The 144179-nt window shown below is 30.1% G+C and overlaps 22 pseudogenes; 14 read left to right on the forward strand and 8 right to left on the reverse strand.

Moving 5' to 3' along the window:
• Nucleotides 1-5959: 5959 nt before the first annotated feature.
• LOC145982408 (cytochrome b pseudogene) lies at nucleotides 5960-6846 on the reverse strand (annotated as a pseudogene).
• Nucleotides 6847-7232: 386 nt separating this feature from the next.
• Nucleotides 7233-13778, forward strand: LOC145982409 (NADH-ubiquinone oxidoreductase chain 4 pseudogene; annotated as a pseudogene).
• On the forward strand, nucleotides 9425-10838 carry LOC145982379 (NADH-ubiquinone oxidoreductase chain 5 pseudogene; annotated as a pseudogene).
• On the reverse strand, nucleotides 11985-12762 carry LOC145982433 (cytochrome c oxidase subunit 3 pseudogene; annotated as a pseudogene).
• Nucleotides 13779-21194: 7416 nt separating the features above from the next.
• LOC145982410 (cytochrome b pseudogene) lies at nucleotides 21195-22334 on the reverse strand (annotated as a pseudogene).
• Nucleotides 22335-22720: 386 nt separating this feature from the next.
• LOC145982411 (NADH-ubiquinone oxidoreductase chain 4 pseudogene) lies at nucleotides 22721-29020 on the forward strand (annotated as a pseudogene).
• Nucleotides 24666-26167, forward strand: LOC145982380 (NADH-ubiquinone oxidoreductase chain 5 pseudogene; annotated as a pseudogene).
• Nucleotides 27228-28004, reverse strand: LOC145982438 (cytochrome c oxidase subunit 3 pseudogene; annotated as a pseudogene).
• Nucleotides 29021-37785: 8765 nt separating the features above from the next.
• LOC145982412 (NADH-ubiquinone oxidoreductase chain 4 pseudogene) lies at nucleotides 37786-39838 on the forward strand (annotated as a pseudogene).
• A 74-nt stretch (nucleotides 39839-39912) lies between these two features.
• Nucleotides 39913-41414, forward strand: LOC145982413 (NADH-ubiquinone oxidoreductase chain 5 pseudogene; annotated as a pseudogene).
• Nucleotides 41415-42469: 1055 nt separating this feature from the next.
• LOC145982429 (cytochrome c oxidase subunit 3 pseudogene) lies at nucleotides 42470-43246 on the reverse strand (annotated as a pseudogene).
• Nucleotides 43247-53032: 9786 nt separating this feature from the next.
• On the forward strand, nucleotides 53033-55085 carry LOC145982414 (NADH-ubiquinone oxidoreductase chain 4 pseudogene; annotated as a pseudogene).
• Nucleotides 55086-55159: 74 nt separating this feature from the next.
• On the forward strand, nucleotides 55160-56661 carry LOC145982415 (NADH-ubiquinone oxidoreductase chain 5 pseudogene; annotated as a pseudogene).
• Nucleotides 56662-57060: 399 nt separating this feature from the next.
• LOC145982416 (cytochrome c oxidase subunit 3 pseudogene) lies at nucleotides 57061-57648 on the reverse strand (annotated as a pseudogene).
• A 6640-nt stretch (nucleotides 57649-64288) lies between these two features.
• On the reverse strand, nucleotides 64289-65065 carry LOC145982369 (cytochrome c oxidase subunit 3 pseudogene; annotated as a pseudogene).
• A 10123-nt stretch (nucleotides 65066-75188) lies between these two features.
• On the forward strand, nucleotides 75189-76127 carry LOC145982431 (NADH-ubiquinone oxidoreductase chain 1 pseudogene; annotated as a pseudogene).
• Nucleotides 76128-86523: 10396 nt separating this feature from the next.
• LOC145982417 (NADH-ubiquinone oxidoreductase chain 1 pseudogene) lies at nucleotides 86524-87462 on the forward strand (annotated as a pseudogene).
• Nucleotides 87463-97860: 10398 nt separating this feature from the next.
• On the forward strand, nucleotides 97861-98799 carry LOC145982418 (NADH-ubiquinone oxidoreductase chain 1 pseudogene; annotated as a pseudogene).
• Nucleotides 98800-109197: 10398 nt separating this feature from the next.
• LOC145982419 (NADH-ubiquinone oxidoreductase chain 1 pseudogene) lies at nucleotides 109198-110136 on the forward strand (annotated as a pseudogene).
• Nucleotides 110137-117818: 7682 nt separating this feature from the next.
• Nucleotides 117819-118718, forward strand: LOC145982420 (NADH-ubiquinone oxidoreductase chain 1 pseudogene; annotated as a pseudogene).
• A 3708-nt stretch (nucleotides 118719-122426) lies between these two features.
• LOC145982421 (NADH-ubiquinone oxidoreductase chain 5 pseudogene) lies at nucleotides 122427-123805 on the forward strand (annotated as a pseudogene).
• A 1060-nt stretch (nucleotides 123806-124865) lies between these two features.
• Nucleotides 124866-125642, reverse strand: LOC145982371 (cytochrome c oxidase subunit 3 pseudogene; annotated as a pseudogene).
• Between the last annotated feature and the right edge of the window lie 18537 nt (nucleotides 125643-144179).

The raw sequence follows: 144179 nt of genomic DNA on the forward strand, positions 1-144179 counted from the left end.
ATGTCTTAATTAAAACGCTTTTCAACCTCTGAAAAGCATAATAATTCAACATTTTAAAGAAAATCATTTCTGGCTTGGTCTGTATAGAAATGAGTCTCATGTGAGTATTAACATTGAACGCAAATTTCTCGAAAAATCAAGTTTTGATCCTTAGTCGAAATTTCAGAATTAAAACACTTTTCAGCCTCTGAAAGTCTTAATAATTCAACATTTTAAAGAAAATCATCTCAGGTTAGGTCTGTAGAGAAAATGAGTTTCAAGCTAGTACTAGCTTTGAACGCGTATATCCCGAAAAATCAGATATTGATCCTATAGTCCAAATGTCTTAATTAAAACGCTTTTCAGGATCTGAAAAGCATAATAATTTAACATTTTAAAGTAAATCATCTCTGGCTTAGTCTGTATAGAAAATGCGTCTTAGTGAGTATTAGCATTGAACGCGAGTTTCTCAAAACATTAAGTTTTGATCCTATAGTAGAAATGTCAGAATTAAAACGCTTTTCAGGCTCTGTAAAGCTTAATAATTGAACGTTTTAGAGAAAATCATCTCTGACTAGCTCTGTAGAGAAAATGAGTTTCGAACGAGTACTAGCATTGAACGCGTATTTCTCGAAAAATGTTAAATGTCATAATTAAAACGATTTTCAGCCTCTGAAAAGCATAATAATTTAACATTTTGAAGTAAATCATCTCTGCCTTGGTCTGTATAGAAAATGGGTTTTGAAGTGGGTATCAGCATCGAACGCGAATTTCTCGAAACACAAAATATTTTTTTCCGGAAAGTGGGATAAAGCTCCAAATATTTTACCCTTTGCGTGGTGAGAATAAATAAGGTTCGTTAATAATGAGGACATTAATATTAAAAATGCAGTTTGTTGGTTACTGATTGCTAGGTATCTTATGAAATCTACCTTGTGGTTTTTCTGGCTTCCATACAAGAATGCTCTTTTCATTACTGCTATACCTTTTGGAAGTTTTGAAATGTTTTCCACTAGACCTTCTTTCTTTCTGAATGTCGAACTTCCGTGCACTATGAAAATGTACATTTCTTCTTTAAATTCTAAGCTTGGCGCTCGGGAGCAACAAAAGAGATTTTAAATGTGTAGTAAGAAAACATTTCAATACTTAGTACATTACAAATAGAGAGCGTATGATCGCAATAAAATTCTTGTTCGGCAGGAATAATTAACCATCAATTATGCTAAACAAATATATTTAGCTAGAGCAAGGTCCCAGGAGGATGCAAGAAGCCGTTCCTGCAAAAGTGTATGTTGTACGAAGCGAAGAAACGTGACAAAACCACCACGTATGGAAGGCAAACCTGCATATATTTTATATCGCACATTTACAGAGCCGTGCCTCCTAAAGTTACTAAAATCCCAACTTCAATGATTCTTTCAGACATGATATAGTTGAAAAAAATATGTTTAGATGCACCAGGTGCGACACATGTGAGGAGTTATTCTTTCCCTGTACTGCGTTATTTCTTTTCATAACAGTAAGGCTAAATTCTTGTTTTATCTGAACTTTTTTATCTTAAGGAAACAACTCTCAAGTCTCAACAATTATAATTTTTTTGCTTAAATTTCCTATAATTTATACAAACAGTACCACATTTCACGTCCTTTGGTGCAACACCGTCAACAGCTAATGTTACTTTCCTCGTCCTAATAAATTTACTTCCAACCAGTGACGGCGCCAGGGAAATGTGACTGGGGGGGGGGCGAAAGGTTGGCAACAAAATATTGTAAGGGGGTAGTCACATTAAAAAGCCAGAAACCACTACTCATATATATATATACATATATAATAATACTTATAATAATGACTATTATAATAATTATTTTATTATTATGTTCATGTATGGTGTTTTGTGTTTGTCTTTTATTTAGAGTGGACGTTTACTGCTTAAATTTACTTCTTGATTACTAGTTTATCTCCACATGATTCGTTTTAATAAAGACATTAATTCTTTTTTATTGGTAAGTTGCGTTGTCTCTAGTAGCCTATTTCAGTATTGAAAGACATTCATAATTTTATAATTCATCGTCTTTCTTGAGATGAAACTACTGATATAAATATTTAAGTTATAAGATAATAATATAAATGACGAAAAAATGCTTCGAAGAGTTTAATTTTCTTGCAAAATAAACGTGACGTTGGAAGAAATGAATCTTCTTAAGTATTAGAAACAATGTGAGGCACTTAGTGAAGTGTATTTCTCCTGTAGGAGAATTCTGCTCTGTGTGGTTTGGAGAACACATTGCCACCTTTGGTACGTCCAGGACTTGACATTTCTTCTCAATGGCAAGAACAGCCAAATGAGGCAGTTTGCATCCAGCATCCTGTTTCGAGCAAGCCTTTTCAAAGATTGTAAGGACAACCATCTTCGTAATGCTGAAGAGTTTTGGGCAAAATTTGTATTTCACCTTTCAGGGAAATGTTATCACAGGATAAAAAAAATCAGACAAAGATTACAGTTACTCACGATTCAAGAAATATTCTGACCCTGGCATTACTTACTCTTACTCTACCACTCCAACGTATGTCTGTGCTAAACAATTACAGGCACGTATGTTGTTCGTGGGAAGATGTTCTTCGATGTTGATGTGTTCGAGAAAGAGCGAACCTGTATCCAATGATTGAAGCGTGGCAAATCCTAAATTGCGTTATTTTACGTGCCCGCGATATGTTTTGATTCGAATTTTAAGAGTAATTTGCATTTTAAGGTTCATGTTCAATACATTTCGAAATAATATATCCTCATTAACTTCAAGAGTATCGAAGAAATTCCCTTTGTTAAGGTTTCCTCAGACTCATCATCTCGAAATTCAAGTCCCTGAATAGTAAGAAACCGCGATGAATCCACAACAACTGACATTTAGTGCCGGGTTTTTTCGATCACCTTTCGTCCCAGGTTCGATACCCAGTAGAGGCACTTTGAGCTAAGTCCCGATTGAATTTTCTGTGCATAAAATGGACTTAAAACACAAAATCAACCAACCAATCAAATCTTGAATCAACTTTGAATGTAGTTTAATAATTAGCGTTGTCACTAACGACCACGATTAGAATAATTTGCGCGTACTACAGATGATGTCTTGTGGTCCTGAAAATATTCGTGATGTTTTAAAACCATCCACATTCAACACTTTTTCCCAGTTCTTAAAACTTTTTAAAACTTAGGTTAATCTCGACAATTATAGGACATAAATGAATGAGAAATCACCTATGCCCAGGTCGGCGCTGGAATCTTGAACGAAAGTCACATACACATAGCTATATATATACTAAACAAATTAATATTTGTTAATCAAGTTGGTATTATAAACAGGAAAGCGATATCATGCAGAATACACCACTTTGAAAAGGTGAAAATCGTCATATACTTATAAATGAACTCTCTTTATTATTTGATATTTAATTAACTTCAGTTGGAGGGCCCGGGAGAGGGCGAAGTGTCGCCCCCCTGCCTCCTCTGGCGTCGTCACTGCTTCCAACCCTCTAATAACTTCGCTGCTGATAGCCTCACCTTCGAAATGGAAGCTTGTGTGTCGGCGAATAATACAAAGAACTTGTGTTCACTGTCCCTCTTGCATTCAAAGTTTGCCGTTTTCCTTTTCAGCTTTTCCTGCAAAACTTCCTGTCAGCAAGCAAAGCAAATTACAGATTTTTTTATTGCCCCTCCCTTGCATCAACTTTCATTCCTACTTTAGGCCTGGATTTATGGCACTTACCCGCTACTGCAGGTTTGCCCCCTGAAAGAACGGTGACCATTGTTCAAAGCAAAACCTCTGTCAGTGGGAAGCGGCGAAAAATAGTCTCGGAAAACGCCCTGGCCGTAAACAGACTCCCGCCACCCTAACATTGCTGTCAGCTTCCCTCTGAAGTTTGATAAAACTACTTTGTGAAATTTGTTTAGTAACGATTGAAAATGTAGACAGTAGATACTACATGTATTTTGCTAATAAACTTGAAGGCTAAATTTACAGAATAAAAAGAACAGCTACAACATTCCTTCATTTGATTCAGAGAAAAGCTAATCGGAAATGGACCCACACTTTAAAATGGGATTCAAATCACTATGTTCCTTCACGGATTATCGAACCCGGCACCCCTTGATTACAAGGTGAAGTGCTACCACTGTACCATCGGGGAGTCCCAATAAAACAAAGTTTCCTTCTACGACGATTATACAGAAGTTAGTGCACTTCCTTCATATGAAATCTATTCTATATCAGGCTCAGAATTTCGTTATTACAATGACATTTTTTTAATGGCCGCGGTATTTTGACCGTGCGAAGGTAGCATAATCATTAGTCTTTTAATTGGGGGCTAGAATGAATGGTTGGACGAGGAATAGACTGTCTTTAGTTAATTAATATATAATTTTACTTTAGAGTGAAAAGGCTTTATTCTTTTAAGGGGACGATAAGACCCTATAGATCTTTATATTATTTTAATGATGTTTTGATTAGTAATATAATTATATATATTATTAAATAGTATTTTGTTGGGGTGATGGGAAGATAATAATTAGCTCTTTTTTATTTAATATTCAATAATTTTTGTTATTTGGATCCATTTTTAGTGATTTAAAGAATAAGTTACCTTAGGGATAACAGCGTAATCTTTCTTGAGAGATCATATCGACAGGAGGGGTTGCGACCTCGATGTTGGATTAAGATATCATTTGGGGGTAGCATTTCATATTTGATGGTCTGTTCGACCTTTAATTTCTTACATGATCTGAGTTCAAACCGGCGTGAGCCAGGTTGGTTTCTATCTCTTAATATTAAAAGTGTTTTAGTACGAAAGGACCAAATACTTATATTATATATATAATATTGATTAATAATAATTACTATTATGGCAAAGAAGTGCATTGAATTTAGAATTCAATAATGAAGATAAATTTCTTTTTATAGTAGATGATATCAGATTTATTTATTGGAGTTATTTCTTTTATTATTTTAGTTGTATGTGTTTTAATTAGAGTTGCTTTTTTTTACTTTATTTGAGCGCAGGGTTTTAGGTTATATTCAAATTCGTAAGGGGCCTAATCGGGTTGGGATTTGTGGTATTTTTCAGCCTTTTGCTGATGCAGTTAAATTATTTACTAAGGAGCAAACATTACCTACTTTGAGAAACTATTATCCATATTATATATCTCCAGTTTTTAGTTTATTTTTGTCTTTGGTTGTTTTTCCATATCACACCTTATTATTTAATTTTTATTTGGGGGTATTTTTCTTTTTATGTTGTATGAGAATAGGAGTGTATAGAGTAATATCTGCTGGGTGGGCATCTAATTCTAATTATGCGTTACTTGGGGGTCTTCGAGCCGTTGCTCAAACTATTTCTTATGAGGTTAGATTAGTATTAATTTTACTATCTTTTATTTTTTTAATTGGTGGCTATAATTTACTTTTATTTAATGTTTTTCAGGATTATTTATGGTTTATCTTTATTGCTTTACCGTTGGCGTTAGCCTGATTGAGTTCTTGTTTAGCTGAAACTAACCGGACTCCTTTTGATTTTGCTGAGGGGGAATCTGAACTTGTTTCTGGGTTTAATGTTGAGTATAGCGCTGGTGGATTTGCTTTAATTTTTATATCTGAATATGCTAGTATTTTATTTATAAGTGTTTTATTTAGAATTTTATTGTTGGGGGGATACCACTTTTCTTACTTTTTTTTACTTAAGGGTTATTTTTTTAGGATTTATTTATATTTGAATTCGAGGGACACTACCACGATTTCGTTATGATAAACTTATATATTTAGCTTGAAAAAGTTTTCTTCCGGTTTCTTTAAATTATTTTTTTTTTGGTTGGTTTTAGGGGGTTGATTGTATCAATTTATATTTAGTTGCATAATAATTAGAATGTGAAGACTTCTAGAATATTTATATTCTATTTTATGTTTTCAAGACATACACTTAAGTTTCAGTCAAGAAGTCATTTTTTTAAGATTTTATCTCATAGTAGTAGGGTTGCTGGGGATATAATGAAATATATAAAATATATAATTGTTAATACTTGCCCAGTAGTAATGTATGGAGTTTCTACGGGTCGGGCTCCAATTCAGGTTAATAAAATAAAAATTGCAAATATTAATCAAAATAATACTTGATTTAATGGATAAAATTGTAGTCCACGAAAATTTCTTTTATGGTGTATTGGTATAATAAATAAAATTATAATAGATAATACTAGTGCTACTACTCCTCCAAGCTTATTTGGGATTGATCGTAGAATGGCGTATGCAAACAGAAAGTATCACTCTGGTTGAATGTGTACTGGGGTTACTAGTGGATTTGCAGGGGTAAAGTTTTCAGGGTCTCCTAGGGTTGTTGGAAATATTAATGAGAGTTGTATTAGTCTTAAAATTATAAGTATAAACCCTAATATATCTTTTATTGAGAAGTATGGGTGGAATGGAATTTTATCCATGTTGCTATTAATAGATAGTGGATTATTAGACCCAGTTTGATGCAAGAAAAGTAGATGAATTATGGATATTGCTATTAAAATAAATGGTAATAAAAAATGAAAGGCGAAGAATCGAGTTAGTGTAGCACTATCTACTGCAAATCCCCCCCAAATTCATTGGACTAACGTAGTCCCTAAATATGGATGTGTATTACTCTAGAAAAGGCTAAATCTGTTCTTGAAATATAATGTATTGCTAAAAAAAGTCCTGTTAAGATTTGGATTGAAAGACATATTCCTATGAGTGAGCCAAAATTTCATCAATAGGAAATATTTAGTGGGGCTGGCAAGTCTACTAATGCATTATTTGCTAATTTGAGTAGAGGGTGATAAATCCGTGCTGGTTTTGTCATTTTTAATTATTTAATTATTTTTAGAGGCCCATGTGAAAGTCTAGTAATTTTTACAATTGCAATTAATGTAATAAATAGATATACTACTGTTATAGTAGTTATTATTATAATGGATTCATTGTATAATTTTATTCCTGGTGAGGGTGGTGTACTTCTTCAGGTTGTATAAGTATCTATATTTTGTAGTATTGAGGGGGTTAATAATGGGTCTATTATTATTAATATAAATAAACATAATAATATTAAAGTTACACTCATAATTATTATTTTTGTTCTTATTTTAAATATTTCATTTGGTGTAAGTCTTGTTGTATAAATAAATAGAACTAATATTCCTCCTAAAAATACTAGAAATAATACATAGGAAAGTCATGTGGATTTTAAGAATGTGGATATTGTTAGGCATGCAGTAATAGTTTGTATAATTAGTGTGATCCCCATAGACAGTGGATGTTTTATGTATAATATTATTAGTGCTAATAGTAATATAACAGTAATTAGTATTAATTGTATTTTAATATCAAGGGGTAGTTTAATAAAAATATTGGCTTTGGGAGCTAATGATGATGTAATTATATCTTCCTTGATGTTTTTAGAATTATTAATTCATTAATGATTTACAAGACCATTGTTTTCCCGGGTTCGATCCCCGGCCGGTTCAAATCCGGGAACTTTTCTAACGGTGAAAGCGGCCCCGGCGCCTACCCAGCGTCGAATAACATGGGTACCTGGGGGAAACCCTGGGGGGTAAAGGCGGTCAGGGGCGTGATGCTGATCACATCACCCCCACTCACGACCGGATCAAGAAAGTGTGGGGCGTTACCCTCACACACCCTATACGCCTTTATGGCGTGGTGCTATGCACAGGGGAACACTTTACCTTTACCTTTGTTTTTATTAAACTATAAAAACTTATGTTAAGAGTATTATTTATATTATTTATTTTATTTACTAGATTTTTATGCTTTATTTCTCAACGTAGGCTCTTATTAGTAACTCTATTAAGACTTGAATTTATTGTGTTATCCTTATATTTATATATAACTTATTATTTTATTAATAATCAGGAAGAAACTTATTTTTGTTTATTATTTATTTCGTTTTGTGTATGTGAGGGGGCTCTTGGTCTATCTGTTATAGTATCAGTTACACGTACTCATGGTAATGATTATTTTAATTCTTTTGTATTATTGAAATGTTAAAATATATTTTTTATTTTATATTTTTAATCCTTTTGAGATTTAATAGTTCTTTATGAATGGTGGTTCAAATTTCTATTATTTTTGGTTGTTTTTTGTTTTTATTAATAGTATGATTTGGTATCGGAGTATGGGGGGCTGGTTATTTTATTGGCTTAGATGTGATGTCTTACTCTTTAATTTTGCTTAGCATTTGAATTATTTTTTTAATAATAGTGGCTAGAAATAGTATTATATCTATTTATTTTTATCCTTGTAGATTTATATTTTTGTTAATTATTTTATTATTATTGTTAATATTAACTTTTATAAGAATAATTTTTTTTTATTTTATTTGTTTTTTGAGGGATCATTAGTACCTACTTTATTTTTAATTTTAGGGTGAGGGTATCAGCCAGAACGAGTACAAGCGGGGGTATATTGACTTTTTTATACATTACTTGCTTCTTTACCTCTTTTGGTTGGTATTTTTATGTTAAATTATAAGGTGGGGGTTTATATATATATATATATTTAGATATATTAATATTGATATATTAGAATGGTGTTTGCCTTTTTAGTAAAAATACCTATATTTTTGGTTCATTTGTGATTACCTAGGGCTCATGTTGAGGCTCCAGTTAGTGGGTCTATGATTTTGGCTGGGATTTTATTAAAGCTCGGAGGGTATGGGATTTTGCGAATTATTTCTTGTATTGAGAGATTAGCTGTTAAATATAATATTTTTTGATTTGGTATTAGCATTGTTGGAATTTGAATAATTAGTCTTGTTTGTATACGTCAAATTGATTTAAAGGCTTTGGTTGCATATTCATCTGTAGCACATATAGGTCTTGTTTTGATGGGGATTATAACTATAGGGGCATGTAGTCTTACTTTAATAGTAGCACATGGTCTTTGTTCTTCTGGAATATTTTGTCTAGTAAATATTACTTATGAACGATTAGGTAGTCGTAGTATATTAATTAATAGGGGGATAATTAGTTATATTCCTAGATTATCTTTATGATGATTTATATTGAGAATTACTAATATAGCTGCCCCCCTTCTATTAATCTGTTGGGTGAAATTAGTCTATTAAATAGAATTATTGGGTGATCCTACTTTAGTTTTGTAGGTGTTGCATTACTCTCCTTTTTAAGTGCTGGTTATACTTTATATTTATATTCTTACACTCAACATGGAATATACTACTCTGGTGTATTTTCTTGCTGAAGAAGTAACATTCGTGAATATTTATTATTATTTTGTCATTTATTTCCATTAAATTTTTTAATTGTTTTTTGTTCTCCAATATTTCATTGAATTTAAATTATTTAAGTAGTTTAAGTAGAATAGTAAGTTGTGGACTTACTGGTAGCTAAAAAGTTCTTAGATCAATGGTTTTTAATTTTTTTATTACAAGTATAGTATCAATTATTTTATTAATTAGTAGAATAATTTTATTATTATTAGGGATAATATTTTTAATTAGGGATATTACAATTTTTATTGAGTGAAATATTGTTAATTTGAATAGTTCTAGTATTATCATAACAATATTATTTGATTGAATATCTTTAATTTTTATAGGATTAGTTATATATATCTCTTCTATGGTTATTAATTATAGAGGTTCTTACATAGAAGGGGATTATAATATAAATCGATTTATTATTTTAGTTTTATTATTTGTCGGGTCTATAATGTTTTTAATTATTTATCCTAATATTATTAGAATTATTTTAGGATGGGATGGTCTAGGACTAGTTTCTTACTGCCTAGTAATTTATTATCAGAATGTTCGTTCCTATTCTGCTGGAATATTAACTGCTTTGTCTAACCGAATTGGTGATGTATTTATTTTATTATCTATTGCTTGAATATTAAATTATGGTAGCTGAAATTATATCTATTATTTATGATTAGTTTCTGACTTTGATATAATATTAATTACTAGATTTATTATTATTGCTGGGATAACAAAGAGTGCACAAATTCCATTTTCTGCATGATTGCCGGCAGCTATGGCTGCACCCACCCCAGTTTCTGCATTAGTTCATTCTTCTACTTTGGTTACTGCTGGAGTTTATTTATTAATTCGTTTTGGAGATATACTGATATATATACTGTTTTTGGTAGGATACTCTTATTACTGTCAGGGTTAACTATATTTATAGCTGGGGTTGGTGCTAATTTTGAATATGATTTGAGGAAAATTATTGCTTTATCTACATTAAGACAACTTGGGTTAATAATGTTAACATTATCTGTGGGGTTAAAGGAGTTATCATTTTTCCATTTATTGACACATGCTATATTTAAGTCTTTATTGTTTTTATGTGCCGGTGTAGTTATTCATGTAATAGGGGATGTTCAGGATATTCGTTAATTAATTAATTAATTAATAAAATACCAATAACTATTTCTTGTATAATAATTTCTAGTCTTGCCTTATGTGGAATACCGTTTTTGGCTGGGTTTTATTCTAAGGATTTAATTTTGGAAATATTAAGTATATCTTCTTTTAATTTAGTAATATTTGTTTTATTATGAGTTTCTACGGGTATAACTGTAGCCTATAGTTTTCGATTAAATTATTATTTAGTTGGTAAATCTTATAGAGGTATATCATTTCAATTCTTTTCAGATGATGGGGGATGAGGCATATTTAAAGGTATGTTAGGCCTATTATTCTTATCTATTGTAGGTGGTTCTGGGTTAATATGATTAATATTTCCTTCTGTTTTTGTTATTATTATCCCACTTAGTTTGAAAATAGGGGCAATTATATGTATTTTATTGGGAGGGTGAATTGGGTATAATATTACATCTTTCTTGTTCGAAATTTATCCATTTTTTAATAATAAAATAATATATTATTTATTAGGGGGATATGATTTTTACCTTATTTATCCTCTGGTGGATTAATTGGTAGTTCATTTATTACTGGAGGTCTATATATTAAGGCTGTTGATTATGGATGAAGTGAACTTATGGGGGGACAGGGAGTCTATAAATATATAAGGAGTGGTTCTTTAAATATCCAATTAATACATTCTAATTATTTTAATATTTATTTTATATTTTCATTTTTAATAGTAATTTTATTAATAATTTATATGTGTTTATATAGCTTATAATAAAGCATAATATTGAAGTTATTAGGAAGGATAAAATAATTCTATAGGCATTTCTTGAACTTATTTAAAGTTCAGCTTTATCATGAAAAGATAATGTAATTTTATACTAAAGAAATAGTGTGAGAGTATTAATGGAGTTTCACCACTAAAGATGGAAGTTAGCAGCCCCCACTTAATAATATACCCCTTAACTGAGGATATAATCCTAATTTTATTATTAACATTAATATGCCGCCTTCCTTTGGCTTCAGTCAAATAAGCAAGGGTAATATATAAAAATTTAATCAGGTCGAAGCTGATTGCTTTTGCTTCTTGCTCAATAAAGTAAATTGAACTATTCAATACCTTTTGAATGCAACTCAAATATTATTATTAACTATTACTCTAGCATGCTCATTCTAGTGATCCTTGGGTTCATTCATGATATAAACCTAAAAGCAAGATTAATAGGAATAGGAGTCTAACACATATTCAATATATTAGTTTTGAATTAGTAATAATAACTGTTATTGGTAATAGTTATACAATTTCTACATCAAAAATTAGAAAAATTAATGCAATTAGAAAGAATTTTATAGAGAATGGAATTCGTGCTGAGGATTTTGGGTCAAATCCACACTCAAACGGTGATCTTTTTTCTCGGTCTGTAATTATTTTTTTTGATAGTAATGTGGATAATAATATTACAATTGAGGTAATTATTATAATTAATAATGAGGTACTTATGATTATATTAATTATTTACTTTATTTTATTATAATCTTTTTAATTGGAAGTTAAGCGTACTTTAAATATACTAAGTAAATTATCTACCTCATCAGTAAATTGAAATATAAAGGAATAATCATACTACATCTACGAAATGTCAATATCAGGCTGCTGCTTCAAATCCGAAGTGATGTGTTGGTGAAAAAAAGGCATAAGATGTGTCGAGCTAAACATACCCCTAGGAATGTTGATCCAATAATAACATGTAACCCATGAAATCCTGTTGCTATAAAGAATGTGGATCCACATACTGCATCAGCGATAGTAAAGGGGGATTCATAATATTCATATGCCTGAAGAATAGTAAAATATATTCCTAATATTAGTGTTAATATAAGGGCTTGCGTTGTATGTGAGTGATTTTTTTCTAATAACCCATGATGGGCTCATGTTACTGTTACTCCTGAGGCTAGTAAAATTGCTGTATTTAATAAAGGTACTTGTATTGGGTTAAATGGAGTAATTCCCCTTGGTGGTCATAATATCCCCAGTTCAATTGTTGGGGATAATCTTCTACGGAAAAATGCTCAAAAGAAGGATACAAAAAATAATACCTCTGAGATAATAAATAGAATTATGCCCCATCGTAGTCCTATTATAACTTGATTTGTATGTAATCCTTGATATGTTCCCTCTCGTGAAATATCTCGTCATCATTGAATTATTGTAAGAAGTATAGTTGTTATTCCTATTGATAATAGAATTATATTTTGTTGGTGAAATCATCTAATTATCCCTGTTGTTAATATTATTGCTCTAATAGCTCCTGTTGCTGGTCATGGGCTTTGATCTACTAGGTGATATGGGTGGTTTTGGTTTGCTGACATTGGTTATTTTGATTCTCTAGAATAAATAGCAATTAATAAGGCAAATACATAAGATTGGATAAATGCTACGGCTGTTTCTATAATAATTAATATAATTTGTGCTAAAATTAATATTGAAAGTCCAATAATTTCTAATATTGTTCCTGTATTTCCAATTATTGATATTATTAAATGTACAACTATTATGTTTGCTGCTAGTCGCACTGATAGAGTTATTGGACGAATTAGATTTCTAATTATTTCAATACCTACTATAATTGGTATTAATAGTGCTGGCACACCTTCCGGTACTAGGTGTGCTAATATATGTTTTGTATTATTGATTCACCCAAATAATATAAATGATAATCATATTGGTAGGGCCAGGGTTAGGGTAAATACTAAGTGACTTGATCTAGTAAAAACATAGGGTAGTAATCCTATTGAATTATTAAATAAGATTATTGAAAATATACTAATAAATATTAGGGTTCTTCCCTGGTGACTAATTATCCCTAAAAATGTTTTAAATTCTTCATTTAACTTTATTATTATTATGTTATATAATATAGAGGTTCGTGATTGTATTAATCAAAATGGGGCTGGGATTATTAATAATCCCAGGAATGTTCTTATTCAATTTAGTGATATATTTATAATTGATGATGTTGGATCGAATGATGAAAATAATCTTGTTATCATTTTCAGTATTTAATTTTTGGTTTATTTTCTATTTTAAAGTTGTTACTATTTAATAATTTATTATAATTATAATAATTGATGATTATAAATAGAAAATAAATTGACATAAATATTATAAATAGAATAATTCAATTTAATGGGTATATTTGTGGAATAAAAAAGTATCTATAAAGATAATTTAGGTTTGACATTCCTATGTTATAGATTAACTAACTCTTTTCATTAGAAGTAGTTGTTATATTACTATTTTGTGGTTTAAGAGACCATTACTTACTTTTCAGTCATCTAATGATTCTTGTATAATTTTTATTAGTCAATTAATAAAAGATTTGTGAGTTGTAGTTTCAACAATAATTGGTATGAATCTATGATTAGAACCACAAATTTCTGAACATTGTCCGAAAAATAAGCCAATTCGACTAATATTTACTCCTGCCTGGTTAAGTCGTCCTGGGGTGGCATCTATTTTAATCCCTATGGATGGTATGGCTCATGAGTGTAATACATCTGCAGATGTAGTTAGTACTCGGATATCTATGTTAATTGGTAATACTGTTCGATTATCTACATCTAATAATCGAAATGAGTCTATAGATATTTCATTTGTTGGGGATATATATGAGTCAAATTCTGCCCTTATAAAATCGGAGTATTCATAACTTCAATATCATTGATGTCCAATAGTTTTAAGGGTCAATGAAGGTTGATTAATTTCATCTAATAAGTATAATAAACGTAGAGAGGGTAGGGCAATAAAAACTAGGGTAATTGCTGGTATAATTGTTCATATTGTTTCTAATGTTTGTCCTTCTAAAAGTATTCGGTTTGTTAATTTGTTATTAAATAATGATGCTATTAAGTATCCTACTAATACTGTAATTATAATCAAAATTAATATTGTGTGGTCATGGAAAAATATTATTTGTTCTATTAATGGGAGGATCTATCTTGTAATCCTACTTGATTTCAGGTTGCCACTTTTAAGTAAGGGATATTCCTTATATTTGAAGCTTAAATTCAATGCACTTCTCTGCCACCTTAAAAATTAGTTGTTAGTAAGTAGTATTGGGAGTTCTGAATATGTATGTTCAGAGGGAGGTGACATTTGATACCATTCAATTGATGATGCTTGTTGTAGATTAAATAATGTTGGTCGGGCACTTGTCATACCTTCTCAGGTAATAAATATTATAATAATTACTGCTGTAAATGATAAGATTGATCCTAATCTTGAAACAACATTTCATATTGTGTATGCATCTGGATAATCCGAATATCGTCGCGGTATTCCTCTTAATCCTAGAAAATGTTGTGGGAAGAATGTTAAGTTAACTCCAATAAATATTGAGATAAATTGAATTTTTAATCAATCTGGATTTATTATTACTCCTGTAAATAATGGAAATCAATGTACTAGTCCTGCTATAATAGCAAATACTGCTCCTATAGATAATACATAATGAAAATGTGCTACAACATAGTATGTGTCATGCAGCACAATGTCTAGTGATGAATTTGCTAATACTACTCCTGTTAATCCCCCTATTGTAAATAAGAAAATAAATCCTAATGCTCATAATATTGATGGAGAGTAATTAATTTGTGTTCCATGTAGTGTTGCAATTCATCTAAATACCTTAATTCCTGTTGGTACAGCGATAATTATTGTAGCTGCAGTAAAATATGCTCGAGTATCAACATCTATTCCTACAGTAAATATATGATGTGCTCATACAATAAATCCTAGGAACCCAATTGCTATTATTGCATAAATTATTCCAAGAACTCCAAATGTTTCTTTTTTACCTCTTTCTTGAGTTACAATATGTGAAATTATTCAAAATCCCGGTAGAATTAGAATATATACTTCTGGGTGTCCAAAGAATCAGAATAGGTGTTGATATAAGATTGGGTCTCCACCACCAGATGGGTCAAAAAATGAGGTATTTAAATTTCGATCTGTTAATAGCATTGTAATTGCTCCTGCTAGAACTGGTAGTGATAATAATAGTAGAACTGCAGTGATTACTACTGACCATACGAATAATGGTACTCGTTCTATGGATATTCCTATAGTTCGTATATTAATTACTGTTGTAATAAAATTTACTGCCCCTAGAATAGAGGATACTCCTGCTAAATGTAATGAAAAAATTGATAAATCTACAGAGGCTCCGGCATGTGCAATTCCTGCAGATAGGGGAGGATATACTGTTCAACCAGTTCCTGCACCACTCTCTACAATTCTTCCTGATAATAGTAGAGTTAATGATGGAGGTAGTAATCAAAATCTTATATTATTTAATCGTGGGAAGGCTATGTCTGGGGCTCCAATTATTAAAGGTACTAGTCAGTTTCCAAATCCCCCAATTATAATAGGTATTACTATGAAAAAAATTATAATAAATGCGTGTGCAGTTACAATCACATTGTAGATCTGATCATCTCCAATTAAACTTCCTGGTTGGCCTAATTCTATACGGATTAAGATACTTAATGATGTTCCAACTATTCCTGATCATACTCCGAAAATTAAATATATTGTACCAATATCTTTATGGTTAGTAGAAAATAATCATCGTTGCAAGAATGAGATGACTGAAGTTATAGGTGATAAACTGTAAATTTATTTATGAGTTTAAAACTCTCTCATTAAATTTTGGCTTTATAGTTAAGAATAATAATTTTGAACTGCAATTTCAGGGTGATACATATATGTATTAAGGCCTAAAAGAGTACCCCTTATTTATGACTTTGAAGGTCATTAGTTTAAAATTAACTTAAGACCTTATAAAGATTTTATAGAGATATGTAAATTGGTTGGATTATAGGTAGTCCACATACTGAGAGAAAAATTGTAACTACTGATAATACTTGTTCTTTTAAGTTTAAGTAATGATATTCCATATATTAGTTTTATAATTTATTAAAATTGATGTAAGTGAGGTTCGTAAGTAATAATATAAGGTTAGCAACGATATGCTAATTAGGATTATAATTATAATTAATTGCTTAAAGTTGGTTGTTTGGATAATGACTATCCATTTTGGTAAAAACCCTAGTAGAGGTGGTAGTCCACCAAGAGATAATATTGATATGAATAAAGATATTTTTTTAATGGGCGGAAGTTTTAATATAAACAGTTGATGGACGTAGTATGTTTTGTTTATTGAAAATAACATAATGGTAGAGGTAGTTATAAGGATGTATAGTAGTAAATATGTTAACCAGGTATTATCTTCTGATGTTATTCTTAGAATAATTCATGATATGTGGTTAATTGATGAAAAGGCTATAATTTTTCGTAACGAGGTTTGATTTAATCCTCCAATTGCTCCAATAATTGCTGATGTTCTAATTGTTAAAATTAAAATTATGTTTAAATTGTCAATTACATAACTAAGCAATGTTGATGGAGCAATTTTTTGAATAGTTGTTATTACTAGGCAGTTAATTCATGTTATTCCTTCTATAACTTCTGGTATTCAAATGTGAAATGGAGCAGCTCCTATTTTTATTAATAAAGCTATGGTTAAAAGCTGGATCTGTATATTGAAGTTTGCAGCATTAATTATAATTAATGCTGCAGCCAAAATTATTGATGATGCTAATGCTTGAATTAGGAAGTATTTAAGTGATGCTTCTGTATTTCGTTGATTATTTGGTGTAGAAATTAATGGGATAAAAGATATTAGATTAATTTCTAAGCCTATTCAGGCTGCATATCATGAGGTGGAAGAAATAGAAAGGAGGGTTCCTATTGTGAGGGTCAATAGGAATATTATTTTCTTGGGGGTTGTGAGCATTAAAAAGGGAAGGATTAATTATAGACCTTCATATGTGGGGTATGAGCCCTCTAGCTTAATTAGCTTACCTTTTTATTATATTTTGGTGTATGATGCACTATGGGGTTTGATACCATTGGAGAAAGTTTAATTCTTTCAATTATAAAAATTCATTTTTGTTACAAATAAATTAATAAGAACATGTAAAATTTCATGTATACTTTACCCTATCATGGTAATCCTTTTTCAGACATCTTATTTATATATAAGTTATAATAGTGGGTTAATAATACTATTTATTAGACTTTTATTGTTATGATCAATAAGTAGAACCTATTTATTAAATAATATAAAATACTTCAGAATCCTTTTTAATTTTATCCAATTTTTTTAAAGTTTTTGAAGTCTAACTTAAAGTAATTGACTTAATTAACATGTCATTTTAATACTTATTGAGTCTAGAGAAAAAAGAAGTTAATATATCTATATAGAACACAATTTTGAGGGAAAAAAAAATTGTGTTCTATATAGTATGGGAAAGTGAGTAAAAATAAAAAGGGAGGAAATTTTCGTGAGATAATTTCTAATTATAATTTAATTTAATATAATACATACTATATAATAATAAAGAACCTCTCTTTATATTTTAGAACTAAAGTTTTATTCTAGCTTAAAATTCCCTAGTTAAATTTTACATATGTATTTATTAAAGAGAGGGAAAATTTCCGCCAATTTTTTATGGGTTGAGACGGTGTATTTGAATTTAGTTCGCAGTGTGTGGTTTTGTTTAATTTTAATGTAAATTAGATTACAGGATTTTAAATTTTAATATTTATTTTGTCCGGCTAAATTCGTGCCAGCTGCCGCGGTTAGACGTGGGGACATAAGTGGAGAGTTGTTGGCTTAATTGTAGTAATAATTGATTTTTGGTTGTTTATATTTTATTTATTAGGTGAAATTTTTAATATAATTTGTTCTTTATTTTTATTAATTCTATAAAGGCGATATGTTAAACTAGGATTAGATACCCTATTATTATCATTGTAAATTTGGTTTGAGTAGTATTAGTTATGATCTTGAAACTCAAAGAATTTGGCGGTGCTTTATTCTATTTAGAGGAACCTGTCCCGTAATCTATATTCCGCGTTTTATTTGACCTATTATTGTAAAGTATCAGTTTGTATACCACCGTAATTTGAATATTTAAATATATATATTCTTTTTTTCTGTTGAAATATATTTCAGGTCAAGGTGCAGCTTATTAGTGGGTGGAGATGGGTTACATTATGTTGATTTGGATAATATATTGAAATTATATTTGAAATTGGATTTAATTGTAATTTTGTTTTAGAATAACATTTTGGTTTATTAGCTCTAGGGCATGTACACATCGCCCGTCGCTTTCATTTATATAGGTGAGATAAGTCGTAACATAGTAGGTGTACCGGAAGGTGTACCTAGTTTGAATATAATATCAAAATATTTCTGTTAGTTAGAATATTCATTTACATTGAGTAGTTAGTCGTGCAATTCGACATATTTTGATAGAAATTTTATTACTATTTGAATTTAGTTTATAAGTTGATTTTATATGAAAAGTAATTTTATTGGGGTTGGTTATATACTTAGTGTATATGAATTAGTTTGTTATAGGTTATTAGTAGTGTGTTGGGATTTATTAAATATATGAAATATTGATTTTTATTATAGGAGATGTCAATAATCGTACCTTTTGTATCAGGGAGGATTAAATTTTAATTGAATATTCTATTTTCTCGAAGGGTGAGGAGCTAGTAGACTAATTTTAAGGTAAAAGTGTTATATTTTTCTGTTAAAATTGTTATTTGTAATAAAATGTTATTCGACTTACCTTATATCTAGTTATTAGGGAATTATATTTAATATAGCTTTGCATTTTAATATTTTTTATATTAATATATATATATTATAATATTAATGTTTAGTTATGACTAGGGGGATGTGCTTCTGGTTAATATGTTGGTTATAACTTTATATTAAACTATTATATTTATTGGTTTGGAGATTGCTAATTTTTGTAATTTTGTTATAATTTATTTGAAATTTTATTAAAAATTTAGTTTGGTTTTACTTGCTTACTTAATTATATGTTTTAATTGGTTTTATTTTGAAATTATGATTCTATTAGTATATTTACTTAATTAATTAAAGGAATTAGGCAAAATTTATTCTCGCCTGTTTATCAAAAACATATTTTCATGATTTTTTATATGAAGTATAACCTGCCCAATGACATTTGTTTAATGGCCGCGGTATTTTGACCGTGCGAAGGTAGCATAATCATTAGTCTTTTAATTGGGGGCTAGAATGAATGGTTGGACGAGGAATAGACTGTCTTTAGTTAATTAATATATAATTTTACTTTAGAGTGAAAAGGCTTTATTTTTTTAAGGGGACGATAAGACCCTATAGATCTTTATATTATTTTAATGATGTTTTGATTAGTAATATAATTATATATATTATTAAATAGTATTTTGTTGGGGTGATGGGAAGATAATAATTAGCTCTTTTTTATTTAATATTCAATAATTTTTGTTATTTGGATCCATTTTTAGTGATTTAAAGAATAAGTTACCTTAGGGATAACAGCGTAATCTTTCTTGAGAGATCATATCGACAGGAGGGGTTGCGACCTCGATGTTGGATTAAGATATCATTTGGGGGTAGCATTTCAAATTTGATGGTCTGTTCGACCTTTAATTTCTTACATGATCTGAGTTCAAACCGGCGTGAGCCAGGTTGGTTTCTATCTCTTAATATTAAAAGTGTTTTAGTACGAAAGGACCAAATACTTATATTATATATATAATATTGATTAATAATAATTACTATTATGGCAGAGAAGTGCATTGAATTTAGAATTCAATAATGAAGATAAATTTCTTTTTATAGTAGATGATATCAGATTTATTTATTGGAGTTATTTCTTTTATTATTTTAGTTGTATGTGTTTTAATTAGAGTTGCTTTTTTTACTTTATTTGAGCGCAGGGTTTTAGGTTATATTCAAATTCGTAAGGGGCCTAATCGGGTTGGGATTTGTGGTATTTTTCAGCCTTTTGCTGATGCAGTTAAATTATTTACTAAGGAGCAAACATTACCTACTTTGAGAAACTATTATCCATATTATATATCTCCAGTTTTTAGTTTATTTTTGTCTTTGGTTGTTTTTCCATATCACACCTTATTATTTAATTTTTATTTGGGGGTATTTTTCTTTTTATGTTGTATGAGAATAGGAGTGTATAGAGTAATATCTGCTGGGTGGGCATCTAATTCTAATTATGCGTTACTTGGGGGTCTTCGAGCCGTTGCTCAAACTATTTCTTATGAGGTTAGATTAGTATTAATTTTACTATCTTTTATTTTTTTAATTGGTGGCTATAATTTACTTTTATTTAATGTTTTTCAGGATTATTTATGGTTTATCTTTATTGCTTTACCGTTGGCGTTAGCCTGATTGAGTTCTTGTTTAGCTGAAACTAACCGGACTCCTTTTGATTTTGCTGAGGGGGAATCTGAACTTGTTTCTGGGTTTAATGTTGAGTATAGCGCTGGTGGATTTGCTTTAATTTTTATATCTGAATATGCTAGTATTTTATTTATAAGTGTTTTATTTAGAATTTTATTGTTGGGGGGATACCACTTTTCTTATTTTTTTTACTTAAGGGTTATTTTTTTTAGGATTTATTTATATTTGAATTCGAGGGACACTACCACGATTTCGTTATGATAAACTTATATATTTAGCTTGAAAAAGTTTTCTTCCGGTTTCTTTAAATTATTTTTTTTTTTTGTTGGTTTTAGGGGGTTGATTGTATCAATTTATATTTAGTTGCATAATAATTAGAATGTGAAGACTTCTAGAATATTTATATTCTATTTTATGTTTTCAAGACATACACTTAAAGTTTCAGTCAAGAAGTCATTTTTTTAAGATTTTATCTCATAGTAGTAGGGTTGCTGGGGATATAATGAAATATATAAAATATATAATTGTTAATACTTGCCCAGTAGTAATGTATGGAGTTTCTACGGGTCGGGCTCCAATTCAGGTTAATAAAATAAAGGTTGCAAATATTAATCAAAATAATACTTGATTTAATGGATAAAATTGTAGTCCACGAAAATTTCTTTTATGGTGTATTGGTATAATAAATAAAATTATAATAGATAATACTAGTGCTACTACTCCTCCAAGCTTATTTGGGATTGATCGTAGAATGGCGTATGCAAACAGAAAGTATCACTCTGGTTGAATGTGTACTGGGGTTACTAGTGGATTTGCAGGGGTAAAGTTTTCAGGGTCTCCTAGGGTTGTTGGAAATATTAATGAGAGTTGTATTAGTCTTAAAATTATAAGTATAAACCCTAATATATCTTTTATTGAGAAGTATGGGTGGAATGGAATTTTATCCATGTTGCTATTAATAGATAGTGGATTATTAGACCCAGTTTGATGCAAGAAAAGTAGATGAATTATGGATATTGCTATTAAAATAAATGGTAATAAAAAATGAAAGGCGAAGAATCGAGTTAGTGTAGCACTATCTACTGCAAATCCCCCCCAAATTCATTGGACTAACGTAGTCCCTAAATATGGAATTGCCGAGAGTAAATTATTAATTACTGTGGCACCTCAAAATTATATTTGCCCTCATGGTAATACATATCCAACAAATGCTGTTGCTATTGTTGCTAATATAATTATAACCCCAATAGATCATGTGTGAAAATATAAGTAGGATCCATAATATATTCCTCGTCCAACATGTATATATATACAAATAAAAAATATGGAGGCGCCATTAGCATGAATAGTTCGTAGTATTCACCCATAATTCACATCTCGGCAGATGTGTATTACTCTAGAAAAGGCTAAATCTGTTCTTGAAATATAATGTATTGCTAAAAAAAGACCTGTTAAGATTTGGATTGAAAGACATATTCCTATGAGTGAGCCAAAATTTCATCAATAGGAAATATTTAGTGGGGCTGGCAAGTCTACTAATGCATTATTTGCTAATTTGAGTAGAGGGTGATAAATCCGTGCTGGTTTTGTCATTTGTAATTATTTAATTATTTTTAGAGGCCCATGTGAAAGTCTAGTAATTTTTACAATTGCAATTAATGTAATAAATAGATATACTACTGTTATAGTAGTTATTATTATAATGGATTCATTGTATAATTTTATTCCTGGTAAGGGTGGTGTACTTCTTCAGGTTGTATAAGTATCTATATTTTGTAGTATTGAGGGGGTTAATAATGGGTCTATTATTATTAATATAAATAAACATAATAATATTAAAGTTACACTCATAATTATTATTTTTGTTCTTATTTTAAATATTTCATTTGGTGTAAGTCTTGTTGTATAAATAAATAGAACTAATATTCCTCCTAAAAATACTAGAAATAATACATAGGAAAGTCATGTGGATTTTAAGAATGTGGATATTGTTAGGCATGCAGTAATAGTTTGTATAATTAGTGTGATCCCCATAGACAGTGGATGTTTTATGTATAATATTATTAGTGCTAATATTAATATAACAGTAATTAGTATTAATTTTATTTTAATATCAAGGGGTAGTTTAATAAAAATATTGGCTTTGGGAGCTAATGATGATGTAATTATATCTTCCTTGATGTTTTTAGAATTATTAATTCATTAATGATTTACAAGACCATTGTTTTTATTAAACTATAAAAACTTATGTTAAGAGTATTATTTATATTATTTATTTTATTTACTAGATTTTTATGCTATATTTCTCATCGTAGGCACTTATTAGTAACTCTATTAAGACTTGAATTTATTGTGTTATCCTTATATTTATATATAACTTATTATTTTATTAATAATCAGGAAGAAGCTTATTTTTGTTTATTATTTATTTCGTTTTGTGTATGTGAAGGGGCTCTTGGTCTATCTGTTATAGTATCAGTTACACGTACTCATGGTAATGATTATTTTAATTCTTTTGTATTATTGAAATGTTAAAATATATTTTTTATTTTATATTTTTAATCCTTTTGAGATTTAATAGTTCTTTATGAATGGTGGTTCAAATTTCTATTATTTTTGGTTGTTTTTTGTTTTTATTAATAGTATGATTTGGTATCGGAGTATGGGGGGCTGGTTATTTTATTGGCTTAGATGTGATGTCTTACTCTTTAATTTTGCTTAGCATTTGAATTATTTTTTTAATAATAGTGGCTAGAAATAGTATTATATCTTTTTATTTTTATCCTTGTAGATTTATATTTTTGTTAATTATTTTATTATTATTGTTAATATTAACTTTTATAAGAATAATTTTTTTTTTATTTTATTTGTTTTTTGAGGGATCATTAGTACCTACGTTATTTTTAATTTTAGGGTGAGGGTATCAGCCAGAACGAGTACAAGCGGGGGTATATTTACTTTTTTATACATTACTTGCTTCTTTACCTCTTTTGGTTGGTATTTTTATGTTAAATTATAAGGTGGGGGGTTTACATATTTATATATTTAGATATATTAATATTGATATATTAGAATGGTGTTTGCCTTTTTAGTAAAAATACCTATATTTTTGGTTCATTTGTGATTACCTAGGGCTCATGTTGAGGCTCCAGTTAGTGGGTCTATGATTTTGGCTGGGATTTTATTAAAGCTCGGAGGGTATGGGATTTTGCGAATTATTTCTTGTATTGAGAGATTAGCTGTTAAATATAATATTTTTTGATTTGGTATTAGCATTGTTGGAATTTGAATAATTAGTCTTGTTTGTATACGTCAAATTGATTTAAAGGCTTTGGTTGCATATTCATCTGTAGCACATATAGGTCTTGTTTTGATGGGGATTATAACTATAGGGGCATGAGGAATAAATGGTAGTCTTACTTTAATAGTAGCACATGGTCTTTGTTCTTCTGGAATATTTTGTCTAGTAAATATTACTTATGAACGATTAGGTAGTCGTAGTATATTAATTAATAGGGGGATAATTAGTTATATTCCTAGATTATCTTTATGATGATTTATATTGAGAATTACTAATATAGCTGCCCCCCCTTCTATTAATCTGTTGGGTGAAATTAGTCTATTAAATAGAATTATTGGGTGATCCTACTTTAGTTTTGTAGGTGTTGCATTACTCTCCTTTTTAAGTGCTGGTTATACTTTATATTTATATTCTTACACTCAACATGGAATATACTACTCTGGTGTATTTTCTTGCTGAAGAAGTAACACTCATGAATATTTATTATTATTTTGTCATTTATTTCCATTAAATTTTTTAATTGTTTTTTGTTCTCCAATATTTCATTGAATTTAAATTATTTAAGTAGTTTAAGTAGAATAGTAAGTTGTGGACTTACTGGTAGCTAAAAAGTTCTTAGATCAATGGTTTTTAATTTTTTTATTACAAGTATAGTATCAATTATTTTATTAATTAGTAGAATAATTTTATTATTATTAGGGATAATATTTTTAATTAGGGATATTACAAATTTTATTGAGTGAAATATTGTTAATTTGAATAGTTCTAGTATTATCATAACAATATTATTTGATTGAATATCTTTAATTTTTATAGGATTAGTTATATATATCTCTTCTATGGTTATTAATTATAGAGGTTCTTATATAGAAGGGGATTATAATATAAATCGATTTATTATTTTAGTTTTATTATTTGTCGGGTCTATAATGTTTTTAATTATTTATCCTAATATTATTAGAATTATTTTAGGATGGGATGGTCTAGGACTAGTTTCTTACTGCCTAGTAATTTATTATCAGAATGTTCGTTCCTATTCTGCTGGAATATTAACTGCTTTGTCTAACCGAATTGGTGATGTATTTATTTTATTATCTATTGCTTGAATATTAAATTATGGTAGCTGAAATTATATCTATTATTTATGATTAGTTTCTGACTTTGATATAATATTAATTACTAGATTTATTATTATTGCTGGGATAACAAAGAGTGCACAAATTCCATTTTCTGCATGATTGCCGGCAGCTATGGCTGCACCCACCCCAGTTTCTGCATTAGTTCATTCTTCTACTTTGGTTACTGCTGGAGTTTATTTATTAATTCGTTTTGGAGATATACTGATATATATACTGTTTTTGGTAGGATACTCTTATTACTGTCAGGGTTAACTATATTTATAGCTGGGGTTGGTGCTAATTTTGAATGTGATTTGAGGAAAATTATTGCTTTATCTGCATTAAGACAACTTGGGTTAATAATGTTAACATTATCTGTGGGGTTAAAGGAGTTATCATTTTTCCATTTATTGACACATGCTATATTTAAGTCTTTATTGTTTTTATGTGCCGGTGTAGTTATTCATGTAATAGGGGATGTTCAGGATATTCGTTGTATGGGGGGTCTAATTAATAAAATACCAATAACTATTTCTTGTATAATAATTTCTAGTCTTGCCTTATGTGGAATACCGTTTTTGGCTGGGTTTTATTCTAAGGATTTAATTTTGGAAATATTAAGTATATCTTCTTTTAATTTAGTAATATTTGTTTTATTATGAGTTTCTACGGGTATAACTATAGCCTATAGTTTTCGATTAAATTATTATTTAGTTGGTAAATCTTATAGAGGTATATCATTTCAATTCTTTTCAGATGATGGGGGATGAGGCATATTTAAAGGTATGTTAGGCCTATTATTCTTATCTATTGTAGGTGGTTCTGGGTTAATATGATTAATATTTCCTTCTGTTTTTGTTATTATTATCCCACTTAGTTTGAAAATAGGGGAAATTATATGTATTTTATTGGGAGGGTGAATTGGGTATAATATTACATCTTTCTTGTTCGAAATTTATCCATTTTTTAATAAAAAAATAATATATTATTTATTAGGGGGGATATGATTTTTACCTTATTTATCCTCTGGTGGATTAATTGGTAGTTCATTTATTACTGGAGGTCTATATATTAAGGCTGTTGATTATGGATGAAGTGAACTTATGGGGGGACAGGGAGTCTATAAATATATAAGGAGTGGTTCTTTAAATATCCAATTAATACATTCTAATTATTTTAATATTTATTTTATATTTTCATTTTTAATAGTAATTTTATTAATAATTTATATGTGTTTATATAGCTTATAATAAAGCATAATATTGAAGTTATTAGGAAGGATAAAATAATTCTATAGGCATTTCTTGAACTTATTTAAAGTTCAGCTTTATCATGAAAAGATAATGTAATTTTATACTAAAGAAATAGTGTGAGAGTATTAATGGAGTTTCACCACTAAAGATGGAAGTTAGCAGCCCCCACTTAATAATATACCCCTTAACTGAGGAGATAATCCTAATTTTATTATTAACATTAATATGCCGCCTTCCTTTGGCTTCAGTCAAGTAAGCAAGGGTAATATATACCAATTTATTCAGGTCGAAGCTGATTGCTTTTGCTTCTTGCTCAATAAAGTAAATTGAACTATTCAATACCTTTTGAATGCAACTCAAATATTATTATTAACTATTACTCTAGCATGCTCATTCTAGTGATCCTTGGGTTCATTCATGATATAAACCTAAAAGCAAGATTAATAGGAATAGGAGTCTAACACATATTCAATATATTAGTTTTGAATTAGTAATAATAACTGTTATTGGTAATAGTAATACAATTTCTACATCAAAAATTAGAAAAATTACTGCAATTAGAAAGAATTTTATAGAGAATGGAATTCGTGCTGAGGATTTTGAGTCAAATCCACACTCAAACGGTGATCTTTTTTCTCGGTCTGTAATTATTTTTTTTGATAGTAATGTGGATAATATTATTACAATTGAGGTAATTATTATAATTAATAATGAGGTACTTATGATTATATTAATTATTTACTTTATTTTATTATAATCTATTTAATTGGAAGTTAAGCGTACTTTAAATATACTAAGTAAATTATCTACCTCATCAGTAAATTGAAATATAAAGGAATAATCATACTACATCTACGAAATGTCAATATCAGGCTGCTGCTTCAAATCCGAAGTGATGTGTTGGTGAAAAATGGCATAAGATGTGTCGAGCTAAACATACCCCTAGGAATGTTGATCCAATAATAACATGTAACCCATGAAATCCTGTTGCTATAAAGAATGTGGATCCATATACTGCATCAGCGGTAGTAAAGGGGGATTCATAATATTCATATGCCTGAAGAATAGTAAAATATATTCCTAATATTAGTGTTAATATAAGGGCTTGCGTTGTATGTGAGTGGTTTTTTTCTAATAACCCATGATGGGCTCATGTTACTGTTACTCCTGAGGCTAGTAAAATTGCTGTATTTAATAAAGGTACTTGTATTGGGTTAAATGGAGTAATTCCCCTTGGTGGTCATAATATCCCCAGTTCAATTGTTGGGGATAATCTTCTATGGAAAAATGCTCAAAAGAAGGATACAAAAAATAATACCTCTGAGATAATAAATAGAATTATGCCCCATCGTAGTCCTATTATAACTTGATTTGTATGTAATCCTTGATATGTTCCCTCTCGTGAAATATCTCGTCATCATTGAATTATTGTAAGAAGTATAGTTGTTATTCCTATTGATAATAGAATTATATTTTGTTGGTGAAATCATCTAATTATCCCTGTTGTTAATATTATTGCTCTAATAGCTCCTGTTGCTGGTCATGGGCTTTGATCTACTAGGTGATATGGGTGGTTTTGGTTTGCTGACATTGGTTATTTTGATTCTCTAGAATAAATAGCAATTAATAAGGCAAATACATAAGATTGGATAAATGCTACGGCTGTTTCTATAATAATTAATATAGTTTGTGCTAAAATTAATATTGAAAGTCCAATAATTTCTAATATTGTTCCTGTATTTCCAATTATTGATATTTTTAAATGTCCAACTATTATGTTTGCTGCTAGTCGCACTGATAGAGTTATTGGACGAATTAGATTTCTAATTATTTCAATACCTACTATAATTGGTATTAATAGTGCTGGCACACCTTCCGGTACTAGGTGTGCTAATATATGTTTTGTATTATTGATTCACCCAAATAATATAAATGATAATCATATTGGTAGGGCCAGGGTTAGGGTAAATACTAAGTGACTTGATCTAGTAAATACATAGGGTAGTAATCCTATTGAATTATTAAATAAGATTATTGAAAATATACTAATAAATATTAGGGTTCTTCCCTGGTGACTAATTATCCCTAAAAATGTTTTAAATTCTTCATGTAACTTTATTATTATTATGTTATATAATATAGAGGTTCGTGATTGTATTAATCAAAATGGGGCTGGGATTATTAATAATCCCAGGAATGTTCTTATTCAATTTAGTGATATATTTATAATTGATGATGTTGGATCGAATGATGAAAATAATCTTGTTATCATTTTCAGTATTTAATTTTTGGTTTATTTTCTATTTTAAAGTTGTTACTATTTAATAATTTATTATAATTATAATAATTGATGATTATAAATAGAAAATAAATTGATATAAATATTATAAATAGAATAATTCAATTTAATGGGTATATTTGTGGAATAAAAAAGTATCTATAAAGATAATTTAGGTTTGACATTCCTATGTTATAGATTAACTAACTCTTTTCATTAGAAGTAGTTGTTATATTACTATTTTGTGGTTTAAGAGACCATTACTTACTTTTCAGCCATCTAATGATTCTTGTATAATTTTTATTAGTCAATTAATAAAAGATTTGTGAGTTGTAGTTTCAACAATAATTGGTATGAATCTATGATTAGAACCACAAATTTCTGAACATTGTCCGAAAAATAAGCCAATTCGACTAATATTTACTCCAGCCTGGTTAAGTCGTCCTGGGGTGGCATCTATTTTAATCCCTATGGATGGTATGGCTCATGAGTGAAATACATCTGCAGATGTAGTTAGTACTCGGATATCTATGTTAATTGGTAATACTGTTCGATTATCTACATCTAATAATCGAAATGAGTCTATAGATATTTCATTCGTTGGGGATATATATGAGTCAAATTCTGCCCTTATAAAATCGGAGTATTCATAACTTCAATATCATTGATGTCCAATAGTTTTAAGGGTCAATGAAGGTTGATTAATTTCATCTAATAAGTATAATAAACGTAGAGAGGGTAGGGCAATAAAAACTAGGGTAATTGCTGGTATAATTGTTCATATTGTTTCTAATGTTTGTCCTTCTAAAAGTATTCGGTTTGTTAATTTGTTATTAAATAATGATGCTATTAAGAATCCTACTAATACTGTAATTATAATCAAAATTAATATTGTGTGGTCATGGAAAAATATTATTTGTTCTATTAATGGGGAGGATCTATCTTGTAATCCTACTTGATTTCAGGTTGCCACTTTTAAGTAAGGGATATTCCTTATATTTGAAGCTTAAATTCAATGCACTTCTCTGCCACCTTAAAAATTAGTTGTTAGTAAGTAGTATTGGGAGTTCTGAATATGTATGTTCAGAGGGAGGTGACATTTGATACCATTCAATTGATGATGCTTGTTGTAGATTAAATAATGTTGGTCGGGCACTTGTCATACCTTCTCAGGTAATAAATTTTATAATAATTACTGCTGTAAATGATAAGATTGATCCTAATCTTGAAACAACATTTATTGTATATGCATCTGGATAATCCGAATATCGTCGCGGTATTCCTCTTAATCCTAGAAAATGTTGTGGGAAGAATGTTAAGTTAACTCCAATAAATATTGAGATAAATTGAATTTTTAATCAATCTGGATTTATTATTACTCCTGTAAATAATGGAAATCAATGTACTAGTCCTGCTATAATAGCAAATACTGCTCCTATAGATAATACATAATGAAAATGTGCTACAACATAGTATGTGTCATGCAGCACAATGTCTAGTGATGAATTTGCTAATACTACTCCTGTTAATCCCCCTATTGTAAATAAGAAAATAAATCCTAATGCTCATAATATTGATGGAGAGTAATTAATTTGTGTTCCATGTAGTGTTGCAATTCATCTAAATACCTTAATTCCTGTTGGTACAGCGATAATTATTGTAGCTGCAGTAAAATATGCTCGAGTATCAACATCTATTCCTACAGTAAATATATGATGTGCTCATACAATAAATCCTAGGAACCCAATTGCTATTATTGCATAAATTATTCCAAGAACTCCAAATGTTTCTTTTTTACCTCTTTCTTGAGTTACAATATGTGAAATTATTCAAAATCCCGGTAGAATTAGAATATATACTTCTGGGTGTCCAAAGAATCAGAATAGGTGTTGATATAAGATTGGGTCTCCACCACCAGATGGGTCAAAAAATGAGGTATTTAAATTTCGATCTGTTAATAGCATTGTAATTGCTCCTGCTAGAACTGGTAGTGATAATAATAGTAGAACTGCAGTGATTACTACTGACCATACGAATAATGGTACTCGTTCTATGGATATTCCTATAGTTCGTATATTAATTACTGTTGTAATAAAATTTACTGCCCCTAGAATAGAGGATACTCCTGCTAAATGTAATGAAAAAATTGATAAATCTACAGAGGCTCCGGCATGTGCAATTCCTGCAGATAGGGGAGGATATACTGTTCAACCAGTTCCTGCACCACTCTCTACAATTCTTCCTGATAATAGTAGAGTTAATGATGGAGGTAGTAATCAAAATCTTATATTATTTAATCGTGGGAAGGCTATGTCTGGGGCTCCAATTATTAAAGGTACTAGTCAGTTTCCAAATCCCCCAATTATAATAGGTATTACTATGAAAAAAATTATAATAAATGCGTGTGCAGTTACAATCACATTGTAGATCTGATCATCTCCAATTAAACTTCCTGGTTGGCCTAATTCTATACGGATTAAGATACTTAATGATGTTCCAACTATTCCTGATCATACTCCGAAAATTAAATATATTGTATCAATATCTTTATGGTTAGTAGAAAATAATCATCGTTGCAAGAATGAGATGACTGAAGTTATAGGTGATAAACTGTAAATTTATGTATGAGTTTAAAACTCTCTCATTAAATTTTGGCTTTATAGTTAAGAATAATAATTTTGAACTGCAATTTCAGGGTGATACATATATGTATTAAGGCCTAAAAGAGTACCCCTTATTTATGACTTTGAAGGTCATTAGTTTAAAATTAACTTAAGACCTTATAAAGATTTTATAGAGATATGTAAATTGGTTGGATTATAGGTAGTCCACATACTGAGAGAAAAATTGTAACTACTGATAATACTTGTTCTTTTAAGTTTAAGTAATGATATTCCATATATTAGTTTTATAATTTATTAAAATTGATGTAAGTGAGGTTCGTAAGTAATAATATAAGGTTAGCAACGATATGCTAATTAGGATTATAATTATAATTAATTGCTTAAAGTTGGTTGTTTGGATAATGACTATCCATTTTGGTAAAAACCCTAGTAGAGGTGGTAGTCCACCAAGAGATAATATTGATATGAATAAAGATATTTTTTTAATGGGCGGAAGTTTTAATATAAACAGTTGATGGACGTAGTATGTTTTGTTTATTGAAAATAACATAATGGTAGAGGTAGTTATAAGGATGTATAGTAGTAAATATGTTAACCAGGTATTATCTTCTGATGTTATTCTTAGAATAATTCATGATATGTGGTTAATTGATGAAAAGGCTATAATTTTTCGTAACGAGGTTTGATTTAATCCTCCAATTGCTCCAATAATTGCTGATGTTCTAATTGTTAAAATTAAAATTATGTTTAAATTGTCAATTACATAACTAAGCAATGTTGATGGAGCAATTTTTTGAATAGTTGTTATTACTAGGCAGTTAATTCATGTTATTCCTTCTATAACTTCTGGTATTCAAATGTGAAATGGAGCAGCTCCTATTTTTATTAATAAAGCTATGGTTAAAAGCTGGATCTGTATATTGAAGTTTGCAGCATTAATTATAATTAATGCTGCAGCCAAAATTATTGATGATGCTAATGCTTGAATTAGGAAGTATTTAAGTGATGCTTCTGTATTTCGTTGATTATTTGGTGTAGAAATTAATGGGATAAAAGATATTAGATTAATTTCTAAGCCTATTCAGGCTGCATATCATGAGGTGGAAGAAATAGAAAGGAGGGTTCCTATTGTGAGGGTCAATAGGAATATTATTTTCTTGGGGGTTGTGAGCATTAAAAAGGGAAGGATTAATTATAGACCTTCATATGTGGGGTATGAGCCCTCTAGCTTAATTAGCTTACCTTTTTATTATATTTTGGTGTATGATGCACTATGGGGTTTGATACCATTGGAGAAAGTTTAATTCTTTCAATTATAAAAATTCATTTTTGTTACAAATAAATTAATAAGAACATGTTAAATTTCATGTATACTTTACCCTATCATGGTAATCCTTTTTCAGACATCTTATTTATATATAAGTTATAATAGTGGGTTAATAATACTATTTATTAGACTTTTATTGTTATGATCAATAAGTAGAACCTATTTATTAAATAATATAAAATACTTCAGAATCCTTTTTAATTTTATCCAATTTTTTTAAAGTTTTTGAAGTCTAACTTAAAGTAATTGACTTAATTAACATGTCATTTTAATACTTATTGAGTCTAGAGAAAAAAGAAGTTAATATATCTATATAGAACACAATTTTGAGGGAAAAAAAAATTGTGTTCTATATAGTATGGGAAAGTGAGTAAAAATAAAAAGGGAGGAAATTTTCGTGAGATAATTTCTAATTATAATTTAATTTAATATAATACATACTATATAATAATAAAGAACCTCTCTTTAGATTTTAGAACTAAAGTTTTATTCTAGCTTAAAATTCCCTAGTTAAATTTTACATATGTATTTATTAAAGAGAGGGAAAATTTCCGCCAACTTTTTATGGGTTGAGACGGTGTATTTGAATTTAGTTCGCAGTGTGTGGTTTTGTTTAATTTTAATGTAAATTAGATTACAGGATTTTAAATTTTAATATTTATTTTGTCCGGCTAAATTCGTGCCAGCTGCCGCGGTTAGACGTGGGGACATAAGTGGAGAGTTGTTGGCTTAATTGTAGTAATAATTGATTTTTGGTTGTTTATATTTTATTTATTAGGTGAAATTTTTAATATAATTTGTTCTTTATTTTTATTAATTCTATAAAGGCGATATGTTAAACTAGGATTAGATACCCTATTATTATCATTGTAAATTTGGTTTGAGTAGTATTAGTTATGATCTTGAAACTCAAAGAATTTGGCGGTGCTTTATTCTATTTAGAGGAACCTGTCCCGTAATCTATATTCCGCGTTTTATTTGACCTATTATTGTAAAGTATCAGTTTGTATACCACCGTAATTTGAATATTTAAATATATATATTCTTTTTTTCTGTTGAAATATATTTCAGGTCAAGGTGCAGCTTATTAGTGGGTGGAGATGGGTTACATTATGTTGATTTGGATAATATATTGAAATTATATTTGAAATTGGATTTAATTGTAATTTTGTTTTAGAATAACATTTTGGTTTATTAGCTCTAGGGCATGCACACATCGCCCGTCGCTCTCATTTATATAGGTGAGATAAGTCGTAACATAGTAGGTGTACCGGAAGGTGTACCTAGTTTGAATATAATATCAAAATATTTCTGTTAGTTAGAATATTCATTTACATTGAGTAGTTAGTCGTGCAATTCGACATATTTTGATAGAAATTTTATTACTATTTGAATTTAGTTTATAAGTTGATTTTATATGAAAAGTAATTTTATTGGGGTTGGTTATATACTTAGTGTATATGAATTAGTTTGTTATAGGTTATTAGTACAGTGTTGGGATTTATTAAATATATGAAATATTGATTTTTATTACAGGAGATGTCAATAATCGTACCTTTTGTATCATTGAGGATTAAATTTTAATTGAATATTCTATTTTCTCGAAGGGTGAGGAGCTAGTAGACTAATTTTAAGGTAAAAGTGTTATATTTTTCTGTTAAAATTGTTATTTGTAATAAAATGTTATTCGACTTACCTTATATCTAGTTATTAGGGAATTATATTTAATATAGCTTTGCATTTTAATATTTTTTATATTAATATATATATATTATAATATTAATGTTTAGTTATGACTAGGGGGATGTGCTTCTGGTTAATATGTTGGTTATAACTTTATATTAAACTATTATATTTATTGGTTTGGAGATTGCTAATTTTTGTAATTTTGTTATAATTTATTTGAAATTTTATTAAAAATTTAGTTTGGTTTTACTTGCTTACTTAATTATATGTTTTAATTGGTTTTATTTTGAAATTATGATTCTATTAGTATATTTACTTAATTAATTAAAGGAATTAGGCAAAATTTATTCTCGCCTGTTTATCAAAAACATCTTTTCATGATTTTTTATATGAAGTATAACCTGCACAATGACTTTTGTTTAATGGCCGCGGTATTTTGACCGTGCGAAGGTAGCATAATCATTAGTCTTTTAATTGGGGGCTAGAATGAATGGTTGGACGAGGAATAGACTGTCTTTAGTTAATTAATATATAATTTTACTTTAGAGTGAAAAGGCTTTATTTTTTTAAGGGGACGATAAGACCCTATAGATCTTTATATTATTTTAATGATGTTTTGATTAGTAATATAATTATATATATTATTAAATAGTATTTTGTTGGGGTGAAGGGAAGATAATAATTAGCTCTTTTTTATTTAATATTCAATAATTTTTGTTATTTGGATCCATTTTTAGTGATTTAAAGAATAAGTTACCTTAGGGATAACAGCGTAATCTTTCTTGAGAGATCATATCGACAGGAGGGGTTGCGACCTCGATGTTGGATTAAGATATCATTTGGGGGTAGCATTTCAAATTTGATGGTCTGTTCGACCTTTAATTTCTTACATGATCTGAGTTCAAACCGGCGTGAGCCAGGTTGGTTTCTATCTCTTAATATTAAAAGTGTTTTAGTACGAAAGGACCAAATACTTATATTATATATATAATATTGATTAATAATAATTACTATTATGGCAGAGAAGTGCATTGAATTTAGAATTCAATAATGAAGATAAATTTCTTTTTATAGTAGATGATATCAGATTTATTTATTGGAGTTATTTCTTTTATTATTTTAGTTGTATGTGTTTTAATTAGAGTTGCTTTTTTTACTTTATTTGAGCGCAGGGTTTTAGGTTATATTCAAATTCGTAAGGGGCCTAATCGGGTTGGGATTTGTGGTATTTTTCAGCCTTTTGCTGATGCAGTTAAATTATTTACTAAGGAGCAAACATTACCTACTTTGAGAAACTATTATCCATATTATATATCTCCAGTTTTTAGTTTATTTTTGTCTTTGGTTGTTTGGGTTGTTTTTCCATATCACACCTTATTATTTAATTTTTATTTGGGGGTATTTTTCTTTTTATGTTGTATGAGAATAGGAGTGTATAGAGTAATATCTGCTGGGTGGGCATCTAATTCTAATTATGCGTTACTTGGGGGTCTTCGAGCCGTTGCTCAAACTATTTCTTATGAGGTTAGATTAGTATTAATTTTACTATCTTTTATTTTTTTAATTGGTGGCTATAATTTACTTTTATTTAATGTTTTTCAGGATTATTTATGGTTTATCTTTATTGCTTTACCGTTGGCGTTAGCCTGATTGAGTTCTTGTTTAGCTGAAACTAACCGGACTCCTTTTGATTTTGCTGAGGGGGAATCTGAACTTGTTTCTGGGTTTAATGTTGAGTATAGCGCTGGTGGATTTGCTTTAATTTTTATATCTGAATATGCTAGTATTTTATTTATAAGTGTTTTATTTAGAATTTTATTGTTGGGGGGATACCACTTTTCTTATTTTTTTTACTTAAGGGTTATTTTTTTAGGATTTATTTATATTTGAATTCGAGGGACACTACCACGATTTCGTTATGATAAACTTATATATTTAGCTTGAAAAAGTTTTCTTCCGGTTTCTTTAAATTATTTATTTTTTTTGTTGGTTTTAGGGGGTTGATTGTATCAATTTATATTTAGTTGCATAATAATTAGAATGTGAAGACTTCTAGAATATTTATATTCTATTTTATGTTTCCAAGACATACACTTAAAGTTTCAGTCAAGAAGTCATTTTTTTAAGATTTTATCTCATAGTAGTAGGGTTGCTGGGGATATAATGAAATATATAAAATATATAATTGTTAATACTTGCCCAGTAGTAATGTATGGAGTTTCTACGGGTCGGGCTCCAATTCAGGTTAATAAAATAAAGGTTGCAAATATTAATCAAAATAATACTTGATTTAATGGATAAAATTGTAGTCCACGAAAATTTCTTTTATGGTGTATTGGTATAATAAATAAAATTATAATAGATAATACTAGTGCTACTACTCCTCCAAGATTATTTGGGATTGATCGTAGAATGGCGTATGCAAACAGAAAGTATCACTCTGGTTGAATGTGTACTGGGGTTACTAGTGGATTTGCAGGGGTAAAGTTTTCAGGGTCTCCTAGGGTTGTTGGAAATATTAATGAGAGTTGTATTAGTCTTAAAATTATAAGTATAAACCCTAATATATCTTTTATTGAGAAGTATGGGTGGAATGGAATTTTATCCATGTTGCTATTAATAGATAGTGGATTATTAGACCCAGTTTGATGCAAGAAAAGTAGATGAATTATGGATATTGCTATTAAAATAAATGGTAATAAAAAATGAAAGGCGAAGAATCGAGTTAATGTAGCACTATCTACTGCAAATCCCCCCCAAATTCATTGGACTAACGTAGTCCCTAAATATGGAATTGCCGAGAGTAAATTAGTAATTACTGTGGCACCTCAAAATGATATTTGCCCTCATGGTAATACATATCCAACAAATGCTGTTGCTATTGTTGCTAATATAATTATAACCCCAATAGATCATGTGTGAAAATATAAGTAGGATTCATAATATATTCCTCGTCCAACATGTATATATATACAAATAAAAAATATGGAGGCGCCATTAGCATGAATAGTTCGTAGTATTCACCCATAATTCACATCTCGGCAGATGTGTATTACTCTAGAAAAGGCTAAATCTGTTCTTGAAATATAATGTATTGCTAAAAAAAGACCTGTTAAGATTTGGATTGAAAGACATATTCCTATGAGTGAGCCAAAATTTCATCAATAATAAATATTTAGTGGGGCTGGCAAGTCTACTAATGCATTATTTGCTAATTTGAGTAGAGGGTGATAAATCCGTGCTGGTTTTGTCATTTGTAATTATTTAATTATTTTTAGAGGCCCATGTGAAAGTCTAGTAATTTTTACAATTGCAATTAATGTAATAAATAGATATACTACTGTTATAGTAGTTATTATTATAATGGATTCATTGTATAATTTTATTCCTGGTAAGGGTGGTGTACTTCTTCAGGTTGTATAAGTATCTATATTTTGTAGTATTGAGGGGGTTAATAATGGGTCTATTATTATTAATATAAATAAACATAATAATATTAAAGTTACACTCATAATTATTATTTTTGTTCTTATTTTAAATATTTCATTTGGTGTAAGTCTTGTTGTATAAATAAATAGAACTAATATTCCTCCTAAAAATACTAGAAATAATACATAAGAAAGTATGTGGATTTTAAAAATGTGGATATTGTTAGGCATGCAGTAATAGTTTGTATAATTAGTGTGATCCCCATAGATAGTTAATGTGTTATATATAATATTATTAGTGCTAATATTAATATAACAGTAATTAGTATTAATTGTATTTTAATATCAAGGGGTAGTTTAATAAAAATATTGGCTTTGGGAGCTAATGATGATGTAATTATATCTTCCTTGATGATTTTAGAATTATTAATTCATTAATGATTTACAAGACCATTGTTTTTATTAAACTATAAAAACTTATGTTAAGAGTATTATTTATATTATTTATTTTATTTACTAGATTTTTATGCTTTATTTCTCAACGTAGGCACTTATTAGTAACTCTATTAAGACTTGAATTTATTGTGTTATCCTTATATTTATATATAACTTATTATTTTATTAATAATCAGGAAGAAGCTTATTTTTGTTTATTATTTATTTCGTTTTGTGTATGTGAGGGGGCTCTTGGTCTATCTGTTATAGTATCAGTTACACGTACTCATGGTAATGATTATTTTAATTCTTTTGTATTATTGAAATGTTAAAATATATTTTTTATTTTATATTTTTAATCCTTTTGAGATTTAATAGTTCTTTATGAATGGTGGTTCAAATTTCTATTATTTTTGGTTGTTTTTTGTTTTTATTAATAGTATGATTTGGTATCGGAGTATGGGGGGCTGGTTATTTTATTGGCTTAGATGTGATGTCTTACTCTTTAATTTTGCTTAGCATTTGAATTATTTTTTTAATAATAGTGGCTAGAAATAGTATTATATCTATTTATTTTTATCCTTGTAGATTTATATTTTTGTTAATTATTTTATTATTATTGTTAATATTAACTTTTATAAGAATAATTTTTTTTTTATTTTATTTGTTTTTTGAGGGATCATTAGTACCTACTTTATTTTTAATTTTAGGGTGAGGGTATCAGCCAGAACGAGTACAAGCGGGGGTATATTTACTTTTTTATACATTACTTGCTTCTTTACCTCTTTTGGTTGGTATTTTTATGTTAAATTATAAGGTGGGGGGTTTATATATATATATATTTAGATATATTAATATTGATATATTAGAATGGTGTTTGCCTTTTTAGTAAAAATACCTATATTTTTGGTTCATTTGTGATTACCTAGGGCTCATGTTGAGGCTCCAGTTAGTGGGTCTATGATTTTGGCTGGGATTTTATTAAAGCTCGGAGGGTATGGGATTTTGCGAATTATTTCTTGTATTGAGAGATTAGCTGTTAAATATAATATTTTTTGATTTGGTATTAGCATTGTTGGAATTTGAATAATTAGTCTTGTTTGTATACGTCAAATTGATTTAAAGGCTTTGGTTGCATATTCATCTGTAGCACATATAGGTCTTGTTTTGATGGGGATTATAACTATAGGGGCATGAGGAATAAATGGTAGTCTTACTTTAATAGTAGCACATGGTCTTTGTTCTTCTGGAATATTTTGTCTAGTAAATATTACTTATGAACGATTAGGTAGTCGTAGTATATTAATTAATAGGGGGATAATTAGTTATATTCCTAGATTATCTTTATGATGATTTATATTGAGAATTACTAATATAGCTGCCCCCCCTTCTATTAATCTGTTGGGTGAAATAAGTCTATTAAATAGAATTATTGGGTGATCCTACTTTAGTTTTGTAGGTGTTGCATTACTCTCCTTTTTAAGTGCTGGTTATACTTTACATTTATATTCTTACACTCAACATGGAATATACTACTCTGGTGTATTTTCTTGCTGAAGAAGTAACATTCGTGAATATTTATTATTATTTTGTCATTTATTTCCATTAAATTTTTTAATTTTTTTTTGTTCTCCAATATTTCATTGAATTTAAATTATTTAAGTAGTTTAAGTAGAATAGTAAGTTGTGGACTTACTGGTAGCTAAAAAGTTCTTAGATCAATGGTTTTTAATTTTTTTATTACAAGTATAGTATCAATTATTTTATTAATTAGTAGAATAATTTTATTATTATTAGGGATAATATTTTTAATTAGGGATATTACAATTTTTATTGAGTGAAATATTGTTAATTTGAATAGTTCTAGTATTATCATAACAATATTATTTGATTGAATATCTTTAATTTTTATAGGATTAGTTATATATATCTCTTCTATGGTTATTAATTATAGAGGTTCTTATATAGAAGGGGATTATAATATAAATCGATTTATTATTTTAGTTTTATTATTTGTCGGGTCTATAATGTTTTTAATTATTTCTCCTAATATTATTAGAATTATTTTAGGATGGGATGGTCTAGGACTAGTTTCTTACTGCCTAGTAATTTATTATCAGAATGTTCGTTCCTATTCTGCTGGAATATTAACTGCTTTGTCTAACCGAATTGGTGATGTATTTATTTTATTATCTATTGCTTGAATATTAAATTATGGTAGCTGAAATTATATCTATTATTTATGATTAGTTTCTGACTTTGATATAATATTAATTACTAGATTTATTATTATTGCTGGGATAACAAAGAGTGCACAAATTCCATTTTCTGCATGATTGCCGGCAGCTATGGCTGCACCCACCCCAGTTTCTGCATTAGTTCATTCTTCTACTTTGGTTACTGCTGGAGTTTATTTATTAATTCGTTTTGGAGATATACTGATATATATACTGTTTTTGGTAGGATACTCTTATTACTGTCAGGGTTAACTATATTTATAGCTGGGGTTGGTGCTAATTTTGAATATGATTTGAGGAAAATTATTGCTTTATCTACATTAAGACAACTTGGGTTAATAATGTTAACATTATCTGTGGGGTTAAAGGAGTTATCATTTTTCCATTTATTGACACATGCTATATTTAAGTCTTTATTGTTTTTATGTGCCGGTGTAGTTATTCATGTAATAGGGGATGTTCAGGATATTCGTTGTATGGGGGGTCTAATTAATAAAATACCAATAACTATTTCTTGTATAATAATTTCTAGTCTTGCCTTATGTGGAATACCGTTTTTGGCTGGGTTTTATTCTAAGGATTTAATTTTGGAAATATTAAGTATATCTTCTTTTAATTTAGTAATATTTGTTTTATTATGAGTTTCTACGGGTATAACTATAGCCTATAGTTTTCGATTAAATTATTATTTAGTTGGTAAATCTTATAGAGGTATATCATTTCAATTCTTTTCAGATGATGGGGGATGAGGCATATTTAAAGGTATGTTAGGCCTATTATTCTTATCTATTGTAGGTGGTTCTGGGTTAATATGATTAATATTTCCTTCTGTTTTTGTTATTATTATCCCACTTAGTTTGAAAATAGGGGCAATTATATGTATTTTATTGGGAGGGTGAATTGGGTATAATATTACATCTTTCTTGTTCGAAATTTATCCATTTTTTAATAATAAAATAATATATTATTTATTAGGGGGGATATGATTTTTACCTTATTTATCCTCTGGTGGATTAATTGGTAGTTCATTTATTACTGGAGGTCTATATATTAAGGCTGTTGATTATGGATGAAGTGAACTTATGGGGGGACAGGGAGTCTATAAATATATAAGGAGTGGTTCTTTAAATATCCAATTAATACATTCTAATTATTTTAATATTTATTTTATATTTTCATTTTTAATAGTAATTTTATTAATAATTTATATGTGTTTATATAGCTTATAATAAAGCATAATATTGAAGTTATTAGGAAAGATAAAATAATTCTATAGGCATTTCTTGAACTTATTTAAAGTTCAGCTTTATCATGAAAAGATAATGTAATTTTATACTAAAGAAATAGTGTGAGAGTATTAATGGAGTTTCACCACTAAAGATGGAAGTTAGCAGCCCCCACTTAATAATATACCCCTTAACTGAGGAGATAATCCTAATTTTATTATTAACATTAATATGCCGCCTTCCTTTGGCTTCAGTCAAATAAGCAAGGGTAATATATACCAATTTATTCAGGTCGAAGCTGATTGCTTTTGCTTCTTGCTCAATAAAGTAAATTGAACTATTCAATACCTTTTGAATGCAACTCAAATATTATTATTAACTATTACTCTAGCATGCTCATTCTAGTGATCCTTGGGTTCATTCATGATATAAACCTAAAAGCAAGATTAATAGGAATAGGAGTCTAACACATATTCAATATATTAGTTTTGAATTAGTAATAATAACTGTTATTGGTAATAGTAATTTCTACATCAAAAATTAGAAAAATTACTGCAATTAGAAAGAATTTTATAGAGAATGGAATTCGTGCTGAGGATTTTGGGTCAAATCCACACTCAAACGGTGATCTTTTTTCTCGGTCTGTAATTATTTTTTTTGATAGTAATGTGGATAATATTATTACAATTGAGGTAATTATTATAATTAATAATGAGGTACTTATGATTATATTAATTATTTACTTTATTTTATTATAATCTTTTTAATTGGAAGTTAAGCGTACTTTAAATATACTAAGTAAATTATCTACCTCATCAGTAAATTGAAATATAAAGGAATAATCATACTACATCTACGAAATGTCAATATCAGGCTGCTGCTTCAAATCCGAAGTGATGTGTTGGTGAAAAATGGCATAAGATGTGTCGAGCTAAACATACCCCTAGGAATGTTGATCCAATAATAACATGTAACCCATGAAATCCTGTTGCTATAAAGAATGTGGATCCATATACTGCATCAGCGATAGTAAAGGGGGATTCATAATATTCATATGCCTGAAGAATAGTAAAATATATTCCTAATATTAGTGTTAATATAAGGGCTTGCGTTGTATGTGAGTGGTTTTTTTCTAATAACCCATGATGGGCTCATGTTACTGTTACTCCTGAGGCTAGTAAAATTGCTGTATTTAATAAAGGTACTTGTATTGGGTTAAATGGAGTAATTCCCCTTGGTGGTCATAATATCCCCAGTTCAATTGTTGGGGATAATCTTCTATGGAAAAATGCTCAAAAGAAGGATACAAAAAATAATACCTCTGAGATAATAAATAGAATTATGCCCCATCGTAGTCCTATTATAACTTGATTTGTATGTAATCCTTGATATGTTCCCTCTCGTGAAATATCTCGTCATCATTGAATTATTGTAAGAAGTATAGTTGTTATTCCTATTGATAATAGAATTATATTTTGTTGGTGAAATCATCTAATTATCCCTGTTGTTAATATTATTGCTCTAATAGCTCCTGTTGCTGGTCATGGGCTTTGATCTACTAGGTGATATGGGTGGTTTTGGTTTGCTGACATTGTTTATTTTGATTCTCTAGAATAAATAGCAATTAATAAGGCAAATACATAAGATTGGATAAATGCTACGGCTGTTTCTATAATAATTAATATAATTTGTGCTAAAATTAATATTGAAAGTCCAATAATTTCTAATATTGTTCCTGTATTTCCAATTATTGATATTATTAAATGTCCAACTATTATGTTTGCTGCTAGTCGCACTGATAGAGTTATTGGACGAATTAGATTTCTAATTATTTCAATACCTACTATAATTGGTATTAATAGTGCTGGCACACCTTCCGGTACTAGGTGTGCTAATATATGTTTTGTATTATTGATTCACCCAAATAATATAAATGATAATCATATTGGTAGGGCCAGGGTTAGGGTAAATACTAAGTGACTTGATCTAGTAAATACATAGGGTAGTAATCCTATTGAATTATTAAATAAGATTATTGAAAATATACTAATAAATATTAGGGTTCTTCCCTGGTGACTAATTATCCCTAAAAATGTTTTAAATTCTTCATGTAACTTTATTATTATTATGTTATATAATATAGAGGTTCGTGATTGTATTAATCAAAATGGGGCTGGGATTATTAATAATCCCAGGAATGTTCTTATTCAATTTAGTGATATATTTATAATTGATGATGTTGGATCGAATGATGAAAATAATCTTGTTATCATTTTCCGTATTTAATTTTTGGTTTATTTTCTATTTTAAAGTTGTTACTATTTAATAATTTATTATAATTATAATAATTGATGATTATAAATAGAAAATAAATTGATATAAATATTATAAATAGAATAATTCAATTTAATGGGTATATTTGTGGAATAAAAAAGTATCTATAAAGATAATTTAGGTTTGACATTCCTATGTTATAGATTAACTAACTCTTTTCATTAGAAGTAGTTGTTATATTACTATTTTGTGGTTTAAGAGACCATTACTTACTTTTCAGTCATCTAATGATTCTTGTATAATTTTTATTAGTCAATTAATAAAAGATTTGTGAGTTGTAGTTTCAACAATAATTGGTATGAATCTATGATTAGAACCACAAATTTCTGAACATTGTCCGAAAAATAAGCCAATTCGACTAATATTTACTCCTGCCTGGTTAAGTCGTCCTGGGGTGGCATCTATTTTAATCCCTATGGATGGTATGGCTCATGAGTGTAATACATCTGCAGATGTAGTTAGTACTCGGATATCTATGTTAATTGGTAATACTGTTCGATTATCTACATCTAATAATCGAAATGAGTCTATAGATATTTCATTTGTTGGGGATATATATGAGTCAAATTCTGCCCTTATAAAATCGGAGTATTCATAACTTCAATATCATTGATGTCCAATAGTTTTAAGGGTCAATGAAGGTTGATTAATTTCATTTAATAAGTATAATAAACGTAGAGAGGGTAGGGCAATAAAAACTAGGGTAATTGCTGGTATAATTGTTCATATTGTTTCTAATGTTTGTCCTTCTAAAAGTATTCGGTTTGTTAATTTGTTATTAAATAATGATGCTATTAAGTATCCTACTAATACTGTAATTATAATTAAAATTAATATTGTGTGGTCATGGAAAAATATTATTTGTTCTATTAATGGGGAGGATCTATCTTGTAATCCTACTTGATTTCAGGTTGCCACTTTTAAGTAAGGGATATTCCTTATATTTGAAGCTTAAATTCAATGCACTTCTCTGCCACCTTAAAAATTAGTTGTTAGTAAGTAGTATTGGGAGTTCTGAATATGTATGTTCAGAGGGAGGTGACATTTGATACCATTCAATTGATGATGCTTGTTGTAGATTAAATAATGTTGGTCGGGCACTTGTCATACCTTCTCAGGTAATAAATATTATAATAATTACTGCTGTAAATGATAAGATTGATCCTAATCTTGAAACAACATTTCATATTGTATATGCATCTGGATAATCCGAATATCGTCGCGGTATTCCTCTTAATCCTAGAAAATGTTGTGGGAAGAATGTTAAGTTAACTCCAATAAATATTGAGATAAATTGAATTTTTAATCAATCTGGATTTATTATTACTCCTGTAAATAATGGAAATCAATGTACTAGTCCTGCTATAATAGCAAATACTGCTCCTATAGATAATACATAATGAAAATGTGCTACATCATAGTATGTGTCATGCAGCACAATGTCTAGTGATGAATTTGCTAATACTACTCCTGTTAATCCCCCTATTGTAAATAAGAAAATAAATCCTAATGCTCATAATATTGATGGAGAGTAATTAATTTGTGTTCCATGTAGTGTTGCAATTCATCTAAATACCTTAATTCCTGTTGGTACAGCGATAATTATTGTAGCTGCAGTAAAATATGCTCGAGTATCAACATCTATTCCTACAGTAAATATATGATGTGCTCATACAATAAATCCTAGGAACCCAATTGCTATTATTGCATAAATTATTCCAAGAACTCCAAATGTTTCTTTTTTACCTCTTTCTTGAGTTACAATATGTGAAATTATTCCAAATCCCGGTAGAATTAGAATATATACTTCTGGGTGTCCAAAGAATCAGAATAGGTGTTGATATAAGATTGGGTCTCCACCACCAGATGGGTCAAAAAATGAGGTATTTAAATTTCGATCTGTTAATAGCATTGTAATTGCTCCTGCTAGAACTGGTAGTGATAATAATAGTAGAACTGCAGTGATTACTACTGACCATACGAATAATGGTACTCGTTCTATGGATATTCCTATAGTTCGTATATTAATTACTGTTGTAATAAAATTTACTGCCCCTAGAATAGAGGATACTCCTGCTAAATGTAATGAAAAAATTGATAAATCTACAGAGGCTCCGGCATGTGCAATTCCTGCAGATAGGGGAGGATATACTGTTCAACCAGTTCCTGCACCACTCTCTACAATTCTTCCTGATAATAGTAGAGTTAATGATGGAGGTAATAATCAAAATCTTATATTATTTAATCGTGGGAAGGCTATGTCTGGGGCTCCAATTATTAAAGGTACTAGTCAGTTTCCAAATCCCCCAATTATAATAGGTATTACTATGAAAAAAATTATAATAAATGCGTGTGCAGTTACAATCACATTGTAGATCTGATCATCTCCAATTAAACTTCCTAGTTGACCTAATTCTATACGGATTAAGATACTTAATGATGTTCCAACTATTCCTGATCATACTCCGAAAATTAAATATATTGTACCAATATCTTTATGGTTAGTAGAAAATAATCATCGTTGCAAGAATGAGATGACTGAAGTTATAGGTGATAAACTGTAAATTTATGTATGAGTTTAAAACTCTCTCATTAAATTTTGGCTTTATAGTTAAGAATAATAATTTTGAACTGCAATTTCAGGGTGATACATATATGTATTAAGGCCTAAAAGAGTACCCCTTATTTATGACTTTGAAGGTCATTAGTTTAAAATTAACTTAAGACCTTATAAAGATTTTATAGAGATATGTAAATTGGTTGGATTATAGGTAGTCCACATACTGAGAGAAAAATTGTAACTACTGATAATACTTGTTCTTTTAAGTTTAATGGCTTGTTGTTAATGATATTCCATATATTAGTTTTATAATTTATTAAAATTGATGTAAGTGAGGTTCGTAAGTAATAATATAAGGTTAGCAACGATATGCTAATTAGGATTATAATTATAATTAATTGCTTAAAGTTGGTTGTTTGGATAATGACTATCCATTTTGGTAAAAACCCTAGTAGAGGTGGTAGTCCACCAAGAGATAATATTGATATGAATAAAGATATTTTTTTAATGGGCGGAAGTTTTAATATAAACAGTTGATGGACGTAGTATGTTTTGTTTATTGAAAATAACATAATGTTAGAGGTAGTTATAAGGATGTATAGTAGTAAATATGTTAACCAGGTATTATCTTCTGATGTTATTCTTAGAATAATTCATGATATGTGGTTAATTGATGAAAAGGCTATAATTTTTCGTAACGAGGTTTGATTTAATCCTCCAATTGCTCCAATAATTGCTGATGTTCTAATTGTTAAAATTAAAATTATGTTTAAATTGTCAATTACATAACTAAGCAATGTTGATGGAGCAATTTTTTGAATAGTTGTTATTACTAGGCAGTTAATTCATGTTATTCCTTCTATAACTTCTGGTATTCAAATGTGAAATGGAGCAGCTCCTATTTTTATTAATAAAGCTATGGTTAAAAGCTGGATCTGTATATTGAAGTTTGCAGCATTAATTATAATTAATGCTGCAGCCAAAATTATTGATGATGCTAATGCTTGAATTAGGAAGTATTTAAGTGATGCTTCTGTATTTCGTTGATTATTTGGTGTAGAAATTAATGGGATAAAAGATATTAGATTAATTTCTAAGCCTATTCAGGCTGCATATCATGAGGTGGAAGAAATAGAAAGGAGGGTTCCTATTGTGAGGGTCAATAGGAATATTATTTTCTTGGGGGTTGTGAGTATTAAAAAGGGAAGGATTAATTATAGACCTTCATATGTGGGGTATGAGCCCTCTAGCTTAATTAGCTTACCTTTTTATTATATTTTGGTGTATGATGCACTATGGGGTTTGATACCATTGGAGAAAGTTTAATTCTTTCAATTATAAAAATTCATTTTTGTTACAAATAAATTAATAAGAACATGTTAAATTTCATGTATACTTTACCCTATCATGGTAATCCTTTTTCAGACATCTTATTTATATATAAGTTATAATAGTGGGTTAATAATACTATTTATTAGACTTTTATTGTTATGATCAATAAGTAGAACCTATTTATTAAATAATATAAAATACTTCAGAATCCTTTTTAATTTTATCCAATTTTTTTTAAGTTTTTGTAGTCTAACTTAAAGTAATTGACTTAATTAACATGTCATTTTAATACTTATTGAGTCTAGAGAAAAAAGAAGTTAATATATCTATATAGAACACAATTTTGAGGGAAAAAAAATTGTGTTCTATATAGTATGGGAAAGTGAGTAAAAATAAAAAGGGAGGAAATTTTCGTGAGATAATTTCTAATTATAATTTAATTTAATATAATACATACTATATAATAATAAAGAACCTCTCTTTATATTTTAGAACTAAAGTTTTATTCTAGCTTAAAATTCCCTGGTTAAATTTTACATATGTATTTATTAAAGAGAGGGAAAATTTCCGCCAATTTTTTATGGGTTGAGACGGTGTATTTGAATTTAGTTCGCAGTGTGTGGTTTTGTTTAATTTTAATGTAAATTATATTACAGGATTTTAAATTTTAATATTTATTTTGTCCGGCTAAATTCGTGCCAGCTGCCGCGGTTAGACGTGGGGACATAAGTGGAGAGTTGTTGGCTTAATTGTAGTAATAATTGATTTTTGGTTGTTTATATTTTATTTATTAGGTGAAATTTTTAATATAATTTGTTCTTTATTTTTATTAATTCTATAAAGGTGATATGTTAAACTAGGATTAGATACCCTATTATTATCATTGTAAATTTGGTTTGAGTAGTATTAGTTATGATCTTGAAACTCAAAGAATTTGGCGGTGCTTTATTCTATTTAGAGGAACCTGTCCCGTAATCGATATTCCGCGTTTTATTTGACCTATTATTGTAAAGTATCAGTTTGTATACCACCGTAATTTGAATATTTAAATATATATATTCTTTTTTTCTGTTGAAATATATTTCAGGTCAAGGTGCAGCTTATTAGTGGGTGGAGATGGGTTACATTATGTTGATTTGGATAATATATTGAAATTATATTTGAAATTGGATTTAATTGTAATTTTGTTTTAGAATAACATTTTGGTTTATTAGCTCTAGGGCATGCACACATCGCCCGTCGCTCTCATTTATATAGGTGAGATAAGTCGTAACATAGTAGGTGTACCGGAAGGTGTACCTAGTTTGAATATAATATCAAAATATTTCTGTTAGTTAGAATATTCATTTACATTGAGTAGTTAGTCGTGCAATTCGACATATTTTGATAGAAATTTTATTACTATTTGAATTTAGTTTATAAGTTGATTTTATATGAAAAGTAATTTTATTGGGGTTGGTTATATACTTAGTGTATATGAATTAGTTTGTTATAGGTTATTAGTACAGTGTTGGGATTTATTAAATATATGAAATATTGATTTTTATTATAGGAGATGTCAATAATCGTACCTTTTGTATCAGGGAGGATTAAATTTTAATTGAATATTCTATTTTCTCGAAGGGTGAGGAGCTAGTAGACTAATTTTAAGGTAAAAGTGTTATATTTTTCTGTTAAAATTGTTATTTGTAATAAAATGTTATTCGACTTACCTTATATCTAGTTATTAGGGAATTATATTTAATATAGCTTTGCATTTTAATATTTTTTATATTAATATATATATATATTATAATATTAATGTTTAGTTATGACTAGGGGGATGTGCTTCTGGTTAATATGTTGGTTATAACTTTATATTAAACTATTATATTTATTGGTTTGGAGATTGCTAATTTTTGTAATTTTGTTATAATTTATTTGAAATTTTATTAAGAATTTAGTTTGGTTTTACTTGCTTACTTAATTATATGTTTTAATTGGTTTTATTTTGAAATTATGATTCTATTAGTATATTTACTTAATTAATTAAAGGAATTAGGCAAAATTTATTCTCGCCTGTTTATCAAAAACATCTTTTCATGATTTTTATATGAAGTATAACCTGCCCAATGACATTTGTTTAATGGCCGCGGTATTTTGACCGTGCGAAGGTAGCATAATCATTAGTCTTTTAATTGGGGGCTAGAATGAATGGTTGGACGAGGAATAGACTGTCTTTAGTTAATTAATATATAATTTTACTTTAGAGTGAAAAGGCTTTATTTTTTTTAAGGGGACGATAAGACCCTATAGATCTTTATATTATTTTAATGATGTTTTGATTAGTAACATAATTATATATATTATTAAATAGTATTTCGTTGGGGTGATGGGAAGATAATAATTAGCTCTTTTTTATTTAATATTCAATAATTTTTGTTATTTGGATCCATTTTTAGTGATTTAAAGAATAAGTTACCTTAGGGATAACAGCGTAATCTTTCTTGAGAGATCATATCGACAGGAGGGGTTGCGACCTCGATGTTGGATTAAGATATCATTTGGGGGTAGCATTTCAAATTTGATGGTCTGTTCGACCTTTAATTTCTTACATGATCTGAGTTCAAACCGGCGTGAGCCAGGTTGGTTTCTATCTCTTAATATTAAAAGTGTTTTAGTACGAAAGGACCAAATACTTATATTATATATATAATATTGATTAATAATAATTACTATTATGGCAGAGAAGTGCATTGAATTTAGAATTCAATAATGAAGAAAAATTTCTTTTTATAGTAGATGATATCAGATTTATTTATTGGAGTTATTTCTTTTATTATTTTAGTTGTATGTGTTTTAATTAGAGTTGCTTTTTTTACTTTATTTGAGCGCAGGGTTTTAGGTTATATTCAAATTCGTAAGGGGCCTAATCGGGTTGGGATTTGTGGTATTTTTCAGCCTTTTGCTGATGCAGTTAAATTATTTACTAAGGAGCAAACATTACCTACTTTGAGAAACTATTATCCATATTATATATCTCCAGTTTTTAGTTTATTTTTGTCTTTGGTTGTTTTTCCATATCACACCTTATTATTTAATTTTTATTTGGGGGTATTTTTCTTTTTATGTTGTATGAGAATAGGAGTGTATAGAGTAATATCTGCTGGGTGGGCATCTAATTCTAATTATGCGTTACTTGGGGGTCTTCGAGCCGTTGCTCAAACTATTTCTTATGAGGTTAGATTAGTATTAATTTTACTATCTTTTATTTTTTTAATTGGTCGCTATAATTTACTTTTATTTAATGTTTTTCAGGATTATTTATGGTTTATCTTTATTGCTTTACCGTTGGCGTTAGCCTGATTGAGTTCTTGTTTAGCTGAAACTAACCGGACTCCTTTTGATTTTGCTGAGGGGGAATCTGAACTTGTTTCTGGGTTTAATGTTGAGTATAGCGCTGGTGGATTTGCTTTAATTTTTATATCTGAATATGCTAGTATTTTATTTATAAGTGTTTTATTTAGAATTTTATTGTTGGGGGGATACCACTTTTCTTATTTTTTTTACTTAAGGGTTATTTTTTTAGGATTTATTTATATTTGAATTCGAGGGACACTACCACGATTTCGTTATGATAAACTTATATATTTAGCTTGAAAAAGTTTTCTTCCGGTTTCTTTAAATTATTTATTTTTTTTGTTGGTTTTAGGGGGTTGATTGTATCAATTTATATTTAGTTGCATAATAATTAGAATGTGAAGACTTCTAGAATATTTATATTCTATTTTATGTTTTCAAGACATACACTTAAAGTTTCAGTCAAGAAGTCATTTTTTTAAGATTTTATCTCATAGTAGTAGGGTTGCTGGGGATATAATGAAATATATAAAATATATAATTGTTAATACTTGCCCAGTAGTAATGTATGGAGTTTCTACGGGTCGGGCTCCAATTCAGGTTAATAAAATAAAGGTTGCAAATATTAATCAAAATAATACTTGATTTAATGGATAAAATTGTAGTCCACGAAAATTTCTTTTATGGTGTATTGGTATAATAAATAAAATTATAATAGATAATACTAGTGCTACTACTCCTCCAAGCTTATTTGGGATTGATCGTAGAATGGCGTATGCAAACAGAAAGTATCACTCTGGTTGAATGTGTACTGGGGTTACTAGTGGATTTGCAGGGGTAAAGTTTTCAGGGTCTCCTAGGGTTGTTGGAAATATTAATGAGAGTTGTATTAGTCTTAAAATTATAAGTATAAACCCTAATATATCTTTTATTGAGAAGTATGGGTGGAATGGAATTTTATCCATGTTGCTATTAATAGATAGTGGATTATTAGACCCAGTTTGATGCAAGAAAAGTAGATGAATTATGGATATTGCTATTAAAATAAATGGTAATAAAAAATGAAAGGCGAAGAATCGAGTTAGTGTAGCACTATCTACTGCAAATCCCCCCCAAATTCATTGGACTAACGTAGTCCCTAAATATGGAATTGCCGAGAGTAAATTAGTAATTACTGTGGCACCTCAAAATGATATTTGCCCTCATGGTAATACATATCCAACAAATGCTGTTGCTATTGTTGCTAATATAATTATAACCCCAATAGATCATGTGTGAAAATATAAGTAGGATCCATAATATATTCCTCGTCCAACATGTATATATATACAAATAAAAAATATGGAGGCGCCATTAGCATGAATAGTTCGTAGTATTCACCCATAATTCACATCTCGGCAGATGTGTATTACTCTAGAAAAGGCTAAATCTGTTCTTGAAATATAATGTATTGCTAAAAAAAGACCTGTTAAGATTTGGATTGAAAGACATATTCCTATGAGTGAGCCAAAATTTCATCAATAGGAAATATTTAGTGGGGCTGGCAAGTCTACTAATGCATTATTTGCTAATTTGAGTAGAGGGTGATAAATCCGTGCTGGTTTTGTCATTTGTAATTATTTAATTATTTTTAGAGGCCCATGTGAAAGTCTAGTAATTTTTACAATTGCAATTAATGTAATAAATAGATATACTACTGTTATAGTAGTTATTATTATAATGGATTCGTTGTATAATTTTATTCCTGGTAAGGGTGGTGTACTTCTTCAGGTTGTATAAGTATCTATATTTTGTAGTATTGAGGGGGTTAATAATGGGTCTATTATTATTAATATAAATAAACATAATAATATTAAAGTTACACTCATAATTATTATTTTTGTTCTTATTTTAAATATTTCATTTGGTGTAAGTCTTGTTGTATAAATAAATAGAACTAATATTCCTCCTAAAAATACTAGAAATAATACATAGGAAAGTCATGTGGATTTTAAAAATGTGGATATTGTTAGGCATGCAGTAATAGTTTGTATAATTAGTGTGATCCCCATAGATAGTGGATGTTTTATATATAATATTATTAGTGCTTATATTAATATATCAGTTTTTAGTATTAATTGTATTTTAATATCAAGGGGTAGTTTAATAAAAATATTGGCTTTGGGAGCTAATGATGATGTAATTATATCTTCCTTGATGTTTTTAGAATTATTAATTCATTAATGATTTACAAGACCATTGTTTTTATTAAACTATAAAAACTTATGTTAAGAGTATTATTTATATTATTTATTTTATTTACTAGATTTTTATGCTTTATTTCTTAACGTAGGCACTTATTAGTAACTCTATTAAGACTTGAATTTATTGTGTTATCCTTATATTTATATATAACTTATTATTTTATTAATAATCAGGAAGAAGCTTATTTTTGTTTATTATTTATTTCGTTTTGTGTATGTGAGGGGGCTCTTGGTCTATCTGTTATAGTATCAGTTACAAGTACTCATGGTAATGATTATTTTAATTCTTTTGTATTATTGAAATGTTAAAATATATTTTTTATTTTATATTTTTAATCCTTTTGAGATTTAATAGTTCTTTATGAATGGTGGTTCAAATTTCTATTATTTTTGGTTGTTTTTTGTTTTTATTAATAGTATGATTTGGTATCGGAGTATGTGGGGCTGGTTATTTTATTGGCTTAGATGTGATGTCTTACTCTTTAATTTTGCTTAGCATTTGAATTATTTTTTTAATAATAGTGGCTAGAAATAGTATTATATCTATTTATTTTTATCCTTGTAGATTTATATTTTTGTTAATTATTTTATTATTATTGTTAATATTAACTTTTATAAGAATAATTTTTTTTTTATTTTATTTGTTTTTTGAGGGATCATTAGTACCTACGTTATTTTTAATTTTAGGGTGAGGGTATCAGCCAGAACGAGTACAAGCGGGGGTATATTTACTTTTTTATACATTACTTGCTTCTTTACCTCTTTTGGTTGGTATTTTTATGTTAAATTATAAGGTGGGGGGTTTACATATTTATATATTTAGATATATTAATATTGATATATTAGAATGGTGTTTGCCTTTTTAGTAAAAATACCTATATTTTTGGTTCATTTGTGATTACCTAGGGCTCATGTTGAGGCTCCAGTTAGTGGGTCTATGATTTTGGCTGGGATTTTATTAAAGCTCGGAGGGTATGGGATTTTGCGAATTATTTCTTGTATTGAGAGATTAGCTGTTAAATATAATATTTTTTGATTTGGTATTAGCATTGTTGGAATTTGAATAATTAGTCTTGTTTGTATACGTCAAATTGATTTAAAGGCTTTGGTTGCATATTCATCTGTAGCACATATAGGTCTTGTTTTGATGGGGATTATAACTATAGGGGCATGAGGAATAAATGGTAGTCTTACTTTAATAGTAGCACATGGTCTTTGTTCTTCTGGAATATTTTGTCTAGTAAATATTACTTATGAACGATTAGGTAGTCGTAGTATATTAATTAATAGGGGGATAATTAGTTATATTCCTAGATTATCTTTATGATGATTTATATTGAGAATTACTAATATAGCTGCCCCCCTTCTATTAATCTGTTGGGTGAAATTAGTCTATTAAATAGAATTATTGGGTGATCCTACTTTAGTTTTGTAGGTGTTGCATTACTCTCCTTTTTAAGTGCTGGTTATACTTTACATTTATATTCTTACACTCAACATGGAATATACTACTCTGGTGTATTTTCTTGCTGAAGAAGTAACATTCGTGAATATTTATTATTATTTTGTCATTTATTTCCATTAAATTTTTTAATTGTTTTTTGTTCTCCAATATTTCATTGAATTTAAATTATTTAAGTAGTTTAAGTAGAATAGTAAGTTGTGGACTTACTGGTAGCTAAAAAGTTCTTAGATCAATGGTTTTTAATTTTTTTATTACAAGTATAGTATCAATTATTTTATTAATTAGTAGAATAATTTTATTATTATTAGGGATAATATTTTTAATTAGGGATATTACAATTTTTATTGAGTGAAATATTGTTAATTTGAATAGTTCTAGTATTATCATAACAATATTATTTGATTGAATATCTTTAATTTTTATAGGATTAGTTATATATATCTCTTCTATGGTTATTAATTATAGAGGTTCTTATATAGAAGGGGATTATAATATAAATCGATTTATTATTTTAGTTTTATTATTTGTCGGGTCTATAATGTTTTTAATTATTTCTCCTAATATTATTAGAATTATTTTAGGATGGGATGGTCTAGGACTAGTTTCTTACTGCCTAGTAATTTATTATCAGAATGTTCGTTCCTATTCTGCTGGAAAATTAACTGCTTTGTCTAACCGAATTGGTGATGTATTTATTTTATTATCTATTGCTTGAATATTAAATTATGGTAGCTGAAATTATATCTATTATTTATGATTAGTTTCTGACTTTGATATAATATTAATTACTAGATTTATTATTATTGCTGGGATAACAAAGAGTGCACAAATTCCATTTTCTGCATGATTGCCGGCAGCTATGGCTGCACCCACCCCAGTTTCTGCATTAGTTCATTCTTCTACTTTGGTTACTGCTGGAGTTTATTTATTAATTCGTTTTGGAGATATACTGATATATATACTGTTTTTGGTAGGATACTCTTATTACTGTCAGGGTTAACTATATTTATAGCTGGGGTTGGTGCTAATTTTGAATATGATTTGAGGAAAATTATTGCTTTATCTGCATTAAGACAACTTGGGTTAATAATGTTAACATTATCTGTGGGGTTAAAGGAGTTATCATTTTTCCATTTATTGACACATGCTATATTTAAGTCTTTATTGTTTTTATGTGCCGGTGTAGTTATTCATGTAATAGGGGATGTTCAGGATATTCGTTGTATGGGGGGTCTAATTAATAAAATACCAATAACTATTTCTTGTATAATAATTTCTAGTCTTGCCTTATGTGGAATACAGTTTTTGGCTGGGTTTTATTCTAAGGATTTAATTTTGGAAATATTAAGTATATCTTCTTTTAATTTAGTAATATTTGTTTTATTATGAGTTTCTACGGGTATAACTATAGCCTATAGTTTTCGATTAAATTATTATTTAGTTGGTAAATCTTATAGAGGTATATCATTTCAATTCTTTTCAGATGATGGGGGATGAGGCATATTTAAAGGTATGTTAGGCCTATTATTCTTATCTATTGTAGGTGGTTCTGGGTTAATATGATTAATATTTCCTTCTGTTTTTGTTATTATTATCCCACTTAGTTTGAAAATAGTGGCAATTATATGTATTTTATTGGGAGGGTGAATTGGGTATAATATTACATCTTTCTTGTTCGAAATTTATCCATTTTTTAATAATAAAATAATATATTATTTATTAGGGGGGATATGATTTTTACCTTATTTATCCTCTGGTGGATTAATTGGTAGTTCATTTATTACTGGAGGTCTATATATTAAGGCTGTTGATTATGGATGAAGTGAACTTATGGGGGGACAGGGAGTCTATAAATATATAAGGAGTGGTTCTTTAAATATCCAATTAATACATTCTAATTATTTTAATATTTATTTTATATTTTCATTTTTAATAGTAATTTTATTAATAATTTATATGTGTTTATATAGCTTATAATAAAGCATAATATTGAAGTTATTAGGAAGGATAAAATAATTCTATAGGCATTTCTTGAACTTATTTAAAGTTCAGCTTTATCATGAAAAGATAATGTAATTTTATACTAAAGAAATAGTGAGAGTATTAATGGAGTTTCACCACTAAAGATGGAAGTTAGCAGCCCCCACTTAATAATATAGTAAAGGGGGATTCATAATATTCATATGCCTGAAGAATAGTAAAATATATTCCTAATATTAGTGTTAATATAAGGGCTTGCGTTGTATGTGAGTGTTTTTTTTCTAATAACCCATGATGGGCTCATGTTACTGTTACTCCTGAGGCTAGTAAAATTGCTGTATTTAATAAAGGTACTTGTATTGGGTTAAATGGAGTAATTCCTCTTGGTGGTCATAATATCCCCAGTTCAATTGTTGGGGATAATCTTCTATGGAAAAATGCTCAAAAGAAGGATACAAAAAATAATACCTCTGAGATAATAAATAGAATTATGCCCCATCGTAGTCCTATTATAACTTGATTTGTATGTAATCCTTGATATGTTCCCACTCGTGAAATATCTCGTCATCATTGAATTATTGTAAGAAGTATAGTTGTTATTCCTATTGATAATAGAATTATATTTTGTTGGTGAAATCATCTAATTATCCCTGTTGTTAATATTATTGCTCTAATAGCTCCTGTTGCTGGTCATGGGCTTTGATCTACTAGGTGATATGGGTGGTTTTGTTTTGCTGACATTGGTTATTTTGATTCTCTAGAATAAATAGCAATTAATAAGGCAAATACATAAGATTGGATAAATGCTACGGCTGTTTCTATAATAATTAATATAATTTGTGCTAAAATTAATATTGAAAGTCCAATAATTTCTAATATTGTTCCTGTATTTCCAATTATTGATATTATTAAATGTCCAACTATTATGTTTGCTGCTAGTCGCACTGATAGAGTTATTGGACGAATTAGATTTCTAATTATTTCAATACCTACTATAATTGGTATTAATAGTGCTGGCACACCTTCCGGTACTAGGTGTGCTAATATATGTTTTGTATTATTGATTCACCCAAATAATATAAATGATAATCATATTGGTAGGGCCAGGGTTAGGGTAAATACTAAGTGACTTGATCTAGTAAATACATAGGGTAGTAATCCTATTGAATTATTAAATAAGATTATTGAAAATATACTAATAAATATTAGGGTTCTTCCCTGGTGACTAATTATCCCTAAAAATGTTTTAAATTCTTCATGTAACTTTATTATTATTATGTTATATAATATAGAGGTTCGTGATTGTATTAATCAAAATGGGGCTGGGATTATTAATAATCCCTGGAATGTTCTTATTCAATTTAGTGATATATTTATAATTGATGATGTTGGATCGAATGATGAAAATAATCTTGTTATCATTTTCCGTATTTAATTTTTGGTTTATTTTCTATTTTAAAGTTGTTACTATTTAATAATTTATTATAATTATAATAATTGATGATTATAAATAGAAAATAAATTGATATAAATATTATAAATAGAATAATTCAATTTAATGGGTATATTTGTGGAATAAAAAAGTATCTATAAAGATAATTTAGGTTTGACATTCCTATGTTATAGATTAACTAACTCTTTTCATTAGAAGTAGTTGTTATATTACTATTTTGTGGTTTAAGAGACCATTACTTACTTTTCAGTCATCTAATGATTCTTGTATAATTTTTATTAGTCAATTAATAAAAGATTTGTGAGTTGTAGTTTCAACAATAATTGGTATGAATCTATGATTAGAACCACAAATTTCTGAACATTGTCCGAAAAATAAGCCAATTCGACTAATATTTACTCCTGCCTGGTTAAGTCGTCCTGGGGTGGCATCTATTTTAATCCCTATGGATGGTATGGCTCATGAGTGTAATACATCTGCAGATGTAGTTAGTACTCGGATATCTATGTTAATTGGTAATACTGTTCGATTATCTACATCTAATAATCGAAATGAGTCTATAGATATTTCATTTGTTGGGGATATATATGAGTCAAATTCTGCCCTTATAAAATCGGAGTATTCATAACTTCAATATCATTGATGTCCAATAGTTTTAAGGGTCAATGAAGGTTGATTAATTTCATTTAATAAGTATAATAAACGTAGAGAGGGTAGGGCAATAAAAACTAGGGTAATTGCTGGTATAATTGTTCATATTGTTTCTAATGTTTGTCCTTCTAAAAGTATTCGGTTTGTTAATTTGTTATTAAATAATGATGCTATTAAGTATCCTACTAATACTGTAATTATAATTAAAATTAATATTGTGTGGTCATGGAAAAATATTATTTGTTCTATTAATGGGGAGGATCTATCTTGTAATCCTACTTGATTTCAGGTTGCCACTTTTAAGTAAGGGATATTCCTTATATTTGAAGCTTAAATTCAATGCACTTCTCTGCCACCTTAAAAATTAGTTGTTAGTAAGTAGTATTGGGAGTTCTGAATATGTATGTTCAGAGGGAGGTGACATTTGATACCATTCAATTGATGATGCTTGTTGTAGATTAAATAATGTTGGTCGGGCACTTGTCATACCTTCTCAGGTAATAAATATTATAATAATTACTGCTGTAAATGATAAGATTGATCCTAATCTTGAAACAACATTTCATATTGTATATGCATCTGGATAATCCGAATATCGTCGCGGTATTCCTCTTAATCCTAGAAAATGTTGTGGGAAGAATGTTAAGTTAACTCCAATAAATATTGAGATAAATTGAATTTTTAATCAATCTGGATTTATTATTACTCCTGTAAATAATGGAAATCAATGTAATAATAGCAGCTAATAATAATAGCAAATACTGCTCCTATAGATAATACATAATGAAAATGTGCTACAACATAGTATGTGTCATGCAGCACAATGTCTAGTGATGAATTTGCTAATACTACTCCTGTTAATCCCCCTATTGTAAATAAGAAAATAAATCCTAATGCTCATAATATTGATGGAGAGTAATTAATTTGTGTTCCATGTAGTGTTGCAATTCATCTAAATACCTTAATTCCTGTTGGTACAGCGATAATTATTGTAGCTGCAGTAAAATATGCTCGAGTATCAACATCTATTCCTACAGTAAATATATGATGTGCTCATACAATAAATCCTAGGAACCCAATTGCTATTATTGCATAAATTATTCCAAGAACTCCAAATGTTTCTTTTTTACCTCTTTCTTGAGTTACAATATGTGAAATTATTCCAAATCCCGGTAGAATTAGAATATATACTTCTGGGTGTCCAAAGAATCAGAATAGGTGTTGATATAAGATTGGGTCTCCACCACCAGATGGGTCAAAAAATGAGGTATTTAAATTTCGATCTGTTAATAGCATTGTAATTGCTCCTGCTAGAACTGGTAGTGATAATAATAGTAGAACTGCAGTGATTACTACTGACCATACGAATAATGGTACTCGTTCTATGGATATTCCTATAGTTCGTATATTAATTACTGTTGTAATAAAATTTACTGCCCCTAGAATAGAGGATACTCCTGCTAAATGTAATGAAAAAATTGATAAATCTACAGAGGCTCCGGCATGTGCAATTCCTGCAGATAGGGGAGGATATACTGTTCAACCAGTTCCTGCACCACTCTCTACAATTCTTCCTGATAATAGTAGAGTTAATGATGGAGGTAGTAATCAAAATCTTATATTATTTAATCGTGGGAAGGCTATGTCTGGGGCTCCAATTATTAAAGGTACTAGTCAGTTTCCAAATCCCCCAATTATAATAGGTATTACTATGAAAAAAATTATAATAAATGCGTGTGCAGTTACAATCACATTGTAGATCTGATCATCTCCAATTAAACTTCCTAGTTGACCTAATTCTATACGGATTAAGATACTTAATGATGTTCCAACTATTCCTGATCATACTCCGAAAATTAAATATATTGTACCAATATCTTTATGGTTAGTAGAAAATAATCATCGTTGCAAGAATGAGATGACTGAAGTTATAGGTGATAAACTGTAAATTTATGTATGAGTTTAAAACTCTCTCATTAAATTTTGGCTTTATAGTTAAGAATAATAATTTTGAACTGCAATTTCAGGGTGATACATATATGTATTAAGGCCTAAAAGAGTACCCCTTATTTATGACTTTGAAGGTCATTAGTTTAAAATTAACTTAAGACCTTATAAAGATTTTATAGAGATATGTAAATTGGTTGGATTATAGGTAGTCCACATACTGAGAGAAAAATTGTAACTACTGATAATACTTGTTCTTTTAAGTTTAAGTAATGATATTCCATATATTAGTTTTATAATTTATTAAAATTGATGTAAGTGAGGTTCGTAAGTAATAATATAAGGTTAGCAACGATATGCTAATTAGGATTATAATTATAATTAATTGCTTAAAGTTGGTTGTTTGGATAATGACTATCCATTTTGGTAAAAACCCTAGTAGAGGTGGTAGTCCACCAAGAGATAATATTGATATGAATAAAGATATTTTTTTAATGGGCGGAAGTTTTAATATAAACAGTTGATGGACGTAGTATGTTTTGTTCATTGAAAATAACATAATGGTAGAGGTAGTTATAAGGATGTATAGTAAGTAGTAAATATGTTAACCAGGTATTATCTTCTGATGTTATTCTTAGAATAATTCATGATATGTGGTTAATTGATGAAAAGGCTATAATTTTTCGTAACGAGGTTTGATTTAATCCTCCAATTGCTCCAATAATTGCTGATGTTCTAATTGTTAAAATTAAAATTATGTTTAAATTGTCAATTACATAACTAAGCAATGTTGATGGAGCAATTTTTTGAATAGTTGTTATTACTAGGCAGTTAATTCATGTTATTCCTTCTATAACTTCTGGTATTCAAATGTGAAATGGAGCAGCTCCTATTTTTATTAATAAAGCTATGGTTAAAAGCTGTATCTGTATATTGAAGTTTGCAGCATTAATTATAATTAATGCTGCAGCCAAAATTATTGATGATGCTAATGCTTGAATTAGGAAGTATTTAAGTGATGCTTCTGTATTTCGTTGATTATTTGGTGTAGAAATTAATGGGATAAAAGATATTAGATTAATTTCAAAGCCTATTCAGGCTGCATATCATGAGGTGGAAGAAATAGAAAGGAGGGTTCCTATTGTGAGGGTCAATAGGAATATTATTTTCTTGGGGGTTGTGAGCATTAAAAAGGGAAGGATTAATTATAGACCTTCATATGTGGGGTATGAGCCCTCTAGCTTAATTAGCTTACCTTTTTATTATATTTTGGTGTATGATGCACTATGGGGTTTGATACCATTGGAGAAAGTTTAATTCTTTCAATTATAAAAATTCATTTTTGTTACAAATAAATTAATAAGAACATGTTAAATTTCATGTATACTTTACCCTATCATGGTAATCCTTTTTCAGACATCTTATTTATATATAAGTTATAATAGTGGGTTAATAATACTATTTATTAGACTTTTATTGTTATGATCAATAAGTAGAACCTATTTATTAAATAATATAAAATACTTCAGAATCCTTTTTAATTTTATCCAATTTTTTTTAAGTTTTTGTAGTCTAACTTAAAGTAATTGACTTAATTAACATGTCATTTTAATACTTATTGAGTCTAGAGAAAAAAGAAGTTAATATATCTATATAGAACACAATTTTGAGGGAAAAAAAATTGTGTTCTATATAGTATGGGAAAGTGAGTAAAAATAAAAAGGGAGGAAATTTTCGTGAGATAATTTGTAATTATAATTTAATTTAATATAATACATACTATATAATAATAAAGAACCTCTCTTTATATTTTAGAACTAAAGTTTTATTCTAGCTTAAAATTCCCTGGTTAAATTTTACATATGATTTAATTTTGGAAATATTAAGTATATCTTCTTTTAATTTAGTAATATTTGTTTTATTATGAGTTTCTACGGGTATAACTATAGCCTATAGTTTTCGATTAAATTATTATTTAGTTGGTAAATCTTATAGAGGTATATCATTTCAATTCTTTTCAGATGATGGGGGATGAGGCATATTTAAAGGTATGTTAGGCCTATTATTCTTATCTATTGTAGGTGGTTCTGGGTTAATATGATTAATATTTCCTTCTGTTTTTGTTATTATTATCCCACTTAGTTTGAAAATAGGGGCAATTATATGTATTTTATTGGGAGGGTGAATTGGGTATAATATTACATCTTTCTTGTTCGAAATTTATCCATTTTTTAATAATAAAATAATATATTATTTATTAGGGGGGATATGATTTTTACCTTATTTATCCTCTGGTGGATTAATTGGTAGTTCATTTATTACTGGAGGTCTATATATTAAGGCTGTTGATTATGGATGAAGTGAACTTATGGGGGGACAGGGAGTCTATAAATATATAAGGAGTGGTTCTTTAAATATCCAATTAATACATTCTAATTATTTTAATATTTATTTTATATTTTCATTTTTAATAGTAATTTTATTAATAATTTATATGTGTTTATATAGCTTATAATAAAGCATAATATTGAAGTTATTAGGAAGGATAAAATAATTCTATAGGCATTTCTTGAACTTATTTAAAGTTCAGCTTTATCATGAAAAGATAATGTAATTTTATACTAAAGAAATAGTGAGAGTATTAATGGAGTTTCACCACTAAAGATGGAAGTTAGCAGCCCCCACTTAATAATATACCCCTTAACTGAGGAGATAATCCTAATTTTATTATTAACATTAATATGCCGCCTTCCTTTGGCTTCAGTCAAGTAAGCAAGGGTAATATATACCAATTTATTCAGGTCGAAGCTGATTGCTTTTGCTTCTTGCTCAATAAAGTAAATTGAACTATTCAATACCTTTTGAATGCAACTCAAATATTATTATTAACTATTACTCTAGCATGCTCATTCTAGTGATCCTTGGGTTCATTCATGATATAAACCTAAAAGCAAGATTAATAGGAATAGGAGTCTAACACATATTCAATATATTAGTTTTGAATTAGTAATAATAACTGTTATTGGTAATAGTAATACAATTTCTACATCAAAAATTAGAAAAATTACTGCAATTAGAAAGAATTTTATAGAGAATGGAATTCGTGCTGAGGATTTTGGGTCAAATCCACACTCAAACGGTGATCTTTTTCCTCGGTCTGTAATTATTTTTTTTGATAGTAATGTGGATAATATTATTACAATTGAGGTAATTATTATAATTAATAATGAGGTACTTATGATTATATTAATTATTTACTTTATTTTATTATAATCTTTTTAATTGGAAGTTAAGCGTACTTTAAATATACTAAGTAAATTATCTACCTCATCAGTAAATTGAAATATAAAGGAATAATCATACTACATCTACGAAATGTCAATATCAGGCTGCTGCTTCAAATCCGAAGTGATGTGTTGGTGAAAAATGGCATAAGATGTGTCGAGCTAAACATACCCCTAGGAATGTTGATCCAATAATAACATGTAACCCATGAAATGCTGTTGCTATATAGAATGTGGATCCATATACTGCATCAGCGATAGTAAAGGGGGATTCATAATATTCATATGCCTGAAGAATAGTAAAATATATTCCTAATATTAGTGTTAATATAAGGGCTTGCGTTGTATGTGAGTGGTTTTTTTCTAATAACCCATGATGGGCTCATGTTACTGTTACTCCTGAGGCTAGTAAAATTGCTGTATTTAATAAAGGTACTTGTATTGGGTTAAATGGAGTAATTCCTCTTGGTGGTCATAATATCCCCAGTTCAATTGTTGGGGATAATCTTCTATGGAAAAATGCTCAAAAGAAGGATACAAAAAATAATACCTCTGAGATAATAAATAGAATTATGCCCCATCGTAGTCCTATTATAACTTGATTTGTATGTAATCCTTGATATGTTCCCACTCGTGAAATATCTCGTCATCATTGAATTATTGTAAGAAGTATAGTTGTTATTCCTATTGATAATAGAATTATATTTTGTTGGTGAAATCATCTAATTATCCCTGTTGTTAATATTATTGCTCTAATAGCTCCTGTTGCTGGTCATGGGCTTTGATCTACTAGGTGATATGGGTGGTTTTGTTTTGCTGACATTGGTTATTTTGATTCTCTAGAATAAATAGCAATTAATAAGGCAAATACATAAGATTGGATAAATGCTACGGCAGTTTCTATAATAATTAATATAATTTGTGCTAAAATTAATATTGAAAGTCCAATAATTTCTAATATTGTTCCTGTATTTCCAATTATTGATATTATTAAATGTCCAACTATTATGTTTGCTGCTAGTCGCACTGATAGAGTTATTGGACGAATTAGATTTCTAATTATTTCAATACCTACTATAATTGGTATTAATAGTGCTGGCACACCTTCCGGTACTAGGTGTGCTAATATATGTTTTGTATTATTGATTCACCCAAATAATATAAATGATAATCATATTGGTAGGGCCAGGGTTAGGGTAAATACTAAGTGACTTGATCTAGTAAATACATAGGGTAGTAATCCTATTGAATTATTAAATAAGATTATTGAAAATATACTAATAAATATTAGGGTTCTTCCCTGGTGACTAATTATCCCTAAAAATGTTTTAAATTCTTCATGTAACTTTATTATTATTATGTTATATAATATAGAGGTTCGTGATTGTATTAATCAAAATGGGGCTGGGATTATTAATAATCCCTGGAATGTTCTTATTCAATTTAGTGATATATTTATAATTGATGATGTTGGATCGAATGATGAAAATAATCTTGTTATCATTTTCCGTATTTAATTTTTGGTTTATTTTCTATTTTAAAGTTGTTACTATTTAATAATTTATTATAATTATAATAATTGATGATTATAAATAGAAAATAAATTGATATAAATATTATAAATAGAATAATTCAATTTAATGGGTATATTTGTGGAATAAAAAAGTATCTATAAAGATAATTTAGGTTTGACATTCCTATGTTATAGATTAACTAACTCTTTTCATTAGAAGTAGTTGTTATATTACTATTTTGTGGTTTAAGAGACCATTACTTACTTTTCAGTCATCTAATGATTCTTGTATAATTTTTATTAGTCAATTAATAAAAGATTTGTGAGTTGTAGTTTCAACAATAATTGGTATGAATCTATGATTAGAACCACAAATTTCTGAACATTGTCCGAAAAATAAGCCAATTCGACTAATATTTACTCCTGCCTGGTTAAGTCGTCCTGGGGTGGCATCTATTTTAATCCCTATGGATGGTATGGCTCATGAGTGTAATACATCTGCAGATGTAGTTAGTACTCGGATATCTATGTTAATTGGTAATACTGTTCGATTATCTACATCTAATAATCGAAATGAGTCTATAGATATTTCATTTGTTGGGGATATATATGAGTCAAATTCTGCCCTTATAAAATCGGAGTATTCATAACTTCAATATCATTGATGTCCAATAGTTTTAAGGGTCAATGAAGGTTGATTAATTTCATTTAATAAGTATAATAAACGTAGAGAGGGTAGGGCAATAAAAACTAGGGTAATTGCTGGTATAATTGTTCATATTGTTTCTAATGTTTGTCCTTCTAAAAGTATTCGGTTTGTTAATTTGTTATTAAATAATGATGCTATTAAGTATCCTACTAATACTGTAATTATAATTAAAATTAATATTGTGTGGTCATGGAAAAATATTATTTGTTCTATTAATGGGGAGGATCTATCTTGTAATCCTACTTGATTTCAGGTTGCCACTTTTAAGTAAGGGATATTCCTTATATTTGAAGCTTAAATTCAATGCACTTCTCTGCCACCTTAAAAATTAGTTGTTAGTAAGTAGTATTGGGAGTTCTGAATATGTATGTTCAGAGGGAGGTGACATTTGATACCATTCAATTGATGATGCTTGTTGTAGATTAAATAATGTTGGTCGGGCACTTGTCATACCTTCTCAGGTAATAAATATTATAATAATTACTGCTGTAAATGATAAGATTGATCCTAATCTTGAAACAACATTTCATATTGTATATGCATCTGGATAATCCGAATATCGTCGCGGTATTCCTCTTAATCCTAGAAAATGTTGTGGGAAGAATGTTAAGTTAACTCCAATAAATATTGAGATAAATTGAATTTTTAATCAATCTGGATTTATTATTACTCCTGTAAATAATGGAAATCAATGTACTAGTCCTGCTATAATAGCAAATACTGCTCCTATAGATAATACATAATGAAAATGTGCTACAACATAGTATGTGTCATGCAGCACAATGTCTAGTGATGAATTTGCTAATACTACTCCTGTTAATCCCCCTATTGTAAATAAGAAAATAAATCCTAATGCTCATAATATTGATGGAGAGTAATTAATTTGTGTTCCATGTAGTGTTGCAATTCATCTAAATACCTTAATTCCTGTTGGTACAGCGATAATTATTGTAGCTGCAGTAAAATATGCTCGAGTATCAACATCTATTCCTACAGTAAATATATGATGTGCTCATACAATAAATCCTAGGAACCCAATTGCTATTATTGCATAAATTATTCCAAGAACTCCAAATGTTTCTTTTTTACCTCTTTCTTGAGTTACAATATGTGAAATTATTCCAAATCCCGGTAGAATTAGAATATATACTTCTGGGTGTCCAAAGAATCAGAATAGGTGTTGATATAAGATTGGGTCTCCACCACCAGATGGGTCAAAAAATGAGGTATTTAAATTTCGATCTGTTAATAGCATTGTAATTGCTCCTGCTAGAACTGGTAGTGATAATAATAGTAGAACTGCAGTGATTACTACTGACCATACGAATAATGGTACTCGTTCTATGGATATTCCTATAGTTCGTATATTAATTACTGTTGTAATAAAATTTACTGCCCCTAGAATAGAGGATACTCCTGCTAAATGTAATGAAAAAATTGATAAATCTACAGAGGCTCCGGCATGTGCAATTCCTGCAGATAGGGGAGGATATACTGTTCAACCAGTTCCTGCACCACTCTCTACAATTCTTCCTGATAATAGTAGAGTTAATGATGGAGGTAGTAATCAAAATCTTATATTATTTAATCGTGGGAAGGCTATGTCTGGGGCTCCAATTATTAAAGGTACTAGTCAGTTTCCAAATCCCCCAATTATAATAGGTATTACTATGAAAAAAATTATAATAAATGCGTGTGCAGTTACAATCACATTGTAGATCTGATCATCTCCAATTAAACTTCCTAGTTGACCTAATTCTATACGGATTAAGATACTTAATGATGTTCCAACTATTCCTGATCATACTCCGAAAATTAAATATATTGTACCAATATCTTTATGGTTAGTAGAAAATAATCATCGTTGCAAGAATGAGATGACTGAAGTTATAGGTGATAAACTGTAAATTTATGTATGAGTTTAAAACTCTCTCATTAAATTTTGGCTTTATAGTTAAGAATAATAATTTTGAACTGCAATTTCAGGGTGATACATATATGTATTAAGGCCTAAAAGAGTACCCCTTATTTATGACTTTGAAGGTCATTAGTTTAAAATTAACTTAAGACCTTATAAAGATTTTATAGAGATATGTAAATTGGTTGGATTATAGGTAGTCCACATACTGAGAGAAAAATTGTAACTACTGATAATACTTGTTCTTTTAAGTTTAAGTAATGATATTCCATATATTAGTTTTATAATTTATTAAAATTGATGTAAGTGAGGTTCGTAAGTAATAATATAAGGTTAGCAACGATATGCTAATTAGGATTATAATTATAATTAATTGCTTAAAGTTGGTTGTTTGGATAATGACTATCCATTTTGGTAAAAACCCTAGTAGAGGTGGTAGTCCACCAAGAGATAATATTGATATGAATAAAGATATTTTTTTAATGGGCGGAAGTTTTAATATAAACAGTTGATGGACGTAGTATGTTTTGTTCATTGAAAATAACATAATGGTAGAGGTAGTTATAAGGATGTATAGTAAGTAGTAAATATGTTAACCAGGTATTATCTTCTGATGTTATTCTTAGAATAATTCATGATATGTGGTTAATTGATGAAAAGGCTATAATTTTTCGTAACGAGGTTTGATTTAATCCTCCAATTGCTCCAATAATTGCTGATGTTCTAATTGTTAAAATTAAAATTATGTTTAAATTGTCAATTACATAACTAAGCAATGTTGATGGAGCAATTTTTTGAATAGTTGTTATTACTAGGCAGTTAATTCATGTTATTCCTTCTATAACTTCTGGTATTCAAATGTGAAATGGAGCAGCTCCTATTTTTATTAATAAAGCTATGGTTAAAAGCTGTATCTGTATATTGAAGTTTGCAGCATTAATTATAATTAATGCTGCAGCCAAAATTATTGATGATGCTAATGCTTGAATTAGGAAGTATTTAAGTGATGCTTCTGTATTTCGTTGATTATTTGGTGTAGAAATTAATGGGATAAAAGATATTAGATTAATTTCAAAGCCTATTCAGGCTGCATATCATGAGGTGGAAGAAATAGAAAGGAGGGTTCCTATTGTGAGGGTCAATAGGAATATTATTTTCTTGGGGGTTGTGAGCATTAAAAAGGGAAGGATTAATTATAGACCTTCATATGTGGGGTATGAGCCCTCTAGCTTAATTAGCTTACCTTTTTATTATATTTTGGTGTATGATGCACTATGGGGTTTGATACCATTGGAGAAAGTTTAATTCTTTCAATTATAAAAATTCATTTTTGTTACAAATAAATTAATAAGAACATGTTAAATTTCATGTATACTTTACCCTATCATGGTAATCCTTTTTCAGACATCTTATTTATATATAAGTTATAATAGTGGGTTAATAATACTATTTATTAGACTTTTATTGTTATGATCAATAAGTAGAACCTATTTATTAAATAATATAAAATACTTCAGAATCCTTTTTAATTTTATCCAATTTTTTTTAAGTTTTTGTAGTCTAACTTAAAGTAATTGACTTAATTAACATGTCATTTTAATACTTATTGAGTCTAGAGAAAAAAGAAGTTAATATATCTATATAGAACACAATTTTGAGGGAAAAAAAATTGTGTTCTATATAGTATGGGAAAGTGAGTAAAAATAAAAAGGGAGGAAATTTTCGTGAGATAATTTCTAATTATAATTTAATTTAATATAATACATACTATATAATAATAAAGAACCTCTCTTTATATTTTAGAACTAAAGTTTTATTCTAGCTTAAAATTCCCTGGTTAAATTTTACATATGTATTTATTAAAGAGAGGGAAAATTTCCGCCAATTTTTTATGGGTTGAGACGGTGTATTTGAATTTAGTTCGCAGTGTGTGGTTTTGTTTAATTTTAATGTAAATTAGATTACAGGATTTTAAATTTTAATATTTATTTTGTCCGGCTAAATTCGTGCCAGCTGCCGCGGTTAGACGTGGGGACATAAGTGGAGAGTTGTTGGCTTAATTGTAGTAATAATTGATTTTTGGTTGTTTATATTTTATTTATTAGGTGAAATTTTTAATATAATTTGTTCTTTATTTTTATTAATTCTATAAAGGTGATATGTTAAACTAGGATTAGATACCCTATTATTTTCATTGTAAATTTGGTTTGAGTAGTATTAGTTATGATCTTGAAACTCAAAGAATTTGGCGGTGCTTTATTCTATTTAGAGGAACCTGTCCCGTAATCGATATTCCGCGTTTTATTTGACCTATTATTGTAAAGTATCAGTTTGTATACCACCGTAATTTGAATATTTAAATATATATACTCTTTTTTTCTGTTGAAATATATTTCAGGTCAAGATGCAGCTTATTAGTGGGTGGAGATGGGTTACATTATGTTGATTTGGATAATATATTGAAATTATATTTGAAATTGGATTTAATTGTAATTTTGTTTTAGAATAACATTTTGGTTTATTAGCTCTAGGGCATGCACACATCGCCCGTCGCTCTCATTTATATAGGTGAGATAAGTCGTAACATAGTAGGTGTACCGGAAGGTGTACCTAGTTTGAATATAATATCAAAATATTTCTGTTAGTTAGAATATTCATTTACATTGAGTAGTTAGTCGTGCAATTCGACATATTTTGATAGAAATTTTATTACTATTTGAATTTAGTTTATAAGTTGATTTTATATGAAAAGTAATTTTATTGGGGTTGGTTATATACTTAGTGTATATGAATTAGTTTGTTATAGGTTATTAGTACAGTGTTGGGATTTATTAAATATATGAAATATTGATTTTTATTACAGGAGATGTCAATAATCGTACCTTTTGTATCAGGGAGGATTAAATTTTAATTGAATATTCTATTTTCTCGAAGGGTGAGGAGCTAGTAGACTAATTTTAAGGTAAAAGTGTTATATTTTTCTGTTAAAATTGTTATTTGTAATAAAATGTTATTCGACTTACCTTATATCCAGTTATTAGGGAATTATATTTAATATAGCTTTGCATTTTAATATTTTTATATTAATATATATATATTATAATATTAATGTTTAGTTATGACTAGGGGGATGTGCTTCTGGTTAATATGTTGGTTATAACTTTCCGATGCGAGCCTCAGCAACTGGGCGGGTCGCAGGTGGCGGATAGCGAACGGCCATCAGATATGGTGGTTAGCTGTGAATAAGGCAATGCCAAATAAGCAGTCCCGGACCGAGGCGACAATGCTAACAGGGCCTGGGGAGGATGGTCTTTGGCAAGTCCATACTCAATAAAAACCCAGAAAAGCCCAATGACAGCATTGTGACATGGCGAGGAAGTGCCGCCATTAAATAAGCACTGCCCCTACTGCCTTGTAGGGAGGGGAGGGATCCCCAAAGGCTAAGGGAAGGAACCCTAACAGAAAACCGGCCAACGGCTCTAGAGGTGGAAAAGACTGTAGAGTCCCAACATCCTAAGAGGCGGAAGAGCTAAAACCCCACTGCCTTGTGGTAAGGGTTTTGACCCGAAGGCTATGGGAGCAAACCCAGAAAGAAAACCAAGCAAGGGCAGAGGCTTAAAGGGGGCACTCCTCCCACTGCCCTAGCTTCATCGTAGGGCTAATAACCCACATGAAGTGAAATAATACATACTCAGAGAAACACAGGAATAGAAGCCGAACAGAGTAAACAACGACGACAATGCAAGGTAAAACGGACTATGAGATTTGGAACCTGGAACATCACCTCCCTCTCAGGAAAGGAAGTGGAGATTGTAAAGGAAATGGAGAAATACAAATTAGAAATATTAGGAATAAGTGAAGTCAAAAAGAAAGGATCAGGAGAGGTTGACATGGAAAAAGGATATGTTCTCAGATATTCAGGAGTAGAAAGAAGGAGTAGAGCAAAAGAAGGTGTGGGAATTATTATTAGCGAAAGACTGAACACTAGAGTAACTGACTGGAAAGCAGTTAACTCTAGGATAATAAGACTGAATTTGGAATTGGAATTAAACCGTAGGATTGCCATTATACAAGTATACGCTCCTACAGAGGATAAAGATGAACTAGAAAAAGAACTATATTACAATTCCCTCCAACAAATATTAGATGAGGCTAGAAATGTAACGGAAAACGTTATTATAATGGGAGATTGGAATGCTAGAGTGGGAAATGAAATTAGACGAGGACATGGAAGTTTGGGAAGGTATGGTGCTGAAAAGACCCGAAACAGCAATGGAGATAAAATGCTGGAGTTCTGTATTGATAACGAGCTCCGCATCGGAAACTCCTTCTTCCCGCATAAAAGAATACATCAAATTACCTTTGAAGCAATTAGCAGAGGAGCACAGAGCACAATAGATTACTGCGTATATACAAAAAACACCCATTATGATGTAATGGATGTAAAAGTTTTTCGCAGCGCCGAACTCAGTACTCAACATAGACTACTAGTAATGACGACCCGATTCAAACCACTACCTGCACCAATTAAGATAAACCTTACTAAACTTAAAATATCAACATTAGAAATCCAAAATAAAAGAAAGGAGTTTCAGAGGAAACTGAAAGAAAAACTTAGAGAAAAAGAACAAAACCATGGACAAGAATGGAATGTAGAAAATAAATGGAAAGTAATTAAAGAAAGCCTCAATGAAGTTGCAACAGAAATATGTGGAATAGTAAAGATAACAAATAAAAAGAAGCAGACAAGATGGTGGAGCGATAATGTGAAAGGAAAAGTTGCAATTAAAAAGAAAGCATGGCTAAAATACTTAAAGACCAAAAGAATGGAGGATAAAGAAGCTTATATACAGGCAAGAGATACAGCAAAACGGATAGTGAGAACAGCGAAGAAGGAAACCTGGGAACAATTTGGAAAGGAAATAGAAGAAAATCATAAAAATAATCCAAGAAAATTTTGGCATGTGTTGAAAAATCTGAAAGGAAAACGAGGAAAGAAAATAAGGAATATCAAAAACAAGAATAATGAGGTGAAAACCAATATGAAGGAAATTTTAGACACGTGGAATGAATATTATGCGGAAACCTTTAGAGAAGAAGAGGAGGAATTGTATGAAGAAAGACCAATGAGGGAAGAAAATGAGAACGTGGAAGCTGAGGAAGAAATACAACTAAAAGAAGTACAAGAGGCAATTAAATCCTTAAAAACTGGTAAAGCACCCGGTTGGGATAATATACATCCAGAATTTATAAAATATGGAGGAAAGGAAATAGGAAAATGGATATGGGACTTATACAGACTAATATGGGCAACAGAGAGAATACCAAAAGATTGGGAAAATAATGTAATAATTCCTATACACAAAAAAGGAAGTACCCTCGATTGCTCAAACTATAGAGCAATATGCTTAGCGCCAGTGGCCCAGAAACTATTTTCACACATTATAGAAAAAAGATTAAGGCAACAAGTGGAAGATAAATTGGAAGAAGAGCAAGCAGGTTTCAGGCCTCACCGTCAAACTCAAGATCTAATCTTCTCCCTGAGGAACGTAATAGAGAAGATACTAAGCAGAGGAGGGGAAATATTTACAGCTTTTATTGACTTAAAGTCTGCCTTCGACAGAGTACCAAGAGGACAAATATGGAAGGCCCTTCATCAGTTCCAAGTTACATCAAAACTGACTAGAATAATTCAAAGTCTATATAAGAACGTTAAAGGAACGGTTCGAATAAATGGACAATCCTCCAAGGAATTTAACATGGGAAAAGGTGTAAAACAAGGTGATGGACTTAGTCCTCTTCTTTTCATATTATTCATGGATCAAATTATAAAGCAATGCAAAAGAAGAACAAGAAAATGTAAAATTGGAAATTACAACTTTATATTAAACTATTATATTTATTGGTTTGGAGATTGCTAATTTTTGTAATTTTGTTATAATTTATTTGAAATTTTATTAAAAATTTAGTTTGGTTTTACTTGCTTACTTAATTATATGTTTTAATTGGTTTTATTTTGAAATTATGATTCTATTAGTATATTTACTTAATTAATTAAAGGAATTAGGCAAAATTTATTCTCGCCTGTTTATCAAAAACATCTTTTCATGATTTTTATATGAAGTATAACCTGCCCAATGACATTTGTTTAATGGCCGCGGTATTTTGACCGTGCGAAGGTAGCATAAACATTAGTCTTTTAATTGGGGGCTAGAATGAATGGTTGGACGAGGAATAGACTGTCTTTAGTTAATTAATATATAATTTTGCTTTAGAGTGAAAAGGCTTTATTTTTTTAAGGGGACGATAAGACCCTATAGATCTTTATATTATTTTAATGATGTTTTGATTAGTAATATAATTATATATATTATTAAATAGTATTTTGTTGGGGTGATGGGAAGATAATAATTAGCTCTTTTTTATTTAATATTCAATAATTTTTGTTATTTGGATCCATTTTTAGTGATTTAAAGAATAAGTTACCTTAGGGATAACAGCGTAATCTTTCTTGAGAGATCATATCGACAGGAGGGGTTGCGACCTCGATGTTGGATTAAGATATCATTTGGGGGTAGCATTTCAAATTTGATGGTCTGTTCGACCTTTAATTTCTTACATGATCTGAGTTCAAACCGGCGTGAGCCAGGTTGGTTTCTATCTCTTAATATTAAAAGTGTTTTAGTACGAAAGGACCAAATACTTATATTATATATATAATATTGATTAATAATAATTACTATTATGGCAGAGAAGTGCATTGAATTTAGAATTCAATAATGAAGATAAATTTCTTTTTATAGTAGATGATATCAGATTTATTTATTGGAGTTATTTCTTTTATTATTTTAGTTGTATGTGTTTTAATTAGAGTTGCTTTTTTTACTTTATTTGAGCACAGGGTTTTAGGTTATATTCAAATTCGTAAGGGGCCTAATCGGGTTGGGATTTGTGGTATTTTTCAGCCTTTTGCTGATGCAGTTAAATTATTTACTAAGGAGCAAACATTACCTACTTTGAGAAACTATTATCCATATTATATATCTCCAGTTTTTAGTTTATTTTTGTCTTTGGTTGTTTTTCCATATCACACCTTATTATTTAATTTTTATTTGGGGGTATTTTTCTTTTTATGTTGTATGAGAATAGGAGTGTATAGAGTAATATCTGCTGGGTGGGCATCTAATTCTAATTATGCGTTACTTGGGGGTCTTCGAGCCGTTGCTCAAACTATTTCTTATGAGGTTAGATTAGTATTAATTTTACTATCTTTTATTTTTTTAATTGGTGGCTATAATTTACTTTTATTTAATGTTTTTCAGGATTATTTATGGTTTATCTTTATTGCTTTACCGTTGGCGTTAGCCTGATTGAGTTCTTGTTTAGCTGAAACTAACCGGACTCCTTTTGATTTTGCTGAGGGGGAATCTGAACTTGTTTCTGGGTTTAATGTTGAGTATAGCGCTGGTGGATTTGCTTTAATTTTTATATCTGAATATGCTAGTATTTTATTTATAAGTGTTTTATTTAGAATTTTATTGTTGGGGGGATACCACTTTTCTTATTTTTTTTACTTAAGGGTTATTTTTTTAGGATTTATTTATATTTGAATTCGAGGGACACTACCACGATTTCGTTATGATAAACTTATATATTTAGCTTGAAAAAGTTTTCTTCCGGTTTCTTTAAATTATTTATTTTTTTTTGTTGGTTTTAGGGGGTTGATTGTATCAATTTATATTTAGTTGCATAATAATTAGAATGTGAAGACTTCTAGAATATTTATATTCTATTTTATGTTTTCAAGACATACACTTAAAGTTTCAGTCAAGAAGTCATTTTTTTAAGATTTTATCTCATAGTAGTAGGGTTGCTGGGGATATAATGAAATATATAAAATATATAATTGTTAATACTTGCCCAGTAGTAATGTATGGAGTTTCTACGGGTCGGGCTCCAATTCAGGTTAATAAAATAAAGGTTGCAAATATTAATCAAAATAATACTTGATTTAATGGATAAAATTGTAGTCCAACGAAAATTTCTTTTATGGTGTATTGGTATAATAAATAAAATTATAATAGATAATACTAGTGCTACTACTCCTCCAAGCTTATTTGGGATTGATCGTAGAATGGCGTATGCAAACAGAAAGTATCACTCTGGTTGAATGTGTACTGGGGTTACTAGTGGATTTGCAGGGGTAAAGTTTTCAGGGTCTCCTAGGGTTGTTGGAAATATTAATGAGAGTTGTATTAGTCTTAAAATTATAAGTATAAACCCTAATATATCTTTTATTGAGAAGTATGGGTGGAATGGAATTTTATCCATGTTGCTATTAATAGATAGTGGATTATTAGACCCAGTTTGATGCAAGAAAAGTAGATGAATTATGGATATTGCTATTAAAATAAATGGTAATAAAAAATGAAAGGCGAAGAATCGAGTTAGTGTAGCACTATCTACTGCAAATCCCCCCCAAATTCATTGGACTAACGTAGTCCCTAAATATGGAATTGCCGAGAGTAAATTAGTAATTACTGTGGCACCTCAAAATGATATTTGCCCTCATGGTAATACATATCCAACAAATGCTGTTGCTATTGTTGCTAATATAATTATAACCCCAATAGATCATGAGTGAAAATATAAGTAGGATCCATAATATATTCCTCGTCCAACATGTATATATATACAAATAAAAAATATGGAGGCGCCATTAGCATGAATAGTTCGTAGTATTCACCCATAATTCACATCTCGGCAGATGTGTATTACTCTAGAAAAGGCTAAATCTGTTCTTGAAATATAATGTATTGCTAAAAAAAGACCTGTTAAGATTTGGATTGAAAGACATATTCCTATGAGTGAGCCAAAATTTCATCAATAGGAAATATTTAGTGGGGCTGGCAAGTCTACTAATGCATTATTTGCTAATTTGAGTAGAGGGTGATAAATCCGTGCTGGTTTTGTCATTTGTAATTATTTAATTATTTTTAGAGGCCCATGTGAAAGTCTAGTAATTTTTACAATTGCAATTAATGTAATAAATAGATATACTACTGTTATAGTAGTTATTATTATAATGGATTCATTGTATAATTTTATTCCTGGTAAGGGTGGTGTACTTCTTCAGGTTGTATAAGTATCTATATTTTGTAGTATTGAGGGGGTTAATAATGGGTCTATTATTATTAATATAAATAAACATAATAATATTAAAGTTACACTCATAATTATTATTTTTGTTCTTATTTTAAATATTTCATTTGGTGTAAGTCTTGTTGTATAAATAAATAGAACTAATATTCCTCCTAAAAATACTAGAAATAATACATAGGAAAGTCATGTGGATTTTAAGAATGTGGATATTGTTAGGCATGCAGTAATAGTTTGTATAATTAGTGTGATCCCCATAGACAGTGGATGTTTTATGTATAATATTATTAGTGCTAATAGTTATATAACAGTAATTAGTATTAATTTTATTTTAATATCAAGGGGTAGTTTAATAAAAATATTGGCTTTGGGAGCTAATGATGATGTAATTATATCTTCCTTGATGTTTTCAGAATTAAATTTATAATTAAAATTAATATTGTGTGGTCATGGAAAAATATTATTTGTTCTATTAATGGGGAGGATCTATCTTGTAATCCTACTTGATTTCAGGTTGCCACTTTTAAGTAAGGGATATTCCTTATATTTGAAGCTTAAATTCAATGCACTTCTCTGCCACCTTAAAAATTAGTTGTTAGTAAGTAGTATTGGGAGTTCTGAATATGTATGTTCAGAGGGAGGTGACATTTGATACCATTCAATTGATGATGCTTGTTGTAGATTAAATAATGTTGGTCGGGCACTTGTCATACCTTCTCAGGTAATAAAAATTATAATAATTACTGCTGTAAATGATAAGATTGATCCTAATCTTGAAACAACATTTCATGTTGTATATGCATCTGGATAATCCGAATATCGTCGCGGTATTCCTCTTAATCCTAGAAAATGTTGTGGGAAGAATGTTAAGTTAACTCCAATAAATATTGAGATAAATTGAATTTTTAATCAATCTGGATTTATTATTACTCCTGTAAATAATGGAAATCAATGTACTAGTCCTGCTATAATAGCAAATACTGCTCCTATAGATAATACATAATGAAAATGTGCTACAACATAGTATGTGTCATGCAGCACAATGTCTAGTGATGAATTTGCAAATACTACTCCTGTTAATCCCCCTATTGTAAATAAGAAAATAAATCCTAATGCTCATAATATTGATGGAGAGTAATTAATTTGTGTTCCATGTAGTGTTGCAATTCATCTAAATACCTTAATTCCTGTTGGTACAGCGATAATTATTGTAGCTGCAGTAAAATATGCTCGAGTATCAACATCTATTCCTACAGTAAATATATGATGTGCTCATACAATAAATCCTAGGAACCCAATTGCTATTATTGCATAAATTATTCCAAGAACTCCAAATGTTTCTTTTTTACCTCTTTCTTGAGTTACAATATGTGAAATTATTCCAAATCCCGGTAGAATTAGAATATATACTTCTGGGTGTCCAAAGAATCAGAATAGGTTGATATAAGATTGGGTCTCCACCACCAGATGGGTCAAAAAATGAGGTATTTAAATTTCGATCTGTTAATAGCATTGTAATTGCTCCTGCTAGAACTGGTAGTGATAATAATAGTAGAACTGCAGTGATTACTACTGACCATACGAATAATGGTACTCGTTCTATGGATATTCCTATAGTTCGTATATTAATTACTGTTGTAATAAAATTTACTGCCCCTAGAATAGAGGATACTCCTGCTAAATGTAATGAAAAAATTGATAAATCTACAGAGGCTCCGGCATGTGCAATTCCTGCAGATAGGGGAGGATATACTGTTCAACCAGTTCCTGCACCACTCTCTACAATTCTTCCTGATAATAGTAGAGTTAATGATGGAGGTAGTAATCAAAATCTTATATTATTTAATCGTGGGAAGGCTATGTCTGGGGCTCCAATTATTAAAGGTACTAGTCAGTTTCCAAATCCCCCAATTATAATAGGTATTACTATGAAAAAAATTATAATAAATGCGTGTGCAGTTACAATCACATTGTAGATCTGATCATCTCCAATTAAACTTCCTAGTTGACCTAATTCTATACGGATTAAGATACTTAATGATGTTCCAACTATTCCTGATCATACTCCGAAAATTAAATATATTGTACCAATATCTTTATGGTTAGTAGAAAATAATCATCGTTGCAAGAATGAGATGACTGAAGTTATAGGTGATAAACTGTAAATTTATGTATGAGTTTAAAACTCTCTCATTAAATTTTGGCTTTATAGTTAAGAATAATAATTTTGAACTGCAATTTCAGGGTGATACATATATGTATTAAGGCCTAAAAGAGTACCCCTTATTTATGACTTTGAAGGTCATTAGTTTAAAATTAACTTAAGACCTTATAAAGATTTTATAGAGATATGTAAATTGGTTGGATTATAGGTAGTCCACATACTGAGAGAAAAATTGTAACTACTGATAATACTTGTTCTTTTAAGTTTAAGTAATGATATTCCATATATTAGTTTTATAATTTATTAAAATTGATGTAAGTGAGGTTCGTAAGTAATAATATAAGGTTAGCAACGATATGCTAATTAGGATTATAATTATAATTAATTGCTTAAAGTTGGTTGTTTGGATAATGACTATCCATTTTGGTAAAAACCCTAGTAGAGGTGGTAGTCCACCAAGAGATAATATTGATATGAATAAAGATATTTTTTTAATGGGCGGAAGTTTTAATATAAACAGTTGATGGACGTAGTATGTTTTGTTCATTGAAAATAACATAATGGTAGAGGTAGTTATAAGGATGTATAGTAAGTAGTAAATATGTTAACCAGGTATTATCTTCTGATGTTATTCTTAGAATAATTCATGATATGTGGTTAATTGATGAAAAGGCTATAATTTTTCGTAACGAGGTTTGATTTAATCCTCCAATTGCTCCAATAATTGCTGATGTTCTAATTGTTAAAATTAAAATTATGTTTAAATTGTCAATTACATAACTAAGCAATGTTGATGGAGCAATTTTTTGAATAGTTGTTATTACTAGGCAGTTAATTCATGTTATTCCTTCTATAACTTCTGGTATTCAAATGTGAAATGGAGCAGCTCCTATTTTTATTAATAAAGCTATGGTTAAAAGCTGTATCTGTATATTGAAGTTTGCAGCATTAATTATAATTAATGCTGCAGCCAAAATTATTGATGATGCTAATGCTTGAATTAGGAAGTATTTAAGTGATGCTTCTGTATTTCGTTGATTATTTGGTGTAGAAATTAATGGGATAAAAGATATTAGATTAATTTCAAAGCCTATTCAGGCTGCATATCATGAGGTGGAAGAAATAGAAAGGAGGGTTCCTATTGTGAGGGTCAATAGGAATATTATTTTCTTGGGGGTTGTGAGCATTAAAAAGGGAAGGATTAATTATAGACCTTCATATGTGGGGTATGAGCCCTCTAGCTTAATTAGCTTACCTTTTTATTATATTTTGGTGTATGATGCACTATGGGGTTTGATACCATTGGAGAAAGTTTAATTCTTTCAATTATAAAAATTCATTTTTGTTACAAATAAATTAATAAGAACATGTTAAATTTCATGTATACTTTACCCTATCATGGTAATCCTTTTTCAGACATCTTATTTATATATAAGTTATAATAGTGGGTTAATAATACTATTTATTAGACTTTTATTGTTATGATCAATAAGTAGAACCTATTTATTAAATAATATAAAATACTTCAGAATCCTTTTTAATTTTATCCAATTTTTTTTAAGTTTTTGTAGTCTAACTTAAAGTAATTGACTTAATTAACATGTCATTTTAATACTTATTGAGTCTAGAGAAAAAAGAAGTTAATATATCTATATAGAACACAATTTTGAGGGAAAAAAAATTGTGTTCTATATAGTATGGGAAAGTGAGTAAAAATAAAAAGGGAGGAAATTTTCGTGAGATAATTTCTAATTATAATTTAATTTAATATAATACATACTATATAATAATAAAGAACCTCTCTTTATATTTTAGAACTAAAGTTTTATTCTAGCTTAAAATTCCCTGGTTAAATTTTACATATGTATTTATTAAAGAGAGGGAAAATTTCCGCCAATTTTTTATGGGTTGAGACGGTGTATTTGAATTTAGTTCGCAGTGTGTGGTTTTGTTTAATTTTAATGTAAATTAGATTACAGGATTTTAAATTTTAATATTTATTTTGTCCGGCTAAATTCGTGCCAGCTGCCGCGGTTAGACGTGGGGACATAAGTGGAGAGTTGTTGGCTTAATTGTAGTAATAATTGATTTTTGGTTGTTTATATTTTATTTATTAGGTGAAATTTTTAATATAATTTGTTCTTTATTTTTATTAATTCTATAAAGGTGATATGTTAAACTAGGATTAGATACCCTATTATTTTCATTGTAAATTTGGTTTGAGTAGTATTAGTTATGATCTTGAAACTCAAAGAATTTGGCGGTGCTTTATTCTATTTAGAGGAACCTGTCCCGTAATCGATATTCCGCGTTTTATTTGACCTATTATTGTAAAGTATCAGTTTGTATACCACCGTAATTTGAATATTTAAATATATATACTCTTTTTTTCTGTTGAAATATATTTCAGGTCAAGATGCAGCTTATTAGTGGGTGGAGATGGGTTACATTATGTTGATTTGGATAATATATTGAAATTATATTTGAAATTGGATTTAATTGTAATTTTGTTTTAGAATAACATTTTGGTTTATTAGCTCTAGGGCATGCACACATCGCCCGTCGCTCTCATTTATATAGGTGAGATAAGTCGTAACATAGTAGGTGTACCGGAAGGTGTACCTAGTTTGAATATAATATCAAAATATTTCTGTTAGTTAGAATATTCATTTACATTGAGTAGTTAGTCGTGCAATTCGACATATTTTGATAGAAATTTTATTACTATTTGAATTTAGTTTATAAGTTGATTTTATATGAAAAGTAATTTTATTGGGGTTGGTTATATACTTAGTGTATATGAATTAGTTTGTTATAGGTTATTAGTACAGTGTTGGGATTTATTAAATATATGAAATATTGATTTTTATTACAGGAGATGTCAATAATCGTACCTTTTGTATCAGGGAGGATTAAATTTTAATTGAATATTCTATTTTCTCGAAGGGTGAGGAGCTAGTAGACTAATTTTAAGGTAAAAGTGTTATATTTTTCTGTTAAAATTGTTATTTGTAATAAAATGTTATTCGACTTACCTTATATCCAGTTATTAGGGAATTATATTTAATATAGCTTTGCATTTTAATATTTTTATATTAATATATATATATTATAATATTAATGTTTAGTTATGACTAGGGGGATGTGCTTCTGGTTAATATGTTGGTTATAACTTTCCGATGCGAGCCTCAGCAACTGGGCGGGTCGCAGGTGGCGGATAGCGAACGGCCATCAGATATGGTGGTTAGCTGTGAATAAGGCAATGCCAAATAAGCAGTCCCGGACCGAGGCGACAATGCTAACAGGGCCTGGGGAGGATGGTCTTTGGCAAGTCCATACTCAATAAAAACCCAGAAAAGCCCAATGACAGCATTGTGACATGGCGAGGAAGTGCCGCCATTAAATAAGCACTGCCCCTACTGCCTTGTAGGGAGGGGAGGGATCCCCAAAGGCTAAGGGAAGGAACCCTAACAGAAAACCGGCCAACGGCTCTAGAGGTGGAAAAGACTGTAGAGTCCCAACATCCTAAGAGGCGGAAGAGCTAAAACCCCACTGCCTTGTGGTAAGGGTTTTGACCCGAAGGCTATGGGAGCAAACCCAGAAAGAAAACCAAGCAAGGGCAGAGGCTTAAAGGGGGCACTCCTCCCACTGCCCTAGCTTCATCGTAGGGCTAATAACCCACATGAAGTGAAATAATACATACTCAGAGAAACACAGGAATAGAAGCCGAACAGAGTAAACAACGACGACAATGCAAGGTAAAACGGACTATGAGATTTGGAACCTGGAACATCACCTCCCTCTCAGGAAAGGAAGTGGAGATTGTAAAGGAAATGGAGAAATACAAATTAGAAATATTAGGAATAAGTGAAGTCAAAAAGAAAGGATCAGGAGAGGTTGACATGGAAAAAGGATATGTTCTCAGATATTCAGGAGTAGAAAGAAGGAGTAGAGCAAAAGAAGGTGTGGGAATTATTATTAGCGAAAGACTGAACACTAGAGTAACTGACTGGAAAGCAGTTAACTCTAGGATAATAAGACTGAATTTGGAATTGGAATTAAACCGTAGGATTGCCATTATACAAGTATACGCTCCTACAGAGGATAAAGATGAACTAGAAAAAGAACTATATTACAATTCCCTCCAACAAATATTAGATGAGGCTAGAAATGTAACGGAAAACGTTATTATAATGGGAGATTGGAATGCTAGAGTGGGAAATGAAATTAGACGAGGACATGGAAGTTTGGGAAGGTATGGTGCTGAAAAGACCCGAAACAGCAATGGAGATAAAATGCTGGAGTTCTGTATTGATAACGAGCTCCGCATCGGAAACTCCTTCTTCCCGCATAAAATAATACATCAAATTACCTTTGAAGCAATTAGCAGAGGAGCACAGAGCACAATAGATTACTGCGTATATACAAAAAACACCCATTATGATGTAATGGATGTAAAAGTTTTTCGCAGCGCCGAACTCAGTACTCAACATAGACTACTAGTAATGACGACCCGATTCAAACCACTACCTGCACCAATTAAGATAAACCTTACTAAACTTAAAATATCAACATTAGAAATCCAAAATAAAAGAAAGGAGTTTCAGAGGAAACTGAAAGAAAAACTTAGAGAAAAAGAACAAAACCATGGACAAGAATGGAATGTAGAAAATAAATGGAAAGTAATTAAAGAAAGCCTCAATGAAGTTGCAACAGAAATATGTGGAATAGTAAAGATAACAAATAAAAAGAAGCAGACAAGATGGTGGAGCGATAATGTGAAAGGAAAAGTTGCAATTAAAAAGAAAGCATGGCTAAAATACTTAAAGACCAAAAGAATGGAGGATAAAGAAGCTTATATACAGGCAAGAGATACAGCAAAACGGATAGTGAGAACAGCGAAGAAGGAAACCTGGGAACAATTTGGAAAGGAAATAGAAGAAAATCATAAAAATAATCCAAGAAAATTTTGGCATGTGTTGAAAAATCTGAAAGGAAAACGAGGAAAGAAAATAAGGAATATCAAAAACAAGAATAATGAGGTGAAAACCAATATGAAGGAAATTTTAGACACGTGGAATGAATATTATGCGGAAACCTTTAGAGAAGAAGAGGAGGAATTGTATGAAGAAAGACCAATGAGGGAAGAAAATGAGAACGTGGAAGCTGAGGAAGAAATACAACTAAAAGAAGTACAAGAGGCAATTAAATCCTTAAAAACTGGTAAAGCACCCGGTTGGGATAATATACATCCAGAATTTATAAAATATGGAGGAAAGGAAATAGGAAAATGGATATGGGACTTATACAGACTAATATGGGCAACAGAGAGAATACCAAAAGATTGGGAAAATAATGTAATAATTCCTATACACAAAAAAGGAAGTACCCTCGATTGCTCAAACTATAGAGCAATATGCTTAGCGCCAGTGGCCCAGAAACTATTTTCACACATTATAGAAAAAAGATTAAGGCAACAAGTGGAAGATAAATTGGAAGAAGAGCAAGCAGGTTTCAGGCCTCACCGTCAAACTCAAGATCTAATCTTCTCCCTGAGGAACGTAATAGAGAAGATACTAAGCAGAGGAGGGGAAATATTTACAGCTTTTATTGACTTAAAGTCTGCCTTCGACAGAGTACCAAGAGGACAAATATGGAAGGCCCTTCATCAGTTCCAAGTTACATCAAAACTGACTAGAATAATTCAAAGTCTATATAAGAACGTTAAAGGAACGGTTCGAATAAATGGACAATCCTCCAAGGAATTTAACATGGGAAAAGGTGTAAAACAAGGTGATGGACTTAGTCCTCTTCTTTTCATATTATTCATGGATCAAATTATAAAGCAATGCAAAAGAAGAACAAGAAAATGTAAAATTGGAAATTACAACTTTATATTAAACTATTATATTTATTGGTTTGGAGATTGCTAATTTTTGTAATTTTGTTATAATTTATTTGAAATTTTATTAAAAATTTAGTTTGGTTTTACTTGCTTACTTAATTATATGTTTTAATTGGTTTTATTTTGAAATTATGATTCTATTAGTATATTTACTTAATTAATTAAAGGAATTAGGCAAAATTTATTCTCGCCTGTTTATCAAAAACATCTTTTCATGATTTTTATATGAAGTATAACCTGCCCAATGACATTTGTTTAATGGCCGCGGTATTTTGACCGTGCGAAGGTAGCATAAACATTAGTCTTTTAATTGGGGGCTAGAATGAATGGTTGGACGAGGAATAGACTGTCTTTAGTTAATTAATATATAATTTTGCTTTAGAGTGAAAAGGCTTTATTTTTTTAAGGGGACGATAAGACCCTATAGATCTTTATATTATTTTAATGATGTTTTGATTAGTAATATAATTATATATATTATTAAATAGTATTTTGTTGGGGTGATGGGAAGATAATAATTAGCTCTTTTTTATTTAATATTCAATAATTTTTGTTATTTGGATCCATTTTTAGTGATTTAAAGAATAAGTTACCTTAGGGATAACAGCGTAATCTTTCTTGAGAGATCATATCGACAGGAGGGGTTGCGACCTCGATGTTGGATTAAGATATCATTTGGGGGTAGCATTTCAAATTTGATGGTCTGTTCGACCTTTAATTTCTTACGTGGTCTGAGTTCAAACCGGCGTGAGCCAGGTTGGTTTCTATCTCTTAATATTAAAAGTGTTTTAGTACGAAAGGACCAAATACTTATATTATATATATAATATTGATTAATAATAATTACTATTATGGCAGAGAAGTGCATTGAATTTAGAATTCAATAATGAAGATAAATTTCTTTTTATAGTAGATGATATCAGATTTATTTATTGGAGTTATTTCTTTTATTATTTTAGTTGTATGTGTTTTAATTAGAGTTGCTTTTTTTACTTTATTTGAGCACAGGGTTTTAGGTTATATTCAAATTCGTAAGGGGCCTAATCGGGTTGGGATTTGTGGTATTTTTCAGCCTTTTGCTGATGCAGTTAAATTATTTACTAAGGAGCAAACATTACCTACTTTGAGAAACTATTATCCATATTATATATCTCCAGTTTTTAGTTTATTTTTGTCTTTGGTTGTTTTTCCATATCACACCTTATTATTTAATTTTTATTTGGGGGTATTTTTCTTTTTATGTTGTATGAGAATAGGAGTGTATAGAGTAATATCTGCTGGGTGGGCATCTAATTCTAATTATGCGTTACTTGGGGGTCTTCGAGCCGTTGCTCAAACTATTTCTTATGAGGTTAGATTAGTATTAATTTTACTATCTTTTATTTTTTTAATTGGTGGCTATAATTTACTTTTATTTAATGTTTTTCAGGATTATTTATGGTTTATCTTTATTGCTTTACCGTTGGCGTTAGCCTGATTGAGTTCTTGTTTAGCTGAAACTAACCGGACTCCTTTTGATTTTGCTGAGGGGGAATCTGAACTTGTTTCTGGGTTTAATGTTGAGTATAGCGCTGGTGGATTTGCTTTAATTTTTATATCTGAATATGCTAGTATTTTATTTATAAGTGTTTTATTTAGAATTTTATTGTTGGGGGGATACCACTTTTCTTATTTTTTTTACTTAAGGGTTATTTTTTTAGGATTTATTTATATTTGAATTCGAGGGACACTACCACGATTTCGTTATGATAAACTTATATATTTAGCTTGAAAAAGTTTTCTTCCGGTTTCTTTAAATTATTTATTTTTTTTTGTTGGTTTTAGGGGGTTGATTGTATCAATTTATATTTAGTTGCATAATAATTAGAATGTGAAGACTTCTAGAATATTTATATTCTATTTTATGTTTTCAAGACATACACTTAAAGTTTCAGTCAAGAAGTCATTTTTTTAAGATTTTATCTCATAGTAGTAGGGTTGCTGGGGATATAATGAAATATATAAAATATATAATTGTTAATACTTGCCCAGTAGTAATGTATGGAGTTTCTACGGGTCGGGCTCCAATTCAGGTTAATAAAATAAAGGTTGCAAATATTAATCAAAATAATACTTGATTTAATGGATAAAATTGTAGTCCAACGAAAATTTCTTTTATGGTGTATTGGTATAATAAATAAAATTATAATAGATAATACTAGTGCTACTACTCCTCCAAGCTTATTTGGGATTGATCGTAGAATGGCGTATGCAAACAGAAAGTATCACTCTGGTTGAATGTGTACTGGGGTTACTAGTGGATTTGCAGGGGTAAAGTTTTCAGGGTCTCCTAGGGTTGTTGGAAATATTAATGAGAGTTGTATTAGTCTTAAAATTATAAGTATAAACCCTAATATATCTTTTATTGAGAAGTATGGGTGGAATGGAATTTTATCCATGTTGCTATTAATAGATAGTGGATTATTAGACCCAGTTTGATGCAAGAAAAGTAGATGAATTATGGATATTGCTATTAAAATAAATGGTAATAAAAAATGAAAGGCGAAGAATCGAGTTAGTGTAGCACTATCTACTGCAAATCCCCCCCAAATTCATTGGACTAACGTAGTCCCTAAATATGGAATTGCCGAGAGTAAATTAGTAATTACTGTGGCACCTCAAAATTATATTTGCCCTCATGGTAATACATATCCAACAAATGCTGTTGCTATTGTTGCTAATATAATTATAACCCCAATAGATCATGAGTGAAAATATAAGTAGGATCCATAATATATTCCTCGTCCAACATGTATATATATACAAATAAAAAATATGGAGGCGCCATTAGCATGAATAGTTCGTAGTATTCACCCATAATTCACATCTCGGCAGATGTGTATTACTCTAGAAAAGGCTAAATCTGTTCTTGAAATATAATGTATTGCTAAAAAAAGACCTGTTAAGATTTGGATTGAAAGACATATTCCTATGAGTGAGCCAAAATTTCATCAATAGGAAATATTTAGTGGGGCTGGCAAGTCTACTAATGCATTATTTGCTAATTTGAGTAGAGGGTGATAAATCCGTGCTGGTTTTGTCATTTGTAATTATTTAATTATTTTTAGAGGCCCATGTGAAAGTCTAGTAATTTTTACAATTGCAATTAATGTAATAAATAGATATACTACTGTTATAGTAGTTATTATTATAATGGATTCATTGTATAATTTTATTCCTGGTAAGGGTGGTGTACTTCTTCAGGTTGTATAAGTATCTATATTTTGTAGTATTGAGGGGGTTAATAATGGGTCTATTATTATTAATATAAATAAACATAATAATATTAAAGTTACACTCATAATTATTATTTTTGTTCTTATTTTAAATATTTCATTTGGTGTAAGTCTTGTTGTATAAATAAATAGAACTAATATTCCTCCTAAAAATACTAGAAATAATACATAGGAAAGTCATGTGGATTTTAAGAATGTGGATATTGTTAGGCATGCAGTAATAGTTTGTATAATTAGTGTGATCCCCATAGACAGTGGATGTTTTATGTATAATATTATTAGTGCTAATAGTTATATAACAGTAATTAGTATTAATTTTATTTTAATATCAAGGGGTAGTTTAATAAAAATATTGGCTTTGGGAGCTAATGATGATGTAATTATATCTTCCTTGATGTTTTCAGAATTAAATTTATAATTAAAATTAATATTGTGTGGTCATGGAAAAATATTATTTGTTCTATTAATGGGGAGGATCTATCTTGTAATCCTACTTGATTTCAGGTTGCCACTTTTAAGTAAGGGATATTCCTTATATTTGAAGCTTAAATTCAATGCACTTCTCTGCCACCTTAAAAATTAGTTGTTAGTAAGTAGTATTGGGAGTTCTGAATATGTATGTTCAGAGGGAGGTGACATTTGATACCATTCAATTGATGATGCTTGTTGTAGATTAAATAATGTTGGTCGGGCACTTGTCATACCTTCTCAGGTAATAAAAATTATAATAATTACTGCTGTAAATGATAAGATTGATCCTAATCTTGAAACAACATTTCATGTTGTATATGCATCTGGATAATCCGAATATCGTCGCGGTATTCCTCTTAATCCTAGAAAATGTTGTGGGAAGAATGTTAAGTTAACTCCAATAAATATTGAGATAAATTGAATTTTTAATCAATCTGGATTTATTATTACTCCTGTAAATAATGGAAATCAATGTACTAGTCCTGCTATAATAGCAAATACTGCTCCTATAGATAATACATAATGAAAATGTGCTACAACATAGTATGTGTCATGCAGCACAATGTCTAGTGATGAATTTGCAAATACTACTCCTGTTAATCCCCCTATTGTAAATAAGAAAATAAATCCTAATGCTCATAATATTGATGGAGAGTAATTAATTTGTGTTCCATGTAGTGTTGCAATTCATCTAAATACCTTAATTCCTGTTGGTACAGCGATAATTATTGTAGCTGCAGTAAAATATGCTCGAGTATCAACATCTATTCCTACAGTAAATATATGATGTGCTCATACAATAAATCCTAGGAACCCAATTGCTATTATTGCATAAATTATTCCAAGAACTCCAAATGTTTCTTTTTTACCTCTTTCTTGAGTTACAATATGTGAAATTATTCCAAATCCCGGTAGAATTAGAATATATACTTCTGGGTGTCCAAAGAATCAGAATAGGTGTTGATATAAGATTGGGTCTCCACCACCAGATGGGTCAAAAAATGAGGTATTTAAATTTCGATCTGTTAATAGCATTGTAATTGCTCCTGCTAGAACTGGTAGTGATAATAATAGTAGAACTGCAGTGATTACTACTGACCATACGAATAATGGTACTCGTTCTATGGATATTCCTATAGTTCGTATATTAATTACTGTTGTAATAAAATTTACTGCCCCTAGAATAGAGGATACTCCTGCTAAATGTAATGAAAAAATTGATAAATCTACAGAGGCTCCGGCATGTGCAATTCCTGCAGATAGGGGAGGATATACTGTTCAACCAGTTCCTGCACCACTCTCTACAATTCTTCCTGATAATAGTAGAGTTAATGATGGAGGTAGTAATCAAAATCTTATATTATTTAATCGTGGGAAGGCTATGTCTGGGGCTCCAATTATTAAAGGTACTAGTCAGTTTCCAAATCCCCCAATTATAATAGGTATTACTATGAAAAAAATTATAATAAATGCGTGTGCAGTTACAATCACATTGTAGATCTGATCATCTCCAATTAAACTTCCTAGTTGACCTAATTCTATACGGATTAAGATACTTAATGATGTTCCAACTATTCCTGATCATACTCCGAAAATTAAATATATTGTACCAATATCTTTATGGTTAGTAGAAAATAATCATCGTTGCAAGAATGAGATGACTGAAGTTATAGGTGATAAACTGTAAATTTATGTATGAGTTTAAAACTCTCTCATTAAATTTTGGCTTTATAGTTAAGAATAATAATTTTGAACTGCAATTTCAGGGTGATACATATATGTATTAAGGCCTAAAAGAGTACCCCTTATTTATGACTTTGAAGGTCATTAGTTTAAAATTAACTTAAGACCTTATAAAGATTTTATAGAGATATGTAAATTGGTTGGATTATAGGTAGTCCACATACTGAGAGAAAAATTGTAACTACTGATAATACTTGTTCTTTTAAGTTTAAGTAATGATATTCCATATATTAGTTTTATAATTTATTAAAATTGATGTAAGTGAGGTTCGTAAGTAATAATATAAGGTTAGCAACGATATGCTAATTAGGATTATAATTATAATTAATTGCTTAAAGTTGGTTGTTTGGATAATGACTATCCATTTTGGTAAAAACCCTAGTAGAGGTGGTAGTCCACCAAGAGATAATATTGATATGAATAAAGATATTTTTTTAATGGGCGGAAGTTTTAATATAAACAGTTGATGGACGTAGTATGTTTTGTTCATTGAAAATAACATAATGGTAGAGGTAGTTATAAGGATGTATAGTAAGTAGTAAATATGTTAACCAGGTATTATCTTCTGATGTTATTCTTAGAATAATTCATGATATGTGGTTAATTGATGAAAAGGCTATAATTTTTCGTAACGAGGTTTGATTTAATCCTCCAATTGCTCCAATAATTGCTGATGTTCTAATTGTTAAAATTAAAATTATGTTTAAATTGTCAATTACATAACTAAGCAATGTTGATGGAGCAATTTTTTGAATAGTTGTTATTACTAGGCAGTTAATTCATGTTATTCCTTCTATAACTTCTGGTATTCAAATGTGAAATGGAGCAGCTCCTATTTTTATTAATAAAGCTATGGTTAAAAGCTGGATCTGTATATTGAAGTTTGCAGCATTAATTATAATTAATGCTGCAGCCAAAATTATTGATGATGCTAATGCTTGAATTAGGAAGTATTTAAGTGATGCTTCTGTATTTCGTTGATTATTTGGTGTAGAAATTAATGGGATAAAAGATATTAGATTAATTTCAAAGCCTATTCAGGCTGCATATCATGAGGTGGAAGAAATAGAAAGGAGGGTTCCTATTGTGAGGGTCAATAGGAATATTATTTTCTTGGGGGTTGTGAGCATTAAAAAGGGAAGGATTAATTATAGACCTTCATATGTGGGGTATGAGCCCTCTAGCTTAATTAGCTTACCTTTTTATTATATTTTGGTGTATGATGCACTATGGGGTTTGATACCATTGGAGAAAGTTTAATTCTTTCAATTATAAAAATTCATTTTTGTTACAAATAAATTAATAAGAACATGTTAAATTTCATGTATACTTTACCCTATCATGGTAATCCTTTTTCAGACATCTTATTTATATATAAGTTATAATAGTGGGTTAATAATACTATTTATTAGACTTTTATTGTTATGATCAATAAGTAGAACCTATTTATTAAATAATATAAAATACTTCAGAATCCTTTTTAATTTTATCCAATTTTTTTTAAGTTTTTGTAGTCTAACTTAAAGTAATTGACTTAATTAACATGTCATTTTAATACTTATTGAGTCTAGAGAAAAAAGAAGTTAATATATCTATATAGAACACAATTTTGAGGGAAAAAAAATTGTGTTCTATATAGTATGGGAAAGTGAGTAAAAATAAAAAGGGAGGAAATTTTCGTGAGATAATTTCTAATTATAATTTAATTTAATATAATACATACTATATAATAATAAAGAACCTCTCTTTATATTTTAGAACTAAAGTTTTATTCTAGCTTAAAATTCCCTGGTTAAATTTTACATATGTATTTATTAAAGAGAGGGAAAATTTCCGCCAATTTTTTATGGGTTGAGACGGTGTATTTGAATTTAGTTCGCAGTGTGTGGTTTTGTTTAATTTTAATGTAAATTAGATTACAGGATTTTAAATTTTAATATTTATTTTGTCCGGCTAAATTCGTGCCAGCTGCCGCGGTTAGACGTGGGGACATAAGTGGAGAGTTGTTGGCTTAATTGTAGTAATAATTGATTTTTGGTTGTTTATATTTTATTTATTAGGTGAAATTTTTAATATAATTTGTTCTTTATTTTTATTAATTCTATAAAGGTGATATGTTAAACTAGGATTAGATACCCTATTATTTTCATTGTAAATTTGGTTTGAGTAGTATTAGTTATGATCTTGAAACTCAAAGAATTTGGCGGTGCTTTATTCTATTTAGAGGAACCTGTCCCGTAATCGATATTCCGCGTTTTATTTGACCTATTATTGTAAAGTATCAGTTTGTATACCACCGTAATTTGAATATTTAAATATATATACTCTTTTTTTCTGTTGAAATATATTTCAGGTCAAGATGCAGCTTATTAGTGGGTGGAGATGGGTTACATTATGTTGATTTGGATAATATATTGAAATTATATTTGAAATTGGATTTAATTGTAATTTTGTTTTAGAATAACATTTTGGTTTATTAGCTCTAGGGCATGCACACATCGCCCGTCGCTCTCATTTATATAGGTGAGATAAGTCGTAACATAGTAGGTGTACCGGAAGGTGTACCTAGTTTGAATATAATATCAAAATATTTCTGTTAGTTAGAATATTCATTTACATTGAGTAGTTAGTCGTGCAATTCGACATATTTTGATAGAAATTTTATTACTATTTGAATTTAGTTTATAAGTTGATTTTATATGAAAAGTAATTTTATTGGGGTTGGTTATATACTTAGTGTATATGAATTAGTTTGTTATAGGTTATTAGTACAGTGTTGGGATTTATTAAATATATGAAATATTGATTTTTATTACAGGAGATGTCAATAATCGTACCTTTTGTATCAGGGAGGATTAAATTTTAATTGAATATTCTATTTTCTCGAAGGGTGAGGAGCTAGTAGACTAATTTTAAGGTAAAAGTGTTATATTTTTCTGTTAAAATTGTTATTTGTAATAAAATGTTATTCGACTTACCTTATATCCAGTTATTAGGGAATTATATTTAATATAGCTTTGCATTTTAATATTTTTATATTAATATATATATATTATAATATTAATGTTTAGTTATGACTAGGGGGATGTGCTTCTGGTTAATATGTTGGTTATAACTTTCCGATGCGAGCCTCAGCAACTGGGCGGGTCGCAGGTGGCGGATAGCGAACGGCCATCAGATATGGTGGTTAGCTGTGAATAAGGCAATGCCAAATAAGCAGTCCCGGACCGAGGCGACAATGCTAACAGGGCCTGGGGAGGATGGTCTTTGGCAAGTCCATACTCAATAAAAACCCAGAAAAGCCCAATGACAGCATTGTGACATGGCGAGGAAGTGCCGCCATTAAATAAGCACTGCCCCTACTGCCTTGTAGGGAGGGGAGGGATCCCCAAAGGCTAAGGGAAGGAACCCTAACAGAAAACCGGCCAACGGCTCTAGAGGTGGAAAAGACTGTAGAGTCCCAACATCCTAAGAGGCGGAAGAGCTAAAACCCCACTGCCTTGTGGTAAGGGTTTTGACCCGAAGGCTATGGGAGCAAACCCAGAAAGAAAACCAAGCAAGGGCAGAGGCTTAAAGGGGGCACTCCTCCCACTGCCCTAGCTTCATCGTAGGGCTAATAACCCACATGAAGTGAAATAATACATACTCAGAGAAACACAGGAATAGAAGCCGAACAGAGTAAACAACGACGACAATGCAAGGTAAAACGGACTATGAGATTTGGAACCTGGAACATCACCTCCCTCTCAGGAAAGGAAGTGGAGATTGTAAAGGAAATGGAGAAATACAAATTAGAAATATTAGGAATAAGTGAAGTCAAAAAGAAAGGATCAGGAGAGGTTGACATGGAAAAAGGATATGTTCTCAGATATTCAGGAGTAGAAAGAAGGAGTAGAGCAAAAGAAGGTGTGGGAATTATTATTAGCGAAAGACTGAACACTAGAGTAACTGACTGGAAAGCAGTTAACTCTAGGATAATAAGACTGAATTTGGAATTGGAATTAAACCGTAGGATTGCCATTATACAAGTATACGCTCCTACAGAGGATAAAGATGAACTAGAAAAAGAACTATATTACAATTCCCTCCAACAAATATTAGATGAGGCTAGAAATGTAACGGAAAACGTTATTATAATGGGAGATTGGAATGCTAGAGTGGGAAATGAAATTAGACGAGGACATGGAAGTTTGGGAAGGTATGGTGCTGAAAAGACCCGAAACAGCAATGGAGATAAAATGCTGGAGTTCTGTATTGATAACGAGCTCCGCATCGGAAACTCCTTCTTCCCGCATAAAAGAATACATCAAATTACCTTTGAAGCAATTAGCAGAGGAGCACAGAGCACAATAGATTACTGCGTATATACAAAAAACACCCATTATGATGTAATGGATGTAAAAGTTTTTCGCAGCGCCGAACTCAGTACTCAACATAGACTACTAGTAATGACGACCCGATTCAAACCACTACCTGCACCAATTAAGATAAACCTTACTAAACTTAAAATATCAACATTAGAAATCCAAAATAAAAGAAAGGAGTTTCAGAGGAAACTGAAAGAAAAACTTAGAGAAAAAGAACAAAACCATGGACAAGAATGGAATGTAGAAAATAAATGGAAAGTAATTAAAGAAAGCCTCAATGAAGTTGCAACAGAAATATGTGGAATAGTAAAGATAACAAATAAAAAGAAGCAGACAAGATGGTGGAGCGATAATGTGAAAGGAAAAGTTGCAATTAAAAAGAAAGCATGGCTAAAATACTTAAAGACCAAAAGAATGGAGGATAAAGAAGCTTATATACAGGCAAGAGATACAGCAAAACGGATAGTGAGAACAGCGAAGAAGGAAACCTGGGAACAATTTGGAAAGGAAATAGAAGAAAATCATAAAAATAATCCAAGAAAATTTTGGCATGTGTTGAAAAATCTGAAAGGAAAACGAGGAAAGAAAATAAGGAATATCAAAAACAAGAATAATGAGGTGAAAACCAATATGAAGGAAATTTTAGACACGTGGAATGAATATTATGCGGAAACCTTTAGAGAAGAAGAGGAGGAATTGTATGAAGAAAGACCAATGAGGGAAGAAAATGAGAACGTGGAAGCTGAGGAAGAAATACAACTAAAAGAAGTACAAGAGGCAATTAAATCCTTAAAAACTGGTAAAGCACCCGGTTGGGATAATATACATCCAGAATTTATAAAATATGGAGGAAAGGAAATAGGAAAATGGATATGGGACTTATACAGACTAATATGGGCAACAGAGAGAATACCAAAAGATTGGGAAAATAATGTAATAATTCCTATACACAAAAAAGGAAGTACCCTCGATTGCTCAAACTATAGAGCAATATGCTTAGCGCCAGTGGCCCAGAAACTATTTTCACACATTATAGAAAAAAGATTAAGGCAACAAGTGGAAGATAAATTGGAAGAAGAGCAAGCAGGTTTCAGGCCTCACCGTCAAACTCAAGATCTAATCTTCTCCCTGAGGAACGTAATAGAGAAGATACTAAGCAGAGGAGGGGAAATATTTACAGCTTTTATTGACTTAAAGTCTGCCTTCGACAGAGTACCAAGAGGACAAATATGGAAGGCCCTTCATCAGTTCCAAGTTACATCAAAACTGACTAGAATAATTCAAAGTCTATATAAGAACGTTAAAGGAACGGTTCGAATAAATGGACAATCCTCCAAGGAATTTAACATGGGAAAAGGTGTAAAACAAGGTGATGGACTTAGTCCTCTTCTTTTCATATTATTCATGGATCAAATTATAAAGCAATGCAAAAGAAGAACAAGAAAATGTAAAATTGGAAATTACAACTTTATATTAAACTATTATATTTATTGGTTTGGAGATTGCTAATTTTTGTAATTTTGTTATAATTTATTTGAAATTTTATTAAAAATTTAGTTTGGTTTTACTTGCTTACTTAATTATATGTTTTAATTGGTTTTATTTTGAAATTATGATTCTATTAGTATATTTACTTAATTAATTAAAGGAATTAGGCAAAATTTATTCTCGCCTGTTTATCAAAAACATCTTTTCATGATTTTTATATGAAGTATAACCTGCCCAATGACATTTGTTTAATGGCCGCGGTATTTTGACCGTGCGAAGGTAGCATAAACATTAGTCTTTTAATTGGGGGCTAGAATGAATGGTTGGACGAGGAATAGACTGTCTTTAGTTAATTAATATATAATTTTGCTTTAGAGTGAAAAGGCTTTATTTTTTTAAGGGGACGATAAGACCCTATAGATCTTTATATTATTTTAATGATGTTTTGATTAGTAATATAATTATATATATTATTAAATAGTATTTTGTTGGGGTGATGGGAAGATAATAATTAGCTCTTTTTTATTTAATATTCAATAATTTTTGTTATTTGGATCCATTTTTAGTGATTTAAAGAATAAGTTACCTTAGGGATAACAGCGTAATCTTTCTTGAGAGATCATATCGACAGGAGGGGTTGCGACCTCGATGTTGGATTAAGATATCATTTGGGGGTAGCATTTCAAATTTGATGGTCTGTTCGACCTTTAATTTCTTACATGATCTGAGTTCAAACCGGCGTGAGCCAGGTTGGTTTCTATCTCTTAATATTAAAAGTGTTTTAGTACGAAAGGACCAAATACTTATATTATATATATAATATTGATTAATAATAATTACTATTATGGCAGAGAAGTGCATTGAATTTAGAATTCAATAATGAAGATAAATTTCTTTTTATAGTAGATGATATCAGATTTATTTATTGGAGTTATTTCTTTTATTATTTTAGTTGTATGTGTTTTAATTAGAGTTGCGTTTTTTACTTTATTTGAGCGCAGGGTTTTAGGTTATATTCAAATTCGTAAGGGGCCTAATCGGGTTGGGATTTGTGGTATTTTTCAGCCTTTTGCTGATGCAGTTAAATTATTTACTAAGGAGCAAACATTACCTACTTTGAGAAACTATTATCCATATTATATATCTCCAGTTTTTAGTTTATTTTTGTCTTTGGTTGTTTTTCCATATCACACCTTATTATTTAATTTTTATTTGGGGGTATTTTTCTTTTTATGTTGTATGAGAATAGGAGTGTATAGAGTAATATCTGCTGGGTGGGCATCTAATTCTAATTATGCGTTACTTGGGGGTCTTCGAGCCGTTGCTCAAACTATTTCTTATGAGGTTAGATTAGTATTAATTTTACTATCTTTTATTTTTTTAATTGGTGGCTATAATTTACTTTTATTTAATGTTTTTCAGGATTATTTATGGTTTATCTTTATTGCTTTACCGTTGGCGTTAGCCTGATTGAGTTCTTGTTTAGCTGAAACTAACCGGACTCCTTTTGATTTTGCTGAGGGGGAATCTGAACTTGTTTCTGGGTTTAATGTTGAGTATAGCGCTGGTGGATTTGCTTTAATTTTTATATCTGAATATGCTAGTATTTTATTTATAAGTGTTTTATTTAGAATTTTATTGTTGGGGGGATACCACTTTTCTTATTTTTTTTACTTAAGGGTTATTTTTTTAGGATTTATTTATATTTGAATTCGAGGGACACTACCACGATTTCGTTATGATAAACTTATATATTTAGCTTGAAAAAGTTTTCTTCCGGTTTCTTTAAATTATTTATTTTTTTTTGTTGGTTTTAGGGGGTTGATTGTATCAATTTATATTTAGTTGCATAATAATTAGAATGTGAAGACTTCTAGAATATTTATATTCTATTTTATGTTTTCAAGACATACACTTAAAGTTTCAGTCAAGAAGTCATTTTTTTAAGATTTTATCTCATAGTAGTAGGGTTGCTGGGGATATAATGAAATATATAAAATATATAATTGTTAATACTTGCCCAGTAGTAATGTATGGAGTTTCTACGGGTCGGGCTCCAATTCAGGTTAATAAAATAAAGGTTGCAAATATTAATCAAAATAATACTTGATTTAATGGATAAAATTGTAGTCCAACGAAAATTTCTTTTATGGTGTATTGGTATAATAAATAAAATTATAATAGATAATACTAGTGCTACTACTCCTCCAAGCTTATTTGGGATTGATCGTAGAATGGCGTATGCAAACAGAAAGTATCACTCTGGTTGAATGTGTACTGGGGTTACTAGTGGATTTGCAGGGGTAAAGTTTTCAGGGTCTCCTAGGGTTGTTGGAAATATTAATGAGAGTTGTATTAGTCTTAAAATTATAAGTATAAACCCTAATATATCTTTTATTGAGAAGTATGGGTGGAATGGAATTTTATCCATGTTGCTATTAATAGATAGTGGATTATTAGACCCAGTTTGATGCAAGAAAAGTAGATGAATTATGGATATTGCTATTAAAATAAATGGTAATAAAAAATGAAAGGCGAAGAATCGAGTTAGTGTAGCACTATCTACTGCAAATCCCCCCCAAATTCATTGGACTAACGTAGTCCCTAAATATGGAATTGCCGAGAGTAAATTAGTAATTACTGTGGCACCTCAAAATGATATTTGCCCTCATGGTAATACATATCCAACAAATGCTGTTGCTATTGTTGCTAATATAATTATAACCCCAATAGATCATGAGTGAAAATATAAGTAGGATCCATAATATATTCCTCGTCCAACATGTATATATATACAAATAAAAAATATGGAGGCGCCATTAGCATGAATAGTTCGTAGTATTCACCCATAATTCACATCTCGGCAGATGTGTATTACTCTAGAAAAGGCTAAATCTGTTCTTGAAATATAATGTATTGCTAAAAAAAGACCTGTTAAGATTTGGATTGAAAGACATATTCCTATGAGTGAGCCAAAATTTCATCAATAGGAAATATTTAGTGGGGCTGGCAAGTCTACTAATGCATTATTTGCTAATTTGAGTAGAGGGTGATAAATCCGTGCTGGTTTTGTCATTTGTAATTATTTAATTATTTTTAGAGGCCCATGTGAAAGTCTAGTAATTTTTACAATTGCAATTAATGTAATAAATAGATATACTACTGTTATAGTAGTTATTATTATAATGGATTCATTGTATAATTTTATTCCTGGTAAGGGTGGTGTACTTCTTCAGGTTGTATAAGTATCTATATTTTGTAGTATTGAGGGGGTTAATAATGGGTCTATTATTATTAATATAAATAAACATAATAATATTAAAGTTACACTCATAATTATTATTTTTGTTCTTATTTTAAATATTTCATTTGGTGTAAGTCTTGTTGTATAAATAAATAGAACTAATATTCCTCCTAAAAATACTAGAAATAATACATAGGAAAGTCATGTGGATTTTAAGAATGTGGATATTGTTAGGCATGCAGTAATAGTTTGTATAATTAGTGTGATCCCCATAGACAGTGGATGTTTTATGTATAATATTATTAGTGCTAATAGTTATATAACAGTAATTAGTATTAATTTTATTTTAATATCAAGGGGTAGTTTAATAAAAATATTGGCTTTGGGAGCTAATGATGATGTAATTATATCTTCCTTGATGTTTTCAGAATTAAATTTATAATTAAAATTAATATTGTGTGGTCATGGAAAAATATTATTTGTTCTATTAATGGGGAGGATCTATCTTGTAATCCTACTTGATTTCAGGTTGCCACTTTTAAGTAAGGGATATTCCTTATATTTGAAGCTTAAATTCAATGCACTTCTCTGCCACCTTAAAAATTAGTTGTTAGTAAGTAGTATTGGGAGTTCTGAATATGTATGTTCAGAGGGAGGTGACATTTGATACCATTCAATTGATGATGCTTGTTGTAGATTAAATAATGTTGGTCGGGCACTTGTCATACCTTCTCAGGTAATAAAAATTATAATAATTACTGCTGTAAATGATAAGATTGATCCTAATCTTGAAACAACATTTCATGTTGTATATGCATCTGGATAATCCGAATATCGTCGCGGTATTCCTCTTAATCCTAGAAAATGTTGTGGGAAGAATGTTAAGTTAACTCCAATAAATATTGAGATAAATTGAATTTTTAATCAATCTGGATTTATTATTACTCCTGTAAATAATGGAAATCAATGTACTAGTCCTGCTATAATAGCAAATACTGCTCCTATAGATAATACATAATGAAAATGTGCTACAACATAGTATGTGTCATGCAGCACAATGTCTAGTGATGAATTTGCAAATACTACTCCTGTTAATCCCCCTATTGTAAATAAGAAAATAAATCCTAATGCTCATAATATTGATGGAGAGTAATTAATTTGTGTTCCATGTAGTGTTGCAATTCATCTAAATACCTTAATTCCTGTTGGTACAGCGATAATTATTGTAGCTGCAGTAAAATATGCTCGAGTATCAACATCTATTCCTACAGTAAATATATGATGTGCTCATACAATAAATCCTAGGAACCCAATTGCTATTATTGCATAAATTATTCCAAGAACTCCAAATGTTTCTTTTTTACCTCTTTCTTGAGTTACAATATGTGAAATTATTCCAAATCCCGGTAGAATTAGAATATATACTTCTGGGTGTCCAAAGAATCAGAATAGGTGTTGATATAAGATTGGGTCTCCACCACCAGATGGGTCAAAAAATGAGGTATTTAAATTTCGATCTGTTAATAGCATTGTAATTGCTCCTGCTAGAACTGGTAGTGATAATAATAGTAGAACTGCAGTGATTACTACTGACCATACGAATAATGGTACTCGTTCTATGGATATTCCTATAGTTCGTATATTAATTACTGTTGTAATAAAATTTACTGCCCCTAGAATAGAGGATACTCCTGCTAAATGTAATGAAAAAATTGATAAATCTACAGAGGCTCCGGCATGTGCAATTCCTGCAGATAGGGGAGGATATACTGTTCAACCAGTTCCTGCACCACTCTCTACAATTCTTCCTGATAATAGTAGAGTTAATGATGGAGGTAGTAATCAAAATCTTATATTATTTAATCGTGGGAAGGCTATGTCTGGGGCTCCAATTATTAAAGGTACTAGTCAGTTTCCAAATCCCCCAATTATAATAGGTATTACTATGAAAAAAATTATAATAAATGCGTGTGCAGTTACAATCACATTGTAGATCTGATCATCTCCAATTAAACTTCCTAGTTGACCTAATTCTATACGGATTAAGATACTTAATGATGTTCCAACTATTCCTGATCATACTCCGAAAATTAAATATATTGTACCAATATCTTTATGGTTAGTAGAAAATAATCATCGTTGCAAGAATGAGATGACTGAAGTTATAGGTGATAAACTGTAAATTTATGTATGAGTTTAAAACTCTCTCATTAAATTTTGGCTTTATAGTTAAGAATAATAATTTTGAACTGCAATTTCAGGGTGATACATATATGTATTAAGGCCTAAAAGAGTACCCCTTATTTATGACTTTGAAGGTCATTAGTTTAAAATTAACTTAAGACCTTATAAAGATTTTATAGAGATATGTAAATTGGTTGGATTATAGGTAGTCCACATACTGAGAGAAAAATTGTAACTACTGATAATACTTGTTCTTTTAAGTTTAAGTAATGATATTCCATATATTAGTTTTATAATTTATTAAAATTGATGTAAGTGAGGTTCGTAAGTAATAATATAAGGTTAGCAACGATATGCTAATTAGGATTATAATTATAATTAATTGCTTAAAGTTGGTTGTTTGGATAATGACTATCCATTTTGGTAAAAACCCTAGTAGAGGTGGTAGTCCACCAAGAGATAATATTGATATGAATAAAGATATTTTTTTAATGGGCGGAAGTTTTAATATAAACAGTTGATGGACGTAGTATGTTTTGTTCATTGAAAATAACATAATGGTAGAGGTAGTTATAAGGATGTATAGTAAGTAGTAAATATGTTAACCAGGTATTATCTTCTGATGTTATTCTTAGAATAATTCATGATATGTGGTTAATTGATGAAAAGGCTATAATTTTTCGTAACGAGGTTTGATTTAATCCTCCAATTGCTCCAATAATTGCTGATGTTCTAATTGTTAAAATTAAAATTATGTTTAAATTGTCAATTACATAACTAAGCAATGTTGATGGAGCAATTTTTTGAATAGTTGTTATTACTAGGCAGTTAATTCATGTTATTCCTTCTATAACTTCTGGTATTCAAATGTGAAATGGAGCAGCTCCTATTTTTATTAATAAAGCTATGGTTAAAAGCTGTATCTGTATATTGAAGTTTGCAGCATTAATTATAATTAATGCTGCAGCCAAAATTATTGATGATGCTAATGCTTGAATTAGGAAGTATTTAAGTGATGCTTCTGTATTTCGTTGATTATTTGGTGTAGAAATTAATGGGATAAAAGATATTAGATTAATTTCAAAGCCTATTCAGGCTGCATATCATGAGGTGGAAGAAATAGAAAGGAGGGTTCCTATTGTGAGGGTCAATAGGAATATTATTTTCTTGGGGGTTGTGAGCATTAAAAAGGGAAGGATTAATTATAGACCTTCATATGTGGGGTATGAGCCCTCTAGCTTAATTAGCTTACCTTTTTATTATATTTTGGTGTATGATGCACTATGGGGTTTGATACCATTGGAGAAAGTTTAATTCTTTCAATTATAAAAATTCATTTTTGTTACAAATAAATTAATAAGAACATGTTAAATTTCATGTATACTTTACCCTATCATGGTAATCCTTTTTCAGACATCTTATTTATATATAAGTTATAATAGTGGGTTAATAATACTATTTATTAGACTTTTATTGTTATGATCAATAAGTAGAACCTATTTATTAAATAATATAAAATACTTCAGAATCCTTTTTAATTTTATCCAATTTTTTTTAAGTTTTTGTAGTCTAACTTAAAGTAATTGACTTAATTAACATGTCATTTTAATACTTATTGAGTCTAGAGAAAAAAGAAGTTAATATATCTATATAGAACACAATTTTGAGGGAAAAAAAATTGTGTTCTATATAGTATGGGAAAGTGAGTAAAAATAAAAAGGGAGGAAATTTTCGTGAGATAATTTCTAATTATAATTTAATTTAATATAATACATACTATATAATAATAAAGAACCTCTCTTTATATTTTAGAACTAAAGTTTTATTCTAGCTTAAAATTCCCTGGTTAAATTTTACATATGTATTTATTAAAGAGAGGGAAAATTTCCGCCAATTTTTTATGGGTTGAGACGGTGTATTTGAATTTAGTTCGCAGTGTGTGGTTTTGTTTAATTTTAATGTAAATTAGATTACAGGATTTTAAATTTTAATATTTATTTTGTCCGGCTAAATTCGTGCCAGCTGCCGCGGTTAGACGTGGGGACATAAGTGGAGAGTTGTTGGCTTAATTGTAGTAATAATTGATTTTTGGTTGTTTATATTTTATTTATTAGGTGAAATTTTTAATATAATTTGTTCTTTATTTTTATTAATTCTATAAAGGTGATATGTTAAACTAGGATTAGATACCCTATTATTTTCATTGTAAATTTGGTTTGAGTAGTATTAGTTATGATCTTGAAACTCAAAGAATTTGGCGGTGCTTTATTCTATTTAGAGGAACCTGTCCCGTAATCGATATTCCGCGTTTTATTTGACCTATTATTGTAAAGTATCAGTTTGTATACCACCGTAATTTGAATATTTAAATATATATACTCTTTTTTTCTGTTGAAATATATTTCAGGTCAAGATGCAGCTTATTAGTGGGTGGAGATGGGTTACATTATGTTGATTTGGATAATATATTGAAATTATATTTGAAATTGGATTTAATTGTAATTTTGTTTTAGAATAACATTTTGGTTTATTAGCTCTAGGGCATGCACACATCGCCCGTCGCTCTCATTTATATAGGTGAGATAAGTCGTAACATAGTAGGTGTACCGGAAGGTGTACCTAGTTTGAATATAATATCAAAATATTTCTGTTAGTTAGAATATTCATTTACATTGAGTAGTTAGTCGTGCAATTCGACATATTTTGATAGAAATTTTATTACTATTTGAATTTAGTTTATAAGTTGATTTTATATGAAAAGTAATTTTATTGGGGTTGGTTATATACTTAGTGTATATGAATTAGTTTGTTATAGGTTATTAGTACAGTGTTGGGATTTATTAAATATATGAAATATTGATTTTTATTACAGGAGATGTCAATAATCGTACCTTTTGTATCAGGGAGGATTAAATTTTAATTGAATATTCTATTTTCTCGAAGGGTGAGGAGCTAGTAGACTAATTTTAAGGTAAAAGTGTTATATTTTTCTGTTAAAATTGTTATTTGTAATAAAATGTTATTCGACTTACCTTATATCCAGTTATTAGGGAATTATATTTAATATAGCTTTGCATTTTAATATTTTTATATTAATATATATATATTATAATATTAATGTTTAGTTATGACTAGGGGGATGTGCTTCTGGTTAATATGTTGGTTATAACTTTCCGATGCGAGCCTCAGCAACTGGGCGGGTCGCAGGTGGCGGATAGCGAACGGCCATCAGATATGGTGGTTAGCTGTGAATAAGGCAATGCCAAATAAGCAGTCCCGGACCGAGGCGACAATGCTAACAGGGCCTGGGGAGGATGGTCTTTGGCAAGTCCATACTCAATAAAAACCCAGAAAAGCCCAATGACAGCATTGTGACATGGCGAGGAAGTGCCGCCATTAAATAAGCACTGCCCCTACTGCCTTGTAGGGAGGGGAGGGATCCCCAAAGGCTAAGGGAAGGAACCCTAACAGAAAACCGGCCAACGGCTCTAGAGGTGGAAAAGACTGTAGAGTCCCAACATCCTAAGAGGCGGAAGAGCTAAAACCCCACTGCCTTGTGGTAAGGGTTTTGACCCGAAGGCTATGGGAGCAAACCCAGAAAGAAAACCAAGCAAGGGCAGAGGCTTAAAGGGGGCACTCCTCCCACTGCCCTAGCTTCATCGTAGGGCTAATAACCCACATGAAGTGAAATAATACATACTCAGAGAAACACAGGAATAGAAGCCGAACAGAGTAAACAACGACGACAATGCAAGGTAAAACGGACTATGAGATTTGGAACCTGGAACATCACCTCCCTCTCAGGAAAGGAAGTGGAGATTGTAAAGGAAATGGAGAAATACAAATTAGAAATATTAGGAATAAGTGAAGTCAAAAAGAAAGGATCAGGAGAGGTTGACATGGAAAAAGGATATGTTCTCAGATATTCAGGAGTAGAAAGAAGGAGTAGAGCAAAAGAAGGTGTGGGAATTATTATTAGCGAAAGACTGAACACTAGAGTAACTGACTGGAAAGCAGTTAACTCTAGGATAATAAGACTGAATTTGGAATTGGAATTAAACCGTAGGATTGCCATTATACAAGTATACGCTCCTACAGAGGATAAAGATGAACTAGAAAAAGAACTATATTACAATTCCCTCCAACAAATATTAGATGAGGCTAGAAATGTAACGGAAAACGTTATTATAATGGGAGATTGGAATGCTAGAGTGGGAAATGAAATTAGACGAGGACATGGAAGTTTGGGAAGGTATGGTGCTGAAAAGACCCGAAACAGCAATGGAGATAAAATGCTGGAGTTCTGTATTGATAACGAGCTCCGCATCGGAAACTCCTTCTTCCCGCATAAAAGAATACATCAAATTACCTTTGAAGCAATTAGCAGAGGAGCACAGAGCACAATAGATTACTGCGTATATACAAAAAACACCCATTATGATGTAATGGATGTAAAAGTTTTTCGCAGCGCCGAACTCAGTACTCAACATAGACTACTAGTAATGACGACCCGATTCAAACCACTACCTGCACCAATTAAGATAAACCTTACTAAACTTAAAATATCAACATTAGAAATCCAAAATAAAAGAAAGGAGTTTCAGAGGAAACTGAAAGAAAAACTTAGAGAAAAAGAACAAAACCATGGACAAGAATGGAATGTAGAAAATAAATGGAAAGTAATTAAAGAAAGCCTCAATGAAGTTGCAACAGAAATATGTGGAATAGTAAAGATAACAAATAAAAAGAAGCAGACAAGATGGTGGAGCGATAATGTGAAAGGAAAAGTTGCAATTAAAAAGAAAGCATGGCTAAAATACTTAAAGACCAAAAGAATGGAGGATAAAGAAGCTTATATACAGGCAAGAGATACAGCAAAACGGATAGTGAGAACAGCGAAGAAGGAAACCTGGGAACAATTTGGAAAGGAAATAGAAGAAAATCATAAAAATAATCCAAGAAAATTTTGGCATGTGTTGAAAAATCTGAAAGGAAAACGAGGAAAGAAAATAAGGAATATCAAAAACAAGAATAATGAGGTGAAAACCAATATGAAGGAAATTTTAGACACGTGGAATGAATATTATGCGGAAACCTTTAGAGAAGAAGAGGAGGAATTGTATGAAGAAAGACCAATGAGGGAAGAAAATGAGAACGTGGAAGCTGAGGAAGAAATACAACTAAAAGAAGTACAAGAGGCAATTAAATCCTTAAAAACTGGTAAAGCACCCGGTTGGGATAATATACATCCAGAATTTATAAAATATGGAGGAAAGGAAATAGGAAAATGGATATGGGACTTATACAGACTAATATGGGCAACAGAGAGAATACCAAAAGATTGGGAAAATAATGTAATAATTCCTATACACAAAAAAGGAAGTACCCTCGATTGCTCAAACTATAGAGCAATATGCTTAGCGCCAGTGGCCCAGAAACTATTTTCACACATTATAGAAAAAAGATTAAGGCAACAAGTGGAAGATAAATTGGAAGAAGAGCAAGCAGGTTTCAGGCCTCACCGTCAAACTCAAGATCTAATCTTCTCCCTGAGGAACGTAATAGAGAAGATACTAAGCAGAGGAGGGGAAATATTTACAGCTTTTATTGACTTAAAGTCTGCCTTCGACAGAGTACCAAGAGGACAAATATGGAAGGCCCTTCATCAGTTCCAAGTTACATCAAAACTGACTAGAATAATTCAAAGTCTATATAAGAACGTTAAAGGAACGGTTCGAATAAATGGACAATCCTCCAAGGAATTTAACATGGGAAAAGGTGTAAAACAAGGTGATGGACTTAGTCCTCTTCTTTTCATATTATTCATGGATCAAATTATAAAGCAATGCAAAAGAAGAACAAGAAAATGTAAAATTGGAAATTACAACTTTATATTAAACTATTATATTTATTGGTTTGGAGATTGCTAATTTTTGTAATTTTGTTATAATTTATTTGAAATTTTATTAAAAATTTAGTTTGGTTTTACTTGCTTACTTAATTATATGTTTTAATTGGTTTTATTTTGAAATTATGATTCTATTAGTATATTTACTTAATTAATTAAAGGAATTAGGCAAAATTTATTCTCGCCTGTTTATCAAAAACATCTTTTCATGATTTTTATATGAAGTATAACCTGCCCAATGACATTTGTTTAATGGCCGCGGTATTTTGACCGTGCGAAGGTAGCATAAACATTAGTCTTTTAATTGGGGGCTAGAATGAATGGTTGGACGAGGAATAGACTGTCTTTAGTTAATTAATATATAATTTTGCTTTAGAGTGAAAAGGCTTTATTTTTTTAAGGGGACGATAAGACCCTATAGATCTTTATATTATTTTAATGATGTTTTGATTAGTAATATAATTATATATATTATTAAATAGTATTTTGTTGGGGTGATGGGAAGATAATAATTAGCTCTTTTTTATTTAATATTCAATAATTTTTGTTATTTGGATCCATTTTTAGTGATTTAAAGAATAAGTTACCTTAGGGATAACAGCGTAATCTTTCTTGAGAGATCATATCGACAGGAGGGGTTGCGACCTCGATGTTGGATTAAGATATCATTTGGGGGTAGCATTTCAAATTTGATGGTCTGTTCGACCTTTAATTTCTTACATGATCTGAGTTCAAACCGGCGTGAGCCAGGTTGGTTTCTATCTCTTAATATTAAAAGTGTTTTAGTACGAAAGGACCAAATACTTATATTATATATATAATATTGATTAATAATAATTACTATTATGGCAGAGAAGTGCATTGAATTTAGAATTCAATAATGAAGATAAATTTCTTTTTATAGTAGATGATATCAGATTTATTTATTGGAGTTATTTCTTTTATTATTTTAGTTGTATGTGTTTTAATTAGAGTTGCTTTTTTTACTTTATTTGAGCGCAGGGTTTTAGGTTATATTCAAATTCGTAAGGGGCCTAATCGGGTTGGGATTTGTGGTATTTTTCAGCCTTTTGCTGATGCAGTTAAATTATTTACTAAGGAGCAAACATTACCTACTTTGAGAAACTATTATCCATATTATATATCTCCAGTTTTTAGTTTATTTTTGTCTTTGATTGTTTTTCCATATCACACCTTATTATTTAATTTTTATTTGGGGGTATTTTTCTTTTTATGTTGTATGAGAATAGGAGTGTATAGAGTAATATCTGCTGGGTGGGCATCTAATTCTAATTATGCGTTACTTGGGGGTCTTCGAGCCGTTGCTCAAACTATTTCTTATGAGGTTAGATTAGTATTAATTTTACTATCTTTTATTTTTTTAATTGGTGGCTATAATTTACTTTTATTTAATGTTTTTCAGGATTATTTATGGTTTATCTTTATTGCTTTACCGTTGGCGTTAGCCTGATTGAGTTCTTGTTTAGCTGAAACTAACCGGACTCCTTTTGATTTTGCTGAGGGGGAATCTGAACTTGTTTCTGGGTTTAATGTTGAGTATAGCGCTGGTGGATTTGCTTTAATTTTTATATCTGAATATGCTAGTATTTTATTTATAAGTGTTTTATTTAGAATTTTATTGTTGGGGGGATACCACTTTTCTTATTTTTTTTACTTAAGGGTTATTTTTTTAGGATTTATTTATATTTGAATTCGAGGGACACTACCACGATTTCGTTATGATAAACTTATATATTTAGCTTGAAAAAGTTTTCTTCCGGTTTCTTTAAATTATTTATTTTTTTTTGTTGGTTTTAGGGGGTTGATTGTATCAATTTATATTTAGTTGCATAATAATTAGAATGTGAAGACTTCTAGAATATTTATATTCTATTTTATGTTTTCAAGACATACACTTAAAGTTTCAGTCAAGAAGTCATTTTTTTAAGATTTTATCTCATAGTAGTAGGGTTGCTGGGGATATAATGAAATATATAAAATATATAATTGTTAATACTTGCCCAGTAGTAATGTATGGAGTTTCTACGGGTCGGGCTCCAATTCAGGTTAATAAAATAAAGGTTGCAAATATTAATCAAAATAATACTTGATTTAATGGATAAAATTGTAGTCCAACGAAAATTTCTTTTATGGTGTATTGGTATAATAAATAAAATTATAATAGATAATACTAGTGCTACTACTCCTCCAAGCTTATTTGGGATTGATCGTAGAATGGCGTATGCAAACAGAAAGTATCACTCTGGTTGAATGTGTACTGGGGTTACTAGTGGATTTGCAGGGGTAAAGTTTTCAGGGTCTCCTAGGGTTGTTGGAAATATTAATGAGAGTTGTATTAGTCTTAAAATTATAAGTATAAACCCTAATATATCTTTTATTGAGAAGTATGGGTGGAATGGAATTTTATCCATGTTGCTATTAATAGATAGTGGATTATTAGACCCAGTTTGATGCAAGAAAAGTAGATGAATTATGGATATTGCTATTAAAATAAATGGTAATAAAAAATGAAAGGCGAAGAATCGAGTTAGTGTAGCACTATCTACTGCAAATCCCCCCCAAATTCATTGGACTAACGTAGTCCCTAAATATGGAATTGCCGAGAGTAAATTAGTAATTACTGTGGCACCTCAAAATGATATTTGCAATTATGGTAATACATATCCAACAAATGCTGTTGCTATTGTTGCTAATATAATTATAACCCCAATAGATCATGTGTGAAAATATAAGTAGGATCCATAATATATTCCTCGTCCAACATGTATATATATACAAATAAAAAATATGGAGGCGCCATTAGCATGAATAGTTCGTAGTATTCACCCATAATTCACATCTCGGCAGATGTGTATTACTCTAGAAAAGGCTAAATCTGTTCTTGAAATATAATGTATTGCTAAAAAAAGACCTGTTAAGATTTGGATTGAAAGACATATTCCTATGAGTGAGCCAAAATTTCATCAATAGGAAATATTTAGTGGGGCTGGCAAGTCTACTAATGCATTATTTGCTAATTTGAGTAGAGGGTGATAAATCCGTGCTGGTTTTGTCATTTGTAATTATTTAATTATTTTTAGAGGCCCATGTGAAAGTCTAGTAATTTTTACAATTGCAATTAATGTAATAAATAGATATACTACTGTTATAGTAGTTATTATTATAATGGATTCATTGTATAATTTTATTCCTGGTAAGGGTGGTGTACTTCTTCAGGTTGTATAAGTATCTATATTTTGTAGTATTGAGGGGGTTAATAATGGGTCTATTATTATTAATATAAATAAACATAATAATATTAAAGTTACACTCATAATTATTATTTTTGTTCTTATTTTAAATATTTCATTTGGTGTAAGTCTTGTTGTATAAATAAATAGAACTAATATTCCTCCTAAAAATACTAGAAATAATACATAGGAAAGTCATGTGGATTTTAAGAATGTGGATATTGTTAGGCATGCAGTAATAGTTTGTATAATTAGTGTGATCCCCATAGACAGTGGATGTTTTATGTATAATATTATTAGTGCTAATAGTTATATAACAGTAATTAGTATTAATTTTATTTTAATATCAAGGGGTAGTTTAATAAAAATATTGGCTTTGGGAGCTAATGATGATGTAATTATATCTTCCTTGATGTTTTCAGAATTAAATTTATAATTAAAATTAATATTGTGTGGTCATGGAAAAATATTATTTGTTCTATTAATGGGGAGGATCTATCTTGTAATCCTACTTGATTTCAGGTTGCCACTTTTAAGTAAGGGATATTCCTTATATTTGAAGCTTAAATTCAATGCACTTCTCTGCCACCTTAAAAATTAGTTGTTAGTAAGTAGTATTGGGAGTTCTGAATATGTATGTTCAGAGGGAGGTGACATTTGATACCATTCAATTGATGATGCTTGTTGTAGATTAAATAATGTTGGTCGGGCACTTGTCATACCTTCTCAGGTAATAAAAATTATAATAATTACTGCTGTAAATGATAAGATTGATCCTAATCTTGAAACAACATTTCATGTTGTATATGCATCTGGATAATCCGAATATCGTCGCGGTATTCCTCTTAATCCTAGAAAATGTTGTGGGAAGAATGTTAAGTTAACTCCAATAAATATTGAGATAAATTGAATTTTTAATCAATCTGGATTTATTATTACTCCTGTAAATAATGGAAATCAATGTATCAATGTATCAATATAATAGCAAATACTGCTCCTATAGATAATACATAATGAAAATGTGCTACAACATAGTATGTGTCATGCAGCACAATGTCTAGTGATGAATTTGCAAATACTACTCCTGTTAATCCCCCTATTGTAAATAAGAAAATAAATCCTAATGCTCATAATATTGATGGAGAGTAATTAATTTGTGTTCCATGTAGTGTTGCAATTCATCTAAATACCTTAATTCCTGTTGGTACAGCGATAATTATTGTAGCTGCAGTAAAATATGCTCGAGTATCAACATCTATTCCTACAGTAAATATATGATGTGCTCATACAATAAATCCTAGGAACCCAATTGCTATTATTGCATAAATTATTCCAAGAACTCCAAATGTTTCTTTTTTACCTCTTTCTTGAGTTACAATATGTGAAATTATTCCAAATCCCGGTAGAATTAGAATATATACTTCTGGGTGTCCAAAGAATCAGAATAGGTGTTGATATAAGATTGGGTCTCCACCACCAGATGGGTCAAAAAATGAGGTATTTAAATTTCGATCTGTTAATAGCATTGTAATTGCTCCTGCTAGAACTGGTAGTGATAATAATAGTAGAACTGCAGTGATTACTACTGACCATACGAATAATGGTACTCGTTCTATGGATATTCCTATAGTTCGTATATTAATTACTGTTGTAATAAAATTTACTGCCCCTAGAATAGAGGATACTCCTGCTAAATGTAATGAAAAAATTGATAAATCTACAGAGGCTCCGGCATGTGCAATTCCTGCAGATAGGGGAGGATATACTGTTCAACCAGTTCCTGCACCACTCTCTACAATTCTTCCTGATAATAGTAGAGTTAATGATGGAGGTAGTAATCAAAATCTTATATTATTTAATCGTGGGAAGGCTATGTCTGGGGCTCCAATTATTAAAGGTACTAGTCAGTTTCCAAATCCCCCAATTGTAATAGGTATTACTATGAAAAAAATTATAATAAATGCGTGTGCAGTTACAATCACATTGTAGATCTGATCATCTCCAATTAAACTTCCTAGTTGACCTAATTCTATACGGATTAAGATACTTAATGATGTTCCAACTATTCCTGATCATACTCCGAAAATTAAATATATTGTACCAATATCTTTATGGTTAGTAGAAAATAATCATCGTTGCAAGAATGAGATGACTGAAGTTATAGGTGATAAACTGTAAATTTATGTATGAGTTTAAAACTCTCTCATTAAATTTTGGCTTTATAGTTAAGAATAATAATTTTGAACTGCAATTTCAGGGTGATACATATATGTATTAAGGCCTAAAAGAGTACCCCTTATTTATGACTTTGAAGGTCATTAGTTTAAAATTAACTTAAGACCTTATAAAGATTTTATAGAGATATGTAAATTGGTTGGATTATAGGTAGTCCACATACTGAGAGAAAAATTGTAACTACTGATAATACTTGTTCTTTTAAGTTTAAGTAATGATATTCCATATATTAGTTTTATAATTTATTAAAATTGATGTAAGTGAGGTTCGTAAGTAATAATATAAGGTTAGCAACGATATGCTAATTAGGATTATAATTATAATTAATTGCTTAAAGTTGGTTGTTTGGATAATGACTATCCATTTTGGTAAAAACCCTAGTAGAGGTGGTAGTCCACCAAGAGATAATATTGATATGAATAAAGATATTTTTTTAATGGGCGGAAGTTTTAATATAAACAGTTGATGGACGTAGTATGTTTTGTTCATTGAAAATAACATAATGGTAGAGGTAGTTATAAGGATGTATAGTAAGTAGTAAATATGTTAACCAGGTATTATCTTCTGATGTTATTCTTAGAATAATTCATGATATGTGGTTAATTGATGAAAAGGCTATAATTTTTCGTAACGAGGTTTGATTTAATCCTCCAATTGCTCCAATAATTGCTGATGTTCTAATTGTTAAAATTAAAATTATGTTTAAATTGTCAATTACATAACTAAGCAATGTTGATGGAGCAATTTTTTGAATAGTTGTTATTACTAGGCAGTTAATTCATGTTATTCCTTCTATAACTTCTGGTATTCAAATGTGAAATGGAGCAGCTCCTATTTTTATTAATAAAGCTATGGTTAAAAGCTGTATCTGTATATTGAAGTTTGCAGCATTAATTATAATTAATGCTGCAGCCAAAATTATTGATGATGCTAATGCTTGAATTAGGAAGTATTTAAGTGATGCTTCTGTATTTCGTTGATTATTTGGTGTAGAAATTAATGGGATAAAAGATATTAGATTAATTTCAAAGCCTATTCAGGCTGCATATCATGAGGTGGAAGAAATAGAAAGGAGGGTTCCTATTGTGAGGGTCAATAGGAATATTATTTTCTTGGGGGTTGTGAGCATTAAAAAGGGAAGGATTAATTATAGACCTTCATATGTGGGGTATGAGCCCTCTAGCTTAATTAGCTTACCTTTTTATTATATTTTGGTGTATGATGCACTATGGGGTTTGATACCATTGGAGAAAGTTTAATTCTTTCAATTATAAAAATTCATTTTTGTTACAAATAAATTAATAAGAACATGTTAAATTTCATGTATACTTTACCCTATCATGGTAATCCTTTTTCAGACATCTTATTTATATATAAGTTATAATAGTGGGTTAATAATACTATTTATTAGACTTTTATTGTTATGATCAATAAGTAGAACCTATTTATTAAATAATATAAAATACTTCAGAATCCTTTTTAATTTTATCCAATTTTTTTTAAGTTTTTGTAGTCTAACTTAAAGTAATTGACTTAATTAACATGTCATTTTAATACTTATTGAGTCTAGAGAAAAAAGAAGTTAATATATCTATATAGAACACAATTTTGAGGGAAAAAAAATTGTGTTCTATATAGTATGGGAAAGTGAGTAAAAATAAAAAGGGAGGAAATTTTCGTGAGATAATTTCTAATTATAATTTAATTTAATATAATACATACTATATAATAATAAAGAACCTCTCTTTATATTTTAGAACTAAAGTTTTATTCTAGCTTAAAATTCCCTGGTTAAATTTTACATATGTATTTATTAAAGAGAGGGAAAATTTCCGCCAATTTTTTATGGGTTGAGACGGTGTATTTGAATTTAGTTCGCAGTGTGTGGTTTTGTTTAATTTTAATGTAAATTAGATTACAGGATTTTAAATTTTAATATTTATTTTGTCCGGCTAAATTCGTGCCAGCTGCCGCGGTTAGACGTGGGGACATAAGTGGAGAGTTGTTGGCTTAATTGTAGTAATAATTGATTTTTGGTTGTTTATATTTTATTTATTAGGTGAAATTTTTAATATAATTTGTTCTTTATTTTTATTAATTCTATAAAGGTGATATGTTAAACTAGGATTAGATACCCTATTATTTTCATTGTAAATTTGGTTTGAGTAGTATTAGTTATGATCTTGAAACTCAAAGAATTTGGCGGTGCTTTATTCTATTTAGAGGAACCTGTCCCGTAATCGATATTCCGCGTTTTATTTGACCTATTATTGTAAAGTATCAGTTTGTATACCACCGTAATTTGAATATTTAAATATATATACTCTTTTTTTCTGTTGAAATATATTTCAGGTCAAGATGCAGCTTATTAGTGGGTGGAGATGGGTTACATTATGTTGATTTGGATAATATATTGAAATTATATTTGAAATTGGATTTAATTGTAATTTTGTTTTAGAATAACATTTTGGTTTATTAGCTCTAGGGCATGCACACATCGCCCGTCGCTCTCATTTATATAGGTGAGATAAGTCGTAACATAGTAGGTGTACCGGAAGGTGTACCTAGTTTGAATATAATATCAAAATATTTCTGTTAGTTAGAATATTCATTTACATTGAGTAGTTAGTCGTGCAATTCGACATATTTTGATAGAAATTTTATTACTATTTGAATTTAGTTTATAAGTTGATTTTATATGAAAAGTAATTTTATTGGGGTTGGTTATATACTTAGTGTATATGAATTAGTTTGTTATAGGTTATTAGTACAGTGTTGGGATTTATTAAATATATGAAATATTGATTTTTATTACAGGAGATGTCAATAATCGTACCTTTTGTATCAGGGAGGATTAAATTTTAATTGAATATTCTATTTTCTCGAAGGGTGAGGAGCTAGTAGACTAATTTTAAGGTAAAAGTGTTATATTTTTCTGTTAAAATTGTTATTTGTAATAAAATGTTATTCGACTTACCTTATATCCAGTTATTAGGGAATTATATTTAATATAGCTTTGCATTTAAATATTTTTATATTAATATATATATATTATAATATTAATGTTTAGTTATGACTAGGGGGATGTGCTTCTGGTTAATATGTTGGTTATAACTTTATATTAAACTATTATATTTATTGGTTTGGAGATTGCTAATTTTTGTAATTTTGTTATAATTTATTTGAAATTTTATTAAAAATTTAGTTTGGTTTTACTTGCTTACTTAATTATATGTTTTAATTGGTTTTATTTTGAAATTATGATTCTATTAGTATATTTACTTAATTAATTAAAGGAATTAGGCAAAATTTATTCTCGCCTGTTTATCAAAAACATCTTTTCATGATTTTTATATGAAGTATAACCTGCCCAATGACATTTGTTTAATGGCCGCGGTATTTTGACCGTGCGAAGGTAGCATAAACATTAGTCTTTTAATTGGGGGCTAGAATGAATGGTTGGACGAGGAATAGACTGTCTTTAGTTAATTAATATATAATTTTACTTTAGAGTGAAAAGGCTTTATTTTTTTAAGGGGACGATAAGACCCTATAGATCTTTATATTATTTTAATGATGTTTTGATTAGTAATATAATTATATATATTATTAAATAGTATTTTGTTGGGGTGATGGGAAGATAATAATTAGCTCTTTTTTATTTAATATTCAATAATTTTTGTTATTTGGATCCATTTTTAGTGATTTAAAGAATAAGTTACCTTAGGGATAACAGCGTAATCTTTCTTGAGAGATCATATCGACAGGAGGGGTTGCGACCTCGATGTTGGATTAAGATATCATTTGGGGGTAGCATTTCAAATTTGATGGTCTGTTCGACCTTTAATTTCTTACATGATCTGAGTTCAAACCGGCGTGAGCCAGGTTGGTTTCTATCTCTTAATATTAAAAGTGTTTTAGTACGAAAGGACCAAATACTTATATTATATATATAATATTGATTAATAATAATTACTATTATGGCAGAGAAGTGCATTGAATTTAGAATTCAATAATGAAGATAAATTTCTTTTTATAGTAGATGATATCAGATTTATTTATTGGAGTTATTTCTTTTATTATTTTAGTTGTATGTGTTTTAATTAGAGTTGCTTTTTTTACTTTATTTGAGCGCAGGGTTTTAGGTTATATTCAAATTCGTAAGGGGCCTAATCGGGTTGGGATTTGTGGTATTTTTCAGCCTTTTGCTGATGCAGTTAAATTATTTACTAAGGAGCAAACATTACCTACTTTGAGAAACTATTATCCATATTATATATCTCCAGTTTTTAGTTTATTTTTGTCTTTGGTTGTTTTTCCATATCACACCTTATTATTTAATTTTTATTTGGGGGTATTTTTCTTTTTATGTTGTATGAGTAGAGTAATATCTGCTGGGTGGGCATCTAATTCTAATTATGCGTTACTTGGGGGTCTTCGAGCCGTTGCTCAAACTATTTCTTATGAGGTTAGATTAGTATTAATTTTACTATCTTTTATTTTTTTAATTGGTGGCTATAATTTACTTTTATTTAATGTTTTTCAGGATTATTTATGGTTTATCTTTATTGCTTTACCGTTGGCGTTAGCCTGATTGAGTTCTTGTTTAGCTGAAACTAACCGGACTCCTTTTGATTTTGTTGAGGGGGAATCTGAACTTGTTTCTGGGTTTAATGTTGAGTATAGCGCTGGTGGATTTGCTTTAATTTTTATATCTGAATATGCTAGTATTTTATTTATAAGTGTTTTATTTAGAATTTTATTGTTGGGGGGATACCACTTTTCTTATTTTTTTTACTTAAGGGTTATTTTTTTTGGATTTATTTATATTTGAATTCGAGGGACACTACCACGATTTCGTTATGATAAACTTATATATTTAGCTTGAAAAAGTTTTCTTCCGGTTTCTTTAAATTATTTTTTTTTTTTTTGTTGGTTTTAGGGGGTTGATTGTATCAATTTATATTTAGTTGCATAATAATTAGAATGTGAAGACTTCTAGAATATTTATATTCTATTTTATGTTTTCAAGACATACACTTAAAGTTTCAGTCAAGAAGTCATTTTTTTAAGATTTTATCTCATAGTAGTAGGGTTGCTGGGGATATAATGAAATATATAAAATATATAATTGTTAATACTTGCCCAGTAGTAATGTATGGAGTTTCTACGGGTCGGGCTCCAATTCAGGTTAATAAAATAAAGGTTGCAAATATTAATCAAAATAATACTTGATTTAATGGATAAAATTGTAGTCCAACGAAAATTTCTTTTATGGTGTATTGGTATAATAAATAAAATTATAATAGATAATACTAGTGCTACTACTCCTCCAAGCTTATTTGGGATTGATCGTAGAATGGCGTATGCAAACAGAAAGTATCACTCTGGTTGAATGTGTACTGGGGTTACTAGTGGATTTGCAGGGGTAAAGTTTTCAGGGTCTCCTAGGGTTGTTGGAAATATTAATGAGAGTTGTATTAGTCTTAAAATTATAAGTATAAACCCTAATATATCTTTTATTGAGAAGTATGGGTGGAATGGAATTTTATCCATGTTGCTATTAATAGATAGTGGATTATTAGACCCAGTTTGATGCAAGAAAAGTAGATGAATTATGGATATTGCTATTAAAATAAATGGTAATAAAAAATGAAAGGCGAAGAATCGAGTTAGTGTAGCACTATCTACTGCAAATCCCCCCCAAATTCATTGGACTAACGTAGTCCCTAAATATGGAATTGCCGAGAGTAAATTAGTAATTACTGTGGCACCTCAAAATGATATTTGCCCTCATGGTAATACATATCCAACAAATGCTGTTGCTATTGTTGCTAATATAATTATAACCCCAATAGATCATGTGTGAAAATATAAGTAGGATCCATAATATATTCCTCGTCCAACATGTATATATATACAAATAAAAAATATGGAGGCGCCATTAGCATGAATAGTTCGTAGTATTCACCCATAATTCACATCTCGGCAGATGTGTATTACTCTAGAAAAGGCTAAATCTGTTCTTGAAATATAATGTATTGCTAAAAAAAGACCTGTTAAGATTTGGATTGAAAGACATATTCCTATGAGTGAGCCAAAATTTCATCAATAGGAAATATTTAGTGGGGCTGGCAAGTCTACTAATGCATTATTTGCTAATTTGAGTAGAGGGTGATAAATCCGTGCTGGTTTTGTCATTTGTAATTATTTAATTATTTTTAGAGGCCCATGTGAAAGTCTAGTAATTTTTACAATTGCAATTAATGTAATAAATAGATATACTACTGTTATAGTAGTTATTATTATAATGGATTCATTGTATAATTTTATTCCTGGTAAGGGTGGTGTACTTCTTCAGGTTGTATAAGTATCTATATTTTGTAGTATTGAGGGGGTTAATAATGGGTCTATTATTATTAATATAAATAAACATAATAATATTAAACTTACACTCATAATTATTATTTTTGTTCTTATTTTAAATATTTCATTTGGTGTAAGTCTTGTTGTATAAATAAATAGAACTAATATTCCTCCTAAAAATACTAGAAATAATACATAGGAAAGTCATGTGGATTTTAAAAATGTGGATATTGTTAGGCATGCAGTAATAGTTTGTATAATTAGTGTGATCCCCATAGATAGTTAATGTGTTATATATAATATTATTAGTGCTAATATTAATATAACAGTGATTAGTATTAATTGTATTTTAATATCAAGGGGAAGTTTAATAAAAATATTGGCTTTGGGAGCTAATGATGATGTAATTATATCTTCCTTGATGTTTTTAGAATTATTAATTCATTAATGATTTACAAGACCATTGTTTTTATTAAACTATAAAAACTTATGTTAAGAGTATTATTTATATTATTTATTTTATTTACTAGATTTTTATGCTTTATTTCTCAACGTAGGCACTTATTAGTAACTCTATTAAGACTTGAATTTATTGTGTTATCCTTATATTTATATATAACTTATTATTTTATTAATAATCAGGAAGAAGCTTATTTTTGTTTATTATTTATTTCGTTTTGTGTATGTGAGGGGGCTCTTGGTCTATCTGTTATAGTATCAGTTACACGTACTCATGGTAATGATTATTTTAATTCTTTTGTATTATTGAAATGTTAAAATATATTTTTTATTTTATATTTTTAATCCTTTTGAGATTTAATAGTTCTTTATGAATGGTGGTTCAAATTTCTTATATTTTTGGTTGTTTTTTGTTTTTATTAATAGTATGATTTGGTATCGGAGTATGGGGGGCTGGTTATTTTATTGGCTTAGATGTGATGTCTTACTCTTTAATTTTGCTTAGCATTTGAATTATTTTTTTAATAATAGTGGCTAGAAATAGTATTATATCTATTTATTTTTATCCTTGTAGATTTATATTTTTGTTAATTATTTTATTATTTTCATAATATTAACTTTTATAAGAATAATTTTTTTATTTTATTTGTTTTTTGAGGGATCATTAGTACCTACTTTATTTTTAATTTTAGGGTGAGGGTATCAGCCAGAACGAGTACAAGCGGGGGTATATTTACTTTTTTATACATTACTTGCTTCTTTACCTCTTTTGGTTGGTATTTTTATGTTAAATTATAAGGTGGGGGGTTTATATATATATATATTTAGATATATTAATATTGATATATTAGAATGGTGTTTGCCTTTTTAGTAAAAATACCTATATTTTTGGTTCATTTGTGATTACCTAGGGCTCATGTTGAGGCTCCAGTTAGTGGGTCTATGATTTTGGCTGGGATTTTATTAAAGCTCGGAGGGTATGGGATTTTGCGAATTATTTCTTGTATTGAGAGATTAGCTGTTAAATATAATATTTTTTGATTTGGTATTAGCATTGTTGGAATTTGAATAATTAGTCTTGTTTGTATACGTCAAATTGATTTAAAGGCTTTGGTTGCATATTCATCTGTAGCACATATAGGTCTTGTTTTGATGGGGATTATAACTATAGGGGCATGAGGAATAAATGGTAGTCTTACTTTAATAGTAGCACATGGTCTTTGTTCTTCTGGAATATTTTGTCTAGTAAATATTACTTATGAACGATTAGGTAGTCGTAGTATATTAATTAATAGGGGGATAATTAGTTATATTCCTAGATTATCTTTATGATGATTTATATTGAGAATTACTAATATAGCTGCCCCCCTTCTATTAATCTGTTGGGTGAAATTAGTCTATTAAATAGAATTATTGGGTGATCCTACTTTAGTTTTGTAGGTGTTGCATTACTCTCCTTTTTAAGTGCTGGTTATACTTTATATTTATATTCTTACACTCAACATGGAATATACTACTCTGGTGTATTTTCTTGCTGAAGAAGTAACACTCGTGAATATTTATTATTATTTTGTCATTTATTTCCATTAAATTTTTTATTTTTTTTTTGTTCTCCAATATTTCATTGAATTTAAATTATTTAAGTAGTTTAAGTAGAATAGTAAGTTGTGGACTTACTGGTAGCTAAAAAGTTCTTAGATCAATGGTTTTTAATTTTTTTATTACAAGTATAGTATCAATTATTTTATTAATTAGTAGAATAATTTTATTATTATTAGGGATAATATTTTTAATTAGGGATATTACAATTTTTATTGAGTGAAATATTGTTAATTTGAATAGTTCTAGTATTATCATAACAATATTATTTGATTGAATATCTTTAATTTTTATAGGATTAGTTATATATATCTCTTCTATGGTTATTAATTATAGAGGTTCTTATATAGAAGGGGATTATAATATAAATCGATTTATTATTTTAGTTTTATTATTTGTCGGGTCTGTAATGTTTTTAATTATTTCTCCTAATATTATTAGAATTATTTTAGGATGGGATGGTCTAGGACTAGTTTCTTACTGCCTAGTAATTTATTATCAGAATGTTCGTTCCTATTCTGCTGGAATATTAACTGCTTTGTCTAACCGAATTGGTGATGTATTTATTTTATTATCTATTGCTTGAATATTAAATTATGGTAGCTGAAATTATATCTATTATTTATGATTAGTTTCTGACTTTGATATAATATTAATTACTAGATTTATTATTATTGCTGGGATAACAAAGAGTGCACAAATTCCATTTTCTGCATGATTGCCGGCAGCTATGGCTGCACCCACCCCAGTTTCTGCATTAGTTCATTCTTCTACTTTGGTTACTGCTGGAGTTTATTTATTAATTCGTTTTGGAGATATACTGATATATATACTGTTTTTGGTAGGATACTCTTATTACTGTCAGGGTTAACTATGTTTATAGCTGGGGTTGGTGCTAATTTTGAATATGATTTGAGGAAAATTATTGCTTTATCTACATTAAGACAACTTGGGTTAATAATGTTAACATTATCTGTGGGGTTAAAGGAGTTATCATTTTTCCATTTATTGACACATGCTATATTTAAGTCTTTATTGTTTTTATGTGCCGGTGTAGTTATTCATGTAATAGGGGATGTTCAGGATATTCGTTGTATGGGGGGTCTAATTAATAAAATACCAATAACTATTTCTTGTATAATAATTTCTAGTCTTGCCTTATGTGGAATACCGTTTTTGGCTGGGTTTTATTCTAAGGATTTAATTTTGGAAATATTAAGTATATCTTCTTTTAATTTAGTAATATTTGTTTTATTATGAGTTTCTACGGGTATAACTATAGCCTATAGTTTTCGATTAAATTATTATTTAGTTGGTAAATCTTATAGAGGTATATCATTTCAATTCTTTTCAGATGATGGGGGATGAGGCATATTTAAAGGTATGTTAGGCCTATTATTCTTATCTATTGTAGGTGGTTCTGGGTTAATATGATTAATATTTCCTTCTGTTTTTGTTATTATTATCCCACTTAGTTTGAAAATAGGGGCAATTATATGTATTTTATTGGGAGGGTGAATTGGGTATAATATTACATCTTTCTTGTTCGAAATTTATCCATTTTTTAATAATAAAATAATATATTATTTATTAGGGGGGATATGATTTTTACCTTATTTATCCTCTGGTGGATTAATTGGTAGTTCATTTATTACTGGAGGTCTATATATTAAGGCTGTTGATTATGGATGAAGTGAACTTATGGGGGGACAGGGAGTCTATAAATATATAAGGAGTGGTTCTTTAAATATCCAATTAATACATTCTAATTATTTTAATATTTATTTTATATTTTCATTTTTAATAGTAATTTTATTAATAATTTATATGTGTTTATATAGCTTATAATAAAGCATAATATTGAAGTTATTAGGAAGGATAAAATAATTCTATAGGCATTTCTTGAACTTATTTAAAGTTCAGCTTTATCATGAAAAGATAATGTAATTTTATACTAAAGAAATAGTGTGAGAGTATTAATGGAGTTTCACCACTAAAGATGGAAGTTAGCAGCCCCCACTTAATAATATACCCCTTAACTGAGGAGATAATCCTAATTTTATTATTAACATTAATATGCCGCCTTCCTTTGGCTTCAGTCAAATAAGCAAGGGTAATATATACCAATTTATTCAGGTCGAAGCTGATTGCTTTTGCTTCTTGCTCAATAAAGTAAATTGAACTATTCAATACCTTTTGAATGCAACTCAAATATTATTATTAACTATTACTCTAGCATGCTCATTCTAGTGATCCTTGGGTTCATTCATGATATAAACCTAAAAGCAAGATTAATAGGAATAGAAGTCTAACACATATTCAATATATTAGTTTTGAATTAGTAATAATAACTGTCATTGGTAATAGTAATACAATTTCTACATCAAAAATTAGAAAAATTACTGCAATTAGAAAGAATTTTATAGAGAATGGAATTCGTGCTGAGGATTTTGGGTCAAATCCACACTCAAACGGTGATCTTTTTTCTCGGTCTGTAATTATTTTTTTTGATAGTAATGTGGATAATATTATTACAATTGAGGTAATTATTATAATTAATAATGAGGTACTTATGATTATATTAATTATTTACTTTATTTTATTATAATCTTTTTAATTGGAAGTTAAGCGTACTTTAAATATACTAAGTAAATTATCTACCTCATCAGTAAATTGAAATATAAAGGAATAATCATACTACATCTACGAAATGTCAATATCAGGCTGCTGCTTCAAATCCGAAGTGATGTGTTGGTGAAAAATGGCATAAGATGTGTCGAGCTAAACATACCCCTAGGAATGTTGATCCAATAATAACATGTAACCCATGAAATCCTGTTGCTATAAAGAATGTGGATCCATATACTGCATCAGCGATAGTAAAGGGGGATTCATAATATTCATATGCCTGAAGAATAGTAAAATATATTCCTAATATTAGTGTTAATATAAGGGCTTGCGTTGTATGTGAGTGGTTTTTTTCTAATAACCCATGATGGGCTCATGTTACTGTTACTCCTGAGGCTAGTAAAATTGCTGTATTTAATAAAGGTACTTGTATTGGGTTAAATGGAGTAATTCCCCTTGGTGGTCATAATATCCCCAGTTCAATTGTTGGGGATAATCTTCTATGGAAAAATGCTCAAAAGAAGGATACAAAAAATAATACCTCTGAGATAATAAATAGAATTATGCCCCATCGTAGTCCTATTATAACTTGATTTGTATGTAATCCTTGATATGTTCCCTCTCGTGAAATATCTCGTCATCATTGAATTATTGTAAGAAGTATAGTTGTTATTCCTATTGATAATAGAATTATATTTTGTTGGTGAAATCATCTAATTATCCCTGTTGTTAATATTATTGCTCTAATAGCTCCTGTTGCTGGTCATGGGCTTTGATCTACTAGGTGATATGGGTGGTTTTGGTTTGCTGACATTGTTTATTTTGATTCTCTAGAATAAATAGCAATTAATAAGGCAAATACATAAGATTGGATAAATGCTACGGCTGTTTCTATAATAATTAATATAATTTGTGCTAAAATTAATATTGAAAGTCCAATAATTTCTAATATTGTTCCTGTATTTCCAATTATTGATATTATTAAATGTCCAACTATTATGTTTGCTGATTGTCGCACTGATAGAGTTATTGGACGAATTAGATTTCTAATTATTTCAATACCTACTATAATTGGTATTAATAGTGCTGGCACACCTTCCGGTACTAGGTGTGCTAATATATGTTTTGTATTATTGATTCACCCAAATAATATAAATGATAATCATATTGGTAGGGCCAGGGTTAGGGTAAATACTAAGTGACTTGATCTAGTAAATACATAGGGTAGTAATCCTATTGAATTATTAAATAAGATTATTGAAAATATACTAATAAATATTAGGGTTCTTCCCTGGTGACTAATTATCCCTAAAAATGTTTTAAATTCTTCATGTAACTTTATTATTATTATGTTATATAATATAGAGGTTCGTGATTGTATTAATCAAAATGGGGCTGGGATTATTAATAATCCCTGGAATGTTCTTATTCAATTTAGTGATATATTTATAATTGATGATGTTGGATCGAATGATGAAAATAATCTTGTTATCATTTTCCGTATTTAATTTTTGGTTTATTTTCTATTTTAAAGTTGTTACTATTTAATAATTTATTATAATTATAATAATTGATGATTATAAATAGAAAAAATAATATGGTTAGTCTCAATTCAGAACATTTTTAATTTTTGTACCATCAAGGAATACCCGGGAAATATATTTTTGTTCTTACTTCCTCGCTGAAACACGAATTTCACAAGACACGAGACGGGACAAGCCTTTTGAAATTCGAGACGGGACGAGACGGAATGCCTTTCTCGTCTCGTTTTCGAGACGAGACACGATACGGGACGGGACGGCTTTTGAAAAGTCTCGTCTCGTCTCGAATGTCTCGAAAAAAAATAAATGCAAAATATTTAATCAGTTGCAAATAGTTGTTTGCTTGGAATAAAGTATTTCAATTAGAAACTTTGATAAGCGTGTATTAAGTCGAAATAAGACTATTCTAGAGAGAGTAATGAATGAAAACCTACACTTATTTTTAATACTCTTTCGAAACACAGCATTACTCCCCATTTTTGTTTTTCAATTCATTCCAGGTTAATAACTTTATGTTACGATAGTACTCCAGATACTAATACAATTCTGAATAATATCAAGTAAAAGGGCAGGTAGAGAAGTTGAAAGGAGGGGCCAAAAGATCGTGGAATGTCTGCGTCCGAGGTTTATCTTGTAAAAATAGTCTCAGCTCTATAGGTTGGAAGGATAAACGGACCGACGGATATGGTTTATTTTTATTAATTAATTTTTACATCAAAGGGTGTACAGAACTGATTGTTATTAGGAAGTTGGAAAAGCATTGTAGGAAACATGGCAGTACAAATTGATAAGGAGTTGTTGGGAAAGTTATTAAGGAGTCCAAGATATAAGCAAGACTAAGAGAAGGAGATAATTAGGGACAAATAATCTTGCATTATCCCACTCCGAACTGCTGAGAGCTAAAGAGGAGGAGAAAATACAGGAAATATGGAAAGAAGTAATTTGGTGATTTTAGTGTTTACATGGAACCATGACAAGATTTTACCACATCATTATTTGCACGTGTTGCGAAATTATTAGAATGTTATGGAAGTTTCGGAAATGTCTTTGTTGAGAAAATTCTTGTTGTTTCCCTCAGGCATTCTACAGGTGGTTGGATTCCATTTTTTTACGTCTGTTTGAAGATTATTTAGAATGCTTTTCTATGTATTTATTTCTTATTTAAGTTGAATACTATTCCTTGGATTGTAATAACAAAATACTGAGCCTGATATAGAATAGATTTCAAATGAAGGAAGTGCACTAACTTCTGTATAATCGTCGTAGAAGGAAACTTTGTTCTATTGGGACTCCCCGATGGTACAGTGGTAGCACTTCACCTTGTAATCAAGGGGTGCCGGGTTCGATAACCGGTGAAGGAACATAGTGATTTGAATCCCATTTTGAAGTGTGGGTCCAGTTCCGATTAGCTTTTCTGTGAATCAAATGAAGGAATGTTGTAGCTGTTCTTTTTATTCTGTAAATTTAGCCTTCAAGTTTATTAGCAAAATACATGTTAGTATCTACTGTCTACATTTTCAATCGTTACTAAACAAATTTCACAAAGTAGTTTTATCAAACTTCAGAGGGAAGCTGACAGCAATGTCAGGGTGGCGGGAGCCTGTTTACGGCCAGGGCGTTTTCCGAGACTATTTTTCGCCGCTTCCCACTGACCGCGGTTTTGCTTTGAACAATGGACACCCTTCCTTCAGGGGCAAAACCTGCAGTAGCGGGTAAGTGCCATAAATCCAGGCCTAAAGTAGGAATGAAAGTTGATGCAAGGGAGGGGCAATAAAATTTCTGTAATTTGCTTTGCTTGCTGACAGGAAGTTTTGCAGGAAAAGCTGAAAAGGAAAACGGCAAACTTTGAATGCAAGAGGGACAGTGAACACAAGTTCTTTGTATTATTCGCCGACACACAAGCTTCCATTTCGAAGGTGAGGCTATCAGCTGCGAAGTTATTAGAGGGTTGGAAGCAGTGACGACGCCAGAGGAGGCAGGGGGCGCCACTTCGCACTCTCCGGGCCCTCCAACTGAAGTTAATTAAATATCAAATAATAAAGAGAGTTCATTTATAAGTATATGACGATTTTCACCTTTTCAAATTGGTGTATTCTGCATGATATCACTTTCCTGTTTATAATACCAACTTGATTAACAAATGTTAATTTGTTTAGTATATATGTAGCTATGTGTATGTGACTTTCGTTCAAGATTCGAGTGCCGACCTGGGCATAGGTGATTTCTCATTCATTTATGTCCTATAATCGTCGAGATTAACCTAAGTTTTAAAAAGTTTTAAGAACTGGGAAAAAGTGTTGAATGTGGATGGTTTTAAAACATCACGAATATTTTCAGGACCACAAGACATCATCTGTAGTACGCGCAAATTATTCTAATCGTGGTCGTTAGTGACAACGCTAATTATTAAAATACATTCAAAGTTGATTCAAGATTTGATTGGTTGGTTGATTTTGTGTTTTAAGTCCATTTTATGCACAGAAAAGTCAATCGGGACTTAGCTTAAAGTGCCTCCACTGGGTATCGAACCTTGGAGCAAAGGTGATCGAAAAAACCCGGCACTAAATGTCAGTTGTTGTGGATTCATCGCGGTTTCTTACTATTCAGGGACTTGAATTTCGAGATGATGAGTCTGAGAAAACCTTAACAAAGGGAATTTCTTCGATACTCTTGAAGTTAATGAGGATATATTATTTCGAAATGTATTGAACATGAACCTTAAAATGCAAATTACACTTAAAATTCGAATCAAAACATATCGCGGGCACGTAAAATAACGCTATTTAGGATCTGCCACGCTTCAATCATTGGATACAGGTTCGCTCTTTCTCGAATATATCAAAATCGAAGAACATCTTCCCACGAACCCCATAGGTGCCTGTAATTGTTTAGCACAGACATACGTTGGAGTGGTAGGGTAAGAGTAAGTAATGCCATGGTCAGAATATTTCTTGAATCGTGAGTAACTGTAATCTTTGTCTGATTTTTTTTATCCTGTGATAGCATTTTCTGAAAGGTTTTTTGCCCAAAACTCTTCAGCATTACGAAGATGGTTGTCCTTAAAATCTTTGAAAAGGCTTGCTCGAAACAGGATGCTGGATGCAAACTGCCTCATTTGGCTGTTCTTGCCATTGAGAAGAAATGTCAAGTCCTTGACGTAACAAAGGTGGCAATGTGTTCTCCAAACCACACAGAGCAGAATTCTCCAACAGGAGAAATACGCTTCACTAAATGCCTCACATTGTTTCTAATACTTAAGAAGATTCATTTGTTCCAACGTCACGTTTATTTTGCAAGAAAATTAAACTCTTCGAAGCATTTTTTCGTCATTTATATTATTATCTTATAACTTAAATATTTATATCAGTAGTTTCATCTCAAGAAAGACGATGAATTATAAAATTATGAATGTCTTTCAATACTGAAATAGGCTACTAGAGACAACGCAACTTACCATCTAAAAAGAATTAATGTCTTTATTAAAACGAATCATGTGGAGATAAACTAGTAATCAAGAAGTAAATTTAGGCAATAAACGTCCACTCTAAATAAAAGACAAACACAAAACACCATACATGAATATAATAATAATAATAATTATTATAATTATTATTATAATTATTAAAATAGTCATTATTATAAGTATTATTATATATATATATATATATATATATATATATGTGTGTAGTGTTTTCTGGCTTTTTAATGTGACTACCCCCTTACATTATTTTGTTGCCAGAATTTCGCCCCCCCAGTCACATTTCCCTGGCGCCGTCACTGGTTGGAAGTAAATTTATTAGGACGAGGAAAGTAACATTAACTGTTGACAGTGTTGCACCAATGGACGTGATATGTGCTACTGTTTGTATAAATTATAGGAAATTTAAGCAAAAAATTATAATTGTTGAGACTTGAGAGTTGTTTCCTTCAGATAAAAAAGTTCAGATAAAACAAGAATTTAGCCTTACTGTTATGAAAAGAAATAACGCAGTACAGGGAAAGAATAACTCCTCACATGTGTCGCACCTGGTGGGATGCAACCCACATGCACAAGAGTATTGCAGGAAGTCTATGAACGAGGATGAAAAGGGATGTGTGAAATTTGACTTAGCTGCGGGTGAATTAGTGGATTCTAATATTCTTAAGGTTGATATTGGTTCACAAATATTGATTCACAAATAGGCTAAATCGCGAATCGACCTACAGTTTGAAGTGTGATCCGATCCACTTTGTGCCTCCATTTGGTATCGAACGAGGGGACCCTTGATTACAAGACCTCGACGTTATTACTACGCCATCGGGGAGGCACCCAATTTACACAAATATGTTGATTTCAATAACACGTTTAATGCATAATCTGATAATGATGCAATTTTGGTGCATCTAAACATATTTTTTTCAACTATATCATGTCTGAAAGAATCATTGAAGTTGGGATTTTTGTAACTTCAGGAGGCACGGCTCTGTAAATGTGCGATATAAAATATATGCAGGTTTGCCTTCCATACGTGGTGGTTTTGTCACGTTTCTTCGCTTCGTACAACATACACTTTTGCAGGAACGGCTTCTTGCATCCTCCTGGGACCTTGCTCTAGCTAAACAAAAAATATATTTGTTTAGCATAATCGATGGTTAATTATTCCTGCCGAACAAGGATTTTATTGCGATCATCCGCATTTAAAATCTCTTTTGTTGCTCCCGAGCGCCAAGCTTAGAATTTAAAGAAGAAATGTACATTTTCATGGTGCACGGAAGTTCGACATTCAGAAAGAAAGAAGGTCTAGTGGAAAACATTTCAAAACTTCCAAAAGGTATAGCAGTAATGAAAAGAGCACTCTTGTATGGAAGCCAGAAAAACCACCAGGTAGATTTCATAAGATACCTAGCAATCAGTAACACACAAACTGAATTTTTAATATTAATGTCCTCATTATTAACGAACCTTATTTATTCTCACCACGCAATGGGTAAAATATCTGGAGCTTTATCCCACTTTCCGGAAAAAAAATATTTTGTGTTTCGAGAAATTCGCGTTCAATGCTAATACCCACTTCAAAACCCATTTTCTATACAGACCAAGCCAGAGATGATTTACTGCAAAATGTTAAATTATTATGCTTTTCAGAGGCTGAAAAACGTTTTAATTATGACTTTTTAACTATGGGATTAATAGTTGATTTTTCGAGAATACGCAAGAACTCATTCGAAACTCATTCTCTACAGAGCTAGTCAGAGATGATTTTCTTTAAAACGTTGAAATATTAAGCTTTACAGAGCCTGAAAAGCGTTTTCATTAATACATTTGGACTATGGAATGAATATTTGATTTTTAGAGAAATAAGCGTTCAATGCTGGTACAGGTTTGAAACTTATTTCCTCTACAGGCCTAGCTAGAGATGATTTTCATTAAAATGTTGAATTATTAAGCTTTTCAGAGCTTGAAAAGCGTTTTAATTCTGACATTTCTACTATAGGATCAAAACTTAATTTTTTGAGAAATTCGCGTTCAATGCTAATACTCACTAAGACTCATTTTCTATACAGACCAAGCCAGAGATGATTTACTTTAAAATGTTAAATTATTATGCTTTTCAGATCCCTAAAAGCGTTTTAATTAAGACCTTTGGACTATAGGATTAGTATCTGATTTTTCGAGATATACGCGTTCAAAGCTAGTACTCGTTTGAAACTCATTTTCCCTACAGACCTAACCTGAGATGATTTTCTTTAAAATGTTGAATTATTAAGCTTTTCAGAGGCTCAAAAGCGTTATAATTCTGACATTTAGACTATAGGATCAAAACTTGATTTTTCGAGAAATTTGAGTTCAATGTTAAAACTCACGTGAGACTCATTTCTATACAGACCAAGCCAGAAATGATTTTCTTTAAAATGTTGAATTATTATGCTTTTCAGAGGTTGAAAAGCGTTTTAATTAAGACATTTGGACTTTAAAATGAATAGTTGATTTTTCGAGAAATACGCTTTTAATGTTAGTACTCGTTCGAATTTCATTTTCTCTACAGAGCTAGTCAGAGATGATTTTCTTTAAAATGATGAATTATTAAGCTTTATAGAGCCTGAAAAGCGTTTTAATTATGACATTTGGACTATGGAATGAATATTTGATTTTTCGAGAAATACGCGTACAATGCTGGTACACGTTTGAAACTCATTTTCTCTACTTACCTAGCCAGAAATGATTTTCATTAAAATGTTGAATTATTAAGATTATAAGTGCCTGAAAAGCGTTTTAATACTGACATTTCACCTATAATATCAAAACTTGATTTTTCGAGAAATTCGCTTTAAATGATAATTTTCGTTTGAAACTCATTTTCTCTTCAGACCATGCCAGAGATGATTTTTTAATAATTTTGAATTATTATGCATTTCATAGTCAGAAAGACGTTTTAATTCTGACATTTGGTTTATGGGATTATTAGTTGAATTTACGAGAAATACGCGTTCAATGCTAGTACTCGTTTAAAACTCATTTTTTCTACAGACCAAGCAAGAGATGATTTTCTTTAAAATGTTGAATTAAAATGCTTTTCAGAGCGTGAAAAGCGTTTTAATTAAGACATTTGGACTATAGAATGAATAGTTGATTTCTGTAGAAATACGCGTACAATGCTGATACACGTTCGAAACTCATTTTCTCTACAGACCTAGCCAGAAATGATTTTCATTAAAATGTTGTATTATTAAGATTTTCAGAGCCTGAGAAGTGTTTTAATTCTGACATTCCGACTATAGGATCAAAACTTGAGTTTTCGAGAAATTCGCTTTAAATGATAATTTTCGTTTGAAACTCATTTTCTCTTCAGACCATGCCAGAGATGATTTTTTAATAATTTTGAATTATTATGCATTTCATAGTCAGAAAGACGTTTTAATTCTGACATTTGGTTTATGGGATTATTAGCTGATTTTACGAGAAATACGCGTTCAATGCTAATACTCGTTTGAAACTCTTTTTCTCTACAGACCAAGCCAGAGATGATTTTCTTTCAATTGTTACCTCTTCCCTGAGACACGAAATTTATAAGAAAAGGGCGTGTAACTAGGTAATCTATAAATAAAATCTTCTATATGATTACTTTCTATTAAGCCCTTTTTTTTGTACCGTCACGGAAAACCCGGAAATATATATAAACCTTTACTTCTTGGCTGAGGCTCGAAGTTCAAAAGAAATTTTTGGATGAAATCCTATCGACTGCGTGAGGTTTGTATCTAAGCAAACTTTAAATAAAATATCCTACATGATTATTTTCTCTTAAGCTTATTTTCGATTTAGGACCATCACGGAAAACCCGGGAAATATATTTTAGTTCTTACTTCTTCGCTGAGACACGAAGTTCAAATGAAACTATGGACGAAATCTTATCGAGTATGTAAGGTTTGTATCTAGCGAATTTTTAAATAAAATCATCTATGTGATTACCTTCTATTAAGTCCGTATTTTTATTTTTGTACCACCAGGGAAAATCCGGGAAATATTTATCAATTCTTACTTATTCTTTGAAAATATTAAGAAACTGGACCATATCTTATCGAGTGTGTATGACCTGTAACGAGGTAATTTATAAATAAAATCTTCTATGTGATTAATTTCTATTGAGCCAGTTTTTTTTATTTTTGTTCCGTTAGATAAATTCTGGGAAATATTTTATAATTCTTACGTCCTCGCTCAGATACGATGTTCACAAGAAACTATGGACAAAATATTGTTGAGTGTGTAGGGTTTGTATCCAGTTAGTCTTTAAATAAAATCTTCTATATGATTACTTTCTGTTAAACCCGTACTTTATTTTTGTACATCAGGGAAAACTCGGGAATTGTTTTTAAATTCTAACTTCTTGGCTGAGACGTAGAATTCATAAGAAACACATTATCGAATGTGTGAGATTTGTATCGACGAATTATTATATAATATCTCCTATATGGTTAGTCTCAATTCAGAACATTTTTAATTTTTGTACCATCAAGGAATACCCGGGAAATATATTTTTGTTCTTAATTCCTCGCTGAAACACGAATTTCACAAGACACGAGACGGGACAAGCCTTTTGAAATTCGAGACGGGACGAGACGGAATGCCTTTCTCGTCTCGTTTTCGAGACGAGACACGATACGGGACGGGACGGCTTTTGAAAAGTCTCGTCTCGTCTCGAATGTCTCGAAAAAAAAATAAATGCAAAATATTTAATCAGTTGCAAATAGTTGTTTGCTTGGAATAAAGTATTTCAATTAGAAACTTTGATAAGCGTGTATTAAGTCGAAATAAGACTATTCTAGAGAGAGTAATGAATGAAAACCTAAACTTATTTTTAATACTCTTTCGAAACACAGCATTACTCCCCATTTTTGTTTTTCAATTCATTCCAGGTTAATAACTTTATGTTACGATAGTACTCCAGATACTAATACAATTCTGAATAATATCAAGTAAAAGAGCAGGTAGAGAAGTTGAAAGGAGGGGCCAAAAGATCGTGGAATGTCTGCGTCCGAGGTTTATCTTGTAAAAATAGTCTCAGCTCTATAGGTTGGAAGGATAAACGGACCGACGGATATGGTTTATTTTTATTAATTAATTTTTACATCAAAGGGTGTACAGAAGTGATTGTTATTAGGAAGTTGGAAAAGCATTGTAGGAAACATGGCAGTACAAATTGATAAGGAGTTGTTGGGAAAGTTATTAAGGAGTCCAAGATATAAGCAAGACTAAGAGAAGGAGATAATTAGGGACAAATAATCTTGCATTATCCCACTCCGAACTGCTGAGAGCTAAAGAGGAGGAGAAAATACAGGAAATATGGAAAGAAGTAATTTGGTGATTTTAGTGTTTACATGGAACCATGACAAGATTTTACCACATCATTATTTGCACGTGTTGCGAAATTATTAGAATGTTATGGAAGTTTCGGAAATGTCTTTGTTGAGAAAATTCTTGTTGTTTCCATCAGGCATTCTACAGGTGGTTGGATTCCATTTTTTTACGTCTGTTTGAAGATTATTTAGAATGCTTTTCTATGTATTTATTTCTTATTTAAGTTGAATACTATTCCTTGGATTGTAATAACAAAATACTGAGCCTGATATAGAATAGATTTCAAATGAAGGAAGTGCACTAACTTCTGTATAATCGTCGTAGAAGGAAACTTTGTTCTATTGGGACTCCCCGATGGTACAGTGGTAGCACTTCACCTTGTAATCAAGGGGTGCCGGGTTCGATAACCGGTGAAGGAACATAGTGATTTGAATCCCATTTTGAAGTGTGGGTCCAGTTCCGATTAGCTTTTCTGTGAATCAAATGAAGGAATGTTGTAGCTGTTCTTTTTATTCTGTAAATTTAGCCTTCAAGTTTATTAGCAAAATACATGTTAGTATCTACTGTCTACATTTTCAATCGTTACTAAACAAATTTCACAAAGTAGTTTTATCAAACTTCAGAGGGAAGCTGACAGCAATGTCAGGGTGGCGGGAGCCTGTTTACGGCCAGGGCGTTTTCCGAGACTATTTTTCGCCGCTTCCCACTGACCGCGGTTTTGCTTTGAACAATGGACACCGTTCCTTCAGGGGGCAAACCTGCAGTAGCGGGTAAGAACCATAAATCCAGGCCTAAAGTAGGAATGAAAGTTGATGCAAGGGAGGGGCAATAAAAATTCTGTAATTTGCTTTGCTTGCTGACAGGAAGTTTTGCAGGAAAAGCTGAAAAGGAAAACGGCAAACTTTGAATGCAAGAGGGACAGTGAACACAAGTTCTTTGTATTATTCGCCGACACACAAGCTTCCATTTCGAAGGTGAGGCTATCAGCAGCGAAGTTATTAGAGGGTTGTAAGAAGTGACGACGCCAGAGGAGGCAGGGGGGCGCCACTTCGCCCTCTCCCGGGCCCTCCAACTGAAGTTAATTAAATATCAAATAATAAAGAGAGTTCATTTATAAGTATATGACGATTTTCACCTTTTCAAAGTGGTGTATTCTGCATGATATCACTTTCCTGTTTATAATACCAACTTGATTAACAAATATTAATTTGTTTAGTATATATATAGCTATGTGTATGTGACTTTCGTTCAAGATTCGAGTGCCGACCTGGGCATAGGTGATTTCTCATTCATTTATGTCCTATAATCGTCGAGATTAACCTAAGTTTTAAAAAGTTTTAAGAACTGGGAAAAAGTGTTGAAAGTGGATGGTTTTAAAACATCACGAATATTTTCAGGACCACAAGACATCATCTGTAGTACGCGCTTTTACTTCCTCGTTACGATACGCAGTTCACAAGAAATTATTTACCAGATATTATCGAATGTGTGGAGTTTGTATCTAAGTAATACAAAAATAAAATCTTCTACACAATTACTTTCTATGAAGCCCGTTTTTTTGTACCGTCAACAAAACACGGAAAATATTTCTTAATTCTTATTTCCTCGCTGAGACACGAGGTTCAGAAGAAACTATGGACAAAATATTGTTGAGTGTGTAGGGTTTGTATCCAGTTAGTCTTTAAATAAAATCTTCCATATGATTACTTTCTATTAAACCCGTACTTTATTTTTGTACATCAGGGAAAACTCGGGAAATTTTTTTAAATTCTTACTTCTTGGCTGAGACATAGAATTCATAAGAAACTATGGACCAATATCGAGTGTGTGAGGTTTGTATCTAGGTAATCTTTAAATAAAATCATTTATATGATTACTTTCTATTAAGTCCGTTTTTTATTTTTGTACGTACATTCAGGGAAAACCCTGGAAATATTTTTAAATTCTTACTTCCTCGCTGAATCACGAAGTTCACAAGAAAATATGGACCAAATCTTATCGACTGTGTAAAGGTTGTATCTAGGCAATCCATAAATAAAATCTCCTATATGACTACTTTCTCTTAAGCTCATTTTCAATTTTTGTACCATCACGGAAAACCAGGGAAATATATTTTAATTCTTACTTCTTCGCTGAGACACGAAATTCATAAGAAACTATGGACAAAATATTATCGAATGTGTGAGGTTTGTATCTAAGTAATCCTTAAATAAAATCGTCTATACGATTTCCTTGTATTAAGCCCGTTTTTGTTTTTTGTGCAGTCACAGAAAACTCGGAAAAATTTCATAATTCTTATTTCTTTGCTGAGACACGAAGTTCTCAAGAACCTTTCTAATCTAATGTGAGAGGTTCGTATCTAAGTAATCCTTAAATAAAATATTTTATACGATTACTTTCTATTTTGCTCGTTTTTCATTTTTGTACCTTGACTGAAAATAGTGTTGCTCACGGGACGGGACATGTCCCGTCTCGTCTCCTGTCTCGTCTCGAAAACGAGACGAGACACGAGACGGTACAAGCCTTTTGAAATTCGAGACGCGACGAGACGGAATGCCTTTCTCGTCTCGTTTTCGAGAAACTACGGGACGGGACGGCTTTTGAAAAGTCTCGTCTCGTCTCGAATGTCTCGAAAAAAAAAAATAAAAGCAAAATATTTAATCAGTTGCAAATAGTAGTTTGCTTGGAATAAAGTATTTCAATTAGAAACTTTGATAAGCGTGTATTAAGTCGAAATAAGTCTATTCTAGAGAGAGTAATTAATTAAAACCTAAACTTATTTTTAATACTCTTTCGAAACACATTCTCACATTCAACACATACTCCTCATTTTTGTTTTTCAATTCATTCCACGTTAATAAGTATTACTTAGATTCAAACTCCACACATTCGATAATATCTGGTAAATAATTTCTTGTGAACTGCGTATCGTAACGAGGAAGTAAAAGTTAAAAAAACATATTTACCGCATTTTCCGCCACCTTACAAAGATTGAAAATAGGCTTAATATAAATTAATCATATAGGATACTGGTGGTACAAAAATAAAAAAACGGACTTAATAGAAGGTAATCACATAGATGATTTTATTTAAAAATTCGCTAGATACAAACCTTACATACTCGATAAGATTTCGTCCATAGTTTCATTTGAACTTCGTGTCTCAGCGAAGAAGTAAGAACTAAAATATATTTCCCGGGTTTTCCGTGATGGTCCAAAATCGAAAATAAGCTTAAGAGAAAATAATCATGTAGGATATTTTATTTAAAGTTTGCTTAGATACAAACCTCACGCAGTCGATAGGATTTCATCCAAAATTTCTTTTGAACTTCGAGCCTCAGCCAAGAAGTAATGGTTTAAATATATTTCCGGGTTTTCCGTGACGGTACAAAAAAACGGGCTTAATAAAAAAAATAATCATATAGAAGATTTTATTTATAGATTACCTAGTTACAGGCCCGTTTCTTATAAATTTCGTGTCTCAGGGAAGAGGTAACAATTGAAAGAAAATCATCTCTGGCTTGGTCTGTAGAGAAAAAGAGTTTCAAACGAGTATTAGCATTGATCGCGAATTTCTCGAAAACTCAAGTTTTGATCCTATAGTCGAAATGTCAGAATTAAAACGCATCTCAGGCGCTGAAAAGCTTAATAAGACAACATTTTAATGAAAATCATTTCACGCTAAATCTGTAGAGAAAATGAGTTTCGAACGTGTTCCAGCATTGTACGCGTATTTCTTCAAAAATCAACTATTCATTCTATGGTCCAAATGTCTTAATTAAAACGCTTTTCACGCTCTGAAAAGCATATTAATTCAACATTTTAAAGAAAATCATCTTTGGCTTGGGCTGTAGAAAAAATGAGTTTTGAACGAGTACTAGCATTGAACGCGTATTTCTCGAAAAATCAACTAATAATCCCATAGATCAAATGTCAGAATTAAAACGCTTTTCTGGCTCTGAAATGCATAATAATTCAAAATTATTAAGAAAATCATCTCTGGCATGGTCTGAAGAGAAAATGAGTTTCAAACGAAAATTATCATCTAAAGCGAATTTCTCGAAAAATCAAGTTTTGATATTATAGGCGAAATGTCATAATTAAAACGCTTTTCAGGCTCTTATAATCTTAATAATTCAACATTTTAATGAAAATCATTTCTGGCTAGGTAAGTAGAGAAAATGAGTTTCAAACGTTTACCAGCATTGTACGAGTATTTATCGAAAAATCAAATATTCATTCCATAGTCCAAATGTCATAACTAAAACACTTTTCAGGCTCTATATAGCTTAATAATTCAACATTTTAAAGAAAATCATCTCTGACTAGCTCTGTAGAGAAAATGAGTTTCGAACGAGTACTAACATTAAAAGCGTATTTCTCGAAAAATCAACTATTCATTTTAAAGTCCAAATGTCTTAATTAAAACGCTTTTCAACCTCTGAAAAACATAATAATTCTACATTTTAAAGAAAATCATTTCTTTCTTGGTCTGTATAGAATGAGTCTCATGTGAGTATTAACATTCATCGAAAATTTCTCGTAAAATCAAGTTTTGATCCCTAGTCGAAATGTCAGAATTATAATGCTTTTCAGCCTCTGAAAATCTTAATAATTCAACATTTTAAAGAAAATCATCTCAGGTTAGGTCTGTAGAGAAAATGAATTTCAAACGAATACTAGCTTTGAACGCGTAAATCTCGAAAAATCAGATATTAATCCTATAGTCCAAATGTCTTAATTAAAACGCTTTTCAGGCTCTGTAAAGCTTAATAATTCAACATTTTAATGAAAAATATTCACTAACTAGGTCTGTAGAGAAAATAAGTTTCAAACCTGTACCAGCATTGAACGCGTATTTCTCTAAAAATCAAATATTCATTCCATAGTCCAAATGTATTAATTAAAACGCTTCTCAGGCTCTGTAAAGCTTAATAATTCAACCCTTTTAGAGAAAATCATCTCTGACTGCCTCTGTAGAGAAAATGAGTTTTGAACGAGTACTAGCATTGAACGCGTATTTCTCGAAAACTCAACTATTAATCCCATAGTTAAAATGTCATAATTAAAACGCTTTTCAGCCACTGAAAAGCATAATAATTTAACGTTTCGAAGTAAATCATCTCTGGCTTGGTCTGTATAGAAAATGGGTTTTGAAGTGTGTTATAGCATTGAACGCGAATTTCTCGAAACACAAAATATTTTTTTCCGGAAAGTGGGATAAAGCTCCAAATATTTTACCCATTGCGTGGTGAGAATAAATAAGGTTCGTTAATAATGAGAACATTAATATTAAAAATGCAGTTTGTTGGTTACTGATTGCTAGGCATCTTATGAAATCTACCTTGTGGTTTTTCTGGCTTCCATACAAGAGTGCTCTTTTCATTACTGCTATACCTTTTGGAAGTTTTGAAATGTTTTCCACTAGACCTTCTTTCTTTCTGAATGTCGAACTTCCGTGCACTATGAAAATGTACATTTCTTCTTTAAATTCAAAGCTTGGCGCTCGGGAGCAACAAAAGAGATTTTAAATGTGTTGTAAGAAAGCATTTCAATACTTAGTATATTACAAATAGAAAGCGTATGATCGCAATAAAATCCTTGTTCGGCAGGAATAATAACCATCGATTATGCTGAACAAATATATTTTTTGTTTAGCTAGAGGAGGATGCAAGAAGCAGTTCCTGCAAAAGTGTATGTTGTACGAAGCGAAGAAACGTGACAAAACCACCACGTATGGAAGGCAAACCTGCATATATTTTATATCGCACATTTACAGAGCCGTGCCTCCTGAAGCTACAAAAATCCCAACTTCAATGATTCTTTCAGTCATGATATAGTTGAAAAAAATATGTTTAGATGCACCAAAAGTGCATCATTATCAGATTATGCATTAAACGTGTTATTGAAATCAACATATTTGTGTAAATTGGGCGCCTCCCCGATGGCGTAGTAATAACGTCGAGGTCTTGTAATCAAGGGTCCCCTCGTTCGATACCAAATGGAGGCACAAAGTGGATCGGATCACACTTTAAACTGTAGGTCGATTCGCGATTTAGCCTATTTGTGAATCAAGTGGACTTAAAACCCAATATCAACCTTAAGAATATTAGAATCCACTAATTCACCCGCAGCTAAGTCAAATTTCACACATCCCTTTTCATCCTCGTTCATAGACTTCCTGCAATACTCTTGTGCATGTGGGTTGCATCCCACCAGGTGCGACACATGTGAGGAGTTATTCTTTCCCTGTACTGCGTTATTTCTTTTCATAACAGTAAGGCTAAATTCTTGTTTTATCTGAACTTTTTTATCTGAAGGAAACAACTCTCAAGTCTCAACAATTATAATTTTTTGCTTAAATTTCCTATAATTTATACAAACAGTATCACAAATCACGTCCTTTGGTGCAACACTGTCAACAGCTAATGTTACTTTCTTCGTCCTAATAAATTTACTTCCAACCAGTGACGGCGCCAGTGAAATGTGACTGGGGGGGGGGGGCGAAAGGCTGGCAACAAAATATTGTAAGAGGGTAGTCACATTAAAAAGCCAGAAAACACTACACATATATATATATATATATATACATATATAATAATACTTATAATAATGACTATTATAATAATTATAATAATAATAATTACAATAATTATTATTATTATTATATTCATGTATGGTGTTTTATGTTTGTCTTTTATTTAGAGTGGACGTTTACAGCCTAAATTTACTTCTTGATTACTAGTTTATCTCCACATGATTCGTTTTAATAAAGACATTAATTCTTTTTTATTGGTAAGTTGCGTTGTCTCCAGTAGCCTATTTCAGTATTGAAAGACATTCATAATTTTATAATTCATCGTCTTTCTTGAGATGAAACTACTGATATAAATATTTAAGTTATAAGATAATAATATAAATGACGAAAAAATGCTTCGAAGAGTTTAATTTTCTTGCAAAATAAACGTGACGTTGGAAGAAATGAATCTTCTTAAGTATTAGAAACAATGTAAGGCACTTAGTGAAGCGTATTTTTCCTGTAGGAGAATTCTGCTCTGTGTGGTTTGGAGAACACATTGCCACCTTTGGTACGTCCAGGACTTGACATTTCTTCTGAATGGCAAGAACAGCCAAATGAGGCAGTTTGCATCCAGCATCCTGTTTCGAGCAAGCCTTTTCAAAGATTTTAAGGACAACCATCTTCGTAATGCTGAAGAGTTTTGGGCAAAATTTGTATTTCACCTTTCAGGGAAATGTTATCACAGGATAAAAAAAAAATCAGACAAAGATTACAGTTACTCACGATTCAAGAAATATTCTGACCCTGGCATTACTTACTCTTACTCTACCACTCCAACGTATGTCTGTGCTAAACAATTACAGGCACCTATGGGGTTCGTGGGAAGATGTTCGTCGATTTTGATGTGTTCGAGAAAGAGCGAACCTGTATCCAATGATTGAAGCGTGGCAAATCCTAAATTGCGTTATTTTACGTGCCCGCGATATGTTTTGATTCGAATTTTAAGTGTAATTTGCATTTTAAGGTTCATGTTCAATACATTTCGAAATAATATATCCTCATTAACTTCAAGAGTATCGAAGAAATTCCCTTTGTTAAGGTTTCCTCAGACTCATCATCTCGAAATTCAAGTCCCTGAATAGTAAGAAACCGCGATGAATCCACAACAACTGACATTTAGTGCCGTTTTTTTTCGATCACCTTTGGTCCCAGGTTCGATACCCAGTGGAGGCACTTTAAGCTAAGTCCCGATTGACTTTTCTGTGCATAAAATGGACTTAAAACACAAAATCAACCAACCAATCAAATCTTGAATCAACTTTGAATGTATTTTAATAATTAGTGTTGTCCCTAACGACCACGATTAGAATAATTTGCGCGTACTACAGATGATGTCTTGTGGTCCTGAAAATATTCGTGATGTTTTAAAACCATCCACATTCAACACTTTTTCCCAGTTCTTAAAACTTTTTAAAACTTAGGTTAATCTCGACGATTATAGGACATAAATGAATGAGAAATCACCTATGCAAAGGTCGGCGCTCGAATCTTGAACGAAAGTCACATACACATAGCTATATATATATATATATATATACAAAACAAATTAATATTTGTTAATCAAGTTGGTATTATAAACAGGAAAGTGATATCATGCAGAATACACCACTTTGAAAAGGTGAAAATCGTCATATACTTATAAATGAACTCTCTTTATTATTTGATATTTAATTAACTTCAGTTGGAGGGCCCGGGAGAGGGGGAAGTGGCGCCCCCCTGCCTCCTCTGGCGTCGTCACTGCTTACAACCCTCTAATAACTTCGCAGCTGATAGCCTCACCTTCGAAATGGAAGCTTGTGTGTCGGCGATTAATACAAAGAACTTGTGTTCACTGTCCCTCTTGCATTCAAAGTTTGCCGTTTTCCTTTTCAGCTTTTCCTGCAAAACTTCCTGTCAGCAAGCAAAGCAAATTACAGAATTTTTATTGCCCCACCCTTGCATCAACTTTCATTCCTACTTTAGGCCTGGATTTATGGCACTTTCCCGCTACTGCAGGTTTGCCCCCTGAAGGAACGGTGTCCATTGTTCAAAGTAAAACCTCTGTCAGTGGGAAGCGGCGAAAAATAGTCACGGAAAACGCCCTGGCCGTAAACAGACTCCCGCCACCCTAACATTGCTGTCAGCTTCCCTCTGAAGTTTGATAAAACTACTTTGTGAAATTTGTTTAGTAACGATTGAAAATGTAGACAGTAGATACTACATGTATTTTGCAAATTAACTTGAAGAATAAAAAGAACAGCTACAACATTCCTTCATTTGATTCACAGAAAAGCTAATCGGAACTGGACCCACACTTCAAAATGGGATTCAAATCACTATGTTCCTTCACCGGTTATCGAACCCGGCACCCCTTGATTACAAGGTGAAGTGCTACCACTGTACCATCGGGGAGTCCCAA

This window comes from Lepisma saccharinum, unplaced genomic scaffold, assembly GCF_977018435.1.
Source record: "Lepisma saccharinum unplaced genomic scaffold, izLepSacc3.1 HAP1_SCAFFOLD_162, whole genome shotgun sequence".
In the NCBI taxonomy this organism is placed as follows: Eukaryota; Metazoa; Arthropoda; class Insecta; order Zygentoma; family Lepismatidae; genus Lepisma; species Lepisma saccharinum.